The 135,000-nt window shown below is 41.8% G+C and overlaps 4 protein-coding genes across 15 annotated transcripts in view; 2 read left to right on the forward strand and 2 right to left on the reverse strand.

The window, feature by feature from the left end:
* LOC132838578 (R3H domain-containing protein 1) overlaps nt 1-9,084 on the reverse strand; it is a 35,092-nt gene extending 26,008 nt beyond the window's left edge. For 3 of the 11 annotated variants that reach the window (XM_060858976.1, XM_060858977.1, XM_060858974.1), the window contains exon 1: nt 2,908-3,114. The gene's annotated coding sequence lies outside the window, so the exon portion shown is untranslated. Of the gene's footprint in view, nt 1-2,907; nt 3,121-8,969 lie in introns of those variants that run through there. The other 8 variants (XM_060858981.1, XM_060858979.1, XM_060858975.1 and 5 more) reach the window with 7 other exon arrangements.
* Nucleotides 9,085-10,069: 985 nt separating this feature from the next.
* On the forward strand, nt 10,070-78,067 carry zranb3 (zinc finger, RAN-binding domain containing 3). The gene is made up of 20 exons (XM_060859681.1): nt 10,070-10,275; nt 22,237-22,255; nt 24,641-24,819; nt 25,980-26,211; nt 30,019-30,104; nt 30,855-31,026; nt 42,085-42,219; nt 47,069-47,188; nt 51,538-51,657; nt 52,723-52,902; nt 54,319-54,483; nt 54,819-55,212; nt 59,065-59,226; nt 60,666-60,772; nt 62,270-62,371; nt 62,496-62,638; nt 64,010-64,147; nt 68,484-68,799; nt 74,287-74,418; nt 76,431-78,067. Coding segments are annotated over exons 3-20 (2,805 nt in total). The 5' UTR covers nt 10,070-10,275; nt 22,237-22,255; nt 24,641-24,817; the 3' UTR covers nt 76,530-78,067.
* Nucleotides 78,068-92,601: 14,534 nt separating this feature from the next.
* Nucleotides 92,602-103,412, reverse strand: ccnt2b (cyclin T2b). 2 transcript variants are annotated; one of them, XM_060858940.1, is made up of 9 exons: nt 103,201-103,411; nt 101,866-101,947; nt 101,652-101,780; nt 100,505-100,565; nt 100,006-100,068; nt 99,778-99,823; nt 96,560-96,723; nt 95,040-95,110; nt 92,602-94,881 (listed from the first exon to the last, which is right to left on the reverse strand). In XM_060858940.1, the coding sequence occupies exons 1-9, from the start codon at nt 103,356-103,358 to the stop codon at nt 93,979-93,981; spliced, it is 1,677 nt and encodes a 558-aa protein (XP_060714923.1). In that variant the 5' UTR covers nt 103,359-103,411; the 3' UTR covers nt 92,602-93,978. The 2 variants fall into 2 exon arrangements, 1 of the variants encoding a protein (XP_060714923.1); XR_009647650.1 differs by lacking the exons at nt 92,602-94,881; nt 95,040-95,110 and having other exon boundaries at nt 96,589-96,723; nt 99,458-99,823; nt 103,201-103,412.
* A 6,987-nt stretch (nt 103,413-110,399) lies between these two features.
* tmem163b (transmembrane protein 163b) overlaps nt 110,400-135,000 on the forward strand; it is a 46,098-nt gene continuing 21,497 nt past the window's right edge. The window contains exons 1-4 of the mRNA XM_060858988.1: nt 110,400-110,849; nt 113,386-113,505; nt 131,964-132,007; nt 132,109-132,200. Of these exons, the coding sequence (XP_060714971.1) occupies nt 110,675-110,849; nt 113,386-113,505; nt 131,964-132,007; nt 132,109-132,200 (431 nt within the window). The 5' untranslated portion in view covers nt 110,400-110,674. The remainder of the gene's footprint in view (nt 110,850-113,385; nt 113,506-131,963; nt 132,008-132,108; nt 132,201-135,000) is intronic.

Here is a 135,000-nt window from a genome sequence, read left to right on the forward strand (position 1 = left end):
GCTTTCTGTTCTGCTCCTTCATCTCCCCAAAAGACGCCTTCTCAAAACACCCAGTGCGAGAACGAGGCCAAATATCTGAATCCGCATTTTAAAACTTGTTCCGCTCGCTCGCTCGCTCTCACACACACACACACACACACACACACACACACGCTGAACAAACTGCAAGCTGTTTCTAGTCCTAATGCAGGAAAGAAAATTCTAGTTAAAACAAATTAAAAAGATATAAAAGAAAAATAAAAAAATAAAAGGGTTTTAAATCGTCATAATAAAAAAGGAATTAAATAATTCTATTTTTTACTTATCGTGTATACACACCACGTTTGGTTTCAATTCAAACTAACAAAAAAATAAAAAATAAAGAAATAAAATATCCGGTGCATTTCTTGTGTCGGAACACAAGGGGGCGCAAAAGATTGAGTTTTTTTTTTATCATCAATAGTTTGTTCACTATAAAAGATTAAAAATAAATAAATAAATAAAAAGGAACATTTTAGAAAAAACTTGCTTTACAGAATGAACTTTGAAAAAACTACTAAAAAAAATGGTAACGAGCGAAAGCACCCGAGGAGCTGGAAAAGAACACAGTAAAAGGTTTTTAGGAAGCTAAGAGAATAATTGTTGCAACCGTTAAATAACTAAATAAACAAACAATTTCATATGAATAGGCAGCTGAAGCCCAAGCTACAAAATTGCATCGAGTCTGTTTACTAGTTTCAGTTGCGCACTAAATCACACACACCCACACAAACACACACACACACGGCACACACCATGACACGATCTACTGTAGTTATTACTAGAAAATCGGAAACACCTTTAATAAAAGCCTTTTGTGATGAAGTGTTTAAGTAAAAGATCAAGTTTGAATTGGTCCCTTTATTAATAGATTGCAAGTAGAGCTTATAGACTGTAAACTGTAATGTTTAGGGAATTTTAGGGATATAATATAGGGAATAATAGGGATTTTAGTACTGAGAAAAGTTTGAGACGCGCCGATTTAGATGATTTAGTTTTTATTAGGACTTGAGCAACAATTAAATTACTAAAAAAAATAAATAAATAAAAAAAATAAAAACCTGTAATATTTGTGTACTATTTATTTTAGGGGGAAAAAAATTGGACTCTTGGGTATCTATTTTAATACTTGCCACTTTTTTTAATATGTTGGAACATTTTAATTTGTTAAAATAAACACGTAAATACAAGGTTTAAACATTTATGGTATGTTACAGTTGGAGAGTTATTCAGAAAATAATCAATAGACCAAATAAAAATTCTTTTAATTAACTAATTAATTAATGAGTGTTGGACTAAAAGGAAAAAAAATATATATATAATTTACATAAATCAATAAGAAATAATCGTTACTTGCAGCCATTATGGAATTGTTAATATTGTGTCATGATTTCAGTTCATGGTAAATGTTATTTATTTCTTCCAGCTGGTAACGTGTTTGACCTTAACGAGCTTGTTGCTATGCAACAAAAGTACCGCTTGTTAACTAATAATTAAAAAATAAAATTATACAAAACACATTGGGAAAAAAAAAGAAGACAGCGTAACAAAAGGCATGTATGAGGCTTTTTAATGCGTTATACGCGTGTTTAATTCCTGTACGTTTGACGTTTCCTCCATCGAAAAACGCGCGAAGACGTTTTTCGATGCCGGGTTGAGATTTTTTTTCTGTCTCCTGAACCTGACCACAGGAAATGTGGCGAGTCCGACGTGTCCGTTATCTATCCGTTTATTTTTCTCTCCGTTCTGATTAAACTTCGCATCGACTTAAGATTAGATTAGCGAACGACCAGATCAGTTCGAAAGGGAAAAAAAAAACACACAAAAAAAACAAACAAAAAAAAAAAAAAAACATGGAAGTTTGATGAACTGTAGAACAATAAAGAAAAGAGAAAAAAACAAAAAAAAACAAACAGTGAATTCAGATAAATTCCAGACCACACTGAATTCTCACAGATAACAGACACTGACTTCTGAAAGTTTGAAGGATGATGAAAGACCTCATGTACAGTCACCATGACGACCCAGCGCACACTCGGGATGGGGAGAGTTTAGGACGAGTGACTCGGACCTCCTGCGGTAACAAATTCAGGATCGTTTCTGTTAATTAGCCGACATCGTGTGCCGAACTCCTCCCGTTTACCCCGAGGCATGTTTTGCCCCCCTCTCTGATGAACGCAAAGAAAGCTGATGAAGCAGATTCACCTTAATTATCATTTCATTAAGACGTGAGTGCACAATTCAAACCCTGAATGTATTCGCACTCGGGAATATTAAATCGCCCTAAACTCTGAAATACGGAGCGCTTCAGGGTGACATGCAACACACACTCCAGCCTCATAATAAGAATAATAAAAACATTTATTTCAGTACGCTTATATATTATTTTTCTCTGCATGCGGCTTTCCTGCGGCGTCCTCGCTGTATCGCTTACACCGTTCCAGACATTAATGGCAATAAGCAAGTGCCTGCAGCCATGTACTGCAATTTACACTGATGGAGCGCGCCACGGTGGCTCTCCCACGCACACACACACACACACACACACGTTATTGTCTATTAACAGTAACCTCGAGCACTTTTCAGCGAATTGTGAGCCCCAACACAAAACCCTCGTTTCTGCTTCTCCGTGCAGAAATCATAAGAATGGGGTGGGGGGAGGGGGGTTTACCCTCTGTACCTTTATCCTTTTTTTTTGTAAAGTTCACTGTATACATATTCACAGATTTACAAACAACGCTCCATGAAATAAAATTTTAGGTGCGAAATCTAATCTTATCACACCAACATCGCTCTCATTCCAGTGTTTAATATTTCAACAGAGGCTCAGTTTTAAAACTACAATTCTCTCTCTCTCTTTCTCTCTCTCTCTCACACACACGCACGCACCTGCCTCATCCTCCCGGAGGTGTACATCGCTCGTTTCCATAGCGGCGTAGGAAGGAAGGCGCTTGATGGAGCGCGCCTCGGCTCTGTCTGTCTCTTTACCCATCGCCACGACGACCAGCTCTCTCTCTCTCTCTCTATCGCATATACACACACGCGCCGAGCCAAATCAACAACTGGCTTTGGTGAGGTCATCCTTGTCTGAGCCAATGGAGATGATGCGCAGGACAACTGCTAACGTACAGCCCCTCCCTTATTAGCCAATCAGCTGGCAGCGCAGACCTGAGAGACAGACGACACTGTGTGCGCGCACCTGCGCGCGTGTGTGTGTGTCGCACTGCCGCTGAGGGAGGGTCTGTCGGGGACATAACGTGCCAAGCGTCTCTCTGGATCAGGAATGTCAGTATCTCAGGCTTCGTTTCATGACTAATCCCTTCCCTCGAGAATGCACTTCAAGTCCACAATCAAGTGTCCTTTTTCCCAAAGCGTGTTAAAGCAACTCAACACCGCGTGCTGGACGCACACCACACGCCCTCTTCACTCACTCCACACTGCCTGCATCGCAGATCTGAGACGGTCGGCTTTGTTAGCGCTCGTCCTGCGTCACCTCGGTAGCGTAAACGCTTTCTACTCGCCTACGTCGTCACAAACCACAAACTACTGCAAACTTCACACGGTTACTAAGCAACCCGATACATCAGGACAAGCATCACGTGCTGGAACATCAGGAGACTTTCCTTCTGGTCCAGCAGCTACTCCTGAGTAAGAAGTGTGACAACTAATCAGACCGCAGACCTTTCAGAGCGCTTTAACCGGCAGGAGAACGATGATCTTCAGTTGCATCTCCACACTGAACAATTAAAGAGAAACAAAACAATAAAAATAAACACGCCCTGATGTGAATATACGGAGTAAATAACTACAGAATTAACGAGTTTACAGAATGAACTGCTTTCTTTCTGGCAGTGCTTCAGTTTTAAAAGCCGCACTTGAAGGATTTGCTTTAAAAAGCAACTCATGATGGCAAAAACAACAACAGTGGAATGTTTCCTGAGAAGAGGAGAGTCACATGACCGTGACAACACACACACACACACACACACACACTATCACTAAAACTCACACAAACACCAAAATCGTGGTAAGCAACCGACCAGAGACAAACATGACCGCTCACAAGCCTTCCATTTCTAATCACTGTAGCTGATGTTCCTGCTGCTCTCACGTTGTCCTGCAAATCTTTTCCAACTGTCTGCTTCTGCCCCATCAGCCTGTGGGTGTGTTCTGGTGTGAAATCTTGAGACTGTCCTGAGATGATCAGTTGCTGCTCTGTGAACGTCACATCAAAATCTTCTCGACCGGCGCCAAAGCATCACAGCCTTTTACCATCACAGCACGAGGACATTTACACACACACACACACACACAATATAGACTGATTTTTAGAATCATTTGGTCTTTTTTTTCCCTCCCCTGTGTTCAGTGGATGTACATGACTGTGAGTACTGCAATCCTCCCGTCACGTTCGGTTCCAGTCGGTTTGTAAACCCCCCTCGTGGAGGTCGTCCGTCAGCCGGTGTCTGATCTAACGTAAAAAACGCCATAGCGGACAGTATGCAGCTAATATGCAGAAAAACTAACGGCCCTTTCTGTTCTTTTTATAAAAACAAAACAAAACAAAACAAAAAACGGCCACTGTCGGCTAATGCGTTAATGAACTCGACCTCCTCTGACTTTCATTATAAAAATACATATTAAACTGACAACAACAACAAAAAAAAGATAAAAGGCAGAAGAAAGCTCCCAAAAGCCGAGCCGAAGCGCGCCGTCTCCGTCGCCTCATCTGCATTAGAAAGCAGTCGGAGGAGCCCTGCCGTATAATTAAGGCCCGCGATGCAATTTGCTTTGAGAAGAAGTGACAAATGTGTTTATTTACGCGCTCCCTACGGAAGCTGGCGCCACCCTGAAGTGTGCAGGAAACGGCCGATGAAGAGGGGATGTGATAACCGACAGCCTCTAACGAGCTCCCGAAGGGTGAAGGGACATGAGTGGTGCTTTCCATCCTGCTCATCACGGCCTGTTTCTTACCCCCGATCTGGTTATTGCCTTTTTTTTTTTTTTGACGAGAGCGAGAAGCGGACTTGGGATCGGTGTCGCTAGGGGAAGTTGAAAGGCGGCGCGAGTGGTGATGCGAGTGGATAATAGCTCATCCTCATTAGCGAGAGACATCCTGAACAGCGGGTGTAGGGGGTCACTGCGGCTACGCCGGGACATCTCGGGAACAAAGTGGAGCTGGAGCGTGATGTGATGTGATGGAGGCGCTCCAGATGGCACTGATTGGTCCCGTCACTCCGGCACAAATCAAACCCCAAACAAACACCACGTGGAGCGCGCAACACTAATCACTGTCTTCAACCGCAAAACATCGGACCCTGGAGCGCAGCGCGCCTTAGTCAAGCGATTTTCTGTTTACGTTTTCTGCATTTAGAGTTAGTTGTGCGACCAGGGGACAGTTATCCAGGCTACAGTCTGATTCTCTGCTAATCGGATTTTTGAATCGAGCTCCGTTGCGACTCCTTGGCTTGTTTGTTACAATCCTTGAGCAATTTATTTCCTCTCTCCATCCCTCACGGTAAGCCAAGCGCAGCAGCCAGGGCCTTAGACTTCCCTCGGGTGAGGAGAAGCAAACGCTCACGGCTAACACGAGGTGTGGAAATAACACCTGGCTAGAGAGAGACACACAGTAGCTAACACACAGACATCTCCAAACGACCGCTGCGTGTAAACTCTGAGCATCATATAACACCACAAAGGATCGGGAAGGGAATTAAACATGCGAGAAACGACACAATACGACAGACTCGGGAATGATGATCGCTAGCTAGTGTGTTTCGAGAACGTGATGAAAACCGTCTGTCTGACTGGATGTGAACTGGAAGTGGTGGTGAGCAGAAAAGCCTCTCAGAAACACTCCTCAGATCTGGAGATGTGAGAAGGTTCCTCTCTGTTCATCTAACTGTACTTGCAGCTGAAAGTTCTCAGGCTTGTTACACATGGTGCTGGCCAAACAACCTCAGGTTTGAAACCCCTTCACCAAATTCCTGCCGGCGTACAGCAGGACTGATCCACTTTACTGCACTGAACTAAAAGTTAAGCTGCATCTGAGCCACAGCTCCACGTCCTGCTTGATGCAGATTAGACCTCGTTTCTTCCCCTTATTTATTTTCCTTATGACAGAAACGGGGCAGCTCGAGAAGCATAACCACACATGGTAATAATACATTTATTTATTTATTTTTTTTATTTTTAGTCAAGAATCCTCTGTGGTTTGGGTTGTTTTTGTTTAACGCTGTAGTTTTTAAAACACACAAAAACCTACAGTTTTAGTTCATCTCCACGTGCGAGTGCGACGCAACCGAAGGCGACGGGACACGTTTCAAGAGCTAAACAAATATGGTGCAATAATCAGGCCTACTTTATGACACATTTCACAACCGTCTGCATGAAAACATCAAAACTGATGTCACCGCTCCGTACGGATTTAAAGGAACGCAAAACTAAATGGCTGATAAGCTCGGTGTTCCAATTAAACACCAGAGAGTCTTTATAAGGTATACGGTGATTAACGGTCGCTGCGATTCTGCACAACAATACTATATCTCTATATCTCTAATAATAACAATATCTCTAATAAAGCGGAGAAACCGGATCGGACCGGATCGCTGTAGCGGAGCTCATTAAAACCTGTACGGTGGTAACAGAAAGGTCCTCACTTTGTTGGTCAGCGTTTTAAAACACGGCTCATTTAGACATTTTATTTGCTCGTAATGGCCGCCGCTAATGGAAACCAAAGTGATTTAGTACCGAAGAAAATCCGGTGACCTTTAAATATTAGACATTTTAAATCATTTTCAGGCCAATGTGCCACCCAGCAGTGCATTAGGGTTTAATAAAGGGCCCAGAATTAAATTGGACCAAGGTCTTCTACAAAGTTCTGCTGTTACGTGGGGGGGAAATGAGACGGGTCGGAGCTGAGAGCAAACATCAGTAAGAGTGAAAGGCAAGCGCACCTCACATCAATCCCACATTCACACCATCAGACATCGGGGTGTTTCACAAGGCAAGTCATTTTTTCTTCCTGGTGAGGAAAAAAAAAAAATAGATGGTCTAAGCCAGGGATTTCTAATCTTATCTGGAAAAGGTCGGGGCAGCTGCAGGGTTTCATGCCACACTTCAGGCTACTGGCAAGACCTCAGCACAGGTGTATAAAGTAAAAAAAACTGTGTGGAAAACTGGATTTTGTCCTGGAGCGCTTGTTTGTGTTTACACGAGTCTCCTATCAGTCGTTTTACAGACTCTCACCAATGCTGCCTCCACTGTGGCAAGAGCCTAGCCTGATGGGAGAAAAAAAAACAACAAAAAAAAACAAAACCACCACGTACATTTATTTTTCTCCCCAAATCCTGTCATGAAAGCGACGTCCGGCCGAATTCTAGGAGGCAGGATTTGGGGCGGAGCTGAGCGAACTCGTCCTTGCACCCACCTGCATGACCTTGACTGGTGCAGCTTTAAGAGCGTGACTGAAGCATTTCCTTTTGCTATTTCAGTTTGTCTAACGGTGTGAAAACAAAAAACAAATGGAGAAAATAAAACAAAACAAAAGAAAACAATTCAATGCAGACTAATCGCCATGAAAGCGGCGCACGGCGTCGTTACCGAACGTGTGTGTTCGAGACCGTTCATGTTTAGTGCTCAGGCATCAGACCTGAGTCGGATTTACAAGTACGATCGACGGTAATGAAATAACGGTGAGATATTCAGATGTCGAGTCATTTAATAGAAGATAATAAAAAGACTTGCACCGAGTTTGGTTTTTTTTTGAAGGTGAACTCAAGGTTCAAATCTTAGTTGTCAGATCTTATTCATCAGCTCCAGGGTCCCATCAGGATCCCGTCTGAGAAAGCTGCTGAAATGTTCTCTCTCTCTCTCTCTCATTCCTGCCTTGTTTTTTGTATATTATCATCATACTCTGTGTTTTGTAAGCAAAAGAGAGTTTTGAGGCTACTAGGACTGGAACGATCGCTTTAGGTTGATCTATTCAATGCTTCCAGTTTCACATTATATTATCGTTTAAAAATAAATAAGTCATTTTCTTTTCTCTTTTTTGTAGACTGCTGTATTAAGGGAAGGTATAACATCATGATTTCAGGGCCACTTTAAACAGCTATCCATATGTGGCCTTGTATATGAGACGGTTTTGTTGTTGTTTTGGTTGGACAGAAACAGACAATGCCACGAAAACCATGTCTAGACAACTACGTCCTGAATTAAACCCCTGATTCATGTGTGAAAATAAAATAAATAAATAAATAAATAAAAAGATCAGTTCTTTTTTTTTATTTATTCAGAAACCTAATGGCTCATCTATCAAGACTAAACACACTGCATTCACACTGGGTTTAAATCTACACTATTATGCTTTATGCTATAACAGTTTTAAAAAAATAGACATTTTAATTTGGAAATAATTGTATTGCGAAAGAAACAAGTGAAAGTGAATAAAATGGCAAGAGAACAAATGGAAAAAAAACAAAAAAAAAACGGGTAATAATGAACGACCCGGTTAGTGGCTGTGTTCCAAATGGCTGTGTGTTGGACAAGTAGGACACTATATAGGGAGTCTCAGTCATTACGTCACACCCTAATTAGGGCACTAAAGTAGGAAGCAGCGAGCTGTTTGGACAGCGACCTTGTGTATCTTTAGCACGGCATGAACAGCTCCTAGCTCATGTAGCTCGACAAGGCGGCCTTTAATACACTACATATTTACACCAAAACGTGTTGTCGCGACTTTACACACCCCATAATGTGAAAGAAACCGTGTAACTTAATCACATATATATAAATCAACAGAGAGCGTTTATTTAATTTATGCGCTAATGACGATGCCGCTAGTTTAGTTTAGCCGAACAAGCTAACCGGTTACCTTTACAGTGTCAGGCTGCCTGGGCAATACACTCACACTAATACTACTCAAAACAGAACTAATGCGAATACAAACTCACCCGTATGAACGATAGAATCTGAAAATGGCCAGAAGAAAGAAAAACAAATCAACGTAGTAGCAGCATGTATAGGCTAACTGGCTAACTGAGTAAGTCAGTCACAGAAGCGCAAAGGATACTGGGAGAAATAAAGGCGGGGGAAGAGGTGTGATGGGCAGTCAACGCAGCCAATCAGATCACATAATTATAATACTATTAATAATATTAATAATAATAATAATAACTACTACTACTAATAATAATAACAATAATAATGATGATAATATTAATAATAATAATAATAACTAATAATAATTAATTATAACAATAATAACAATAACTACTACTACTACTAATAATAATAATGATCATAATAATAACAAAAACAATAATAATCATAATAATAATAGTAGTAGTAATAATAACACTAATGATAATAACAACAACAACAATAATAACACTAATAATACTACTACTAATAATAATAATAATAACAATGACAACAATAATAATAACAACAATATTAATTTCTTAGTATTTTAAACTTTTACAAATTTCTTAATAAATTACCTTCATAATAATGTCTCTCTGATTCTACAAAAAATAAATTTACTCATAAAATTTACCATAAACCATTCGACGAACATGAACCTAGTTATATATATATATATATATATATATATATATATATATATATATATATATATATATATATATATATATATATATACAAAAAGTAAATAACATTTGCCTCCTTGTTTTATCCTTATTTTTGTGTTCTTCCTTTTTTGCTTTCGTACGAGTAAAAAAATCAAAAATGATGATCAAACGTTATGAATTTAGTCTCTTTAACACCCAATGTCGCTTTACTGTGTACATAGAACAACGTATTAACGTTAAGAACAATAAAAGTTTAGTGATTTTGTGTACTACACAACACGCCGCATTAGTACGCAACAATTATTTTTACCCCACCCGCATTTAGCTCGTACGGGCCGATGTCGCGTGAATATGACGTAGGCGCGACGCCACATTGCCGCGAAATGTCAAAACGCGCGTGAAACAGTCAAGCGGTTCTCTTTAGTCTTTATATGGACGTTAATACAACGTGGCTGTGATTTAATACATGTGCAGTAACTATAAACAGCACAAGGCCATTGTTGTTTGCTTGCTAGACGGTTTGAGGTCATTTTGTTAAACCGAAAATGATTAAAGGTGAGTTTAAAGGCGGTGACGAGGAGCTTGTGGTCCTTCCAGAGAAGCTGGAGAAGAAACTGATGCCGTTTCAGCGCCATGGAGTCAAATTCGCTCTTTCTAGAGCTGGAAGGTAAATAATGTAAATAACGTAAACATTAACTTTTAGCTGCACGTGGATGTTTATGAGCGATATGAATATGCAAATTACACCGTGTCGTCACACGGCGAGCTCCAGTCACGACACGGTCAAAATTTGCATATTCATCGCGTCATCGTGGTCCTAATCAAAACACGTGTTATGAGACAGGAAGAGTTCATTTCTTATAATAACAATAATGCTGTTCGATGATTAAACTGTTGAATAAAACGTAAATCAGGAATAAGCTTTTAGATTGTTGCTAAGAACAGATGCAGCTTCCTGGAGACACAAAGGGTTTACGGAATACTGACACTGGAGACTCCTTCCGTAAAGCATCACAGAGCAGAAATATCAACGATGAGGTTTCATTTTGTTAAATAAAAATTATTTTGATATTTAATTCAGCTAGGCCTTACAGCCGTTACTATAGAAACGTGCGCGTGTTAATCCACACGTTCTGTCCGATCAGAATCGAGTATTCAACAAGCTCGAAGCTCTTGTACCAATTCTGTTCAGTAATGGTAGCATCCTTGTCTGTAATCTGTCTTTTCCACCGAGGCAGTTCGAGTGCTGGTTCAGAGCCTAATTTAGAACCAGTTCTTTCTTTTTCGACAGCCAAAGCACCGGCTCTGAAAGAGGAAAAGTGGTTCTTAAGTAGCACCAAAACGTTGCTGGTCTAGACCGCTTGTGTCAGGGGCTGTGGGCGGGGCTACTGTTAGCGCATTTGATAATGTACCTTAAGTATACTAATGTTTAATACACTTTTACTTTACCACAATATGATCAATTATCAGCACACATGATAGTAGTTAGCTACATGCTAAGGCTAACTTTTTTCTGTGTTAAAGATTAAATAACGTTATGTACTTTCTCGATTACAACCTCCGTTTATACAGATTACATGGAGCTGCACGTACACGTTGGATTCGCCGCGTTTGGATGCTAATGTAGGTTCACAAAGCCATGAGCATTAACAGTAAAGCAACATCCGCCATTGTTGAGTGTTTGCGTTTGCCGCTGCTGCATTAACGTTGCTGGGACACGTGACACGTACAGTGACGTCAGACTCGGCTCTGTGATGCTCTCTAACCGATGGAAAGGCAAACCGGTTCTTAGAAGGTTCGCCAGTGGAACCAACTTTGAACCAGCACCCGGTTCTTTCTGGTGGAAAATGGGTATTGGTGGCCTTGGGATTCAAATCATGTGACCAATAGAAGATCAACATGTCACGACGTGACAACCTCTGGAAAGTCATGATGATGAAGAGGAGGAGGAGGAAGCAACAGTTATAGGCGTTGTGTCGCACAGCCCCGTTTTATACGACGCAGCTTTTAAAAAATAGAAAGAAAATCCACATCAAAAGGGAAACTGAAGCTGTTGTATGCATTCTAATAGAATATCACACACAAATCCCTACACTGTAGAACCCAGATTTAAAGACAATGCATAGTGCCTGACTGTCTTTGAGCCGGGGAGTGATTAAAAGCAAGCAGACGATGTAATTGAGTCCTGCTCGGTCGATGTGAGCCAGGTCAGAGCAGTCAGACTCAGATAGTGTTGATGAAGGCTGATCTATAGCAGGACACCAGAAAGCTGTGTTTTTTGAGAACGGGGTCAGGCAGTTAATTAACGCCGAGTTCAGAGATCAACACTGCTGAACCTCACACACGTGTCCCTCTGGGGATCTCCAGCTCTCGTAGCGAGGATAAATCAGGAGATGCGTTTGCTTAATGAATGCTGTCTATTTTAACGCGATCGCTCCAGTGAAGGAATTTTCATTGCTGGGGACAACCTCGGAAGTCCTGGATATGACTCAAACACAAGAAAATTCCACAGAGAGTTGATTTACTTCCTTATTTACTTGCTCTAGAATCATTTAGGCCCTTTTTACTTTGTCATCAAACTTCAGCTTTGCTTAAGTGATTGTTAGGCGTAGTGTGAAATTATATCCTTATTAAAAGGCACAATCGTGAACAACCCTGAATGACTCGGATATTTATCCTTATATAATTAACATGTGAGCTTCAGTCGAATGAAATTCAGAAACCGATGCAGCGGTGCTTTAGTCCTCGAGCCTGTCCAGCTGTCTCGCCTTCCTCGCCTCGTGATCTCCTTAGTTCGCCAAATACATCAAGCCAAATGTCTGCAAATGTTCCTGCAGAAAGTGTGCTGCAAAAGTATTAGCCCCCTTGAACTTATATTCGCAATTACAGTTTATCAAAACGGATAAAAGAATCTCTTTCCATTTCGTTCATTTGAAATGGTCATCGGCCAGCGCTTTTCATATGAGCTGTTGCTATGGCAACGTGCATGCCTTCTCACATGTCCGATTGTTGGAGGTTGGGTTTTAACTCGATTTGGCTCCTCTGATTCCTGTCATCACAGAGAAACATGAGCTTCATAAGTGAAAATACTTTCACTTCTCTTTCTCACTGCATAAATTTACACAGTTACTCAGCCTAAAGAAAAAAATTGTTGTTTCTTTTCTTTCATTGCTAAAATTGAGATCAAGATGAAGTTGTCAAATAGAAATAAATCGGCTTATAGCAAGAATGGGTGCTTGTTTTTCTTTTTTTTTCTTTTTTTTTAAGCTCACGAACAGCGTCGCTCCGTCCTTCATTTGCTCCCCGTTCGTTTTCACGCCGTCGTCTTCCGTTTTTATGCTAATCAGCCACAGACGCAAGAACCTAATAGATCATGTGACTTTTAATCTATGTGTTTGGCCTGTGGGAAAAGCGTAAGCCCATCGCCGCCACTTCCTCTCCTCCACACCCATAATAAATGATGCATTAGGCTAATTATATTAATGAATTGTTAGCGTATCTGCTCGGTTTAGTGTTATTGCCACCGACTGTTTATACAGTGGAAATGAAAGCAATTAGTTTGCCTCTCAGATATGCGCGTCACTCCACACAACATAAATCCATCCTCTCATTAATTCTGACGACGCATTTGAGAAAGCGAGTTGGTAGCGAGCCCCACGGAGATTAAACCCACTGTTTTATTTCTTTATTTCTTTATTTATTTTATGCCTTCATCATAACATTTATGCAGCCTAACGACGGCTTCATTACGAATGGAAGTCAACGAATCCCCAAATTAAAAGCGCTAATGATGTAAATTTGCTCTTGCTTGATGATGCAGTGTCGAGGCATTAAAATCAATGAGGTGCAGTCGGACTATACTTATCAGCCATTCCGGCTTTGGGCTAGACGAAGCAAAAAAAATAAAAATTCAGTCCTGTCATTTCAGTAGACCGTTTCTACAAAATTCTTTCAGTGCATTTAAAAGGAAAATGCCAACAATCTGACTTTTTGGACTGGATGCACATTTGGAAAGTTTTGTTATTTGGATTATACTCGTGTTTGCATTTGAATCAAGAATGAATGCCGAATGCTCCTCTCAGCCCGAATCCATGGAAAATCTGCAGTAATACAAAAAAAAAATCCTGTGAAGATTGTGGAGTTTTCTAGATTTTTGTGTTAAATTCCTGGAATCTTACAACCCCAAAGTTGATTTTTTTTATATATATATATTCTGAAAGGCATTTTTTTTCTTTCCTATGTTCTATCATGTAACGCTGTGGAAACTGTTTAGTTCTTTGAGAAATCGCTTTACCTCCGATTGCTCCCGAGCACCGACGATTGAGACTCCTTCCTCCTTCCGCTAAATAAACATCAGCCACATGTACCTTGTTCCTATCGAAACAATAAAACATTCAACAAAACCAGTGCAGCTGGATTCGCCGTCTGCAAACGAATCAACAGCCGGTTCTGACCAATCAGCACTGAGAATTCAACAGCGCTGTGGCATAAAACATACAATAAAAGTCACGCATAAGAGACTTAACCAGAAAACGTATTTAAATCTGTTTGTACAGAGTGACTTGTTTGAAAGGTTGTAAGTGTTTATAAAAATGTCCAAATTGCCTGTTTTGATGTGAGCTCCATTTTAGCACCACGTGGCTGCACTGCATTTGTTTCCATTCTTCCCTTGCAGAAGAATATAACCTCTCAGTGCTGGTGTTCTGACATATTGATTCTCCTTCACTCACACTCACACTCACACTCTCTCTCTCTCTCTCTCTCTCTCTCTCTCTCTCTCCAATTCTGAACCACCCCCAGAACTGAAGCACTTTCTTCACAATCTAAGGGACAAATTCTCTGGTGAACATGCGAGCAGGCAGGACAGAGATGCTGCAACTATTTTTAGAGCTGCAGGCTTTTCAGCAATGCCTCCTCCTCAAGTGTATCTATCTATCTCGCCGTGGTACCATAATCCTTCCATGCTGAACGAATTAACATGATCTAAATGCCATATTTAGACGGTATCGCTAGAAATATACCAAGAACCCTTGGATTTACGCGACGTCTGGAATAGATTTTCTTCCTGGTTGGTTCAGATGGCCAGAGCTATGACATGACATCTAATGTTGTCGTATAAATAAATAGCACATCTTCGGTCTGAATAAGAACATACTTCAGATGAGACACGCGCTTGCCTAGAACTGAATGGCGTAATCTACCCTGCTGATTGCAAGCTGAAGCGCGAAGCCGCAAGTGCTGCGGGACTCCAGATTAGCATACGCCTTGCTGACACAATTACGGCGCTTAATGAGCCCTGAACGCCGCTCGCCGCATTAGCCTGCCACCGCAGCATTTCCTGCCCCTCTGCCAAACTTCCAGCAGCAAAATATGCATGTCTGCATATCCAACATGCTCACAAGGCTGATCGATACATACTGAGCAGTACAATGAGTCTATGGGGGCAGATGGTCAATAAGAGTGTTTATAATCACGTTGTAACCGTGGTACGAACGCACGGGAAAGGAAAGCTACAGAGATTATTTAAGATCAAGGCTAATTGTAGAACAAAGGCAGTTTTGCAGATGTGCTGTTGGAGATGAGTGTCAAAGGGCTGTGAACTTGAATTTGGTAGTATGTAGTCGATCCAGGACTGGATCAGTCATGGTAATGGGTATGTTTATCTCAGTCAGGTTTGTCTGGAGTGCGAGTCAGAAATACGTACCTAAGATGGGTGTGTGCATGGATCATCTCAAAACGGCTACCACCTGAGCGTGAAGCCTAGCACATGTCTTCGTCCAAGACACGTGAGCTCCACATACATATCTGCACAGATTGGTCAACGAGTGGTTAATGTCATCATGATTGCCCAGGGATAAAGAGGACACCATCCATCCAACCTACAACCATCTTAGCTTGTGTGTAAGGCAACTCAAAATTTAACGCACAACGACAAGCCCTGAGACTCGCCTACTGTAAAGTGTTTGTTGAAGATGAATGAATATTGAGTAATGAGGGCTCTGGAACTGGGAATCTCCTCTAATGCATCTCTGCAGAACATCTCTCAAGGTTTATCAGGATTTCTAGCGACCTCAGACAGGTTCGGTTCCAGGCTGTAATTGGGTCAGACCTCCTGAAAAGATGGATGTTTGCCATAATCCATGAGCAAGGGTGCAGTGTTGGCTCGATGGTCAAGACTCTGGGTTACAGATAAGAAGGTTGGGGGTTCAAGCTCCAGCACAACTAAACTGCTATTGTTGTGGTCTTGAGCTCTTAATCCTCATTACCCCAGGGGTGTTGTATCATGGCTGACCCTTTATGATCCTAAAATAAAGGATTCTTCTTCTTCTGAGGTCCAGTGTCACTGTGCTTAATTCTGCTCAGCTTTCCCTTGATCTTGACAAAACTGCCAAAAAAAGCATTAAAAACGCAGCATGATGTTTTCACCACCGGTCTCTGTGATGATTTGAGCAGGTAATGAGCATAGACTGGTATCCAGATGTAACGTCCAATCTCGACTTCACCAGACCGCAGAATCTTGTTTTCTTGTGTCACATTGGTGGCCTTTAGACATGCGTCGTAGAGATGCTCTCAGACTGAGATTTTAATCAAAAATCTGAGACCCTATCAGAGCTTGTTCCCATCTTGCTTTGTTGACAGCGCCCGCCGTCGTGCATGACATTATGAGTTCTAAGGCCACAGATCTTAACTCGCACCCAAAGATTTCTTTTATGATTTTTATCTGCAGCAGCAAAATTGGTCCACAAACCGTACAGTGGAAAGCTGGCTTAAATGACTTCACTTCGATTCTAGAACAGTGCCTGTGGTTCATCATGTCTTGCATTTAAGAGTGATCAAAGCCACTGTGTTCTTCAGCAGTGTCAGAAATTTCAGCATTCTTTCCCCAGATCTGTCCCTTATACAGCGTTGGACATCTAGGTGCAGTTCTCATCCAGAGCAGATGCAATGCAAACCGTTTGGGGGGTGATGGGGAGGAAAACGAAAAAGAGCACTCTCTCTTTTTTATCAACATACCACATCTTTGTTCTAAGATTTGGTCATTATACTCCACTTTCCTGTGCACGGCGCTTTCATTTCATTCCACACATTTTTGATAGGATTTAGATCTTCTAATGGGTCCATTCCAGAAGCCTGAACGTTTGTGCCAAAATTAACTGGTATTCAGTGACATCCGTGATTTGCTCCATCGTGACTAGAGCCCCAACCCAACGTGACTAGACAACAACCCAACGCATCACATATGTTTATAGTGACATTTAATATTACAATGGCCATTGGTTTCTGCCAGTCGCTCTTTCCTCCAACTATCAATTTTCGGAACCCCTTGCCTTACACAGGGTCACAAGACACCTGAAGCTTATCCAAGCGCACCTTTTAAAAGGCAGGGAACCTCCTGGATACGGAGCCAACGCATCACAGGGCACAATCACGCACCCGTTCATACACACTGTACATTAGAGATGCCAGTCAGCATACAAAGCATGTCTTTGGACTCGGGAGAGTACCTGAAGTAGCAGGAGGAAATCCGTAAAGCACGGGAAGAACGTACAAACTCCAACAAGCACACATTAGGAATCAAGCCCCCAACCCTGGAGGCAAATGTGCTAACCGTTAAGCCACCTTGTTTACCCCTCTCTTTTCTTTCTATCCTGAAATGAAATATTAATATAAAAGTTGTAACACAACAAAATAAGGAAAAGTTTTAATGCCGAAATCTTTAACCATCCTCACCTTGATGATTCGTAGCGCCTGCTGTTCTCTGTTCACGTTTAAAGATTACTTTGTATAACGAGTTCAAGTAAAATGATGCAGCAATGCAAATAAATTAAAAAAAAAAAAAAGCCGGTAGTTTGTTGGCATTTCAGTTGTATGTAGATGTCACAGAAGTTGATGTGGAGGTGATCGAGATGTAGATTTTATAAAAAAAAAATAAAGAGAGAGTGAGTTCAGGCTTTTCAGTTGTGCATTGACATTTAGAAATGTTGACATTTCTACAAAAAAAAATCTTTTATGTTTAATTTCAAAAAGCTAATCTTCTTCAGGATTAGTAGAACTTAGTAGAAAATCTTTTTACATTTCTATATTATTTTATTCATCTGTACTATTAAACGGTTTACGTTTAAATTCCAATCCAGTATCAGCATTTTGTTAATCGTCAGCTCTCTACAATTCGTACTGGCCCTTTAAGAACCCTGGTAGGCTACCACTCTTCTCTATCTCTTCCAGACTGGAAGCTTTTTTTTTTTTTTTTTTTTTGTTGACTGAAAAAGCTCTCCAGATACAAAAGGACACAATGAACCCTTTTACGATAATCGACTCTTGCAATTATCCAGGGTTACTTCTTTTCCGTGAGGTGCATTGAGGAGGGATCAGGCAGGTTTGACTTGACACTTGAACCCCGTGCATATCAGAGATAACATTTAAAACCGCGAGGAGTAAAGAAAGGTCTTCAGGTGCCGAAACAGAAACAGGCCTGGCACGGGTCTGCTTATTTAAAGAAGAGTGATTAATGAGCGTGGAAATGGCACGCGGCACACACATGCACATGTGCACACTTGGGTATTCTCTCTCACACACACACACACACACACACACACCTGTGCTAGTGTTGGATTAATTAGAAGAAAACAACACAGGGCACATTAATCATGGTCTCCCCTATTAGTAGGCGGAAAGGGTATGAAGAGAGTGCACTCTCCTTTCTGATATCTCACTCACTTTTTCCCCCAAGAATACATCATTCTGTCATTGTTGTTTGTGTGTGTCTGTGTATCCCACTTTCTCTGTGTCTCTCAGCATGCATTTCTCTCTCATTAGGTACTTCTGCAGCTGAAAAGTAGGACAGAAATGTTGCAAACAGCAGAAAACCCACTCTATATACCATAAACAACACGTTAGCTTAAACAGCATAAACAATACCCGATCTTTTTTAATAACATAAAGTACTACAATACTTCGGTGCAAAAGCGAGTCCCATATGTTCGGCGGCATATAAATAATCGCCGTATAAATATTCATAACCTAACCTGATTTTTGCTGAATAAAAAAAAATAAAATAAAAAAAGATCGAGCCAAATTGAGACACGTTTAACTTGAACATTTTCGTCTGTAGTATATCTGCTCATTCGGTCCACTATGACCAGAAGCAACACTGAATCAGCTTTAACTGAAATCATAATGATGCAAAACCGTCGTAACTGCAACAAAACAAAAGATTCTTGGTTCACAATCGCTCACAGAAAAGCATCATTTATTTGGTGTAAATCCTCAGCTTAGCCTGATGAAGCTTAGAGCAATTAAATTTTTTCTCCTCAAAGATTCAGCAGAAAATCTCAATCCCAGTGAACATGCACAAAAATGCACATCTTTTCTATACGGGGTCTTTCAGTGTGGGGCGAAAAACAAAAACAACAAAAAAAACATTTAATTTGAATACTGAAAATGAAACTTCTCTGTTGAGGCTGACTCATTCACTCCTATCTGTCTAGCCTTAACCAGACTAGCAGGGAGCTCTTGCTGTTCATACTTTTCTTGGTCTCAGAGCGCTGCCTGAAAAACAACACAGCCAAATATGATATGATATACAGACCATGTTCAGACACGATCAGTAAGTTAAAACAGAATGAATCCCTCAGTTTGAGCTCACACATAACAGGGAATATAGTGAGTATAAGAAAATCTTTACTGTAATTGCGCTCTAATTTGAGCTAATGGAGATTGGGTATTGTGCAGCGATCACATGTATCAGTTTGTCTGTACCGTCTTTGGGTTTCAAGAGCAACATAAATTTTCCTGGGTATGACAAAACGCTGGATGTGCTTTATATAGAAATATTGAACCATGCAAGACTGATTGGGTTGCATAGTTGCGTGAAATTGACCAGGGTCTCATTTTTGCTGTGGACGGCATTTCTGCATCATCTCAAAGATTGCTTGATAGGCTCGAGAGTTATAGTTCATGCAAGCAACCTGACGAAGAAAACCCCGGCTTTGATGAGCCATGCCTTGTGACTTGGTGGGTGAACTTTAGTCCTGTTCAGACATTTTTTTTAATCTGTTATCACCGTGCTTGATGTGTGCCAGGAAATCACACTGCCATCACCAGCCTGTATACTAGACCAAAGAGGATGCTTCCGTGGACCCATTCGTTTCCAATTATGCCTCCATCCCGGTCAGGGTGGCATCAAATCTTGTGCCCACCCCGGGAACACTGGGCACCAGTCCATCGCAAGGTATCATGGACAAACACACCCAAATCAACCAAACCTCATCAATCCACCTCTCAAGATGTTTTCTGGCAGAGAACCTAGAGAAAAACCTTCACAGAAACATAGAGTACATGTGCATCAGTGAACACAGACTCTGGACTGAAGTGGAAATCCTGAACCTGTGAGCTAAAGAGACCGCACCACTGTACCTAGACTTCTAGACTTATATATCAGCATATATGCTAATTTCCTAATCCATGTTTTAAGCATGACGATACCTGGTCGTTCTTTTGCCTTTTGCACAAATCACGGTAAACCTTTGAAACAAATGTGCCTAGATAAAACGCCAGTATGATGGCCCCTTGGGAGCTCACTTAACACCAACCTCAGTGTCATTGTCCAAAGACGCTTAGGTGACTCGAAACCCCCTTCCTGCGGTTTCCTATTTACCCAAAAGAATCCATGGAGTGTACTTTAGTAATAACTGTAAAATTAGTAAAAAAATAGCAGCTGGTATACAGGTGTTTCCAGACCAACAAGACATGCAAGAGTTTGCATCATGTCAGGTGACTCAGAGAGGCCAAACATGTGCTCCCTATAGATCTAAAACTGGAGCCCCACAAGGCTCAGTCTTCGGTCCTCTTCTGTTTTCCCCTCTATACCCCTTCTCTTGGTGATGTAATACCTTCATGCTTCCTCCTACCACAGTTATGATGATGACACCACACCTCCTGTCTTTCACACCATTAGAGAGCGAGGTTTCTTCATATATCTTGGCATGTCTGGCAGACATCTCATAATGGATGGCAGCTCATCACACTGAATCCCAGCGAGACCCAGCTGCTGGATATTTGTGGCAGTGCATGTCCACTGTTACCTCCTTTGTCAACTTCCTGAGCAATCCTTCTAAAAAGACACTTGGAAAGACTTGCACAACAAACTTTATTAAATATAAGGAACTACACCTGCACATGGGGGAAGTCGTGGCCTAATGGTTAGAGAGTCTGACTCCTAACCCTAAGGTTGTGGGTTCGAGACTCGGGCCAGCCACGACTGAAGTGCCCTTGAGCAAGGCACCGAACCCCCCCAACTGCTCCCCGGGTGCCGCAGCATAAATGGCTGCCCACTGCTCCGGGTGTGTGTTCACTGTTCACTGCTGTGTGTGTATGTTCACTGCTGTGTGTGTGCACTTTGGATGGGTTAAACGCAGAGAATAAATTGTGAGTATGGTCACCATACTTAGCTGTATGTCACGTCACGTCATTTTATTAGATTTCTTTATCTTCAGGAGGGTAGTCTAAATCCTTTTCAGTCCTTCAGTTTCATTTTCCAAGTTTCAAGAAATCAAAAGTACATTTTCTTTAACTGAATGTCATACTTTTGATGAATTATGGTTACATTTGTCATTCTACAAGTTAATTCCTGTTGTCATTTACTGTTCGATAGCAGCTATAAACACCAGCCACTGTTCGTTTACCAGACGCTCTGTTTTATTGTCTCTTGAAGTTATAATGATAGAAAAGAACATACATATCATATAATCATGAAACCAGGAAGCACAATACATTTTAGATGCAATCAGGAATCTGAGGCTATCCATTGTTCAAAAAAACTAGACAAAATCTTCAGCAGCTCAGTTTTGATGGGTCTGCGCTCACATAAGCTTCAGTATCAAGTTCTTGACTAACAAGAGTAGAACCTCATATGGTCATCTACAGTCATAGCAGATCCACCTCAGGGTTTGAGGTTTTTGTATATTCTGAGATGCTTTTCTGATCATCACAGTTGTAAAGAGTGGTTATTTGAGTCACTGTAGCCTTCCTGCCTTTCTAGCCCTTTGGCACCAACGTCCATGGGCGAAAACGTCGGCTTGATGTGAAAATTTATTCAAGCTCTTGGCCTGAACCTACATGATTTTATGGCTGATTTTGTGGCTGAATGTATACATAATGTATGCTCCGTGATAAACAGGTTGGTGTGATTGTGGTGATCACAATCAAAACTAGTGTCCGAGCTTCTGTTACAGAAAGTCAATCAACACATTTCGATTCCAGAAATCAGCAATGCTGTGTTATAAGAGTATGTTAATTAATACCCCGTGCCCTTACACTGATAGCTGGTGCAGTTTAATTGGATTTTGAGTGTCAGGTGTACGAAGTGATATTGAGCAAGACGCACAAGACAGGAAGCTCTGTTTTCACAGTACCTGGCTGGATCGATAAGTTAGCCTCCCCAGACATCGATTGTGGGCAGAAATGAAAAACGTAATTTGCAGGGTAATTATCAGGGGCATTCTTTATGAGATGACTGTTGCTATCAAAAGACACCTCCGGAGTCATTCGCTATCCAAAGCGAATTGGAGGAAAAGGAGAACAATTCTCTGTTATTTCATTCTGACTGTTCTGTTTTTTTGTCTTGCAGGTGTTTGATTGCCGATGAGGTAAGAACCTTTTTATCATTTCAGGTGATGAAAAGTGAAATGTTCCTGTTCAGTTCATTATGATGAAACAAAAGGTTATAGTACTTGTAGTACACATTGTGGAGACGTCAAAAAAAAAAACCCAACAACACAGGGCTTTAACTGTCTGTGCAGTTTTGATTATGACTGAAAAACCTCTAAGCCCAGCAAAATTTCGGCAAAATATGTTGCGGTTTGATGAGACCAGGGTAGAATGTTGTAGGCATAGGGTTGCAAAGGGGCGGAAAGTTTCCGGTAAATTTCCGGAAACTTTCCACGGGAACTAATATTCCAAATTGGAAACATTATGGGAATTTATGGGAATTATTTGGAAATATAGGGAAATGTATATAAACTATATCATATACAAATACAAACATAAATAAACATGTCGTTTGGTCATAAGCAGACATGCATGCAAGGTAATACAAATTTTAACAATGATCTCTTGACTGATTTAATTGTAAGTAGAACTTTAATTGATTCTTTCATTGAGTAACACATGCATAATAAACATTATGCTTATAATAAACAATTATTGTCATAAACATATTTCCCTATAATTGCTGTAAAATGAAAGCATCCCTCACCCTTGCCCTTCTAAAAAAATTCTCAATCAAAATGTAAAATGAAGCATTTTTTCTCAAGCTTATTAGGTCTCTGCTTCTGTGGTAGTCAAGGCCTGGAAAATGGATATATGGAGGGTTTTTTTATTTCAGGGGGAGTGTGTGTGTGTGGGGGGGTCATCAAATTATCTGTGTATGTGTAACAATCCTAATTTACTGCTTATTAAGAGTTAGTAAGGTAGTTATTAAGTTTAGGTACTGGGTACAATTAAGAATGTAGAATACGGTAATGCAGAATAAGGCTTTAATATGTGCTTAATAAGTACTAATAAATAGCCAATATTCTATTAATATTCATGCTAATAAGCAACTAGTTAAATGACCCTAAAATAAAGTGTTACTGTGCATGTTATGGAAGAATGCAAGTACCTGCAGGGGGTTTGGCCTCATTGGCCCTCCAGTAAGCAGTGTGCTGTGTGCAAGTGACCGAGGAATACAGGGTACAAACTTAAATTGCATTAAATCTTGTTGTTTTAAACAAAATTATGCTGCAAGATTTTTTTTAACTACATTTAAGTTCCTTGTTATAGGCAACTCTGCATTTTCTTAAAATTCCCAGTTTATTTCCATATATTCCCGTTAATTCCCATGGAAAGTTTCCAGCCTTGAAAATTCCCGGAATTTTGCAACCCTATTCAGGCATAATTCTAAAATATATGTTTGGTGCTGGGGGGGCACGGTGGCTTAGTGGTTAGCACGTTCGCCTCACACCTCCAGGGTTGGGGGGTTCGAGTCCCGCCTCCACCTTGTGTGTGTGGAGTTTGCATGTTCTCCCCGTGCCTCGGGGGTTTCCTCCGGGTACTCCGGTTTCCTCCCCCGGTCCAAAGACATGCATGGTAGGTTGATTGGCATCTCTGGATAAATTGTCCGTAGTGTGTGATTGTGTGAGTGAATGAGAGTGTGTGTGTGTGCCCTGCGATGGGTTGGCACTCCGTCCAGTGTGTATCCTGCCTTGATGCCCGATGATGCCTGAGATAGGCACAGGCTCCCCGTGACCCGAGATAGTTCGGATAAGCGGTAGAAGATGAATGAATGTTTGGTGCTGAAACAAGCTCACCATTCCCACAGTGAAACATTGTGTTGGTAGCATCATGCTGTGGGGCTGCTTCTCTTCAACCAAGACAACAGTGACTGTATTTTTATAATCACACCCTCCAATGCCTCAAGGTTTCTTCCTTTACCGTCTAAGGGAGTTTTTCCTTGCCACTGCTGCCTGAGTCACCTCAGACTTGCTCATTGGGGATAAATACAAACACATTGTGAACTAAATATATCTAATATTAATCTTGAATTTTGCATTCTATTAATCTTTATATTATTCTTTATATTAACCGTTTGTTTTATGTTTATGTTCAGTAAAGCTGCTTTGAGACAATGTCCGTTGTAAAAAGCGCTATACAAATAAAATAAACTTGAAACTTGAATCCTGGATATGTTCAAATTCCCAAGTCAACAAAGGAATGACTAAAGAAGAACATGATCAACATTTTGGAACTACCGTAAACTTCCCCTCAGTTTTAAGTTGATCATCTCTTACCGTAAAAGACACGATGCTGTATTAAAAAACAAAGGTCTTAGTGAAGAGGTGTGCAAACGTATGCAACCAGGTCATTGTAAGATTTTCTAAAACGTGTTATCGGTTGCTATGTCGCATTAAAGGTGGAAAAATATCTTTTAAAACTGTTTACCTTGCTGATGTCGATGTGTATAAGTAAGTAACACTGACTATTTAAACTTCAAGATGGGGCTTGGAAAGACGGTGCAGGCCATTTCGGTGGCGTACATCTACAGACACGAGTGGCCTCTCCTGATCGTGGTGCCGTCGTCACTGAAGTACCCGTGGATCGAGGAGCTGGAGCGCTGGCTTCCTGAACTCCATCCCGGCGACATCAACCTGGTGTAGAGCAAAGCTGATATCATGTACGGCATTTCTTTTATTTGTTATACCTTGCAGGTCATAACACCCCAGGCATCGAAGAATAATGATAATGAGACTATAACCTATAAATCAATGTATAGTTTTGTACTGAAGATATTTTTTTTCCTCCAAACTTGCTAAAATGAGGTATGTTTTGCTGTTATTACTTTTTTGCATTTCCCAGTTTCAGATTAGCGGTCATGGTATGAATTCTGATGCCTTGAGTAATTTCAGTAAAACATGTTCTGTACTCTTCCTACCCTCCCCTCCCACCCCCCGCCCCCTCAATAGATTGAGCTCGGGCTTCGTGCAGAGACGGTATTACGACTGAGACATGCTGAGTTGTTTGAGAACAGCCCCCAAACTAAACTTTTTTTTTTTTTTTTTTTTTTTTTCATGCGCTAAACCTTCCCATGAATCCACAAGAACTGAAGGTCTTTCCCAAAATATTAATAGCGAGCCAGCTTTCAGCAGTATGTGTGTATGTGTGTGTTGAGCAAAAGCTCGAGCTTCTTCGCCCGGATATATCGGGAATTCAGGTTTGCACAGGCACAGGGGTCTCGTTGCCTTTTTGCCCGTTATCGATGCTTCTAAAAAGAGCCGCGCAAATTGGCCAGCTCATCCCAAAGATCTCGGCCCGGGGTCGATCCGAGCCGCTGTTCGCTGCCATGGCAACGGCTTCTCGATGGCCTGGTGTTTGTGATGTTTTAACTCCGATGGCCTACGGGACAAACAGTGAATAAATGGCTACTATCAAGAGGATTCACAGCTCAGAAAACACGGCGCATTTTTAAAAATAGGCAAATTCTTCAGAGCAGCAGTGCCTCATGATCCAAAGAACAGAAAAATGGATAATTTAACAGAACAAATGATTTAACCGTCAGCTCCTATTGAAAGTTCAGTCAAAATATCGGACGAAGAAGTTTGGAACGTCATCTCTTTTCAAATTGCTCCAAATTCCTTCATAGTGCCGAAATCATAAGCTCCAAATCGTCCCCTTGAAGTGCCCCAGACCGTCCCGGTGTCGCAATATGATCCAGATTCAGGATCGCTGTGTATATATATATATATATATATATATATATATATATATATATATATATATATATATATATATTATTGTGCCTGGTTTATTACTAACAGACACTGTGTGTAATTTTAGGGGGATCAGCCAGAGCAAAGTGACAGTTCTGGGCTACGGATTGCTCACCAACGATGCACAGTCCCTGGTGGAGACGCTGAAAAAGCAGCACTTTGGTGTGGTCATAGTGGACGAGTCGCATTACCTGAAGTCCCGGAATGCAGCGAGGACAAAGATCTTGGTCCCCCTGATCCAAAACGCCAAACGCGCAATCCTGCTGACAGGAACTCCGGCGCTTGGCAGACCAGAAGAGGTAGCAGCACTTCCTTACTGAAACCTCGTGTGTGTTTGGTACAAATTAAAACTCTCAGCTTGTTTGTTTCAACTTTCCCTCTATATGTTTATTATTCTAGCAATGAGTTTGTCACCAGGAGACACAAAAACAAAGCAGGCTTTCTTTCCTCTTCATCTTTGAAAAACCCTGAGACTAGAAATCGAAATGTTTGACATCTGTGCACACACTGTACATTTGATCTGATTTATTCTTCCTTCATTTCTTCCTCCTCACGTAATTACAGCCTACCTCCTTTTCTCGGGCTCAGTATCACACCTGCACATCCGTTCACATCAGACGACACACACACGTGAATATGCTGTATGACGACATCAGATCTGATATCAGATGACATCAGATCACTTCCCCTCAGATTAGTGCAGGTTTCATCCTTATTCAGACCGTGTCTAATTCCTGCCAACTAGGTCTAACTGTGGTCTAAAACACACACACACACACACACACACACACACACACTCACTAAAACTGACATGATGCCAAACTGCTGCTCCTTCATCATATGAGTGTTCATGCTCAACTTAAAAGAGGGAAACAATCAGTAGTCGTATTTTATTCAAGAAATTATTAGAAAGAGAATCGAAAGGAAAGGGGGAAGCAAGAAAAGAGAGGAGAGGAGAAAGGAAAGAGAGGAAAGGAAGGAAAAAAGGAAAGGGGAAAAATGTAAAGAGGAGAGGGGGAAGAGAAAGGAAAGGAATGGGGCAGGAAGGGAATGAAAGAGGGAAGAAAGAAAGGAAAAGGAAAAAAACATGTAAAATAAAAGGAAAAGGGTGGAAATTTCTCCAATTCCATTTTCTGTGTAAAAAAAAAAAAAAATCAATTGTTTAAATTGTTCTTTCATCATCTTCCTAATCACACAGTGGATATTGTGGAGAAATATATTTAACAGTGTCTCTTCTTTTGGTTCAGCTTGTTCCAGTTTTATAGGTGTAGATATTTACTTCCCCTGGAGCACTGAAGCTGAACACACTGTGTGTGTGTGTGTGTGTGTGTGTGTGTGTGTGTGTGTGTGTGTGTGTGTGTCTCCATCTTGTTCTCTCTCTCTCTCTCTCTCCTAACAAAGCATCCATCTCTGCTTTTATTACTATCTGCAAAAAGCCGTGACTGGACATAGGGAATGAATATATCTCACTTTCTCTGCTTCTCTCTCTCTCTCTCTCTCTCTCTCTCTCTCTCTCTCTCTCTCTCTCTCTCTCTCTCTCTACCTATCCATCAGTCTTTTTTTTTAGCTCGTGGCACAGATCCAAGCTTTGATGAACACATTTGCCTGGAGAAATGAGCAGATGGATCCTGGATTTATATAATTGCAGCGTATTATTCGCAGGGAGAAAAAAAAACCCTGTTCCATTGAAACCTGACGCGTCTAACAGTCGCCATTGATAGCGATGTATCAAAGGAAGCTGTGCTAAACCTTCGATACAGACAGAAAGCCAGTGAACAATAGAGCTGTGAAACACCATTTACACCCTCTGGCTGTTTTCACACTATTTCTGGAGAACTCTCTAAAGGACTGTTTCCACTTGGGGAAATATCTAGAACTGAAACACAGATTATAAGAAAGCCTTAGCGTTGTAGTAGGAGACATTCTGTAAAATTCCTCGGGATGCACCGATACCGGTCCTGGTGTGAGCCGGAGCTCGGTTCTCTCTGATACCCGCTTCCAGGTGGTGCCATGTGGTTTAAAGCTAGCGCACGGAGTTGTCTTAACGAACAGATGACGAAATGACAGCAATCTGGATGTGTTTTACAATTAATGACGCCGATCAAATCGAAACAGACTGCAAATCATTCAGCCTGATTTAAATAAATAAATAACTAAATAAATCTTAAACCTAAAACTCGGAACATGGAGTTTTTTTGGTATCTGCGCACAGAAGCAAAAGATGATCCGACTGATTAGCGAACTTTTCTCGGAATCGGGAATGTCGCTCGTGCAATCAAATCAATCAGCAGCACTAACGCGTTACGCCCGATGTTCAGCTGTTTGTTACTCGGAGTGTTGGAGAGAAACGTTAGCTGTTAGTAGAAGTGATTCAGTTGCCTTTACCTTCACAGTACTGATCACTGGATTTAAATCTCACTTCTATTCTGTTGTATTACGTCCCTGAATAATGTGATGGAGAAATGATCAGATGGTCAGGGGTTCAAGTCCCAGCACTGGTAAACTGCTGCAGTTGGGCCCTTGAGCGAGGCCCTTAACCCTTTCTGCTCCTAGGTGCTGTATCATTACTGACCCTGAGCTCTGACCTGACAAACTCTCAATAAAAGCTTTTCTCTCTTCCTCTCTTCTCTTTCTCCTTCCTTCCCTCTCCCTTTCCTTTCTTTTCCTTTGCTTTTCATCCTCCCTCTTTCTTTTCCACCTTCTCTTTCCTATCATTCCTCTGTCTTTTCATCTGTCCTTTCCACTTTGCTTCCCTTTCTCTCTTTTCTCTCTCCTTTCCTTTTCCCGTTCCTGTCCTTCCTTCCTTCCTTCCTTCCTGTTAATAGCGAGCATCAAGGCAACGAATAGATCTGATCACATGAATCTAGTCTTTCTCGTTATGAGTTTAAACGAAATATTTGGTTATGAAGTTTAAATCTAGTCACAGCACGAGAGGATCATAGAGCAAAAGAATTTGGACACGACACTGAAACGCCGTCATACGGAGTAACACACGAAGTGACTGACGGGAGGCTTTTCCGAGTACAAGCCAACATTCAGTTTTCAGTCAACAATATTTGATTACACTTTATTAAACAACTCATCACAATTACAGAAAATATGTCTTTATGTCTTCGGAGAACAATGAAAGTATTAAGTCCACTCACACGGGGCAGAGGTGGGAATTGAACCTACAGCAGTGTGAGGCGAACATGCTAACCGCTGAGCCATCGTCTCTCCCGTCTACGACTGATCCACGTTATTCGTCTATGACGTTCCTCAGGCTCTGTGACTGACCACGTGTGGCCATGAGACACGGAGAGCTGAGTGAGCTCTGATCCCAAACCGCTGCACATTACAGATTTCTACACCTCTATATATCAGAAGAAAAGAAAAGAAACCTCTTCCTGATCCCAGAAATAAAAAAACAATATTCTCTCTCTCTCTCTCTCTCTCTCTCTCTCTCTCTCTCTCTCTCTCTCTCTCTCTCTCTCTCTCTCTCTCTCTCTCTCTCTCTCTCTCTCTCTCTCTCTCTCTCTCTTTTTTGTGTATAAATGGAATCCTGTGGGCGGCTTCCATTCCACTGTAGAATAAAAGCCGTTCCCCTTTGATTACGCTCGTTAGCCGGAGGTTGAGAGGCTCCAGTGATTTTCTGCTCTGTAATAAATATATATATATAACAGAAATTGCAAGAACACACACACATACACACACACACACACACACACACACACACACACACAGTCAGCAATGAAAAGAATTATAAACGCTACTACTGTTCTTTGGCAAAAGCACTTTCCTGTTGGGCTCAAACTCCCATTGACTGATTTACCTTGAGATGTATGTTTTTATATATATATATATATATATATATATATATATATATATATATATATATATATATATATATATATAATTTTTTTTATATATATATATATATATATTTTTTTTTTTTACTCTGAACTTGTCTGTTGTGTCAGGCTGGAGACATGTATGGGCATTGACGTGAGAAATAACCTCACAGCCGCACCTGACAGGTTGTTTATTCTGCCCGTAAACCGTGAACATACTGAAGGCCACTTTTCCAACCTGATCTCTCTCTCTCTCTCTCTCTCTCTCTCTCTCAGCTCTTCATGCAGATCGAAGCTCTGTATCCGAGGCGCTTCGGCACGTGGAGCGAGTACGCCAAGACATACTGCAACGCTCACTACAGGTGAACACCTCCCTCGGATTAGAGTCGGAAGGTTAACGAGAGAACCTATTACTGGGGAAACGGTCCGCTAACAAACTGATTTATTATTTATTAATTGCCGCTAATTATGAGCTCATTTTCTAATTACAGGCTGTGTAAATGACATAAGCCAGCTTAATCGCATTGATTCGTTTATTCAACCAACAAACACCCTGGAAAAAAATGTGCATTTGTTTAAAAAACGTAGCTCAGACCTCATTGTCAGTCATGAGGCTAAAAGTCAGAAGCCCGACCGCTTTAATGCTACATGCTCATGACATCAGCGCTACTGTTTAGCACACTGTATACGTTTGAGCTTCTCCACACACACACGCACACACACACAAAGTGTCCTGTAACACCTCTCTTACAAAAGAGTGTGTACATTAAAGCCCATAAAGCCTGGCTGCCAGTCACCCGGGGCTCCTCCATCATTTACTGCTCATTATAGCTCTTAGTCACCACACACTCAGGATTGTAAAGATCTCATCATTATGATGTTCTCGAAAGTATGTGTGTGTGTGTGTGTGTGTGTGTGTGTGTGTTATATATAAAATGTCCTTATCCAGAGCCACATACAAAAGTGCTTTTAAGTCTCTATCGATGAATAAATCAACACTGGTTCACTAGGTTACAGACTTAGTCTAACCTAAAAACTCTGTTCAGGGTTTTTTCTTTTTAAACGTACACATAACACGTGTGTGTGTGTGTGTGTGTGTGTGTGTGTTTTAGATTCTTCGGGAGCAGGCGTCAGTGGGATTGCCGTGGAGCGTCTCATCTGGACGAGCTGCACCAGAGGCTCAGCGAGATCATGATCCGCAGACTTAAAGCCGAAGTGCTCACACAGCTGCCGGCCAAAATCCGTCAGAGAATCCCTTTCGACCTGCCAAAAGAGGCGGCCAAGGTACACACACACACGTACACACACACACGGCATCACGACCCACTCCAAAGTACACTTTAAACAAACCCAAGCAGTCAGTATTAACACATGAATGCCACAGAAATAACTTACCCTAGTAAGAGTTCGTACGGTCGTCTACGTACTACACAATCGAAGTCAGATGAACAATCAGGTTACGGTTCATCAAAGCAAAACGTATCGTTATTGACGGACTGAAAGAACATTACCACTCGCTGTATAACAGCACGGCTGTGATTAAATACAGCGCTGATATTCACCACAGCGGCACGTTCGCTCGTCTGATGCTGAGCGAATCAACGCCATAATGCAGTTTATAGCGTGATTGGATTTTGTGTGTGTGTCAGGAAGCAAATGCTGATATTCGAACACATCGACTCAGTCATATTATTATCTCAAACCTGAATGCCTCGCTGTATTGTGTATTAGTGTTATAGTAAAAACACGACAATTCTTCACACCATGTGTACAAAAAAATCTTCCGTATTATTTAGTGTAGGTCATCGTTTCACTGCTCAAACTAAACACTGCATAAATAAGAATCTAATGACTAGAGCACACTGTGAGTGTGAGTGTCGTGTGTATTTTGAATAAAGTGAAACGCACTGCTCACACCTGAGCTGAGAACCGAACACATCCTTATGAGATTTCACGATGTACTTGGCTTTGCGTTAATAGGTTTCTAATGACTAGATGGAATGGAATAGTATAGACCAGGGGTCGGCAACCCGCGGCTCCGGAGCCGCAAGTGGCTCTTTCATCCCTCTGCTGCGGCTCCCTATAGATTTGGAACATAAATATATTTAATTTAAATTTATTTTATTTAAGTTAGTTTTTAAAAAAATTAAATTCTAAGATTATGATGCTCTTGTAACATTAAAATAAACCGTGTTTAATTTTTTTTGTCGCTCAAAATATGCGTCATAACCGTCGACTTGCGAAATCCGACACACAGAAGCAGACGCAGTTTTGTTTTGCTGCAGCCGGCAAGTTAAAATGTTGATGTCATGAATACGAAGAGGACTCAATTAGACATTGAACATTTTATTTGAAAGAAAACCTTCAACCCAGCGTCTTTTTTGTTAAGGTTTGTTCAAACTGTTCAAAATATTTTTGTTTGCCTGCAGAAATAAAATTTTGTTTACTCGGTAGCAGTTCATTGATTTGATAAATGCAACACACTACAGTTTTTTCTAAACTTCCATAAAGGTAAAAAAAAACGATATCTGCAGTGTTCTCTTCATTTTAGACGTCAAATGGGTTTTGTGGCTCCCTGTGTTTTTTTTTTTTTCTGTGGGAAACGGGTCCAAATGGCTCTTTGAGCGTTCAAGGTTGCCGACCCCTGGTATAGACCGAGTGAGATCAGATCATCTTTTGTTAAGAAACGGAATATTTTTTTGACCACATATTAGCGGGACTTGGACCTCTGCGATATTCTACAATGCATACTTTAATTGCTTTACATTTACAGCATTTAGCAGACACTCTTATCCAGAGTGACTTACATTTTTTTATTTCAGTTTATACATCTGAGCAATTGAGGGTTAAGGGCCTTGCTTAGGGGCCCAGCAGTGACAGCTTGATGGATTCGAACCAATGACCTTCCGATCAGTAGTCGAACACCTTAACAACTGAGCTACCACATCCCACGCTTTAATGGTTGTGGGGAAGTCGTGGCCTAATGGTTATAGAGTTTGACTCCTAACCCTAAGGTTGTGGGTTCGAGTTTCGGGCTGGCAATGCCATGACTGAGGTGCCCTTGAGCAAGGCACCGACCCCGTGCATTTTGGATGGGTTAAATGCAGAGAACGAATTCTGAGTATGGGTCACCGTACTTAGCCGTATGTCACGTCACTCACTCACTCACTAGTTTATGTGTCGGAGCTTGGGGCTCGACTGTATACCGGATTCATCCAGGGAACCTGGAGCCTACCACATCAGACTCACCCTGGACAGGATTGCCAGTCTATCACAGGGTACAATCACATAAACACTTGCGTACTACATACAATTTCCAAAGGACATTTGTGCTTCCAAGGATTTGGTAAAACACTTTCAAATCAGATTAGGCTTGAGGTGGTGGTGTGTGTGTTTACATTAACTCGGAATGGTGCAAGAACACTCTGTTTATTTCCAGTTACTGCTCATCGCTAGTGGAGTTTGTGACTGTTAGATGCAGGCCTTTTTATTTACCACGGGAATTCGCTACGGTTTTCATTATCGGCGTGTACATTCCACCCAGCACTAATGCTAAGGAGGCACTATGTGAGCTCTGTGGGACTATTAGCGAGCTGCAGATTACTCACCTCAATAGACTGTTTATTATTGCTGGAGATTTCAATCACGCAAATCTTAAATCACTGCTCCCTAGATTCCATCAGCATGTGGACTTTGCAACGAGAGGGATAAACACGCTGGATCTTGTTTACACAAACATCCCCGCTGTGTACCGTGCGGAGCCCCGCCCACATCTTGCAAATTACAGCATACAGACCACTCGTCAGCCTCTCTAAACCCTTTCTGAAGCAGGTGAAAACCTGGCCAGCAGGAGCCACCTCTGACTTGAGTGCACTGACTGGAACATGTTTATGGAGGCTGCAACCAACGGTGATTCCATCAACTTGGAGGATTACACAACATCAATGACCAGCTACATTGGCAAGTTCATTAATGACGTGACTGTCTCCAAGACCATCACCACACACTCTAACCAGAGGACATGGATGACTGCAAAGGACAGTGGAGACACCGGCACATGTGGCAGGGCATACAGAAGATGACGAACTACAGGACAACTTCACCTGCCTGTGTCAGTGAGACCTCCCTGCCAGATGCACTGAATTACTTCTATGCTCGGTTTGAGGTGCAGAACAACGTAGCAGCAAGGAAGACCAGGTACTCTGTCTAACTACGGCCAATGTGAGGAGAACTCTCATTGAGAGTTAACCCACGGAAGTCTGCTGGTAAAGACACCATTCCTGGCAATGGGAATATTCAGAACAGCTAATGGATGCCTTCACTGACATTTTAAACATTTCCCTGAGTAGCGCAGTTGTCTCAAGACATACCTCAAGACAACCACCGTCGTCCCCGTGCCCAAAGAAATGTACAGTGTCCTGTCTCAATGACTATCATCCTGTCAAACTCACACCCATTGTGATGAAGTGCTTTGAGAGGCATGTCATGAGGCACATCAAGACTAATTCACTGGATCCCCTGCAGTTTACGTATCGTTCAAATCACTCCATGGACGATGACATCTTGGCCTCACCCTCCTGGACAATAAAGACACAAGTACGAAATGCTGTTCATATTCTTCAGTTCAGCATTCAACACAATCATCCCTGAGCATCTGACTGAGAAGTTGAGCCTGCTAGGTGTGAACAGAGTTCACTGGGAGACCTCAGTCAGTCCTGATCGGGAACAGCATCTCTAGAACCACTACACTGAGCACTGGGGCCCCTCAGGGCTGTGTGCTCAGTCCTCTGCTGTTCACTCTGCTGACTCACAGCCGTGTAGCAATGCACAGCTTAAACCACATTAACAAGTTCGCCGATGACACGACCGTGGTGGGTCTCATCAGCATGAACGACGAGTCATCACTCAGAGAGGAGGTGCAACAGCTAACTGCCTAGTGTAGAGCCAACAACCTGTCTCTGAATGCTGACAAAACTAAAGAGATGGTTGTTGACTTCAGGAGAGCACAGAGCAACTGCTCCCAGCTGAACATTGAAGGATCCTCTGTGGAGATCGTCATGAGCACCAAATTCCTTGGTGCTCATCTGGCAGAGAACTTCACTTGGTCATGCAACACCAGTTCCGTCAGTAAGAAAACCCAGCAGCACCTTCCTACGAAGGCTTAGGAAAGCCCGTCTCTCTTCCCCTCTCCTGACCACAGTTTATAGAGGACCCATCACAAGCATCCCAAGCAGCTGCATCACTGTCTGGTTTTGGAACTGCCCCATCTCAGATATGCCCTTTTCCACCGAGGCAGTTTGAGTGCTGGTTCGGAGCCTAATTTAAAATCAGTTCGTTCTTTTTCGACACCCAAAGCACCGGCTCTGAACCAGGAAAAGTGGTTCTTAAGTAGCATCACAACGTTGCTGATCTAGACTTGCATCAGGGGCTGGGGGCAGGGTTACTGTGACCAACAAGACAAAAGAGAACGTCGTTAGCGCCATTTTTAATCAGGATTCACCGCGTATGGATGCCGATGTAGGTTCACAAAGCCATGAGCGTTAACAGTAAAGCAACATCCGCCATTGTTGATGTTGTGTTTGCTGCTGCTGCACTAACGTTGCTGTATAACATTGTATACAGTGACATAAGACTTGGCTCTGTGATGGCTCTCTAGCCCATGGAAAGGCAAACCGGTTCTTAGAAGGCTCTCCAGTGGAACCATCTACGAACCAGCACCCGGTTCTTTCTTGTGGAAAGGAGGCAATAGTGAGGACAGCCGAGAAGATCATCAGCATCTCTCTTTTCTTAGTCACGGACCACACATTCATACCATACGCTGCATCTGCAAAGCCAACAGCATTGTGGATGACCCCACACACCCCTCACACACACTCTTCACCCTCCTGCCATCTGGAAAAAGGTACCGTAGAATTCGATCCCTCACGACCAGACCGTGAAATAGTTACTTCCCCGAAGCCATCAGACTCCTCAACAAACAGAACTGAACTATACCGAACACCCACACACACACACACACACACACACACACACACACACACACACACACATACTACTCAACTCTGAAATACACTGGTTATAAAAAATCAACCACTGACTCAATTGCTGTTTTGGACACCACATTTCAAAACCTCATCTCACTGCTGCTACTATATAAGTTTGTATACGTTACAATTGCACAATGTGCTTTATAATGTACAGTATGCACTCTGGTCAGCGCTATTTTTTTTGTATTTGTTTTGTATTCTTTGTTTGACCTGTATGTCTCCAGGAATTAAATCCTTACCTCCGTGTTGTTTTGTGTAGCTTTATGTCATTTTATATAGCACCACGGTACTGGAGAAACTTTGTTTCATTTCACTGTGTACTGTGTCGGCTATATATGGTTGAAATGACAATAAAAGCTGTTGGACTGTGTTAATATCACTGCATTCAATCATGAGGAACTAATGTACATGATAAATGCAGCTAAATTTATTCGCTGTATGATGCATGAAGCTCACCACAGATGTAAAGAGCACTTATTTGAGCTACTTTAGTTAAAAATAGTGTTCCAACAAATCAAAATTACTGTGAAAGTGCCCACTCGCATGCACACACACACATACACACGCACACTTGTGCACACAGAGCATTTCTTCTGGCAGAAATCCGGCTCAGTACCGTTATTCACACGTACGTCGATGCACGAACACATGCTCATTGATTCACACAGATGCATTCATAAACATGCTGAGAAAAGTTCACACTCTCACACACACTCTCTCACTCACACACACATACACACCCATACGCTAACATCTCCAATCATCCCATCTGAGATGAGACCGAATCAGACAGGCTAAATATAGCGCTAATTACCTCTCCATAACCGCCCTGTGGTCGTTGCTAGGCGATCGTATTCGATTAGCACTAATTATCATTTTATCTCACTTGTCCATGATCAGTTTTTTTTTTCTTCCCACTTCGCTTTCTTTCTTTTTTTCCTTCTCTCGTCTCTTTTCAAGCTCTGATGAGCTGTCAGAATGTTATTCAGAGAAGAAAGTATTTCTCGATTCACACTTTGTTCCTAACCAGCTCTTTTCTCTTCTTGCAGAAGTTGCCGTTTGGCTTTCCATTCTTTTGAACGTTTGCTTGGTTAAAGCAACAGTCTGATTAAAGGCATGCGTGTTAAACCTGTTAGAGGCTGTTTGTACATTTACTCATTCGTACGGTAAATGCTTTATCTTGGTCAGGGTCATGATTGAACCCGATCTTAGGAAGCTCAGTCCATCAGAGCCACTCATTCACACCTAGTAAAAGCTCAGGTTGGAACCACAGCAGCTGGATGTGATACATGAATGTCTGTGTGTGTGTGAGACTGTGTGTGTGTGTGTGACTAAATGTACAGTATGTGTGACTGAATATCTGACTGTGTGTGTGTGAGACTGTGTGTGTGTGTGTGTGACTAAATGTACAGTATGTGTGACTGAATATCTGACTGTGTGTGTGTGAGACTGCGTGTGTGTGTGTGACTAAATGTACAGTATGTGTGACTGAATATCTGACTGTGTGTGTGACTGAATGTCTGTGTGTGTGTTTGAGACTGTGTGTGTGTGTGAGACAGTGTGTGTGTGTGTGTGTGTGTGTGAGAGACCGTGTGTGTGTGAGAGAGACTCTGTGGGTGTGAGAAACTGTGTGTGTGTGTGTGTGAGAGACCGTGTGTGTGTTGTGAGAGAGACTGTGTGTGTTGTGAGAGAGACAGTGTGTGTGTGTGAGAGACTCTGTGGGTGAGAGAGACCGTGTGTGTGTGTGGGAGAGACCGTGTGTGTGTGAGAGAGACCGTGTGTGAGACCGCGTGTGTGAGAGAGACCGTGTGTGTGTGAGAAAGACTGTGTGTGTGTGTGTGTGTGTGTGTGTGTGTGTGTGTGTGTGTGTGTGTGTGAGAGAGAGAGAGAGACCGTGTGTGTGTGTGTGTGTGAGAGAGACCGTGTGTGTGTGAGAGAGACCGTGTGTGTGTGAGAGAGACCGTGTGTGTGTGAGAGAGACAGTGTGTGCTGAGAGATACAGTGTGTGCTGAGAGAGAGACAGTGTGTGTTGAGAGAGACTCTGTGTGTTGTGAGAGAGACCGTGTGTGTGAGAGAGACAGTGTGTGCTGAAAGAGAGACTGTGTGTGAGAGAAGTGTGAGAGACAGTGTGTGCTGAGAGAGAGACAGTGTGTGCTGAGAGAGAGACAGTGTGTGCTGAGAGAGAGACTGTGTGTGCTGAAAGAGAGACCGTGTGTGTTGAGAGAGTCCGTGTGTGTTGTGAGAGAGACAGTGTGTGTTGTGAGAGACAGTGTGTGTGAGAGAGACAGTGTGTGCTGAAAGAGAAACCATGTGTGTTGTGAGAGAGACTGTGTGTTGTGAGAGAGACTGTGTGTTGTGAGAGAGACTGTGTGTTGTGAGAGAGGCCGTGTGTGTGAGAGACAGTGTGTGTGTGAGAGATAGTGTGTATGTGAGAGAGACCGTGTGTTGTGAGAGAGACCGTGTGTATGTGAGAGAGACCGTGTGTATGTGAGAGAGACCGTGTGTATGTGAGAGAGACCGTGTGTGTTGTGAGAGAGACTGTGTGTGTTGTGAGAGAGACCGTGTGTGTTGTGAGAGAGACCGTGTGTGTTGTGAGAGAGACCGTGTGTGTTGTGAGAGAGACCGTGTGTGTTGTGAGAGAGACCGTGTGTGTTGTGAGAGAGACCGTGTGTGTTGTGAGAGAGACCGTGTGTGCTGTGAGAGAGACCGTGTGTGCTGTGAGAGAGACCGTGTGTGCTGTGAGAGAGACCGTGTGTGCTGTGAGAGAGACCGTGTGTGTTGTGAGAGAGACCGTGTGTTGTGAGAGAGACCGTGTGTTGTGAGAGAGACAGTGTGTGTTGTGAGAGAGACAGTGTGTGTTGTGAGAGAGACAGTGTGTGTTGTGAGAGAGATAGTGTGTGTGTGAGAGACGTGTGAGAGAGACAGTGTGTATGTGAGAGAGACAGTGTGTATGTGAGAGAGACCGTGTGTGCTGTGAGAGAGACCGTGTGTGCTGTGAGAGAGACCGTGTGTGCTGTGAGAGAGACCGTGTGTGTTGTGAGAGAGACCGTGTGTTGAGATAGACAGTGTGTGTGAGAGAGACAGTGTGTCTTGTGAGAGAGACAGTGTGTGTGAGAGAGACAGTGTGTCTTGTGAGAGAGACAGTGTGTCTTGTGAGAGAGACAGTGTGTGTTGTGAGAGAGACAGTGTGTGTGTGAGAGACGTGTGAGAGAGACAGTGTGTGTTGTGAGAGAGACCGTGTGTGTTGTGAGAGAGACCGTGTGTGTTGTGAGAGAGACCGTGTGTGTTGTGAGAGAGACCGTGTGTGTTGTGAGAGAGACCGTGTGTGTTGTGAGAGAGACCGTGTGTGTGTGTGTGAGAGAGACAGTGTGTGTTGTGAGAGAGACAGTGTGTGTGTGAGAGACGTGTGAGAGAGACAGTGTGTATGTGAGAGAAACCGTGTGTGCTGAAAGAGAAACCGTGTGTGTTGTGAGAGAGACCGTGTGTGTTGGGAGAGAGAGACCGTGTGTGTTGGGAGAGAGAGACCGTGTATGTTGGGAGAGACAGAATGTGTGTGTGTGTGTGTGTGTGTGAATGAGAGAGAGAAAGTGCATTAAGTAAAATCCAGCTCAATCTTCAGTCCAGTTCCACGATACATTACATCTTTATGCTGGAGTCAATGCACTACATCATCTAGAAGCTTTACAAATATCTGAATTTTGTAGATTTATCAGGAAAAAGGCAACTCGTTGTACAGCTCACGTCACGTCACGTCACGTCTTATCACGTGTCGAGATCTTCCTCAACTCTCTTGCTGTCTTTTTCAATTTGTGATCGCTTGATAGGATTGATGTATGCAGTGCTGCCAACCTTCATTTTCTTCAGAACAGTTTTTCACTTCTTTTGTCACTGTCTGACAGCAGATGGTTTTTGTGTGTCTGTGTGTGTCTGTGTGCGTCTGTGTGTGTTTGTGTGTGTCTGTGTGTGTCTGTGTGTATGCATATGTCAAAGACGGAAGTATAAAAGCACTTTCTGCTTCTGTTCCACAGAAATTACCTGCTGTGACAATACACACACACACACACACACACACACACACACACACACACACACAAACATGAACATGTGCATATACACTAGCATTTTTCCCCTCTCTCTCTCTCTCTCTCTCTCTCTCCCTGTCTCTCTCTCTCTCACACACACACACACACACACACACAGAAACATGAACATGTGCATATACACTAGCATTTTTCCCCTCTCTCTCTCTCTCCCTCTCTCACACTCACACACACACACACACTCACACACACACTTTTCCATTTAAACCATAAACCTGAGTGTACAGAGCATGCTGGTGTGTATCATGCCCACACACGGGTGGCACAGTGAAGCGAGCATGTAGAGAAGCTTCACACGTGAGAGCACTTCAGCTCAGTGAAGCATGCAGCTGAGCACAGAGATGCTTCTGACGTGATACTGCAACACTCTAACCTTCTGCTTTGTTGTTCTTTTTTTTTTTAACATGGCACAATGTCAGTTCACTAATCTATTGACTATGGAAGTCTGTGAAAACATCTCTGTCTCTCTGACCTTGGGCAGTTCTGCAGGTGGAAACGGCTTGTTGATGAGTGACGTTAGAGAAGAAAAATAGCAGGCAGCTTTTTTCTAAACTCTCTGACAGTCAGGTTTGGGCGAGTCTGAGTCCCGGACACGGCTGACAGGAGCCGCAACCTGATGTGGTCGGCTGCTGTAGGAGCTTGTGGTGTAATGATGCAACCATGTACATTTATGTCAGTCTGATTATCTGTGAGCTGGACTGTGTGTGTGTGTGTGTGTGTGTGAGTCTGTGTGATGCACAGACAAATGTAATACAACAAAGAACAATGCTGTATCTAGGGATTTGTGTAAATGATGGTACAGGGTTGTGTGTGTCCTTAAAGGTAGTACAGCAACAGTAATGCTGTGTGTGTGTGTGTGTGTGTGTGTGTGTATATAAAGGTAGTCCAGCAAAAGGTGTATGTATGACAGAGAGACTCAGTGTGTTTAAGATGTGTGTATCTGTCTGTCTGTCAAGGTAGTACAGCAAGAAGAGTGCTGTGTGTGTGTGTGTGTGTGTGTGTGTGTGTGTGTGTGATTTATTACACCGGTGCCCTGTGCTTCCACATTCCCCTGCTGCTGTCACAGGTCACATGACCTAGCGATAGTGAGCTGATGTTCTGGAACATCAGGGATTTCTACCCTTCTTCTCCACTCTCTCTCTCACACACACACACACACACACACACACACACACACATCCTTTCTTCTTTTCTGTGCATGTGTGTGCACTGGAGAGGAAGGTAGGGCACACTGTACTCTCTCATTAATTTTTCTGGCCCCATAACAAAAAAAGACAATAGAATAACTTGCCTCTCTCTCTCTCTCTCTCTCTCTCTCTCTCTCTCTCTCTCTCTCTCTCTCTCTCTCTCTCCATCTCTCTCTCTCTCTCTCTATCTCTCCATCTGTCTCCCTCTGTGTCTCTCTCTCTTTATCTCCATCTGTCTCCCTCTGTGTCTCTCTCTCTCTCTCCATCGGTCTCCCTCTGTTTCTCTCTCTCCCCTTCGGTCTCCCTCTGTGTCTCTCTCTGTCTCTCCCTGTCTCTCCATCTGTATGTGTCTCTCTCTCTCCATCGGTCTCCCTCTCTGTCTCTCTCTCTGTGTCTCTCTCTCCATCTGTCTCCCGCTCTCTCTCTCGCTCTCTCTCTCTCTCCCTCTGTGTGTCTCTCTCCATCTGTCTCTCTCTCTGTGTCTCTCTCTCTCTCTCTCTCCCCCCCTCTGTGTGTCTCTCTCTCTCCCCCTCTGTGTCTCTCTCTCTCTCTCTCTCTCTCTCTCTCTCTCTCTCTCTCTCTCTCTCTCTCTCTCTCTCTCCATCTCTCTCTCTCTCTATCTCTCCATCTGTCTCCCTCTGTGTCTCTCTCTCTTTATCTCCATCTGTCTCCCTCTGTGTCTCTCTCTCTCTCTCCATCGGTCTCCCTCTGTTTCTCTCTCTCCCCTTCGGTCTCCCTCTGTGTCTCTCTCTGTCTCTCCCTGTCTCTCCATCTGTATGTGTCTCTCTCTCTCCATCTGTCTCCCTCTCTGTCTCTCTCTCTGTGTCTCTCTCTCCATCTGTCTCCCGCTCTCTCTCTCGCTCTCTCTCTCCCTCTGTGTGTCTCTCTCCATCTGTCTCTCTCTCGGTGTCTCTCTCTCTCTCTCTCTCTCTCTCTCTCTCTCTCTCTCTCTCTCTCTCTCTCTCTCTCTCTCTCTCTCTCTCTCTCTCTCTCTCTCTCTCTCCTCAGGAAGCCAGCTCCAGTCTGGAGAAGTGGGAGAGCGTAATGTGCTCTCTGGGCTCTGGCCAGTCGCAGAACGAGAACCCGTTTACAGAAGTGATGGGTCTCATCACGCAGATGTACAAGCAGACTGCAATAGCTAAGGTACATTACACGAGCAGGTTTCATGAGGAGGCGACATTACAAATCATCCCTGAGCAGGTTTTTATTCATGTATTAACCTGTTTCATTGATCTGATCCTCAAGTCTTCAGTTAACCTCATTTATAAACGTAGCTATCAGCTAATCTCTAAACAACTGCTTCTGTACATCACACTTCTGTACAGCAACTGACCTGAGACAAGCAACTCTGAACAAATAACCTGTTAAACTGATTTTAATACAAAGCTTCATTTGCTTTTCTTTCATCAGTTCAGAATCATACAGCAGACATTCAAATGAAAGCATTTTGTGTGTTTTGCTGAGTCAGGAAAAGTTTTGCTTAGATGCAAAAAAAAAAAAAACCCAGAACTTCCACCTCACTCTTAAACTATTTGGGAAAATAATAAACAAAGGTGAAATTATTTTCTAGAAAAAAAAAAAATCGGAAAGTCCACAAAGAGGCTTTTTCTCAGGGACGGAAGCAAAAATCAGGATCCGAAAACATTCGAGCCGTTAGCCTGCTATCGATTAGCGGCGAGCACCGGTCTAGTTGATCCAATCTGACGTTAGATTCCGCCCACTGGTTTTGATGGATGATGTTGACGGATTTAATTATTTCGCAGCACGCACCGAAGGGCTTCAACGTGAAATAAATGAATAATGAAATATATCATTAAATACAGAAATAGTCCATGTCTATAATTGGTTTATGTCGAACCTTATGGTCTTGTAGTGGCCAAGTTTCCTTTTTAGAAAAGGTAGAAAAAAGAAAAAAAAAGATAGCGTAAGGAACATGAGAAAAGAAACAAGTCCAGTACGTCCACAGGAAATATTCAGATGTTGTGCCTTAAGACACTGATTTTATCCAGCAGTGCAAAAAGCAAACACATAAAATATTGAAATAGCAATATTAATAGTAGCCTGTTTTACACACACACACACACACACACACACACACACACACACACACACACACACACATGGCTAAGACTCGGGTCCAAATCCAAACCCACCCAAAAAAACCAAAATCACTGAGAAAGGCATCGGGTGCTGCCCGCACTTTAATGGGATTCAGTGACTGACTCCAAATCCCGAAACGTATCGCCTTGTGTCGAGACCTACACGTGTTGGGGGGGGAAGAAAACCTGATGGAGCGTGAAGACGAGTGAGATTGGAGACTAAGGACATGGTCTTAGCAGAGATAAGCGTGTTGCAGTCCTTCTGAAATCTCTGTCTGACGTTCTATCATTTCAATATTCTTTTGTGGTGGAAAAAGATTCCCAGCTCAATCAGAGCCCTTTTCTGGCATGAAGGTAATTCAAGCAGAAAGTTTAGGAAGCATGTTTTGGTCTAGACTTCAGCAAGGCAGCTAAAATCAGGAATATTAAACATTCAAATGTGGATTTATTTTGCCTTTGAATCCATAAATACTTCGAGACGTCCTCCTTCACACAGCCCTAGTGTGTATCATATTGCGAGTGACCCCTGCTGTGCAGCCCATTCTTTAGTCCTCCAGCTGAGACTTTGTGCCTAGCGGGGAGTTCTAGTGGAAAGCCGAAACACACACAGACACAGAGCTCAAACCACCAAGTCCCAAAACACATGAATCGCTGAATCATTCAGGCTACAAGTAAAATCCTGATTCAGTATGCAGTAAGCTTAGTCTGAGTCCAACTCCGTCGTGCCATATACACCAAACAGCCATAACATTAAAACCGCTGACAGTTGCAGTGAGTGACATTGATGATGTCGCTACAGTGGCATGGAGATCTATCAAACAGCAAGCGAACAGAAAGTACTCAAAGGTGATGTGTTGGAAGCTGGAAAAATGGGCAGGTGTAAAGTTCTGGGTGACTTTGACAAGAGCCAAATTATGAGGGTTTGGTCGCTGGATCACTGGATCAGTGCCTCTCCAAAGCAGTAGGTGGTGTTGGGAGTTTCATGTATCCAGTGGTTAGTATCTAACAAAAGAACAACTGGTGAACCAATGACAAGGTCATGGACACCCAAGACTCAAAGACATGACATCTGGTCTGATCCAACAGAAGACTTACTGTAGCACCTGTAGAAAGGACACACCAAGCGTCACAGCTTGCCAGACCGGTCAGAGTGGACATACTGTCTCATGTCCACCAATCAGAAGAAGGAGGCCTGGTCTCATGAACCATATTTTCTTTTACATCACATGGACAGCTGTGTGTGTGTGTGTGTGTGTGTGTGTGTGTGTGTGTGTGTGTGTGTGTGTGTGTGTGTCTTGTACCTTGGTAAGAGGTGACACCAGGATGCATTATGGAAAGAAGCCAATCCATCAGAGGCAGTGTGATGCTTTGGGAAATGTTCTGCTGGGAAACCTTGTGTCCTGGCATTCATGTAGATGTTCCATGACACATTCGACCTACCTAAACATTGTTCAGGACTAGGGTTGCAAAGGGGCGGAAAGTTTCCGGAAACTTTCCACAGGAACTTAATCTGGGGAATTTTGGAAATATTCAAAATTGGAAACTTTACGGGAATTTATGGAGATTTATGGGTATTTATGGGAATTATTTGGAAATATAGGGAAATTTATATAAACTATATTATATACAAACATACATAAACGTTTTGTTTGGTCATAAGCAGACATGCATGCAAGGTAATACAAATTTTAAAAATGACGTCTTGACTGATTTAATTGTAAGTAGAACTTTAATTGATTATTTCACTGAGTAACACAAAATCATAATAAACATTATTATGCTTGTAATAAACATAATAAACGTAATAATTGTAATAAACATTATTTTATAGAGGTTTTTTTATTTCGGGGGAGTGACTGTGTGTGGGGGGGGTCATCAAATTATCTGTGTATGTGTAACAATCCTAATTTACTGCTTATTAAGAGTTAGTAAGGTAGTTATTAAGTTTAGGTATTGGGTACAATTAAGAATGTAGAATAAGGTAATGCAGAATAAGGCATTAATATGTGCTTAATAAGTACTAATAAATAGCCAATATTCTATTAATATTCATGCTAACAAGCAACACGTTAAATGACCCTAAAATAAAGTGTTACTGTGCATGTTATGGAAGAATGTAAGTACCTGCAGGGGGTTTGGCCTCATTGGCCCTCCAGTAAGCAGTGTGATGTGTGCAAGTGACCGAGGAATACAGGGTGCAAATTCAACTTAAATTGCATTAAATCTTGTTGTTTTAAACAAAATTATGCTGTTAAGATTTTCTTTAACTACATTTAAGTTCCTTGTTATAGGCAACTCTGCATTTTTTTTTTAATTCCCAGTTTATTTCCATATATTCCCGTTAATTCCCATGGAAAGTTTCCAGCCTTTTGCAACCCTATTCAGGACCTCATACGGACAACATACAGAAGACCGATGTTACTACATCGGACTACAGCTACTAGTGCACCATTTTGAAAAAAAAAACCATGAACCTCTGGGCTTTCTTCAAATGCTGAATTAAAATATTAATAAAATAAAGACTAGCTCGTCAGTCACAAAGGCACTCAGCATCTGGTGATATACAGGCTCTGCTCCTTTTAACGCTTTGTTCGCATGAACCGTGCCCTGATAAAGACACGTCCCAGATGTGATCTGAACACTGCTCTGTCAAGTAGCTCACTTGCTCCTGTATAACTCTCGCACGGTAGGCGTTTTTACGTACATTAGCAAATCAGACACCATGCTGTTGAACCCAGATGTCCACCATGGCAACCAGCCCTTCTGATGGCATTGCCATGGGAACACACTGCAGTAGGAGACCAGTGACCTTTTCAGTCTCATGAAGTCTGTAGTTTATTATTTTTTTTCCCTTGGGGTTTTCGACTACAAAACCACGACGTCTTTTAGGATGCACGCAATATGTATTTCTTCACATACACTACAGTGCATCAAAATGATGATAATCACTCTGTTTGTTTACGTCGGGTGACATTTGACTTCTTTATTTTTTTTTAAACGCCATCTTTAACAGAGCGCGACGGCTAAGTGTTTAGCGCTCGCAGAAGTGAAGTGCTTTCTCTCTCTTATGTTTAGCGCTCTTTAACAGCCATAAATAGTTCATTACACTTGTACGCACAATTAACACAGATTACAGACACATGCTGATAGTGAAGTGAAGCGAAGTGCTCATATGAGTGAGTGAGTGAGCATGTGGGCCACAAGTCATCGTCCCTACTGGCCTTATGATCTCTGCTTCATCACGTTTAATCGCTAGTATTGATTCGGTCCCGTTTCTTTGCTGCTCACCTTTCAAATCTGGTCCTTTTGATTTTCTGACACACAAACACACACACACATACACACGCAGAAGGAATGGAATGAAGCAGTATCATGGCCGCATTAGACAGTGTCCCTCTTTTTCTGAAGTGCGAATTCCCAGCCAGCACGAGCGAGCCAAGCATGGGTATTTTTACCCCAACAGCATCTGCTCCCAATTATCTCAAGACTAAGACACACACACACACACAGACACACAAACAGCACACTGGAGAAGATTTAATGCCACTTCACAGGGAGCAGTTTTGGATACCAATTAAAAGATGTGAAAACGACAAAACTAGGCTGTAATAACAAAAGTGGAGCGGCGCTCGGAAAGTGAGATTTTACTCACAGCTCGCTAACGATCACGGTTAATGCGGCAGTCTGATTATCGCCGAAATAATCCGGTAACGTGTGAATGAATATTGTAAACCTCAGACCTATGTGAGAAAAGAAGGAAGCTGTGTTAGATGTGCTTCATGCATGGAGTGGGAATATACTGAATGTTAATCACTGAATATATTCAGTCATGTCTTCTCTTTTTCTCTCTCGACTATCTCTCTCTCTCTCTCTCTCTCTCTCTCTCTCTCTAGGCAGGAGCTGTGAAGGACTACATAAAGATGATGCTGGAGACAGAGCAGCTGAAGTTTCTGGTTTTTGCGCATCACCTCAGCATGCTGCAGGCGTGTACCGAGGCTGTGATTGAGGCCAAGGTACTGTGTGTGTGTGTGTGTGTGTGTGTGTGTGTGTGTGCACCTCCATTCCTGCTCCACTCATCAGCCTGACAATCAAATACACACCTGTTCTAATATATATGCGTGGTGTGTGTGTGTGTGTGTTGTCAGTCCCTTAGAAAATTACATTCACACTTTAATTACTCATTAATTTTAATTTCAGCCTGCCACAGACAGACTCGACATTAAGCACTCGAGTGGTTGTAGAGGCAGCAATCAGCGGAAATCAGTCACCAATCAGCAACTTGAACACAATGACGGTGCAGTTCATCCTGAATTTAAAACAGCATAATAACAACAACAATAATAATAATGTGGAAATAAGTGAAAACTTTAAATCAAACAACTAGGTTTGACCCTTCTAACCTAGATTTAGACTAAATGTCTTCGATATTTAAGATACTTAAATGTTAATATCTACCTTTGTATAGTAGGAGAAAGTGAAAGTTGTGTCGCTTTTGTAGGTAAAAAAAAGTTGTAAACAACAACATAACCTGCTGTATATTAAATGTTATATTAATATATTTACATCACAGATTTTTTTGTTTGAGAATTTTGTGTATCTATTTAATAGAACTTTAACACAGCAGGTAATTGTTGGCATCACAACGTCGGAAAATTACTTTCAGAAATGCGCGATGTGAAAGACCGTTAATGAAAATCTATTTGAATGGAGTTCAAGATACATAAATATGAAAAATTTAAAGTGTGTATATATGTGTGTGTGTGGGTGTGTAAAAAAAAAAAAAGTAGAGGCCGGGATGAAAAGAGAGAGCCAAGCGTTTGGGGAGAGCTTGTTCTACTGCAGGTCTCCTCGCTGAGCTCGTGCTTGGATTTTTTATTTCTGTCCCTGCTAAGGAACCAACTTGGCCCCAGTTTATGAATGCGACTACACACACACACACACACACACACACACACACACGAGAGCTACTACATTTGTACGCAAGTGAAGAATAAGAATTCGACACCAGTGCTCAGTAGTGTGTGTGTGTGTGTGTGTGTGTGTGTGTGTGTGTGTGTGTGTGTGTTTTGCATGAAACTCTTGGCCTGCTGTCTCACCCAGTTGACCCAGCTCTCGTCTATACCCGCTCACACACTTTAAAAACTTCCAAACTTTCACCAGCCAGACTGATTTTCACGTCATCTCCAACCTTTCTCACTTATGAAGGGTGTGTGAAAGAGCGAGAGAATGTGTGTGTGTGTGTTGTGTGCATGTGTGTGTGAGATCGCACCTCATGGTGTGACTGCTCTCATTATCCTTTAAGATTTCATAACCACCAATTAGCACGAAAGCTCCCGAAAAAGAAGTGTTTGTGAATGAGGCAGGGGGGAAACGCACTCAGCTGACCGAAGAAGTGACAGAGAGAGGAAGAGAAAAACCTTCTGTAGAATAGCTGAACATCATCTGTCAAATCATCTGTTTCGTACATAAAGCAGTTTTTTTTTACCATCATACACCCAAATCATCCAGATTTATTAGGTTTATTGTAGATGTTAATTGTCCTTAATTCTCAAGTGTAAATATGAGTGCAGTCAAGCCTGTAAAGTATCTACTGTACAAGACCTTCATGACTGAAACCTTTGCTGTCTGTTATTTGACTAACATGGTGATGGTTGTATTCATGGGATAGAGGTTAATGGGGAAGGTTGTGGTGGTTTGGGGGGGAGGGTGAGTCTTGGAGAAAAATAAAAGTTTACCATGAATGAAATACCAACAGTCTGGCTCATGCATACTATGAATATTAATGTATACAAAAAAACACTCTGTAGGTCACATTCTGCCCCATTTATCCACTACACTGTTCGAGTCAGTTCAACACCTATATTTATTTACATATTATTTAGACTTTTTTTTTAAACATATTGAGCATACACTTCACAATATAGGGTTAGATATGTCACGTTCCAAAATACATGTGAACTTTCCTGCAGTAATTAAACACTCTCTTGTTATTCATGACTTCAGAAGAGGGGTAAGAAGTGTTTCAGGGTCGGGGTGTGGAGGTGGGTGGGGTAAGGATGTGTTGGGGCAGGTTTGGTTGTAAGTGATGTAAGGATGTGTTGGAGGCAGGGTGTAGAGTTAGAGGTAGAGGTAAGTGGGGTAAGGAAGTGTTGGGGCAGGTTGTTAAAGTAACTGATAAGGATGTTTTGGGGCAGGTTGTGAAGGTAATGGGGTAAGGTTGTGTTGGAGGCAGGGTGTAGAGGTAAGTGGGGTAAGGATGTGTTGGGGCAGGTTGTAAAGTTAACTGATAAGGATGTTTGGGGCAGGTTGTGAAGGTAATGGGGTAAGGTTGTGTTGGAGGCAGGGTGTAGAGTTAGAGGTAGAGGTAAGTGGGGTAAGGATGTGTTGGGGCAGGTTGTAGAGGTAAGTGGGGTAAGGATGTGTTTGGGCAGGTTGTAAAGGTAACTGATAAGGATGTTTGGGGGCAGGTTGTGAAGGTAATGGGGTAAGGTTGTGTTGGAGGCAGGGTGTGGTTGTAAGTGATGTAAGGATGTGTTAGAGGCAGGGTGTGGAGTTAGGTAGAGGTGAGTGGTGTAAGGATGTGTTTGGGCAGGTTGTAGAGGTAACTGATAAGGATTTTTGGGGGCAGGTTGTGAAGGTAATGGGGTATGGATGTGTTGTAGGCAGGGTGTAGAGGTAGAGGTAAGTGGGATAAGAAAGTGTTAGGGCAGGTTGTAGAGGTAAGTGGGGTAAGGATGTGTTGGGGTAGGTTGTAAAGGTAACTGATAAGGATGTTTGGGGGCAGGTTGTGAAGGTAATGGGGTATGGATGTGTTGGAGGCAGAGTGTGGAGGTAAGTGTGGTAGGATGAGTTAGGGGCATGGTGTGGAGGTAAAGAAGGTAAGATGTGTTTAGGTTAGTGTTACGTGTGGAGGCAAGTGTGGTAGGATGTTCTAGGGGGCAGGGTGTGGAGGTAAAGTGGGTAGGATGTGTTTGGGTTAGGGTTAGGTGTGGAGGTAAGTGTGGTAGGATGTTCTAGGGGGCAGGGTGTGGAGGTAAAGTGGGTAGGATGTGTTTGGGTTAGTGTTACGTGTGGAGGTAAGTGTGGTAGGATGTTCTAGGGGGCAGGGTGTGGAGGTAAAGAAGGTAAGATGTGTTTAGGTTAGTGTTACGTGTGGAGGTAAGTGTGGTAGGATGTTCTAGGGGGCAGGGTGTGGAGGTAAAGAAGGTAAGATGTGTTTAGGTTAGTGTTACGTGTGGAGGTAAGTGTGGTAGGATGTTCTAGGGGGCAGGGTGTGGAGGTAAAGTGGGTAGGATGTGTTTGGGTTAGTGTTACGTGTGGAGGTAAGTGTGGTAGGATGTTCTAGGGGGCAGGATGTGGAGGTAAAGTGGGTAGGATGTGTTTGGGTTAGTGTTACGTGTGGAGGTAAGTGTGGTAGGATGTTCTAGGGGGCAGGGTGTGGAGGTAAAGAAGGTAAGATGTGTTTAGGTTAGTGTTACGTGTGGAGGTAAGTGTGGTAGGATGTTCTAGGGGGCAGGGTGTGGAGGTAAAGAAGGTAAGATGTGTTTAGGTTAGTGTTACGTGTGGAGGTAAGTGTGGTAGGATGTTCTAGGGGGCAGGGTGTGGAGGTAAAGTGGGTAGGATGTGTTTGGGTTAGTGTTACGTGTGGAGGTAAGTGTGGTAGGATGTTCTAGGGGGCAGGATGTGGAGGTAAAGTGGGTAGGATGTGTTTGGGTTAGTGTTACGTGTGGAGGTAAGTGTGGTAGGATGTTCTAGGGGGCAGGGTGTGGAGGTAAAGAAGGTAAGATGTGTTTAGGTTAGTGTTACGTGTGGAGGTAAGTGTGGTAGGATGTTCTAGGGGGCAGGGTGTGGAGGTAAAGAAGGTAAGATGTGTTTAGGTTAGTGTTACGTGTGGAGGTAAGTGTGGTAGGATGTTCTAGGGGGCAGGGTGTGGAGGTAAGTGTGGTAGGATGTGTTTGGGTTAGGGTTAGGTGTGGAGGTAAGTGTGGTAGGATGAGTTAGGGGGCAGGGTTTGGAGGTAAAGTGGGTAGGATGTGTTGGCTGCAGTGTGTAGAGTGTGGTAGGATTGTGGTCGTGTTGAATGAGGGGGGCAGGTAAGTAACTAAGAGGAGAAAACATTTCAGGACATGTTAATGTCAACAACTCCAGAATTTCTCATCATACTAGAAAGTACCAGAAGTCCTGCAATGCCGTCACCATGTAGTGCTGGAGGATCCTAGACTTGTACGTTTACTGTCAAGTCACAGAGGCACTAAGTAACACAGAGTTTAGTTTTTAATCAGAACCTTAGTCTTCTCACCCCATCATTCAGAGCCCTCGAGCCGGAAGGTGCGAGTGTGATCATTTTTTCTTCATCTTACAGGCCAGTTATATCCGGATCGATGGCAGCGTTCCTTCCGCAGAGAGGATCCAGCTGGTCCACCGCTTCCAGAACGATCCGGAGACACGGGTTGCTATTCTGAGCATACAGGCGGCGGGACAGGTGCACGCAAACACATCTACACAAACACTTTCTTTTCATATGTTTTTTTTTTCCTGTCTCCCACTTCATTTACACTGTTTTATCTGCTACAAAACACCTTCATACTAATTAGTCATGAAATATCTTTATAGAGCAGAGGTGTATTTTTATCTCGACAGTCTGGCTGTAATCAAAGTTCTCTTGCATACAGAGAAGGCTTTTGTGTGTCATTGTGTTGTTGTGACTAAGTGTTTTGATTCCAGAAGAAAGTGCTTCAACACCGCGTCTTCGCACTCCTCCGTGTTCACCGAAGCTCGGCTTAACGAATAAATGACCCAGACACATAGAAACAATCACTGCACTATAAGGGTGAAGGATAATGGCTCTGTCCTGAAAGCTGGAATTTACGTCTGGCCGGCGTTCAATCGTTTAAACGACCGTCTCGAACATCTAGAACAAGCAGAATCTGTTAAAAACAAGTCCTACAATATTTATAGTCTTTATATAAATGTACTATTCGAAGCAACTGCAAATACAGTTTACACACAGACGTGGCTTCAGGCCCTTGTTTAAATATGGAACAGTTTGTGTAAAATGACTGTGTAACTGAATGGAGTGTAAAGTCGCCACCAATTCTCTGTATCATAAAGCTTAGGCTGTGCTGAGTCTGTTGTTCTGTAAATTTATGATAATGACTAATCTTTCCTAGATTGTGTGCCGAGATTCACTGTGAAAACCTGCAGTGTGCAATATTTGAATAATGCACCAGTGCTTTAGCTGTAGGAAGTTTACAGCAGTAAGGTCATGATGAAGTGTGCTGACACACATAGCATGTAGAGATGTGCTAGTGCAGAGGATCAGTACATGGATAAAGGTTTGGATCAACATCACAATGGAACAGACGGTTCTGTGGTGCAAAAAGTCGATGATGCTAAACTCGATCCTCTGTGCACACTAATGGTGATCTCAGGATGTTACCTACTGTAGTAGGTTACACTAGGTTACGCCATCTGTAGTCAAAGTTGTTTTACTTGTTTAAAATTCATTCTCGTAAGACGCTTTAAGAGATAACGTGTGGGTTCTTAGGGTCTGACCTTGACGGCGGCGTCTCACGTGGTGTTTGCCGAGCTCTACTGGAACCCCGGGCACGTGAAGCAGGCGGAGGACCGGGCGCACCGCATCGGCCAAACCTCGTCCGTACACGTTCACTACCTCATCGCCAAGGGAACGTTCGATGTGGTCATGTGGGCCATGCTGAACCGGAAGGTGGGTCACGGGTGACACGAGCCGGGTGTGACGGCATGAATGGAATCATGCGTGTTGCTCAACTCCACAGCTACATCTGTTCAAAATAGATCAGGAAAAGCCAGGCGTATTACACTGATGTTTAGATACAGGGCCCTGATAGCTTTGTTTCTTAATCCATTTAGGGATTATGGGTCTAGTGCAGTTTCATCTAGATACAAGTCTGGTCTTGTCTCTTCCTAAAGCTTTGCCATAAAGACCGCTTTGTCATAAGCCGAATTCTGAAAGTCATTTCTATAATAAACGACATGTATTTCGATACAAAGATTTGCTAACTGTTGTATTGCATTCTAGAATAGAAAACAGAAAAAAAAAAAACAAACGATTGTCTACAACATTCATTGCTTTTATATTTACAGAGTTATTTCAGGTATACAAAAATAAATAAGCACAGAATGTAAATGCAGGTTAATATAAGTAAAGTGTAGACAACTGGTCAAATCAAAATGGTTAACATGAACCCTGTTCCACGATTGCGGTTCCACCTGACGTCACCGTTATGCCCCTACGTTATGCAAGAGCCCACTTAAATCTGCTAAGGTATCAGGCAGCGAAGGTTTAAAAGTGATTATGTGTTCCTGTAAGACCGTTCCGTAGCATCAGCGAGCACAGAATTTACATTTGCACCTACTTATCAGGCTGATGCTTTTATCCAAAGCGAATTAGACGTGATGCAGAATCCAATTCGAGCGTATCATATTGTGGAGTCGTCGACCGTTGAAGTGCATCCAAACTCAATACGTAACTCCTCTTGGAAGCTTTAATTCGGTTACAGAATATAAGATTGGACAAATTTGTCAGTATAGTGCTAAGTTTAGTATTAAAGATAAAGATATGCTTTGTAGTTTTGTTAAAAAACAAATGGATTAATTGGAGCGTTACATATGAACAAATAGGACTCAAGACTGTGGCTATGGATTTATTCCGTCCTATTTTGTTTGGTGCATTCTGAGATGCTTTTCTGCTCACCACTGGTGTAACGAGTGGTTATTACATTTTCTTGTCACTTTTGTTGGACGTATGTTTCCTGTTCAGACTCAAACTCACTGATATTTTTTCAAATGTGACCTTTTTCCTTTTTTGTAATAGCGCAGAACACCATGGGTACATTTCTGTAAGCCTGGCCAATTGGGGGAAGGGGTCAATTTGCATATCATGCATATTTATAGGATAGGTATAGATAGAGGCTTGAGGAGGTTAATGATACAGAAATGTTCCTATAAAAATCTAACGACACGTTCAGGGGTACGTTCAAGAGCCCCAGCAGAAGCAGTCGTGGCGTTTGAACTTTTCGGTCATTAACCTAAGGACCAAGTTAATCTCTGATCCGCCAATGATCAAACTGGTAAAAGACTCATTTAGTGTGTTTTTGTTTAGGAAACAGTGACTGGTAGCACTCTGAACGGGAGGAAGGATTACCTGAGAGCGGACGAGGCGGATAAGGAGAAATGGGATTTTCTGAACTTCGCTCAGGCTTGGACACCGAGCGACAGCATCACCGGCGATGCAGAGGATGAGAAAGATGGGGTCTTCTTCTCACATGTAAGTCTCAGTGGGAATTTATTCTTGTGTAAAACACCAAGAACAGATGAAATACCGTCTCAAGCATCAACAGTGCACTGCAACACCATGACAGTGGTGGATCAGGCCACTAATACCTACAACTTTTACAATTTAACAAAGCAAATTCTGATGTGAAGGATAAAAAAACAATCCAAACAATTTGTTCCTTTTAAAGCGAGACGTTGTATAAGCAGTGTCTACTACAGCCATGCAGCCTTCACTGTCCCTCTCGAGTTTGTTCCAAATGAATTCGCTTGTACATTTAAACACCTCAATTCTAATAGTTCCCACTTTTTAATCCTTCTTCCCTTCAGTTTGAGAAAGACAAACAGCACGACATCCGCAACTTTTTCTCTCCCGTCTCGGACAAAAAGAGGAAGAGAACAGACGACTCGTCCATCACCGGCTCTCCTCAAACACCTTCACAAGACCAGCAGGGAACCAATCAAAGCCCCTGTAGCCGCAGCCCTGATTTAGCCAATCAGGATGTGGATTTCTGTCCCCAGGTGAAACGTGTGAAACAGGCTACTCCATTGTCTCGCCACGGGGGGAAGAGAAGTCCCATGACGCCTCTCGGTGCACCACGCCGGCTCTCGGCAGGACCGCAAACCCCCCACAGCCAGAAGTGGAGCTGCCCACTCTGTACATTCTCCAACAGCGGCCTGCTGCTGCGCTGCGAAATGTGTGAGACGCCGCGAGCTCAGAGAGGTACACACACACACACACACACACACACACACACACACACGACAATTCATATAATATTAAGCTCATTAGCTTACAATGTGACATGTCTTTCTTTCACCCGTCTACATTCTCCCAAATCTCTCTTTCATAATGTTTCTTTATACAAACTGTTTCCACAGAGTTGCAAAGATTTTTGTTTTGTTTTAACCCAGTCTTCCCTCATTTTGCCATTTCCCACCCACTCGCTCGCACTCTCCTATCACAGGAAATGCTGCTCATGCTACTTCACACTCACAGGAAAGTGCAATCTGCCCTCTTTCACAAACATGAGCCCACAAACTGGCTAGGAACCACTCGAATCTGCCAAGGACTGTGCCAATACCATACTGACGAGCCACTTGCAAGTGGATACCATGTGAAGATGATATTAAATAAATGTAATTATTATAGAATCAATTACACATCAATTACACGTTTGTCCAAAAAAACACGTGACGCGTGTCTAGAATGTTTTAGCACCGAACTGCTGCTCCAGCAGTTACCTTAGTAACCATGTTCCCACAATTCATAGCACTCTCGATACACGGTCAAAAATAAAACCCCAAACTTTTTCACCAATTCATCTAAATATATAATGTACAAATAGTTTTCATCGCCTCTAGCAGGTCTATTCGTGTCAGTAACAGCTCCGTCTATAACACAAGGCTTTACTGCTCCAGTAAAAAAAAATCCACTGAGAGGTTGAAACTCAAGGCTTTGTGCTCGTCCTGGCTCTTTAAATAGAAAAACACACACACACACTTACACACACAAATACACTCACTCACACACACACACACACACACACACTTACACACACAAATACACTCACTCACGCACACACACACACACACACACACACACACACACACACACACACACACACTCACTCTTACACACACAAATACACTTACACACACACACATTCACACACTTACACTCACACATAGAGACACACACATACACTCACACACTTACACACACACACACACACTCTTACACACACAAATACACTTACACACACACACATTCACACACTTACACTCACACATAGAGACACACACATACACTCACACACTTACACACACACACACTTACACACAAACACACATTTACACACTTACACTCACACATACACTCACACATACATACACTCACACACACACATACAGACACACACACATACACTAACACACACACACACATACACATACAGACACACACACACACACAATATAGACCACCAGCCTCACCAATGTAAGCAGGACAAAGCAGCACCTCCATGTGCCTGTGAAACATATCGCCCTCTGTCTTGTATTCAGGTGTTCTAGTTTACGCAGGACGTGTGTATCTATTTCGGGGTTCGGGAGGTGACACTAAAGGGAGCTGCAGTGTTTGTTTGGGGTTTTTTTTTAACTGCAGCATAATTACGTTAAGAATTAATGAGGATAGAGTTAAAGGCTTATTTTACTTACATCGGCTACATGCAGATAAAAAAAACAACTACTACAGAATGGATGAGGTATTTGTTCATTAAGTATAAATACAGCTCTGAAGAAAAAAAAAGGACTAAGGACTTGAGAGAGAGTGGCTTGAAGTTCTGACTGAAAATCAGCTGCAGTCATTTAAAATAGATTCACACACGTTCCGTGTTCTTATCCTCTGTTACACGCATGCTAACACTTCCTGCTTTCCTTTCTTAGGTCCACACGAACACACACACTTAATGTGAGGAAACAAACGAAACGCTAAGCTCCAAGTGGAAGCCTCGATATAATATAATGCTTTTTCCAGTCGAAAGGAATGGAAATGGATTCAAGAACAATTACCGTGTAAGCGCTGAGAAAACAAAGCCTGATAGCTATCTGGGTGATGTAAGACTGTTGTGGAGGTTGTATCAATACCCGGTTAGCTAGAGAACTCATTCCAACACAATTTGTCCTGTTTTTTTCTGTTTTGTTAGAAATAAAGAGACAGACCAGGTATTTTCTCCACGAAATCAACCAGATGAGACGGTTTTGTTCTCCATGCTGTATAACTGCAGTGTTTGAGTCTCGCTCTAGCGATGATTCTGCTTGCTACATGAAGTAACTCGTCAGTACACAAGAGTGAATGCTTTATGTATCTAATGCATTACTGTCAGATTACTAAGAGATGCCTCGGTAAGTTCTGTGTCATCGTGTCTATTCCGATTCGTCCGCCAGAATAACGCTACGTATCTGCGGCGGACTCTCAGGCTTGTCGCGGCGGAGCACAGAATGTTCAGGTGACATTTACGGCAGATGCGTGTGAGGCTGACCTTTGACTGAGTGAAAAGGTGCGAGGAGAGGTGAAAGAGGCACAGAGGGAGGCAGAGGCAAATAGCAACAGGAGAACAGGTCACAGTGTGAAGAGAGTATTGATCATGAATATTGAGCCACTACCTGTCTATCTGTCCAGATAATCGAGACAGGTGGGGTCATGTAGATGTAGCTGTTATACATACATACATAGAGAGAGAGACACAGAGAGACACAGATAGAGAGACAGAGAGACACAGATAGACAGAGAGTCACAGATAGACAGAGAGACACAGAGAGAAGGACACAGAGACACAGATAGAGAGACACAGAGACACAGATAGAGAGACACAGATAGAGAGACAGAGAAAGAGAGAGAGAGACACACACATAGGTAGAGAGAGAGAGAGACACAGAGAGAGAGACAGAGACACAGAGAGAGAGAAGGGAGAAGAGAGAAGACACCAATTTTCTTCCCCCCATGTCTCTGAAATGTCCTTTTACTGCTATCTGATGTCAACGTATTCAGCCCAATGAAACACAGTTTGTATGTGTTGCTCCCTCACAATTAGCTGCAACAGATTTTATTTTTTCTAGGAGCACATTTTATTTTAACAGTTATTTACCTCTATAGGAAACATGGAGAGAGGCAGAGAGAATGAATAATAATGAGAGAGAGAGAGAGAGAGAGAGAGAGAGAGGGAGGCATAGTTAAAGAGAAATAGTTGTAAAGGAGACACAGAGGACGAGAGAGTGGGAGGTAGAGCGAGGCAAAAAGAGCGAGGGGTAAAGATGTAGAGAGTCAGGAGCAGAGTCAAGAAGTGTGTGGGGGGGGCAGAGAGAATGAGGGGCAGACAGAGAAAGAGAGATTCAGGGGCAATGTAAGGATGAGAGATAGGAAGAGATGGAGAGAGAGGTAAGGAGAGGCAGACAGTGTGAGACGGGCATAAAGAGTGATAGGGAGAAGAGAAAGGCACAAAAGAAACCCTGTGAAAGACAGAGAAAGGATGAGAGACAGGAAGAAAATGAGACGGTCAGAAAGGAGAGAAACACAGACACGGTGACAGACAGTGAGAGGAATGAAGCCGGGATGAAATGATTCCCGGTCCCTGGTTCTGTTGTGGAGCCGCATGCGGAGGACGAGTGAAAGTTTTCTGAGAAAGAAACGAAAGAGTAACGCTGCTCTCAACGAGCTCGTCTTTTTCTCAGCATGTCCCACTCTGCCGTATGGACGAGACACACACTGTGCGTTAGGCAGACTTGAAGCCCATCCGTCTCTCTCTTTCTCTCTCTCACACACACACACACACACACACACACAGAGCATCTGTTCAATGCCAAGGCTCAATGTACTAACAACTCCAACATTAATTATGGCCCAGTTTTTATTCATGGCTGCTGCCAGATCCGTGTCTATGGTCTGTGGTATATCAGAATGAATCTCATCCAAAACACGTCCAAAGCTGCTTATAAATCTGTTCCTTTTTCTTCTTCTTCTTCTTCTTCTTCTTCACCTCATCTTTTTTCCTTTCTATACCTTGTTTTCCTCTTGCAGCTCACAGCCCTCCTGCGTCTCCCTCCCCTTCTGCCTCCCGCTCCGTCTCCAGTCCCTGCATCACGCTTTCAGACACAGAAGAAGACAACAGCACCCCCAAAAGACCGCAAACTCCCGTCCGCACGTCAGAACCAGTCGGTCCTCAACACACTCCTTCTGACGGTAAGTTTAGTAAGTTCATATCAGGTGAAGCGGATCAGAAATCAGAACATATGTATATCGCTCTTGAGTTTTCTTTGAAGCAGTTAGTCGTAAGAATGCTGACAAAAAAATGTTCCCTGAGCAGTGTTTTATTTTAAAACCTGCCATTTAGTAACGTCCAACATCGGATTACAGAACATCTGGGCTCTCGTGTCAGAAATCACTAAAGTCCCACGTGAACCGAAGTGGATAGTTTTAACGTAAACACCCTTTGTAGCTTGCTGCATCCTTGAGTTTGAGGAGTAAAAGGCTTTTTAAAACACACACACACACACACACACACACACACACTGCAGCAGCAGCCAGCTGTATGTTGGGGCCTAAAAATAACCAGCTGTTTTCCTTCTGAAACCCACCATTTGCACACTTTGACAGCTCTATGTGCTGTTGTTCCCTCCCGAGGCGTGCCTGTCCTCTGCAGTGAGCTGCAGCTAATGGCTGGGCAATGGCGCGGTGAGATCGGCCACACTGAGACGTCCCTGCTGTTCTTAACTCCTTTTTTTTTTTTTTTTTTTTTTTTTATTTCTCCTCTTGCCAGGAACGGCAACATATTTTCCAGGAGATATGGCCAGTGCAGCATCTGAACTTACAGCAGTAATGTATAACTAATTACAAGGAATTAAGCGCTAATTACATCGAACTGGCATCATTAATGGATCCGGCCATGTTCATGAGTACAGTTTAAACAGCTCGTTGTATTGGCTGAGCTCAATAGCTCTGATTGACTTTCCCACTTTTTTTTCCCATAGACAACACTTTGGTCTTCATGGTGGTTTATCCACAGGTGAATCCATGGCTTCAAACCAAAAATAAACATTAAGAGCTATCAGTCTATCCATCAGACCACACCAGGGAAACAAAAACAACTTGTCCGGCTTAATGGCTTAAATGAAATGGGTGAAGACCAAACAAAAGGTGCCATGTTCTAAGATGTTCTCAAACCTTCAGCTTGCCAGTATTTTCAGTATACTGGAATACGATTGGTCAGACGCATTCATTTAATTCGTTAGCGTAATTCTGTGCTATAAAGTTTATTCCTCATGCATGTTTGGACTCTTGCTTCTCAATGCAAACCTCGTGCACTTATATACGTATAAAAAGGACTGAAGTCCTTCGCTGACAGGAATATATACTGCAGACATGTGATGTACAAGAGTGCAGTGTTGCTAAAAAGCTCCAAACTGTTAATGAAGGAGAGGACGAGTTACGAGCGACGAGGTGGAAGAGTTACATTGTGCTCATTTACCGATGTAGCTGCTAGTCCACTCGTTATTTTGCTCTCTTTTTTTTTTCCCTTCTCCTCCCTGCTGACCTTTTCTTGATTGAGGCACAAGCAGTAATGATCATCCCTCCTTCTATTCGTCTCTCCATCCCCTTCCTCTCCTCCTTCTCCTTGCTAGCTAATGACAGCCGTGAGCCAGAGCCGGGAGATGACTCTCTGCCTGTGTATGACAGCCTGAAGTTCTGTGCCAGCAAAAATACTGATAGGATCTACATTTACAACAAGGTAACACACACACACATACACACACACACACACACACACATACACACATGGGCATTTTTGCCACAATCCTTCTTTCCAGTGAGAATCCAGTCCAGACCAGATTAATGAGTCCGGCTCTGTTCATCACCCCCCCTCTACCCCCTGAACCCCATCCTCCCCCCTCTCCAGACCAATCATGCAAAATGAAACGTCTACTCAAGTTGAAATCGCGTGCCTTCGTTTAGGTTCCTTTAAACGGGACAAAATATGAGCACAAAGTCCCTCGGTTGACTCAGATTGAGAAATATTAGCAGAGTTAGATATTTAATAAGACCTTCTCCTCTGGCTATTTGGGCTCAGCAATGATGGATGATGCAGCCAGAGGCAGAGCTCAGCAAGGCGGGGAACCTGTGGGGGGAGTGGGGGTGGGGTGGGGCGGGTGTCATGCAGTGAGGGGGGTAAGAAAGAATGACAGCGGAGGAGAAGAAGCGACACGCGAAGGGAGGGAAAGAACCGAATTATGCGGCGCATATAATATCTAATAATAACAGAGCTACTCCACAGACGACGTACTGCTCCTTAAGCGAACATGTTTATATACAAGCACTCACGAGGTTATCAGATCAGCTTACGCTAATTCACCTAATCAGACTCGCACCAGCATTTTGGAACGAATTCATTTCCCCCAGAAAGGAAAATGATTTCACATGAATTAGGGACACAAATGAGAGAGAGATCGAGAGAACCTATTTAGCCGTTTATTCTGAATGCAGACAGATTCATTAAGTAACAAGAAGAAGCCAAACCTCACAATGAAGAGATTTTATTTGTATTTTTATTTATTTATTTATTTATTTATTTATTTATTTATTTATTTATTTATTTTTGCCAGTTTTTGTTCCTTGTAAAAGGTCTGTGCAGTGAAACAACCCTTAAACTCTAAATACACCTGTCTACACATGTCTGGTTGCTAACTTTAGGTTTGCACTGGAATTGTCCCGGTATTGTATACGTACAAGTTCAGCTCCAAGTCTGTATCACACAAGCTCAGCCAATCATGCGACTGCAGCACGGTGCACAGAATCATGGTGCTTCTGTTTGAGTGTTCCTAAAACTCCTGGGATTCCCACACAGGAGAACGAGTGCGGATCAGATTGATTTGAGCTGACAGTAACTCATAACATCATTGTTGAGCAGGAAAGCATCTCAGAACTCGTCATGTCAGACCTCGAGGTCGTATGAACTGCAACAGCAGAAGAACACACTGGGCTTCTCTCCCGTCAGCCAACAACAGGAGCCTGAGGACACTGTCATACATGTTAGTCCTGGTTGCCATGGTTTCCTGGTGCATTACCTGTCATCACATAACCTTTCTTTCCATGCTGGTAGATGGATGTTTATTTAATTAGCCACACTTGGTCAGCTCGTATTTACAGTTAACTTCATACTGTTTGTTACAGGCTGTTAATTTACATGGTGGTATGAAATGAAAAAATGTGTGTGTGTGTGTTTTCTCAGGATGGTCTCCCACTCAACTGCAACTTTGTTCCTTTGGATATCAGACTACAGAACTGGGAGGACTTGCCTCCGGAGTTCAGTCGCAGTGAGAACCGGAGACACGTGAGTGTGTGTGTGTGTGTGTGTGTGTGTGATAGAAGTGTACAGAAAACTTACACGTGTATATCATAGATGTCTGCTATACATGAACAATAATGTTCAGAACTGTGTGTGTTTGTGTGTTTAGTTGGTGCGGTTTGTGCGTGAGTGGAGCTTTCTGACGGCGATGAAGCAAAGGATAGTGAGGAAGAGTGGCAAAGTCTTTCAAAGCCCGATTCTGCTTGTGGATGAGCTCACACACGCACAGCGTCGACACAGTAGCACCAAGAGGCAAGAGCGCGCACACACACACACACACACACACACACACACACACGCATACTCTTTTACTTGTCCATCTGTTCACTTATGAGTGTAGCTCCATTTCTTTGGCTGTCTCCTCGTCAGTCTTCGTGCCTCCTAGTTTTGTTCTGCTCTTTCTCGCTCTCTCCCATTCTTCCTGTCAGTGTCCATTTGAGTTCAATCTTTAGCTCCATCTGTTTGCTCTGTGTACGAATGATTATTTCTCCCATCACACTTTTTTCTCTCTGCCTGTCTCTTTTACTGCACTGTCTGCCACTCTTGGTTAGAATTCCTGATATGTACGTTGTCTCTGTGATTATCTTGTGCTGAATTCTCTCTTTCTTTTACACACACACACACACACACACACACACACACACACACGAAGACAGCTCTTATGAGGCCATATCCATCATAAAAAAGGCCTGCTGCTGTTTTAGGAGTTTAAAACGTAAAAGTTGCTGAAGAACACAAATCTGTTGCTGGATCAGCGCTGTGTTAATACAGGCACATGCTCAGTGAAAGGATGCCATTAAAAAGCTTTCTAAACCAGACAAATGCACACCTTAGTGGAGGCGTGGCCTCTGTGCCTGTCAGTCTTAGTGAAGGTGTGGCCTCTGTGCCTGTCAGTCTTAGTGAAGGAGGTGTGGCCTCTGTGCCTGTCAGTCTTAGTGAAGGTGTGGCCTCTGTGCCTGTCAGTCTTAGTGAAGGTGTGGCCTCTGTGCCTGTCAGTCTTAGTGAAGGAGGTGTGGCCTCTGTACCTGTCAGTCTTAATGAAGGAGGTGTGGCCTTTTGTGTGTCAGTCTTAGTGAAGGAGGCATGTCCTCTGTGCCTGTCAGGCATAGTGAAGGAGGTGTGGCCTCTGTACCTGTCAGTCTTAGTGAAGGAGGTGTGGCCTCTGTGCCTGTCAGTCTTAGTGAGGAGGTGTGGCCTCTGTGCCTGTCAGTTTTAGTGAAGGAGGTGTGGCCTCTGTGCTTGTCGGTCTTAGTGAAGGAGGCGTGGCCTCTGCGCCTGTCGGTCTTGGTGAAGGGGGCGGGGCCTCTGCGTCTGTCAGTCTTGGGGAAGGGGCGTGGCCTCTGTGTCTGTCAGTCTTGGGGAAGGGGCGTGGCCTCTGTGTCTGTCAGTCTTGGGGAAGGGGCGTGGCCTCTGTGTCTGTCAGTCTTGGGGAAGGGGCGTGGCCTCTGGTTCTGTTGGCCTTAGTGAAGGAGCAAAAGATAGATAGGTGCATTGATGCATAAATTGAGATCTTTAAAAACTCCTAGAGTTAAATGTAAAGCCACTTTTGCTCATGCGTACAGGCCGTCTAGACATTAAGACTAATCTCCTAGATGTTCCATCTGTCTTGTTTCTCTGTCTCAGGTATCTTTCTAAGCAGGATGTGACTCAGGCGTCCCTGAGTGCAGCTCAGAGACAGGGAGGAACTGTACGCTCCATCAGCAAGGACAACTCTTCCTCCTTAAAGAGATCTATGATGAAACCACCTAGTCAAGCTGATAAGTATGTCTCTCTCTCACACACACACACACGCACACACTGTCTACAAAGCACAGCATGATTATAATGACTCAATATGCAAACTGCACTGACAGTTAGCAATGTTTTTTCTCGCTAATGTTAGCAAAAAAACGACAACAACAGTTAATTAGTGACTGTTGCATATCTGTTGTTCTGCTATCTGACCAGCTTTGAGAAGAGGATCATATTTCAGCACAGCAGTGACACTGGCACATTATGTAATTAATGAGGATTTGAAGCTAGTGGGTGCAAGTGTTGAGGATGCAGAAGATAGGGTTAGGTGGAGAGAGATGATTCGCTGTGGCGACCCCTGAAGGGAAAAGCCGAAAGAAGAAGAAGAGTGACACTGGCACATTGTTGTGTGCGCCTTCTCAACACCTAATGGTTACGTTATTAGACACACCTACTCTGTCGGGCTATCATGTATTAGCGGTTGTTGGATTAACGAACTTAAAGTTGGCACTTTAAATCCACTACAACAATGCTGAGACATTTCCCAAATAATATAAAAAGTAAGCAGAGGGTCCTGTGGTGGTCCCTTTCTATTCATTTCTCTTTTCAGAAAGAAAAAGTAATATATTTGTGCCTCACTGTATGACAAATATTTAAAAATATATACATATATAATCTGTCAGCCATCATACTCAATTTATGCAGTAAATCAGCAGTGTTTACCTGCACACACACACACACACACACACACACACACACACACACACCCACACGCACGCAATGTCAACTCTGCGACAGATTTTTAGATTATATGTGACAGCTGCTTACTATTCCACTAAGTTTGTTAGTGAAGCACTGATCAGACACCTTCAGCTCTGCTACACCGAGTTGCAGCTCCCAGCTGATACACGCCACACTCAGTAGCATATAAACACACTTTCATATCCTTATTTACCTCCCTTTCCCTCTCTCCTCTCTTTTATCATTATCTCTACCACACTCTGTGTGTACACTCCACTCCAGCTGCTGCTGCTGCACCCCAGGTGTGTCCAAAACAAAGACATATATATATATATATATATATCTCATCACTTGGTTTTCTGCTCATCATGTCACTCTGCGTGGGTCAGGGTGGAGCAGGGACTGGAACTGACAGCTACATATTTATGAATTTGCAACGGTGGGCAAAAAAAAATAAAAAAATGCACAGCACTCACAATTTTGTTTCAAAAGCGAATTTCCGTGTGTAATTATGTGTGTAGTTGTAGACTGTCTGGCCTTCTAAACCTAGTGTGTGTGTGCGCGCTGCGGAAAATGCTGGAGAATGCTTAGCACACAGGATAAGGACTTAATCCAGTGCCTGAAACGCAAACACACACACACACACACACACACACACACGTTACCATGGAAACCCTGGAAAGAAAATTAAGACTCGCAGAGGACCGTCTGGAAGGTTTTTTTTTTATCATTAATATTATATTGAAGACAGTTAAAGGAAAGGAAAAGAGACACAGAGATAAGAAAATAGTGCAACAGAGATGGAAGGCACAAAGAGGGGAAAAAAACGAGAGAGGACGGATTGAAGAGGACAGTGAAATGTTTTGCTGTGAAGCACATCAGTGGTGGTTTTACAGATAAAGTTCAGCACCATAAGCACCTTCTCCTCTTGGCACAGAAAAGCCCCCAACAAGCACTCATCCTTTCGCCCACTCCCTCTCTCGCCAGCCCACTCGCTCAGTTTCTCACTCGCCCACACTCTTACAGCTCTTACGAGGGCCATATTCACCGTACATCTTGATGATGGAGGGCTGCTGTTTTAGCTTTTTAACACACAAAAGGACAAAAATCTTATGCTAGATCAGCACTTTGAGGACGGAGGTTCAAACAAATATCCACGCAACATAAAAACTCAAAGCACAAGCCATGTCTGTGTAGGACGTAGTTTCACGTCAGGCTGAAACCATGTGAGAGCTTTATTAAAGCCAAACCTAAGGTCTAATACAGGGGTGTCAAACTCATTTTGGTCTGGGGGCCACATACAGCTTAATCTGATCTCAAGGGGGCAAGACCAGTAAACTCATAGCAAAATTACATAGAACTAACAATAAGTCCACTTTTTTCTTTGTATTAGGGCAAAGAAGAAGTAAACGATAAAAATCTTTATATTAAATGAATTGTCCTTTTACAAAAATATATTATGAACAACCTAAGTAGTATGTGCAATTTCAACAACACTTTTACCTAGTTTAACATTTATTTAAGTGCATTATGTATAAAAACTGAACACAGTTATTGTACAATGGTGCAAAATATTTAGTCACAGGTTTGTGGAACTTAAAAACACTGTCCTGTATGTTAACATAAATCAAACATTAATATATAGAAACTGTTTAAAATCCAATTTCCAATTCCAGGAAGCAATTCTGAATACATGAATTGACTCCACACACTTAAAATCTTAAGTGGCAGCTGTTTTAAAAAGAAAATCTTTGTTAATTTGTTAATTTATATGTAAGTATGTATGTTTTTTAAAGTAAACAAATTTATTTTATCAATTTGCCCCTGCATCTTTTAGCCTGCACAAGTGCATCAATATCAGGCATTATGTCCTGAGTAGCAGCCAATTTTAGAATCTCATTTAAAGGTGGGGTCTCCGATATTTGAGAAATGCTTCAGAAAACTGAGTCGGGCCACCAAACTAAACAAAAATCAAAACAAACGTGTAGCCAATGAGCAGAAAGGGGCGTGTCTTGTCAATATGGGCGGAGAGAGTGTTCAGTGCGCATGTGTGACATTTAGCAGAAAGCGGTTTTAACATTGACATGGAGGATAAAAACAAAGAAAGAAAGTGAAGAAAGGCTTACGATAAGGTAAGAAGGTAAGAAGTAGGACGTGTTAATATAGGATCAGCTTTCCAGCGCTGGAGAGAACTGAAGGAGCAGGAAGTTGGTCACATATTCACAGATTGGAGTTTCCCGAGTCAGTAACTCCTGAGCTAAACACTGTTACTACACAAAACACGGTTGTAGCTGCGTCTCTACATTACTACGATAGAAAAGAGGTGTTATTTGTGTAGTAACAGAGTTTAGCTCAGGAGTTATTGACTAAAATGCCACTCAGACCCTGAAGCTCAGTACTACCATCTGCTGGTAGTGCCACCGAAAATGATTTTTTTCATATTGCAGATTTATCCCCGGGCCAGACTGTACTCCCTGGCAGGCCAGTTCAGGCCCGTGGGCCGTATGTTTGACACCCCTGGTCTAATATAACTCATTTAGCTAATCGTATTTACACCTTTTCACTAGACTGATACTTAAACACAAACTGACTGATTAACTGTATTAAACATATGCCGAATATGCCGTAAGCACAGGGAGAAATTTTAACCCTACTCTCAGACACAAAAATAATAAACTGTACTTTATTTTTCCCCATAACTTTAAGAAGTCTGTTTTGTCTGGAAATGTGGATATATTATACCTTTAATTGGACCTTAATTGCCTTTTAAAGTAAAGCTTTAAAGGTGCACTGTATGCACAACTCAAGGTAAAATGTTACACTAAAGGTAAAGTGTACACTTGAGGGTGCTACCCCAGTGACAAGGAAAGCGACAGATTTGTCTCAGAGTGCAGGAAGAGAAGCGTAGAGTCTGGATTATCCAGAGCACTGCTATACATGCAATTATCCAATCATTGGCAATGTATAAATGCATGTAATCTTCAGTTCTTGGTGCCAGTAGTTTGAGTATTTTAGAAACCGCAGGACCTCCTGGGATTTAAAAACATGCAAGAGTGTCTTGAGTTTACAATGAATGTTCTGGAAAACAACATTAACAAAAAAATCCCTTCTGTTAGTGTCAGGTTTACTGTCAGAAATGTTAGCTGATAATACGGACAGACATGTTCGATCTGACAAGCAGCCTAAACTAACATAAATAACCACTTTTTTACTACTGCGGAGAGCGGAAAATGATCTCAACATATCAAATCCTGCGGCAGATCAGAAGCAATGCAATGGAAGGACACCTCAGGTTCTACTCCTGATTCCTGAGACTACAGTCAGTTTAAGTGAGGACAGGATCACTTAAACTGGACAGAAGATCGGATGAAGGTCACCTGGTCTTCTTTAACTGCTTCAAGAAGTTTATCTTTGTTATTGTAATTAATTAACTAGGTCATATTTTAACTAATAAATAATTAAGTGATGTCTCTCACACACACACACACACACTGGAAACCAGTAAGAAAGTAATATTCCATTGAACACTGCTTTGGCATTAACCAGTCTGACTGCCATTATATTGGCAAAGCTAAACAATAAAGAACCCGTCTGTGTTCGAGTGCTTTTTTTTTTGTATATGCAGGGAATCTGAAGCGGAGACGGGATATGTGCAAGCTCTGGACTCTGGAGGTACGCCACTGTGTTTGTCTTGCCAGAAGCCTAGTGTAGATCACTCAGGCTGGGCAGGCGGATTCTGCAGTGCCAGCTGCATGGAGGAGCTTCAGCTGCGCTCCAGCCGAGGCTACGCCCGCTCTCGTGTGCTCGAGACAGAGCAAGGTGTCTGTCAGAGCTGTGGCCTTAACGCGCGCCAGCTTTACCTGCGTGTCCGAGACGCACCAAACACACACCGCAAAGAGATACTGGACAACACATGGCTTTCACAGCTGCCTCTCAAACAGGTGAGTCTGAAACAAATGTGTGTGTAAAACAAAATCCAGATACTGGAGATATACAGCTAGTCTTCAGACAGGTAAGATGAGGTAGCCGAAACACTCCAATTGTGTTGAGTCCTACTTGGTGTCACTGCCTTGGCCTGTAAGCTAACAAAGGCCAACCCAGACAATTCCTCCTAAAATGCTCCTGATACCAGGGTTCAACACAGTTCAACTGCAAGGTCAGAATAAACCTGGAGGAATCTCCTGGAAATGGCTGTAGCTGTCCTTGTGCTCCCCTGATAAGGAAGTATGAGGTTAACTGGTCATAGAGCTACAAGAAGGGCTCGGTGAAGGGCAGGAACCTCTGAGTTGTCCGGTCTCAGTTCCTGAATTATTGATTTCAGCCGTTCTACCACCAGTACATTAATTCAGCTCGAAAGTAAATCAGACTCAAGACTTCTATTTGGGCATTTTTTATTTAATTTTTTTAAACACATAATTTGATGCCGGATGTGTGGCAGATAAACAAGCAGTTTAAGCTGTGTGTCAGAAACAACTTCGAATCAGGGTCTACATGTGACCAGCCAAACGCACTATGCCTTCATCGGTATTGCCATTTTGTTAGCTTAGGTGTCCAAGGTGGATAGTAAATCCTTAAGATGGTCAGTCCAGAGGCCAAAGGGGTCCAAGTTTTGCATGGGGGACCCAAAATAATAGATAAATAAGGTTAATTGTATGGAACCACTTAGCATGGTGGCATGTATCCTCAGGCCTGCTAGGTGACAAAGAAGAGGGAGAAACGAAAGGTAAGTGCTTACCAACGGGGTAGCAAAGAACTACACAAAATACAGAGCAAACAACATGGTGAGGGATTACTGATACAGGCTAGCAATGCTTACAACCCTGCTAAAAAAAACAGCATTGCTGGTCCAGCATAAGGCATGTTTTGCATGCTGGGACCAGCTTGGGATGGTGGTGTGCTGGCCGACCAGCCTGGGATGGTGGTGTGCTGGCCGACCAGCCTGGGATGGTGGTGTGCTGGCCGACCAGCCTGGGATGCTGGTGTGCCTTTATATACATTACAAGACAATTTTCTAGAGAATTGTAATTCACTTTTTAATAAAGAAAAACATTCTGGATATTCATATCATTTACATGGCTTTCTTATATATATATATGTAAGTTTGTTTAAAATATTTATTGGACAATGACATTCGCCATCACACTATAATATACACACATGCACAAATAACGTTACACAATATAACCTTTACAACACACATTTTTGGTCTTAGCTTCCACTCTCTCTCTTAGCGAATAAGTAGTATGTGGTGGCGATGACCATGTATTTTTAAGAGGTGCTACCCAGAGTCGTTTGCCTTTAGACAACTCCTGCTCTATGTCTTCTTTATTCTCTGAAAAATTATAGAAACAAAATAAGAAACAAAACTATATATCACTCATTTGTTTATATTGTGCAGTGAACGAGTTACGATAAAACAGCTACTGCTTAAGTTACATACCTTTAAGCATCAGTATTTGTGGCCTGAAGAATTCTTGCTTCCATCGTACCCAATAAGCCTGAGTTTGGTTAAACATGTCGTAGTTAATGTCCTTCATTTCGCTAGTTGACACAAATGCCGTGCAGCCGTCATCCAGGTACCTCACGTATGCAAACATTCTGATTCCCAGTAATCAGCAGATTCGTCGTGTAGAAGTGGAAGCTTTTTATTTATCCCAAAACAAAATCCTAATTACGATGGCAAAAACATGATGATCTGGAACACGTGCACTTATACTAATTTTGATAAACACTGTAAGGTATATAATGTATATATATATATATATACATTTTTTTTTTTATTATTTCTAAATTCTGTATGATTTACATGCTGCTTCCCTCATGGAGCCCGGGAAGTCAACATTTGTTGGTATTACTATATTTAATTTGTGGAGACACTTTAATCCCTAACGAATGATTTTTTAAATGTTTTTATTCTTTGTTATTCAAAGCTTTTTGAGCTTTGTTATTTTAGTTCTTTATTCAAAAGAGGGAGCAAAAGAAATAACACACTTATAATTAAATATATTCCAATATATTGTGTTTTAATCTTATTTTAATGTGTTACATAGAAACATACACAAGCAAAAATAAAGGTTGTTCCCATAAAGCTCATTCCAGCAAGATCATACTGGTTAACACCAGCCCCGTTTTGCTTGAAAACACCATGAGTATGCTGGCCACCCAGCTATACCAACACTATACCAGCACTGACCAGCATTATACCAGCACTATACCAGCATGAACCAGTAAAAACCAGCCTGGACCAGCATGGAATTGATGCTGGTTTATGCTGGAGTTTTCAGCAGGGAAGGGATAACCGATGCCACAGAGCTCGAAAAAAAGCACTCGATACAATAAATAACAAATACACTCACCAAGGTAGCGGAGTGAAACAGGATACCTGTACCTCTAGGTATTTATTGCTAATTCTGTGAGCTCGTTTGTGTAGCCCTCAGAACATGGTGGTCACCCCTAGGCATGTGTCGTTTTCATTTGTTTCCCATTTTGATTTCATTTAAAAAGAGAAAGGTGAAAAGAAAAAAGAGGAAAAAATGGAATAAAAAAGAAGCCTGACTCGCATCGAATGACCATCAAGTGCGCACTGCATAATTTGTTTCCAAATGAACAACCCCTTCAAATTTGGTTTGTTATTTTTCAACTATGTTTTGAACACAGTTTTTTTAATGAAACATGCCATCTTTAGTAAGTGGACTATTATAATATCGGTAATAGGAATATTTACAAAACACACATACACACAAAAACCTCTCCTTAGATTCAGCGGTATCTCCTGCAGGAAAACTAGCGTAGCGGGTAAGACGACTCCTGCAGCACTTGAGTCAAGCAGCTGTCTAGTGTTTTCTGCTAAACTGGTGGATTTTCCTCGCATTTAATGACACTTTCACCAGCCACTTGAATAGCCACTCATGTAGCAAACCCATAAAACCATGCAGCTACAAGTCAAGAGCTTAAGTTAATGTTTACATCATACATCAGAAAGTGGAGAAATGTGATCTCGATAGCATGAGTGATGAGACCAAAATGGGATTTCAGGTTTTGTGGGTAGAAATGCATTGATGATGAGAAATGGCCAGACTAGTTTGAGCTGACAGAACGGCTACAGTAACTTAAATATACAAGAAAAGCATCTCGACACAGCAACAACAAGAGAAGGCTGCACTCTTGTCAGTTGTAACCATTCTGCCCTGGATGTAAGGACAGCCATTTAACATATCGTCGCTGTCAGGCGGAATCCTCGTATCTCCAAAACCGTTATTTTTCAGGAAATTAAAAAAACGCCGTACCTTATCTGCAGTGCACAGGGTTTAGTCCGCGTTGCAGTGGATTGTCTTGCGCTAAATTCCTGTCCTCAGACGAGCACCAGAACTATCGGGGGTCAAGATTTTTTTTTCTTTGAGCCCAGTGTTTTGAAGACATTTACCTCAGAAGACGTGTTGATTCGTTGCGACTCTTATTAAGGAGAAATATGCCGTGAAGCTCTCCCGCAGAGTGAGGAAGAGGTGGACAGTTGAAGTGTCCAATGGAGTTATGAGATTTGTGCTCAAGCTATTTTCAAGACTTTAGATTGGTTAATAACTTGTAAAAATAACAGACCCACGTGGGGACTGACCAATAGCATCGATATGTGAAAAAATATGAAATTGACCAAATTTGGACATACGAGGTTTCCGCCCGACAGCGACGATATATAGAAGGAGTCTCCAGTTTCAGGGTTCATTCATGATCTTCCTCTCTGTCAGTCATGGGGTTTAAACTCACAACCTTCCAAACCCTAGCGCAGAACCTCACCTGCTGAGCCATTGCTGCCTGGTGCCTCGTGCCCTACTTTCCTGGTTGATTCAGCGAGAAAGTGATTGCTTGAGACATTTCATTAAATTCACATTTGCGTAACATTCTCTTTTACAGCTGAGAGTAACTTACAAGACTCGAGCATGTTTTCTGCCGAAGCCTGCACAAAGAGAAAGGCAATAAAAGATGTCCAGTTAGCATGTAGGACCAATAACATCGTGGCCTCAGGCTTCTGCTCTTTCTTTCAAATACACACACACAATACTGAAGGATGGAGCAGAGTCCCTGAAGGGTGCGGTGTTAACAGACTGCCTGGTCTGTCAGATTGGCATTGATTTTTCCCACCGTACACTGCTGCGAGGTGAGGGTTTGATTCCTGTTTGGCATTTCTGGCCGAGCCTGGAATCAATGAGAGACTTTCCATATCTAACTGGCCCTAAGCACTAAAGCCCAGCTTCTAATGCGCACACACACCTACACACACACACCGATGCTTATACTAAAGCAGAGGATTTTCTGTAAAAATATCCGAGATCTAGAAAGGTGAGGGGGAGAGCGAGCAAGTGTGGGGAGCGAGTGTAGGGAAATGGTTTGTATGTCGGTGAACGGGTGGGTGTGTGGTTTGGAGGGGAAGGAAGTCTTGACATCACCCCTGAGAGATAGTGTTAGCATCACCAATCTAGTAAAACAAAGTATGTGACACAGGCGAGTTTATTAAATACTCAGCGTATGTGCATATGTGTGGATTTTAATAAAGAGGCTGGCCTGGGTGAACATCCTCATTGTATATTCAGTGATTTCCATCCTCCAAGGCTTCCTCCTGGATAATTATGGGATGGTTCTGTTTTGTCGAGGGAAGTGAATTGATTTCTGTAGGTTCCCCATGAGGCGTGGGCCCTAAAAACAGCCTCGGCAAACTGAAATGCCAGCGCTTTGGTTCGGCTTTCAGTTCAGCTCTCGCAGGACCCAGCTCTCGCTCGCCAGCCTTGATCTTTCTCCTCCATCGATGTTTAAGCTCCTCTGAAGCTCCCCTAGTCCCTCATTGCTGCTCCATGGGCCAAAAACAGCCTGCAGAGCAAGTTGGAAAGAGGAACTACGCTACCCAGAATCCCCTTGGGCTCAGCAGTAGCAGGTCATCTGAATATTGCCCCTGTTTCTTTTCTCAGCAGAAGTGAACCAACAAACCAGGGCAGAAATATTTTGCTAAAAAAAAAACACAAAAGTATTTGGGTAAACATAACTCCAACCATGACAAAACTCTAAAATAAAATCCCTAACCATCCTTACGTCGATCTCGAGACCTTCTATGTATTTTTCATCAAATATAACCACATATACAAAGCATTACCAGTTTAAAAAGCCAGACCAAAAAAGTGTCCTTGGATTAAAAAATCAACAACTACAAAATAAAAACGAAATATTTTTTTGAATTTTTTTTTTTCCATGTGGGAACACAGTGCCCTTAAAACTGGGAAATGGCCAAGCCTGGGCAGAGTCACAGAGCACAGACTCTGGCCATCTGTTGTCTCGTTGGCTTCGGTGTGAAGAAATGCATCTAGTCTCTAATCCCTTTCTTAACGAGTTCATTTTTGAATTATGTGTGTTTGTTTTTGCGTGTGTGTGTGTGTGTGCTACAGCTGAACGAAATGATCCGTCACCCAGTAGAGGGCCACTTCTGGCAGGTGGACCACATCAAGCCGGTGTACAGTGGAGGAGGACAGTGCCTTCTGGACAACCTGCAGACTCTCTGCACCGTCTGCCACCGCATGGTAGAAACACACCGCTATCTATCTGTCTGTTTGTCCATCTGTCTACATCTGACTGAATGACTGTCTGTCTGTCCACCTGTCTATAGATCTGTCTGCCTATCTAGCTACCTACTTGTCCGTCTGTCTGTCTGTCTGTCCAGCAGTGTCATGGCTCTTTCACTCAGGATTAGTACATGAACCATAATCTAGGACACTCAGCTACCGCATGCTACAGCCCCGCTTTAGTGTCCGTTTCTCATCAGTACTATTTGAAGTCGTCTAAACGAGACTTTAAGAGACAAGGACAACATACAGAGTCTCTGTAGCATCTGTCAACAAACAGGTACACAACAGGAGTGTGTTCAGCTGCTTCTTACTCAGATCATCAACCATGGGATTATGTTTTGAGGCTGGATCCTCCATAGGCAGGTCTGTGGAGTCACTACAGGGTTTAAGGATTTCAGCGTATCGATCTACCTAGACGTTAGTCACCCGAGTGCTCCAGGAAAGTCAATATCATCTACCGTTAGTCCTCCTGCATAGAGCCATTCCTCATTTATAGATGCTACTCACTAACGAGCGCTTTGTAGCGTTTCCTCGATGTAGGTCACGGAAACAGTAATTACTGCAAATGTGCATTACAAATATCGACAAAACATTTTTGCGGCTCATTTTTTTGTTGTTAATGCGTGAAATATTGAGGATCTTTATAGCAGTCCATTTGTTATCATTATTCAGTGCCTGGTTTCCTCCTAGAAGTAAACAACTAATAAATACAAGGAAGGAAGAAAGCAAGGAAGTCATGAGAGAAAAACAGACTCGGCTAATAAAAGTAACTTTTAGCATTTTTATCATTCAACCGACAAACCATTTCTTTCTCTCCTAGATATAGGAATATTTAAAAATGAGACCCTACTACAGTAACAGGAGATGACAGGATGAGAATACACTTACTGTTCAATTTATTAGGAACGCTTGCTTACCTGCATTATCCAATCAAATTAAAAAAAAGAATGAATGTTAGCGTTAGATCAGACGTACTGTCAGTCATTCAGAAACTGCTGAGCTGCTGTATTAACTACAAATAATCACTCGTTCCAACCGTACTGAGCAGAAAGGAATCTCAGAAAGCAAACCATGTCAAGAACAGGAATCTGAAGACTAGGAACAGGTTCACACAAACCAGGAAGTTGTGAATCGGACAAAAGGCCAAGTGAGGTCCCTATAATATAAATACATAAAATAGTAAATATCCTGGATCCAAAAAAAAAAAATTAGGCTTAAAATTAGTGTCTTGATGCCAAATTGTGCTGCTTCTCACTGACGAAACAAAATATAGCATTTTGTTAGCTCAAGGAAAGAGAAGTAAAGTCACCATCATTTTGACATCATTTGTCTTTACATTTTTCTCATGGTCTTTTCTCTTCATCAGCGAATTACCCACAATGCCGTCGATCAATGGGATTTAGCTCTGACTATTTATGTTGGCATACGGTATGTTTCACTTTTGTTTAAAGATCGTTCTAGAAGACATCATCAGCTTTATATCTCAACACCGTGTTTACTGGATGCAGTATTTCTGCCTCGTAAACAGGACGCAAACTTTTTTTCCCCTCAGACAAGCCTCAGGGACACTCAGACAATTTCAATGTCCAAATGCTATCCTTATATTTGGAGATGCCTCAATATCCTGCAACCAGCTAGAGCTCTATATATAAAAGTGAGACGCGACTGATTCCACGTCTGAGCATGACGCAAACATCCAGCTTGGTGGGAAATGAAATCTGACGGAAGCTCGCTCATCCTGCGTTAATTTATAGCCGCCCTGATGCAAGAGTCTCGTCACGGAAGAGATGTAACCAATTTTATTACGGTTCTGTAATTTCTCGAGATTCTGGACACCGGGATATAGCCGTCATTCTGCTCTCTTCTTGTTTTAGTTAAAACGTGTTACTTGTGTGATGATGTCATTTAGCATTTAGCAGACGTTCTTTTCCAGAGCGACTTACATTATCATCCATGTCTCGTTGCAGAGGACGACACAGCAGGCCAGAGAGCGGAGCCAGATGAAGAAAGGTGAAGCAGCGTCCAAACTGTCCTCAGACATCAGCAGATTCTTTAAGAAGCAATAAGAAATAAAACTACCACCACCATGTTTCAGTCACATAGGGGTAAAAAAAAAAAAGGATCTTTGATCTACTGACGTAGCAACTTTGCTAGGTTTAAGAATGTGTTATACACACACACACAGGCTGTGTCAGTATCTAGTGTTTGTGTCTACAGCGAGGATTTTTTTCTGTTTTGTTTTGTTTTTTTTAATTATGGGAAAGTTGTCCTTCAGATCTTCAAAAGTAAGACAGGAAAAGAAGAGGAGAAGAAAAAGAAAGTGCGAAAGATTTAAGAAGCGACTGCTGGTTTCCACAATGGCCGTGGAGCTCTCAGTGCAGCACTGCTGAGTCGGTTCTACCGCATGATAACGCTTAAGTTTCGAGCACAGAAAGCAGGGAGTCCAAGCGTTAGCAGTGTTTGCTGCTATTTTTAACCGGCGCAGGCTCTCCGAGCATAAAAGCACCCTGCCGCATGACTCTTAACAGTTTTTTTTTTTTTTTCTGCTTACTCTCAGCTGCAGCTGTAGAAGAAACATTTGAATGATTTGTTTCTGCATGTTTTGTACACGCGTCTCAAAACGAGAATACAGCCTGAATGTGATTAAAAAAAGACCTGCGACTTCTCAATCTAGGCTCCAGCTGATGGATTTTTTTTCTGTTATATAAAAAAAAGAAAGAAAGCCCTACTGCTTTGTTTGAATCCATCACAGCCCCTTATGTAATCTCGCCGAACGCCACGGGACCAGCACGGCTCGTCACCATAGCAACCTGCCCCGGTGATGGGCACCTATGTGGATATGGAAGCTCTTACAACCGCATTTCTGTTTATAGACACCGCTCTGAGAGACGAGGTAGCGGCTTCAGATCAAGCTGCACAGGGTTGCACCACCTCCATCCAGAAAGAACTTTAAATCCAGTTTTGTTTTTTTATTAGGACGCCGTTACGTTTTGAGAGCTTTCACATGGTATAAAACAGTGGTTGGTTGAAGCACTTACTATCTTAAGCCCAATAAAGGAACATTAAGCTTTATAGTCAAGGCTGTTTCAGGTTCCCAATGGGTTTACACTAAACGCTGCAATGGGGTGTGTGTGTATGTGTGTGGGGATGTGTGTGTGTGTGAGAGAGAGAGACAGCAGTTTTGGTTAGAACTTTTACATTAATGCAGTCATTCTGGTACAATACTGTTTCTATAGTAACTCTGGGATGTGTGAGAAGATGCTTCTAATATTACTAGTCTCCAGTGTAGCTACATTTTCTCATCTTTTGGTCTTTGTACGTTGTGATGAAGCAACAACTTGTTTCACAGAAGTTCCACAACGTCGAATGCAACTATAAACGGATAAAAGTTCATGCGTTAATAAAATTGTTTCTTGTATCTTCACCAAAATCACCTTCTTTAAAAACTACTAACCTTTCAATTTATTTGTAAGAACGTCATAAATACAGAACTGAGCTGCATCATAAATTCAATAAATACAATAAAACCAAGCCAAAATAAATCCGATTCCAGTCTATGGCTGATGTATCACTATGGAGTTTTGCCATATCTTCTCTCGTGTTTCATTACCCGTGTGTTTCTCCTGACATTTCAGAACGTGTACGTCACAAAAAAAAAGACAAGAAGGAGTATTAATGATGCTCAGATTCTAAACACTACAGAAAGAAGTCTGTGACACGGGGCTGGTTTTTCTGTCACAGATTAAACCTGCCTGCTAAATTAACCGGCCTTTTGTGATTCATTCGTAGCGCAGCACTTTGCTGGCAGTTTGAGTTCACAAGTCATTGTGTTACGAGAGATAGGACTGTGATGTATTACCTGGAGCGGTCAGCTTCTCCGAGGACGCTCCGCTCACCTACGTGTCATTACTGTAAAGGTCAAAGAAATGGATGGATCTTTTCAAGCTTCATCTTTCTCTGTCTATCTCTCTCTCTCATCCCCTCGTCGTCCTCCTCGCCTCCTAACCTAATATCCAAGTAGAGCGAAGAGAAGAGCAGGAAATGGGCGTAGAGACACAATATAACAGACACAGCTCAGATAGACATGAAGATGAAATGCGACTAAAGTTCTCCTTTGTCCCTCTTTTCCTAAATGGAATGGAATATAATGGCTCTTACAGCAGGTGTAATTTCCTGTCCGTCGCTCCGCTTTTTCTCGCTCCGTTCCCTGTTCACACTTGAATTTAATTAGATGCTCATTTTTGGCTGGGAAGGTCTCCGCAAACCAAGTTCCAGAAAACCCTCCGGAGAAGAACATGACTAAACAGTAGTACACGCAACACAATGTTTTGTTTTTGTTTTAATGATTCAGTGGTCGGAGCTCGGTGGCCGAGGCCTCGGTGTAATAAAGTTGTGTGGTGGTGGACTGACTTGACAGCTTGTGTGTGCTGGGTGAGTAATGAACATGTCAAAGCACGACCTGCTGATGTACCCTGTCTGTCCCCAACACCTGCACGCTTTATTACAGAAAGAGACCCACAACAACTTTAATAACGTGGAGATGGAGTGATGCGGAGCGTCAGATTAATACAGACGCACCTCCACGGAACGGCGGAGAAAAGAAAGCCGGCATTAACCGCACGCAGGCGTTTTGTTTGGCGACCTCGGCAGGAGACGACGGAGGAACGGTAACGTCAGCAGAGGTAATAAAAGAGCAGGATGGAGAGTCTCGTCAAGTCAAGGATATTCAACAAACAACTCTTTTTTTTTTTTTTCTTTTCGTTTTCTCTGCTCCTTTGCACAAACGCAGAGGTACTTAATGCTTTCATTCGTGTCCTTGAATGCGCTCTGGTCATGAGTCCAACAGTACTCTGACTTCCTTTGTTCCTTAATCCTTTAGACTCAAAGCTCGACCCTGAAATTAAAATGTTTCTAAGAGTAGAAAATCTTCCTGCACTCAGCTTTCCCTAAAATGCGCTCAATGGCCACTTTAATACAGTAGGAACACCTATGCATTTTCCCAGTCAGCCAGACAGCCAGACAGCCATGTGTCAGTGGTGCAGATACATGGCAAGAGCTTCAATTAATATTCATAATGTATCAGACATCACAACAAGGGAAAACAAAATGTGATTTCAGTGACTTACCGTGTCACGGCGGGGGTTTGTTTGAAATTCCAAGATGATCAGTGGTTTCTAGAACGTTCAAACACTGCAATCTGCGAACGGTGAGAAAAACAACAAGAAAAAGCATTCAAGTGAGCAGCAGGTGTGTGAATAGAGACACCTTGTTGATGAGACAGAGGTCAGAAGAGACAACCAACCTGGAGATACCCTGGATTGTGTGGACGGTGCCACTTAGAAACCATGAAGATGGCTTTGGACTGTAATTGCCACAAACAGGTCTGCACTCAAATCTCCATCAGCGACCAGTTCAACAGAATAACAACGAGACAGACGTGATGTTAAAGCTAGAAGGGATTTCCCAGTTACAAAACTGCAGTTTCCCAGTTACAGTTATACTGTAGAAGGGAAAAGATTTATAATCACACTCGCCGGTGTAAAGATTTCTTCCTCGTATCAAATGTAATAAATTAAATGTAAATATGGGGGGCACGGTGGCTTAGTGGTTAGCACGTTCGCCTCACACCTCCAGGGTTGGGGGTTCGATGCCCGCCTCCACCTTGTGTGTGTGGAGTTTGCATGTTCTCCCCGTGCCTCGGGGGTTTCCTCCGGGTACTCCGGTTTCCTCCCCCGGTCCAAAGACATGCATGGTAGGTTGATTGGCATCTCTGGAAAATTGTCCGTAGTGTGTGATTGCGTGAGTGAATGAGTGTGTGTGTGTGCCCTGCGTTGGGTTGGCACTCCGTCCAGAGTGTATCCTGCCTTGATGCCCAATGACGCCTGAGATAGGCACAGGCTCCCCGTGACCCGAGGTAGTTCAGATAAGCGGTAGAAAATGAATGAATGAATGAAAATGTAAATATTTCTTTAAAGCTGATTTGTGACCGTGTCTCGTTGAGAACGTGTCCGTTATTAAAAGCGCTATACAATAAATAGAAATGGAACTGAATGGAAGGTGATAGTAATTAATGCAGCAATCTCTAAAGCAGTGGTGAGAAGAAAAGCATCAAATCGTTTGTTTTTTTTTTGCACATTTTGAGATTTAGGAGAACTGGGATGGAAAATGGATGGATGGAGGGATGAAGGAATGGATGGACTGGCATTTTCAACTAGCATTTCCATGAGCAAAACTAACTTACTCTCTAAATGAAGAGCTTTCTCTGATGAGGAAAGACTCCAGTGGTTTAGAGGCAGAATGCCAGTTGAGAAGAGAATAACCGAGCATTTCTTTTAGCAGTTACCAAGCTCAGGTTATCCATCAAATCTGTTCCAAGTGAATTCGAGCTGGAAAACAGGATGTCTTCCTTCAACCGTACACACATTCAAGTACTACTCATGAACACAGCGGTGTGTTAGCATGCTGCTTTCCTCTGAAATTAGCCCACGTAGCTGCAGCACCTATTCTTACATTGTTTAATATTTGTATGTTTTAATACGCCACTTCTCTCAAACCCTTTTTTTTATTAACACTTTACCGAAGAGCTTTCATTCTTGAAGCTTATAATGGACAAGATGCCAAATATGCTAATAATCCATATAATAAAGCAACAAATTTGTACCGAAGTTTTAAAAGATCAGACCCCATGGGTAAGCTTCATAAACCAGAGTATTAATGAAACATATTGAAGGGTAACAACTTTTTTTGACGTTTAAGTATACTCAGCTTAAAACTTTAGATATACGCCGTCATGCTAGATTACAAGTAGAGCTGGAAAAGGATCAGTCACATAGATTTAGGAGAAAAAGTTAGTTCTGTCCTTAGAGTCCCTACTTTCTCAGGTCTCGCTGATCAAATCTGAGGAGTTGATACTCAGGGAAATTGCCCCATTCTTTCCAAACGTTCTTGCATCCTGTGATTGTTGTGTCACTTACCAAATTATCCATATGCACAAATAGGCCAGAAATATCTCTCTCACTCTCTCACTCATTTTCTACCGCTTACCCGAACTACCTCGGGTCACGGGGAGCCTGTGCCTATCTCAGGCGTCATTGGGCATCAAGGCAGGATACACCCTGGACGGAGTGCCAACCCATCGCAGGGCACACACACACTCTCATTCACTCACGCAATCACACACTACGGACAATTTTCCAGAGATGCCAATCAACCTACCATGCATGTCTTTGGACCGGGGGAGGAAACCGGAGTACCCGGAGGAAACCCCCGAGGCACGGGGAGAACATGCAAACTCCACACACACAAGGCGGAGGCACCTCAGACTTGCTCATTGGGGATAAATACATACATACATACGTACATACACACTGTGAACTATATATATCTTGAATTTTTATTATATGAATTCTTTATACTTCTCCTTATGTTTACCTTCTGCTATGTTTATGTTCTGTAAAGCTGCTTTGAGACAATGTCCATTGTAAAAAGCGCTATACAAATAAACTTGAATTGAATTGAATTGAACTTTACATGCAAATGTGTAAAAATGGACAATTGATAAAATGGTAGACACAAGAAATCAGTGTCTACACAAAAAAGTGAGCAAAAATGACATCTGTATAACAAAGATTTCTTAGTAAAACGAAGAATTTTTTATTTATATATAATTAACCAGGTTTTAAAGCATGAAGGACATTTTGGTTGAGACACTACGCATTGCAGATATGCAATAGAGTTGCGACCATTTAGAGAACGAGCGATCGAGGAAACGTCCGTAAAACACTGCGAGCCGCCCAATGACAAGGAAACTACCCATGTGATAGAGGCATGTGAGAGACTTACACACCCTGATTTGAGCATCTTAACTCTAATTGTCATAACTGACAGTGGACCCAAAGGTCTGTGTAAGAAACTACAGACCTACATGGCTGACGGTGAGCGAGACACATCGACCTACACGGCTGTCAGTGAGCGAGACACGTCGACCTACATAGCTGGTGGTGAGCGAGACATGCCGACCTACACGGCTGAGGGTGAGTGAGACTCGTCGATTCACACATCTGACGCTGAGCGAGACACGTCGACCTACACGGCTGAAGGTGAGCGAGACACGTCGACCTACACGACTGAAGGTGAGCGAGACACGTCGACCTACACGGCTGACGGTGAGCGAGACACGTCGACCTACACGGCTGACGGTGAGCGAGACACGTCGACCTACACGGCTGACGGTGAGCGAGACACGTCGACCTACACAACTGAAAGTGAGCAAGACACGTCGATCTACACGGCTGAAGGTGAGCGAGACACATCGACCTACACGGCTGAAGGTGAGCGAGACACGTCGACCTACACGGCTGAAGGTGAGCGAGACACGTCGACCTACACGGCTGAAGGTGAGCGAGACACGTCGACCTACACGGCTGACGGTGAGAGAGACACGTCGACCTACACGGCTGACGGTGAGAGAGACACGTCGACCTACACGGCTGAAGGTGAGAGAGACACGTCGACCTACACGGCTGACGGACAGCTAGACACGTCGACCTACACGACAGATGGAGAGCGAGAGACGTCGGCCTACACGGCAGATGGAGAGCACTGCCAAACTTCGTCCCATGAACAAAATTGAAGAGAAAAAAAAATGATGCAAAAGCAAAGCAACTCAATTCAAACTACAAAGTCTCCCCCTCTTCCTTCCACCACTTCACGAGCCTCCAATCTGACGAAGACTTAGACGAGCCCGTTGATTGTTTTATCATCAAGATGAAGCTGAGCGCTCAATCATCCTGTCAGATGAATGTGGAAATAAACCAAGGCAGATTTTTTTCTCTCTTATTGTGCAAAATAGTGAAGAGTACTGAAACAAAGAGAAAGATGAGATCTAGGAGATCACGAGATGCGGAAGCTGTGTCGTCCGTGTAACTTTGCTTCTGTTGCTCTGTCTGTGTTCTGTGAGGCCGGTTAACTAATGCTGAGTGAAATGTTCCTCAAATTTCCATCCCTTAAGCCTTGTTCCTCTCTAAGTGTTGGGGTTCCACCTAGATCAGACTCCATTGTGTTGTTAAAAGCTCTTCTGGGTGAAATCAGGGAATTAGCTTAGAAATTGTTTATCAAAGGAGGTTTGGTATTAGCAGATTAAGTAACAGTCCTGGGATGAGTAAAGGACAGCGCTTATGATTACAGCAGTAGTACTTACTCACTCACCCTCACTCATTTTCTACCACTTATCCGAACCATCTCGGGTAACGGGGAGCCTGTGCCTATCTCAGGCGTCATTGGGCATCGAGGCAGGATACACCCTGGACGGAGTGCCAACCCATCGCAGGGCACACACACACTCTCATTCACTCATGCAATCACACACTACGGACAATTTTCCAGAGATGCCAATCAACCTACCATGCATGTCTTTGGACCGGGGGAGGAAACCAGAGTACCCGGAGGAAACCCCCGAGGCACGGGGAGAACATGCAAACCCCACACACATAAGGCGGGACTCGTACCGACGCTGGAGGTGTGAGGCGAACGTGCTAACCACTAAGCCACCGTGACCCCCACAGCAGTATTACATTACAGCAAAAGATTACAACCATAGATCTCATCACCCTCTTGGTCTTGGCACAGAGTAGTATGTTTGGCAGGAAAGTCAACAACCTGGAAAGTCAATCAACCTGAGAGCGCCATCATCGCAGTGAAGCATGGTGGTGGTGGCTTCATTCTCAGGCAGTCGGTTGCATCCAGAACTAAATCCCTCTTTACCCAGACTGGTATTTTTATAGAACTTTGTCCTGGACTTTTTAGCTCTTCCAGGAACTGGTGCTTTTATAGTGAAGTAATTTAACCTTGCTGTCCTTGGGTTAAAACACTGCAGTATTCCAGAACAAATGAAAGAACCGTTTGGGTCGCCAGATTTAACTTAACTAACAGAGGAAAAGTTTTCTTAAATACATCTATCGTAATCCGGTCTCTTGATGGCTGTGAATAAAAGACGCAGCAGAATTGACATCACGTACACGCTTTCGTTTGATCCTCACCGACATCCACCTCAGCATTAAAAATGGTGCTAACTATACTATCAGGACACTAGTGAGAGCTCAATCCAATTAATTACACTAATCACTTCAGGGAAGCAGCAGTAGCCCACAGCTAACGAACGGACGCGGCCAAATCAGCGCGAGTCCCAGCCAAAGCAGAGGGGAGCAGATGGAGGGATGCAGAGAGACGAGTGGAAGGGAAAAGGATGCGGCGCGAGGCAGGAGGTGTACTGTGGAGCACACGCAGGTGTTTGGCTCACAACATGGGCCAGGATGGTTGTTAAGGTGTTAAGAGAGTTGTGTTGATCCTGGTGTAATTTCTTCCTTCTGTCTCTGTCTGTAGTTATAACCATTAATCAGCCCGTTCCCACAAGTATAAAGAGAACTGATTATCTAACCAAAAAAAAAAAAAAAAAAACCAGCACGATCAGCTGGAATGAGCATATTAAAACACACACGTAAACGCATGCACACACACCATGGAAGGTAAATGAGTTTCTAATGACACCGAGCACATCGAGTAAATCTGTACAGGTCGAGGCCAGCGCGGAACGGGAATAAAAAAATTATGAATAAATCAGAAGGTTGCTTAATGGGCCGTACTTTCTAAAAATCACTCAATAAACAGAAAATCGGTGCTATTTTTTAAACACAACTAGATCTGTGTGTGTGTGTGTGTGTCTCTACTTTCATCTGTCTTCCCACCTCTCTCTGTTGATAGAAGAATCTCTTCACAGGATTCATCAGCCGTCACTGGATAATGACCAGAAACACAATAAGGGACCTCAGAGGGGATCAGAGATGGAGAAGGAGGAGATAAGGTGCTTAAGATAATTCATATTTCCCCCAATCTGCTGCAGATTAATGGCTAGGGCTTTAGCGGGTTTCTCTCTTAATATTACATTAGCGATGCACACTTCACTTACCTCCTTCGCGCTCTGTATAGACTGGGCCTTGGGCTGTGTGTGTGTGTGTGTGTGTGGGACAGCTGGAAAGCTGACACTGAGCATACCAAGAGAGAAAATGATCCGATCGAATATCGAGCGATGAGACAAGCGATCGTGCGAAAGTAAACAGCGATTTGCAAAAGCCGATACGTGGCCTCTGGCAGCCAATAAAGCGCCACTGAAAGTAAGATGATTATTGAAAAACATGAGCTTATATATTTTTTGTTGTTGTTTTTTTACAGAGGAGCAGTGATCTGTTTTATTGAGAGGCTGCAATGTGATCAGTGATCAATGTGTTTGACTACTGAATAAGAGCTGCAGAAACAGAATTCTAGAGAATTGCTCTGATTTCTCTCTCTCTCACACACACACACACACACACACACAAACCTCAGTTACACTGAGATGTTTGTTTTAGGCTGGAGGAGAAACCAGAGAAACATGGAGCAAGTCTAAAACTCCACACAGACACTAAACCAAGCTCAGAATCAAACTGAGGAGCTGTGATTGTGGACTTGAGGTGCTGCAGAAATCCTCAAATTATTCAGAATGGAATGTACAACCTTCACCTATGGCAACGGCACAAATCTTTAAAAGCACCAAGTGACCTTATTGAGAAAGGGTAGAAGCAAGAAAACACTGGTGTATTTAAGAAAGCTCTTCCCTCGAGAACTCCTGCTTCAAAAGTCTTTGAGCGAGACGAACCCGTCCTTCCAGATTCTGTTCGAGATTTCGTTCCGGCCCTGAACGAGCGAGTGCAAATTAGTTTAATACCTTTTTTTTTTTGGATCTGATATTCCTGACATTCCTGCTGGGGTTTTGGCGTTCCCCGTGCTGGAGGACTGAGATTTCTCGGTGGCCCCAGATAGCTGAGGCGGGTCAGCCTTTTAGCCATAATTAGCTCAAAGTGTCGTGCCTCCTGAATAATAGATGAGAAGGGAAGCCAATCAAATGGTTTTTTAAAGACACAGGGACCCATCAAGGCCTGGATATTGGCATGAAAAAGCTTTCAAACTTATCTCCTGGCAGTTTAAAGCCCATTTCTCTGTGAAATCAGAAGGGAAACACACCAGGCCTGCCATTCAAAGCTTTCTGCTTAACATTCTAAGCATGAGACGGCCATCATGAGGACGCCGCTTCCTTCTAGTGCCCTCGTGTTTAACCTGTGGTTTACGTCGGAGTGATATGAGCATGCTGGATGATTCGAGCCACAATATCCTGACTAATAATCGAATAATGAGCGCTGGGTACGAGGTTAGGTAACACAGGTGCCGTCGGGCTGCACGCTAGGCTTCTCCCAGTCGATGTAATCAGAAAGGACGGGCTGTTATTGCTGTTTCCTAATGTATTAATGTGTGCTGCTGCTCTCCCTGTAAACAAAGCTAATCCATATAATTACCTGGCCTGCAAGGCTCCTGATCTCTTTCCATTATAACCCATCTGCATTTGAGAGTTAGAAAGTGAAATGAGCACAGCTGTGGTCTAGTTAGAGCTCAAAACAAGTAAATAAGTAAAAACTGTTCAGGGCAACGGGTCGTTGTTGACTTGCTAATTGTGACGGTTTTGACCAGTTTTTGGTTTTTTTTTAAAGCATGTCTGGTCTCTCTGTGCCAGAACACGAATGATTGGCCTTGTTTGACTATTTTATTTGTGGCTTTCTGCTTTTGTAATGTGTACGAGTTAACGCGCGCTGGCTGGAGCTTGTTCATCTCAGGCTAAAGTGATGAGTGATATGGGGCAGATCTGCTCTGCCGTGGAGGGAAACTACGCAAGAAAATGGCCTCTTATAAATAATTCCAGGGTTTGACGATTGCTATTCTGGGATCAGGCTTAAGTCTAATAGTGAGGCAGGTGGTGTTACAGGGAACCGATCAGAGATCAGCTGGTGAAAACGCGTCCAGCAGTCTCAGTGCTGCAGAGGGCTTGATTAAATTAGCATCCAGGGAGAGAATCTGCTTTCAAGTAAATCTGATTTTAATCCTCCCCTCCCTCTTTCGCTGAGCTGTGCTGTGCTAGACCTTGGAGTGAGGACAAAAGAGAGAACGAATGTGTGTGACTAGAAGATGGAATGGAGAGAGAGAGAGCACACACACACACATGGAGGAATGCAGTGGGAATCATTAAGGAAATAAAGCACGAAATAGAAAGGATGAAGAAAAATAGTCCCAAGATGAACTGCTGGATATTCAGTACCTCCTGTTTTTAAATCAGACGGTATTTGTGTAGACTGTTCGAACCTGACGTGTGTGTGTGAACGTTATCCATAATGCTGAGTGAGTGCTGAGACTTAATAAAGGTGTGAAGGGATACTGTTTTATCGTGATAATTAAAAACCTGAAACCTTCCAGCGTGCCATGTATGGAATAAAACAAACTGAGCCGTGCTGTTGCAGCGTGGTGTGACGCGGCACAGGTTAGATGATCACTGCTACAGGTTTTCATACCGTGAATGTTTCATACTCCTTCTCACACTTTCCTGGAACAAGCAGCTCACAGTCATGTACTAGCAATGACGTCTAGATCAAACACGTCTCCTTCTGTTGCGAAAGCAGCACCACGGCGATGAACCTCTTATCCACGATCTACCGAATTCCACGTCCTCCTGATGTCTAAAGACCTCATCTGTGCAAAATAAGTCAATTTGTTCTTGCAACATAAAAGATAACAGGACAGATACCTGCTAATAAGAGTGTCTCAAACACTCAGAGATCTACACTACAATAGAATAATGGGTTACAGATGATTCTAAGTCACTGGTTATGGTCGAAAGTCTCCTGGAGTTGATGATACCATCGATCTCCAACAAGTCCAGGATTCACAAGCCGTGAAACAGCCTTAAGATATCAGTATTCTGACAACGATGTCAATCTCTTGCTTTTATACAGTCACCATTTCTATGAACATGCCAAAGTTTTGCATGACCAAAGTTCAAGTTCTCCCAGAATAGAAACTCAGACAGTTTGATGGCTGTTGCTTTTTCTGGATTTAAACCCGTTCTGGGTTCTTTTTTTTTTGTTTGCTGTACCTTTGCACCACTGGAGGTAAACAACTCGAGCCCTGTACCAATGTAGCACAGCTCATTAATGCAGATTTAGCTACAGTGCAATCAGCAAGCGAGCTCCACTGCAAACCAGCCTGGGGATCCAGCATGCCTTCAAATCGAAAAGTTTTGGGATAATGAATGTTGGCACCGGTTTATTAAATTCCGTGCGTACATCTCTGAATTCCATTATATTTATTAGTCTGACAGGAAAAACAGACTTTTGAAAATGAGCTTTCAATGAGATCTCACCTGGTTACTCGAGATCTAGTTATACAAGACCCTTGCATACTTACCAACTGGCTAAAAGAGAAACAAAAGTGAAGCATGGATGTTTCTGATATAGAAATCACCTGATATTACACATCACCCAAAAGCAACAGTCTGGGGCGTTGGTTATTTGCAAATAGATCAAATGAGCTCTTTGGGTAAAAAGTTTTTAGCCACATGTGGCAAAATGTGTCATGAGACTAAAGGCAGAACCTTTAAGGTAGCAGCACCAAAAATATTCTAGCTTATGACCCGCAGAACACCATAACCACAGTGAAGCATGGTGGTGGGAGCGTCATGCGATTGTGCTGCTTCTGCTTCAGTTATAGCTCGAGACAAGACCCGGGGCTTTCTGGGGCTCCATGATTCTGTTCCTAAACCTGCAGACAACTAATGGACACACAAAGATTAACGACCCAAACCACAATTTCAAATAAATAAAGAAATGATTTCAGGAGATGATAAACCTTCAGAATCCTGTTGAAAACGTGTGGAATGAAGAAGAGGGCAGGCCACAGGAGGATCCCATAGCAATCTGATAGATCTGGAGAATTTTCCAAAGTAAAAATTGGAAAGAAATTGCCAAATCGAGATTTCCTATGCTGGATTCTTGCTGCAAAAGTGTTGTATTCCAAGCTACAGGTTATGGAGTGTTCAGCAACTACATGACTAAGCTCCAGTCATCCTTCTTCTCACCATAAGCTGAAAGTGTGGTCTGTACTTTAATATTTTGTTGCTTGAACCAGCGATCTCTAAAAAATTTAGCACTATCATTGGGAGATTGTGGGGTCAAATTGGTAGCCATCTGTGGTCCAGAGTTGGAGAGAGCGTAACTGGCTTGGATACGGAGGATGGCATTTCTCTCTCTGCTGTCGATCAGAACCCGAGCAGACGTGGGCATCAATCACAGGCATCTAGGAGCTCGAGTAATCATAGGGGACAGGGCAGTTAGCTCTCTTCTCCAAACTTGCTCAGCTGTATTACGAAGCTCAGCAGTCTGAAATAATGACATGGCTGGCTTTAAGGTACGAATCAGCTCGATGGTTAATTAGCTAGTGGCAATTACTAAATAGAGAAGGAGATACTGGAGGTACATTTCCCCTCCCAGAACAAAAGACAACACACAAAGCCACTATAACCATCATAACATACCAGCATGTAAAGATTATAACGAAGTGTTATGATGGATGATGAAATTTATTTGACATCTGTTTGCTAACGAGAAGACGTTTCTTATTTATAACTATATTTAATGTTACCAGCACATCGGACCTTTTACACACAAAGCACTGGGACTGGAGACTCCTTCCACAAACTCGCTCAACGTCTACTTAAAAAAAATAACACACCACATCGACATGTTATGCGTTTATTTGGAACACCCACACTCCGAGTTTGAGCATATGGAACTGATATCGCATTTGAATGACAGATGGCTGCTGTTACAAAAGATTGATAAATGACCAAACAGAATTTGACAGCACTTTGGTATGGAGATAAGTCGTAATTTTATTCATAAATAAATAACCTTTGAGAGGTAAATTGAGTTAAAAACAAGCCTTCTCTTTCATTTGGTTCAAAACACCTTGTAGAGTGACTCAGCTACTGTCCAAAAGACCTACAGAAAGTCGTCTGGCAGCATGCGAGCGCCGATCCAATCAGCGCTTCGACAAACCGGCGCATTCGAGCTGTGATAAATACCTTTTCAACATACACACACTTAACACCCCCTTCTTGTAGAGAATAGCAGGCCGCGAGAACAGCACTTAACATTTCATAGGGTGCAATCTAGCTAAACACTGCCTGTCTGCGCACAGACAGTACACATTGTACAGCTGAGCGACTTCCCTTTAGCCCACGATAAGGCAGCTTTAACCTGCACTTCCCTTTCACCACCACCCTTCTAGCTACCTTTCTTTTCTCTCTCTTTCTCCTACCTAGGCTACAAGTGTGTCATTTAACACAATGGAACCTTTTCACGAGGCCAATTCCCCCAGCACAAAGAGGTGGACGTCCCACAGTGTCAAATCCCCAACCGATGTGTGGTGCTCAGCATCATCAGGATATTAAATGCAGCAAAACATGTAGAATGAAGCCTTATTTCCTAGTTGCTGACCTCGCAAAATAAAAGCACCACAGGTTTGGGTATAGGAGTGGCATTTATTGTAATCTCGCTCTGGAACGCCGTCAGAGCGTACTTACTGTTAAGGTTAGGAACCACAGGGAAGCCTCGGATGAGAGAAAAGCTGACGCGGATTAACTCCGGGTTAAACCAGTTTGATTCCAGAAGGTTCCTTTAACTTTGTGCCTTTTTTTATGCCTTTATGCCTCTGCTACCACCATTATTTTACTCCCTCCCTTCCTCCTGTGATACATGTTAGCACAATATCTCAAGAACGAATGGATAAAAGAAATATTTGTATTTATACAGCCATCGCTGGAACCAGCAGATCACACAGGGTCAAGGTCAGAACAAGGTCCCACATCTTTATTCCCATTTGAAGAAACGACTACACTTGTTTTTCCTCACTGTAGAATTAATTGGTGTTCATTTTCTGACAGTAGCGCGCAGTGTAATTCAAACGATCGGTCTATATCGATGCCCTCGTTCTGCTGGAACGTCATCGTTTCTATAGTAAAGTTAAAAATTTAGGCACCCGGAGAATAAGTCATGGTGCTGTCTCAGAGCCTAGATGTAGATTCTAACTGGAGGAGAGAAAGGTTGGATTATTCACCCAAACACGTCATCACCAACGATATTCGGCCCAAAGTCGACAATTTCAACGTCTAATCATGTTTTTGAATGCAAGAACATATGCAGTATTATACATCTGGTCCATCTTACCACTTGTAACATGAGCTTATGGAGCTGAAATGAAAAGGTGGCTTTTTTTGCGCAGGATGAGTTTTGAAGCATTACCTCACCACATCCTCTCGCTGCCAGACGGCATACAACAGAACTAGAACATGTTCATTTATACAGAAGTTTCAGACGTACGATCTGTTTTTTCAGGTTAGTGCTGAGAGGAAAGTGGAGCATCTGCCTCCGTATGCTGAGCTTGTGTACGTGAGCACACACCTGCTCGATCGAGGGGTTCGGCCCCTGTGTTCCGAGTACAACGCCATGACAATCTCCATAAATCAGCGCTCGGCCTCTTGGGGAACGAAGTCTCTCAAATGGTTCTGCTTGGTTTTCAAGTGTCCCTTCAGCCCACATTCTTAAACATCAGCAGCTGCAGCAAATACACAACTCAACATCGCCACCTAGTGGCAGAACTTATGGGTTTGACCTGCAAGGTTGCATAATTTTACACCAGAATGAATCAGAGTTGTTATAAATGAAATGGGTGATATTAGAAAATGGCTCAGATATGAGAGAGAGAGAGAGAGAGAGAGAGAGAGAGAGAGAGAGAGAGAGAGAGAGAGAGAGAGAGAGAGAAAAATAGATTAACTGCAATAATTTTACTCACCAACACACAAGATGCAGTTACGTGATAAATGACACACTGATCTGGGAATTCATCTTTTCAAATGCAATATTTCTATATTGTGTATTTAATATCTAGAACGTGACAGATTACCATACAACTGGTACAAAAGTACAGATTTTATTTTATTATTATCACATTATTTTAAATTATCACCAGACAGAGAACTCGCCAAATCTGCACCGAGATGTGTTTGGTGTACAAGTCCATCAGTCCATTTTCCACTGCAAAATTGCTAAACTCAAGGAATTCTTACCGTTCCTTCAAGTTGGCTTGAGTTGACGTTTGTTCTCTAATCTACAATCTTAGAAGCAATAAATTTTTGGCACAGATCGTGATCAAATAAAACGAGTGACATTTTGTTTCTCAGGGTGGTTTATTAGATTAATCATCCAACATTACCAGACTTTAACTCAAATTCCAGGCTCTTACAGAGAACTGTGGCATTCTAAAGAGAACAACAAAAGCACTTCACAGCCAAGGAAAAAAACCCCTCAATTTTCTTAAGAGATCTCAAAATAGAGGTGTGACACTGAGGCACTGAGCTACTGGATCCTTCAGAAATCTGAGGACTAGCGTTTTTTTTTTTTTTTTTTTTTAAAGAGTACATCATATGGATCCTGTATCGCAGTATTAAAAGAGAAACTTTAGTACATCATCTTCATTTCATTTCACATGTAACACAGTCCTCATAGATTGGGATGGTTTTCACACAGTAGGACACAGAACTCCTCAGTGTTTCGGCGATCTGGCTGAGGAAGCCATAAGGAAGAATTATGAGGTTATGCCTTGCCTTGGCAAATTCATATAATTTCTACAGTCTGTTAAAATTCGGCCTTCTGCGACCCTCTTTCATGATTGAAAAGACGAGATTTATAGGAGGGTGTGATTTTGCAGAGAATTTACTAAATGATCTGGGTTGCCGTGCCTACCTGACTGACCTGAACAGCTCGCTCGTGGCTTCCAGGCTTCCACTGTTCAGTTTAAAGGGCTAATGAGGTAGGAGGGCAGGGGAATGCCAACAAGCCAAGGGAAAGCCTCTTACAACAGTAAGGCGATGGAATGACGTGGACAGATGCAGTCACGCCATCGCTAGAGGTAAAAGCAGGAGATTTGAGAGGCTCGGAGTTCAATAGAACCGTAATTGCTGCTTTTTAAACAATCCCAAATCGATATGTTCACGGATGTCACGTTACGCACTGAAGCATCTCCAAACCTGAGCTTTGTGAGAATTACAGACATAGCATTAAAAAGAGGGAGGGGGGAAAATGAGCAAAAGGGTTATCTGCACCTCCCATTAGCAGTTAAGGTCATCAAAATGCATCCCTTTCATTAAAAAAAAAAGAAAATAAAATCAAGTATATTGTACAAACACAGACATGTTGCAACTTAAGTCGCACAATCCATCGTCCTTCCATCACTGCAGCCAGGATAAAAACATTATAACAGTATTCCACAGGCTGCTTTTCACATAGTAATCTTTAAAACTGTGGATACACTTCGACATACAACAACTATTTCCTTTTTTCCTCTTTTTTTTTCCTCTCATTGGAACAACAATGGTTAAATTAAGAGGTGAATATGAAAATAATGGACCAACTGCCCTAACATAAAAGTTCTTTTAGGAAAAAAAAAAAGAAAAGAAAAAAAGGGAAAAAAAAGAAAAAAAAAAACAAAAAAACAAAACAAAAAAAACACTTTTTTGCAGTTTTTAATAATCTGATTGCGTGCACTTTAATAGTTCATGTTGTGTGCATTGAGCAGCGAGTCAAGCATATTGAACGTGTCTGCGTAGTCCACGTGCTGGCCATTGAGTAACAGAGGACCCGCACCATCAGTGCTCGGCCCCTCCCCCGGCCTCCTGTCAATCTTCCCCAGCTGGGCGTGGCTGGCAGGAGGCAAGGGGGCAGAGCCGGTGTGGCTCTTAGAGGAGCGATGGGCTTTGTGGTGGCTGCTGTGTGCATGAGCGTGTGTGTGCGCGTGCGAGTGTGTGGGGTCGTGTTTTGAAGCTCTGTGTTTTTCCCGACCCGAGCGAGGGCTGTGTCTGCTCTTACCACCGCTCTCGGACATTTTGATTTTCATCTTTAGCTCCTCCTGACTCGCTGCGCCGTTTTCTGTGGAAGAGGAGGAGGATGAAGGGTGACGGCGTTTCAGTGAGCTACTCTTCATCTCCCGTTCCTGTCCGGGCTGACTGTATTTAACCCTTGCCAATGAGGAAGATGATGATCCTGATGATGACGCTGACATCAACACCGCAGATAAAGACGAAGATGACGCCAGTGCTGCGGTTTCAGGCAGCAGGTGGCTGTGTTTGCGGCGCTGCTGCAGCATCTCGGCCGCTTGTTTCTCCCTGTATTTTTCCAGACTCAGTTTATTGGTGGCCGTCTGCTGCGGCTTGCTGCTGATCGGTACTCCCTGTAAGCTTGAGTGGGCATCAGCCTGGACGTAGGAGGAGCTGGGGTTGGCTAGGCCGTTCATGGTGTCTGACGGGAACAAAGATGAGGAATCTTGATACAAGGCCCCTATGTAATCAGTTTTACTGTCAACCAGCAGGCTATCCTGGCTGGAGGACGGAGACTGAAAGGAGCTCTCCACCGACTGGCACTCCGTTTTGGACCTTTTGGCGGCTTGAGTGGCCTTAAAATAAACAAACAAGTAAATAAATTAATACATTTCAAGTCGAAATACAATTTCAAAATGTACGTCTTGCTCCAAAGGGCTGCAAGGACTAAATGCACTAGACTGAGATTAGGGGTTTAAAAAAAAAAAAAAAAAACAAACAAGTGCCCACATACCCTCCAGTTTCTGATCCTTTTCAGCCTGCTGGGTGTCTTCTCCAAAATCTGTAGGAACTCGTGCGTTAACTCTAAACAAGGAATGAACACAGAAGGAAAGGTCATTTAGATACATAGTGCTTGAGTAGGCTTAAGTATGAATACTGAAGGCTCCTGTATTTTAGATAGACAATAATAAGGGCAGACCAGGAGCTGCTCACGGTTCAACACGGAGAGAAAACAAACAGTAGACAAACTTTACGTTCAACCTGTGATGTGATGAGAAACCATGAGTCACAGCTGAAACACTGACCAATGACTTGCTGACTGTTTAATTGAGTGAGGAAGATTAGAATCTTCATTAGGAGCAGATGAACATCATGTACCCCTTGGCTCAGTATTAACGCACTGAACTAGCAAACCCATACCACATGGGGTTAAATTATGGCAGGTAGCACTTTAGAGCCTGGTCAGTTTCTCCAAGTAGGCACTTAAAGGTGGGGTCTCCGTTGTTTGAAAAATGCTTCAGAAAACTGCGCCGGGCCGCCAAACAAAACAAAACAAAATGTGTAGCCAATGAGCAGAAAGGGGCGTGTCTTGTCAATATGGGCAGAGTGTTCAGTGCGCATGTGTGACATTTAGCAGAATGCAGTTTTAACATTGACATGGAGGATAAAAACAAAGAAAGAAAGTGAAGAAAGGCTTACGATAAGGTAAGAAGTAGGACGTGTTAATATAGGATCAGCTTTCCAGCGCTGGAGAGAACTGAAGGAGCAGGAAGTTGGTCACATATTCACAGATTGGAGTTTCCAGAGTCAATAACTCCTGAGCTAAACACTGTTACTACACAAATAACACCTCTTTTCTATTGTAGTAATGTAGAGACGCAGCTACAACCGTGTTTTGTGTAGTAACAGCGTTTAGCTCAGGAGTTATTGACTCGGGAAACTCCAATCTGTGAATATGTGACCAACTTTACTTAAGACGCCGAGGCGCTTTTTTCCTTCTCGATAGGTGAGTAACGTTGGTTTTGCTTTGTTACACAGAACTAATATATGCCTTTGTCCTTTACATGATTATGCTTGTGTGTCATTTTTGCTTGTTTGTTTATCTACAATCGTATTGTTCTTCCCTTCAGCTATGTTAAAGACACATTTCTTTCCATTATTTGCCTGGGTTACGCATGTATGTGTGGGCGGAGCTATCAATACAGGGGTGGGACCCATTTGGGTTAGGGGCGTGTTTGTTTTGGTGATTTCAAATGTCAACATTGGCTTTCAAACAACGGAGACCCCACCTTTAGAGCACAAGTCTTAGCAGCACACAGGAGCTTCTTAATGCTATTTGTGATCCTGTGTGCTGCTTGAACTTGGATATCACGGTTCTTTTTCTATCGCCGGGACACATTTTCCACAGGACCACCACTAAGCAGGTAATCTTGGTGCCTGATAAGACGTGTGTGCACCAAATAACCTGTCAGCAAAGTATAAAAAAGGCTCCTGGAGATGTACAGCTATATTCTAAAAACAAAGTGTACTCACGGTCTAGTAGCTGCAGGGTGACTGTGGGATCCAAATACTCCCACCAGTGTTTACCGTCTGACGAGATGGGAATCTCCCAGTTGGACCACTTGCAGGCCAGATGGATACACACACACGCCACCACCGTGGGTCTGTACTGCAGGCAGAACGTGGTCAGGTGCAGACTGCAAGAGAAACAAAAGAAAACAAAAACAGGAGTCTCGCTTATTGTGGTCCTTCCATCGGTGCTTAAATAAATCAGTGTCTGTGCAGGGGGATGATGTTAATTATAACTGGTCTCAGCTGTAGTTCTGAGACTGAAGAGGATCTTGCTAGAGTCAGAGGTTGGGAGACCACAGTGCATAAGCGCATGTGGCCACAGGAGAGACATGAATAACTGCTGCATAGGATGCTAGTGAAAGCACAAACAGTAAGTGAACTGCAAACATTTTCAGAATAATACAAAACAAACAAAAAAAAAAAGCAGCAATGACATTAAAAAAATTATTCTACAGAATGATACGAAACTTATGGGAACATATGACAACACATTATGGCTGTAGGTCATGGATTCTTACACAGAGTTTTACGCCTCAACGTGGAACACAGAATGTGCCGTAATGCTGAAAGGGTCTCGAATCAGCAGAAGATGCAAAATTACTTTAATACAAACGTAAATGTTTACCCATTGCTGTGAAACCCCAAGAATAATACTGATGCAACTAATTAGAAAAAGGAGCAAATGTTCAAAGCTGAATGGAGTTAAAGTAGCAGATGAGCTCAGTATAAAATCCACCCACCAGACTTCAGTGAGCATCAGACAGAAAAGCTAGAATCCAGCTACAGGGACTGAGAGAAAACTGAGCCTGGCAGTGTGTTTACTAGTATTAAACATACAGTGGAGGGGTGTAAAACCAGGAATGTGCTAAAAGGACCCTAAATGTTTAAACTAATTGAGAATTTCTGGCAAGACTTGATCACTGGTCTCCATCCAGTCAGACTCAGCTGGAGCAATTTTGGCAAGAAGAATAGAGGGGAAAATGTTAGAACCCAGATGTGTGAAAGGTCACATCCCTCATGACCTGTGACTGTAATGGCATCCGAAGGTGTTTGGAACAGATACAGGCCCAGACCTACCCGCACGACCCGTGTCTGCTTGCTTCTTCTTTTTTTTTTAAATGTATATTTGCCTTTTCAGGTGTTAGATAAAATCCTAATAAAGTCCATTTTAAGTACAGATCTACAAAAAGGTAAAAAAATAAAAAAAAAAAGTGGTTCAACAGAAACGTTTTTGCACCGTTTGATTCCTGATGATACCACAGCCGTCGATGGAGTCCAAGTGAGCTAGAAGTCTTAAGGGCTCGGGGGGAAAGCTGACCCGGGGGTAACTGGGTAAGAACGAATCAGGGTGGTAAATACTTACACAAGGAACTGCAGTTAAACATGAACAAGTGAAACTATTATTTGAATCTGTGTAAAGTGTTTGTACATTGCTGAGAACTCTATTCCTGCTGATTAGCGTTATTACTTGGCAGTTAATCTCCTCAAACTAATAGACTGGACAATTTATACAGTGTGTACTCCTTAATGCGTTCCTTTCAATCCTGCTTGTAGAGCTCACTAGTGTAGAATCGCATTTTCATTTTTCGGGATAAACAATAGCTGATAATTAAAGTAATCCGTGTCAGAGCTGTCTTTGTAAGAAGTTAATTAGTCGCTGACTCCCACTATATGCAGCACGGCCTCTAAATGCCGTCGAGTTCCAACTGAGCAAAACTGCTGTCTGATCGATTTAAGACGTGCATTTGATCGATTGGTGCGTTAAATGAAACGACGTGTTCTATAATTAAAAAGCATGTAAACAAGTCATCATGGTAAATGATAATCCGCATTGTCAGTGTGGGGACACCAGTGAACTACACAATCATTAATAAAGTAAAACTCCAAATGACTGGTACAGTAAAGTGACTTAAGGCACAGAGGAATAAAGAAGAATTAAAATCATCCAGAAAATGGACACAGCAATAAAAACAACTCTTCACAAAACCTTCACAAACAAACCTCTAAGCACATCTTTAAGACTATTTGGGCTGTAGATCATTTATTGTTCCTTAAGGTCTAACTTCTGACATACCGTGATCGGGTAAAATACACATTCACGACTGTATTTTTCACCGGATCCATCCATCACACTGCTTCACTCTATGTATTCATTCATTTTTGCAAAATCATCATGAGATCTTTCTCCTCCAAACACGGTTTTATAAATTATGGAAGTCAATGTTTGATCATTTGGGTTGTACAAACAGAGCAATTTAAAAACATCAGGTTTACTTCCATCAGGCTAAAAATATTACGGTGACTCCTGAGACTTTTTCCCTCTACACTGAACCATGTCCTTATCATCAAGAGTACGTCGATACTGAAATACTGATTTTTCCGCTTGCCAAGATCCTGGTCTCGCAGTGGGCACGCACCTTACTGTGAAGAATTCCATGATCTCTGATGTGCTATAAAAATGTCATGTAAATATTATGTTCACTGGCCAATTAACAGGATTATTGCTTCCTGTGCATCCTTAAAGCAAAGAAAATTGGTAATAGATTATTTCCAAAAATCTCACTAAGAACAGAATACGAAAAATCAAAAAATTAATAAAAAAAGGGGCTAAAAAACTAAAATGATTAGCCTTAGCAAGCACAATAATGTTTGTATGTTATTCTGATAAAATATAAATATATATACACAGTTACACCGGCATGTTAGCTAAAAAAATTATACGTATAATTTTATCTATATTTCAAAATGTTTTTGAATCATTTTGAATAACAAAAAAGTTTCCGTTCTATTTTTTTTCAGAGAAGATCAACAAATTTTATTTTGACAAGAAAATAAAAAACTTCGAGTTGATTTACTTACCAGCACGGCCTCTAAGTTTACCCCTGTGCAACCCTGAGCTGATATTCAGGCTACCAATTGAGTCATTAGACCTACTGCACTCTGAATCAACAACAGTCACGAGCACCTCTACACCTCGCACTGTGCCGTTCAGCCTCCTGCGCCAACACTAAGCCCTTGTACAGTACACCGCACCGCGCCGGGCCTCGAGGGGCCACCGACAGGCGTGCCACCCCATGCCGTGGCACGAGAAGGGGCGTCGGCTACAGGGAGGAGAAGCGGGCAGAACGGGAAGCTATAGGGTGCCATGGTAGTGCAACAAATACGGTCAGGGTAACAACCTGTTGGTAGCCATGAAATAGGAGGTCTGGGCCAAATCCTTGCTCGCTATGTGAACAGAGACAGAGAGAAACATTAGACATGAGAGCTACAGTCAGACAAATGTATAGCTGTAGCTATATGTTTAACCTGTAGTGCGTTACATGTAATCATGTCCAGGAGAATACATTAACAGTTTACACAAAAAGAAAGAAAAATGCAATATTTTGAGTAAAGCTGGAAGAGTCTACCTCGCACTAGCTGGGAACATCTCACCACATCTGTGTGTGGATGATCTATAGTAATCTCAAAGCCTGCAATGAAAGATACAGTTAGACTCATCAGAGAGAACAGACAGTCACAGAGCATCGTGTGTGTGGAATTAATGTGCTAGAGGTTACTGGTTAAAGTAACAAATTACAATTTAAATGTATAGAAACTGAAGGGTCGATAAGATATTTACACATTTATGGCATTTAGCAGACACTTTTATCCAGGGTGACTTGCATTTTATTTGAATATGTACAATTGAGGGTTAAGGGCCTTGCTCAGGGGCCCAGCAGTAGCAGCTTGGCGGACCTGGGATTCAAACTCATGACCTTCTGCTCAGTTGTCCAACACCTTAACCACTAGGCTACCACATCCCCATATGATGACCAAGTGACCCTTACAAGCAGGCAGTGTGCTCATACTCGCTAACACACACACACACACACACACACACACACACACACACACACACACACTTACCAAGTGTCTGCAGCACGATGGTTTCTAGAAGCACCAGTTCTTGTGCTTGTTGGAGGTATGTCTGTGGACCAACCAGATTTATAAGTCACACACTAAATCCATGTGTGGAAAATAAATTAATCCAATGATTACCGACTAAGGAAAGAAACTCTACTCTATCCGACTCCAACACCATGTTGAACTGACTAGCTCAGTCAAGCAAGACACAGTAAAGAAGACGAATTATACATACATGAAAGCAGATACAAGGTTTTGTCGTGGCTTTACAAGGTCCTTTACACAGTGATTTAAACCAAAAGCCTTCAGGTGAAACACCTCACCAGTTTTCTCTTTAGAATTTGGGACTTTTCTTTATACACCAATATATTTCACTTAAGAAGATTATACTCGACATTATATACACATCTACCTTATATTAAACAACGGTCCTTATTGCTGGGGTTTTTCCAGCTTGTTTTTGTCAAACAGGCTTGGGAAAGTTTCTCAGAGCCACGTCTTTCTGTTAATTTTGTTTTGTGTCCCAGTTTTAATCTGCGCTAGCTGGATCATTTCTTAATATGCTTCAGCAAAGTGTGGATTCACTCAAAGCTCAGTACCAAACATCTCAAGGTACCAGCGCATCAATGAGCAGTCTGGATGGCCTTAACCTCAACTCCAAGCTCAAGCTCCATCTACTTCTGAAAAGGTTCATCAGACCTAGGCTGCTAAAACCATTACTAATACTACGTAGGCAGCTCAAAGCTTGTACAAAGTTAACAAACGCACACACCAAGTCAATCACAAATACGCATCAAGCACATATTTACCCTTATCCGAGCTATTTATACGCAATAACAAGCGGTATTTCACTCATTGTTACTAATTACCGAATAAAACACCGCAGGCTACACTCTGCTGTTGGGTTTTGCTGAGTCATTTACCGTGTGAATGTACAGTGACTCAGCATGTACCAAGAGACTTAAAGGAAAAGTTGCTGAAAGTTCATCTACCGAGTAGGGGATACTTTTCATAATTCATTTCAGTAATCGATTAATCCCTCAATCAAACCCAGTTGAATTGTCATGCTAGTGGTAACATCATTTATGCACTGCATCAGCTCTGATGTTGTGCTTTTTTGTTTTATTGGAAAGAAAATCCTGACACTCACATTGCTATTAGTGTCCAGTGGAGGTTCTTGTGGATTAAGACAGGCGTGTGCCACTTTAATGACGTGTTCAAGTTTCCGGGGTTGCTCTTCCACTTTAGCAGCTAAAAATAGAGTGGTGGGAGAGATGATCTGCGACAGAGAACAGTGTGTTAGGCGTGTGATTCAAGCTTATCTTTAAATACCTGCAAAGCTCAGAGTTAATCAGGGTACTCACGTTTCGATGGAACTTCGTGAAGGAGTTTAGCATATAAAATCGGTGCATATAGACGATGGCAGTGTTGATTGTAAGCTGGGAGCTGAAGAGGAAACACTAAGGAAACAAAGCACTAACACCAGGTGTAACACTAAATATGACAAACGGCTTATTCACGCCACAAATAAGGCATTTAAATAGAAGTTCGTAATTCAATGTATATTCACATAACTATCCCAGTGCTGGCTTTCTCTATTAACTAGTCATGTGTTTTCTTCTTGGCCATACAACAAGAGACTTAAGGAAAAAATTGCTCCTACTACATAAGAGAAATATCTATTTAACTCGTCATGAAAGGAGATATAACACTAATATTATACTAACAACTTAGATACAGACAAAACAAACAGTCTATAACACTTGTGTGTCTATACTTTAGTACCACACTAATTAATACTGAGATATTTTTAGAACTTGGCTTGAAACCGCTTATTTATGTTCAAACCCAAACGGGAAACTTTGTACTTTATCCGTAAAATAGTCTGTAAACATTTATTTATACTTCCACAAAAAGAATTAGCAGCGCTGCTAGCTAGTTTAGCTAATAGCCTTAGACTAGCTATGTTGCTAGCTAGCTAGCAGAATTATGTCGCCTGCTAAACTAGCTAGCAATCAAACTATACATAGAAATGATATCGGTTCTTGTGTTAATGTGGGTTATAAAATGATACTAGCAAGTTATTGACTTTTACGCGGTCGAGCTGCAGTATATTTCCCAACCGTTTTCACAATGTTAGCATTTAGCTCGTACTAGCATGCAGTCCACCAATAGGGACTCGGCTCGGCTAGCGTGTTAAGTAATGACCCGTACGCCAACGAGTCGACTCTTAAGTGAACGGGGAGAATCGACTCGGATCCTCAAACGTAAAACAAAGGCAAAGTTATATATTATTTACTCGTTATTGTGAATATACGAGCCCAAGCGTTAATATAAAGGATAGCAAGACAACGTAACAACGCACGCGCAGATTCAGTAGAGTCGACTCCTCACGATGAATCGAGTCAGAGGAGCCGACTCACTGAAAAGATCCGGGGGATTTTACTAGAAAAACTGGTGAGGGGGGAAAATACGGTGTCGCACGAGCTAGCTTAGCTTCAACACTTCCTTCCCTCCGTTTGTATCCGACCGTACAGTTCGTCTGACATGTTAAAAGCGTTTACACAATAACACAGAGATAAATATTACACCGCAGATTAGCAGTCTTAGTGTTTTGACGGTAAAATAATCGCACGTGAAGAGAAAACAACGCTAACGAGTCACAGCTCGGCCCTGTTAGCTTCCAGCTCTAAGGATACACGTTAAGCCGCTGCCCCATGTCCTGGATCAGGTTGGCAGCTTGCTGGCGGTATGATAACTCCCGGTCTGGCTCGATTCCGCAGCGGCGAGACGGCGTATTTTCGATTTGTTCCCGGGTGAAGAGCCATTTCGTGGAGCCTCGCAGCACCGTCGCCATGTTCGTCCCGACGCCGCTTGCCTCCTTCCGGTGACGACATTACCACATCCGGAGATTTCCGCGTTAGTTATTCTCACCGCCACCTATCGGTCGGGGATAAAACAGCAACCATCGAGAAAACTTCACCACACTGAAAAATTATTTTAAACACAATGATTTAGTTCATAATAAACACATCTTTATGGATTCAAGTGACAAAACAACCAATAATGACCCATAATATATCAATAAATATATATATATATATAAATCACTATATGAATCACACCTAGGTAAATTTAGCATGTTGGATTCGTTCGTTCGTCTTCAGTAAAGCTTAGCATCAGCTATAACACTGTGTGTAAAGCAATAATACACCCTGAATGGGATGTTAGCTTGCTTTTTATTGAAGAAGAGACAGTACAGGTACTGAGTACTAACTACAGGGTTCTGTGATGATCCTAGTCACAAAACACACAACAAACCGGCTACGAAAGCATAATTACTGCTCTGGAACCCGAGGGCCTCAGAAACTTACAGTACTTACACGTACTGTGGAAAGTATATTAATCTGCTGTGCTTTAGACACCTTCTACCACTTCCAGTATATATTCTTAATGTGTAAATATAAACTGGTGTATAAAGGACATTATTTACTGTAGAGTGTCACCCGAATGATGATGGGTTCCCCTCTAAGTCTGGTTCCTCACAAGGTTTCTTCCTCATGTCTCAGGGAGTTTTTCCTTGCCTCCGTCGCCTCCGGCTTGTTCATTAGGGATAGGGATAGATATATATAGTATTTTAAGTTTTAAATTAATCTTTTTTTTAATTCATTTTAAACTTTAATTGTATATATTTATTTATTTATTTTTATCCTTATTTATTCTTATTATTATATATTTATTTCTTTTTCTCTCTCTTCTGTTTCCATACTTCTGTAAAGCTGCTTTGAGACAATGGGAATTGTTAAAAGTGCCATACAAATAAATGGAATTGAATTGAACTGTAAATGCTGAAGCGTGTACTTCACACTACTCTAACATGTCACATCAAAAGCTTATTTCACATTAGCTTCATGTGTCTCTCACTTCATGTAAATACTATGATTTATGACAGAGGTGGGAGTAAGTCACACATGTGCAAGTCTCAAGTAAGTCTCAAGTCTTAACCTTCAAGTCTCAAGCAAGTCCGAGTCATTTTTTGTGAGTGTCAAGTCAAGTCAAGTCAAGTCACTGCTTTATGTCAAGCAAGTCAAGTCAAGTCGTAGCTTGAGTCAAGCAAGTCACTGGCAAGTCATACAGATGTTTGATGATTTAACTAAATGTATATATTAAACAAAGTTAAATATACAGTATTTATGGACTATGAGTTTTATTTGCACCAAAAAATTATTATATGCATTTATTTTTAAAAGGTGTCCACGTACAGGTGAGTAAAATCTAAAAAATGAATAAAAATGAACAAAACTACAAAGCCTATGATGTAAATGTAACTGAAATAAGGCCAACATAAAAGCATGAAATGTTTCAATATGCCTCAAACATGGCAGAAGACCATGGAAAAGTGTATATAATGTGAAATGGATTGTTGCATAGAATCCATTGCACATTATATACACTTCTCCATAGAGAGAGAGAGAGAGAGAGAGAGAGAGAGAGAGAGAGAGAGAGAGAGAGAGAGAGATTATTGGAGTGAGTGTAATTTATTAATATTAAAGGGATAGTTCACCTAAAAATGAAAATTCTGTCATCTTTTTCTCACCCTCATGATGTTACAAACCTGTATAAATTTCTTTGTTTTGATGAACACACATGTAGATATTTTGAGGACTGTTTATAACCAAACCATTCATGAGCCCCACTTTCACTTCCATAGTGGGAAAAAGAATACTATAGAAGTGAATGGGGCTCATGAATGGTTTGGTTACAAACATTCCTTAAAATATCTTCCTCCGTGTTCATCTAAACAAAGAAATTTATACAGGTTTGTAACACGAGGGTGAGAAAATTATGAAAGATTTTTATTTTTAGGTGAACTATCCCTTTAAATTGAATGTGTGTGCGTGTGCATGCGAGACAATATGGCTGTGCTTGCAACTCTGAAGTTTTTTATTTTTATATTTATATTGATGGGTTTTTTTTATATATATATAATGTGCATCCCCATAAAAAATACATACGCTTTTCACTCAAAGCTTAACACTGAAGACCAATTATAAGTGCTATTGCAAAAAAGCTTTCCACATAAACGGTGACCAACCATTTAAACTACATTGCGCTTGCAAAAAATTTAATTTCATAGAACTTCAATTGTGTCATTCAATTGTGAGCGATGTGGTCGCATACTGCTGTTCTTCTCTTCTCATCTTGCACAAAATCCCGGTACCCGAACTTAATTATTTTTGGTGTAGCGCCTTCCATGTTTCGTCACGACTGTTAAGGTTTATTAGTTAGTGCACGCGCTCCCTCTGCTTGTCTGCTGCGTCACGTGGTTAGATTACGCTCTTGTGTGCGTTTAAAAACAGATTAAAAAAAACAAGTTATTTCGAGTCATTTAACTCAAGTCCGAGTCAAGTCTCAAGTCATGAATGTCAAGTCAAAGTCAAGTCGAGTCTTTTTTTAATATTTGTCAAGCAAGTCTCAAGTCTCAAATGTGCGACTTAAGTCCGACTCGAGTCAAGTCATATGACTCGAGTCCCCATCTCTGATTTATGAAATAGTATGATTTACTGTTTATATGTTTTATTTGTTATCACTAATCACTTATTGTCTGATGCAGCATCTGTAAGAACGTACAAACTGAGAATTTCATTTTACAAGGAGCCCGTGCTTTTGTTCTTGAATATTGAATCTTGATTGGGTTGTGATGTATCAACACTTTGTTAAATCTGATAGTGATATGTAAAACTGTTTTTTAATAGAAGAATGTGTCTCTTGACCTGCATAACTATATGCAGAAGAATCACCTCCTTCACCTTTAAGTGGGCGAACCAAGGGGGCACTGGTGGATCAGTGGTTAATATGGTTACTGATCAGCAGGTTGTGGTTTCAAGCCTCTGCCTCACCAAGCTGCCACTGTTGAGACCTTCAGCAAGGCCCTTAACTGTCTCTATTCTAGGTGCTGTTTCATGTCTGACACCATTTTTATAACAAGCAATATGTTCTGTATTGTGCTGTAATGTATATGTGACAAATAAAGACTTCTTTGGCTTTTTTTTAACTATTTAACAGAGCCCCTCTTTGGTGCTCCCTTAATAATACAAAGCTTGTGTGGTCCACAAGAGCAGATAGGTTGATCAGTTTATTATTTTATGCTGTAGCCAAGGCCACAATTCTTTCCAAAATGTACTGGACCTTGCCAATATTTATTTGGAAGAACTCAAATAGCCTCCAAAATATCCCAGACCTCAACCCTAGTGAAAACCCTTGGGAATTCCAATATCTAGATGAAAGGCTGCCCAGTAGAATGATGACTGTTATGGCATTCAACTCCATCTCAATCCAATGCCTATGGAATTAGATGTTCAGCAAGCACATATGATTGCCATGGTCAGATGTCCACATACTTTTGGCCATAATGATAAAGCATATAGAATCATAAAGGTCAGTGTGAGCCCTAGAAAACATCCCAGACCCAGAACTGCAGGAGAGAGGTACTGCTAAGGCATCGCATATCTGTTCAGAATCAGAATCAGGTTTATTGGCCAAGTGTGTTGACACACACAAGGAATTTGGTTCCAGCTGTTTGTGACTCTCAAAAGTACAGACATAAACTGTTATCTGCATGCCACAGCTCAGAAGGTCTTAGAGACTTAACATGTGCACCCCACTGCACGAGTTAGCTTACCTACCTCAGCATTTATTTTGAGTCACCACAGAACTATACCAAGTAAAGGCCACAGCACATGCCCTATGCACAACCCTTAGTAGGATTGCCTCACATTGTCACTCTAAAGTTGTACACTTCCCAAAAACTGTTTATGCCCTAGACTGACTTTTGCTTCAGTGGATAACTTCAACTAGATACTGTAGTGAACTGCTGCTGAAATCAGAAAGGCTGTCTTGTGCCTATCCAAGGAACTCACAATCTGCTCATACTGAACATCCTGTAAACACACTTATAGTTTACAAGTACGGAAGAGTAGTGATTTATAATCTCATTATCTGGTGTTACCCTGAAGAGAAATGATTGCTCATTAGGGCTCTAACTCAAAGTTCTGTAAAGCTTCCATGTGACAATGTTTAGTGACAAACTGAAGTGAATTATGCAAATTCTTTAAAGGTTCCTTGAATAGCTTTCTAAAGATTTTTTTTTCTAAAGCTATAAGTATATTAATAATTTTCACAAAGTAAAACCGGTCCTCTGTTTTGTTTTTCTAAGATGATCCCCAATGGATGGTTTATAGCTGGTGCAATGCAATGCCCTTTCCAACGAATGTTGCCTTTACAAAGTGATTATCGATGAACCAAAGCAAGACCTGCTCCGTGAACATTCATTCTCAGTTTAGCTCAATGTTTTACACTCTATAAAGCATAACTGTCTGCTTATTGATTTTTCGTTTTGGCATCTGCTAGCAAGTAATGGGCTGAAGTGTATACACATGACACCCAGCTGCAGCTTAGCAGATCACAGTGATTGGAATCCTGTCAGATTAAATCTGAATCCTGTCAGAGAGCTACTAAGGCAGACTTCAGGCTAAGTGGAGAACTGCAGGGATGATGGGTTCAAACTAGTGCTTTAATATTTAAAAAAAAAAAAAAAAAAAATTTTAGTTAGTTATTTTTTGTGCTACCCATTTCATACAGAGACGAAAGCTACTATATATCTCATCCCTGACATATGTCAAAAATGTTGATTAAAAAAAGGGAGCTTTTGAACATGCACATAAATTTCATTCAGCTTTGTAAGACACAGCATTAAATATTAAGACAATCCCAGAGGTGAAAAAAATGTAAAGTGTCAGTTTTATTTATTAAATCTTTTACTGGTTAGCTTTGCTTATCACACACACACACACACACACACACACACACACACACACACACACACACACACAGCAACTGTCAACCTCAAGTGACAGAAGGTGATGTAAAACTTCACAAAATGTTTTTTTGTGAACACACTGTATTTACACATAACACATAATATGTATTCAATTATTTATACCTATTAATCCAGTATTTCTCTTTAAGGTGATTTGACACGTGTTATAAGGATAATGCTGCTGAGTCAGATGGTATTGTTTAGTCAACCTGAAGTTGCAATTTTAGCTTAGTGACACAAGATGGAAGCACAGTGACAGTTTTTTTTGGATCGATCTGTTTTATTAACACAGCTTTATTAACATTCCCTAAGGGTCAGATTCCTGGAAACCCCCTTGTCTGGGACATTTTTGTTTGTTTATTGCTAAATGCTAAATCAACCAGGACCAGTTTTGGGAACCCGGGTTGCGAAACTCTGCTGGGGTTGGGAACCTGTGTCTGGGAAAGGTCTTGGAAACCTCTGCTGGGGTTGGTAACCTGTGTCAGGGACCAGGATTGGGAACCCCTGCTGGGGTTGGGAACCTGTGTCTGGGACCAGGGTTGGGAACCTGTGCTGGTATTGGGAACCTGTGCTGGGGTTGGGAACCTGTGGCATAATGATTTAAACTTGAAGTACATGGGGTGTTTGCAGTACAGTAGAAATCTTTTTGGTAAGGTCTTCTCCTAGTGACTACAGTAATGTTAACTCACACCTTAAAACTCTCACCTTACTAACTTCATTTGAACTGATAAAGAACTGAAACACAGCAAACACAGGGGTCCCTGATTGGAGATGGTGAGGGAATCTTACAAGGATGCATTATAAAACAGTTGATGTAAAATTAGTAAGTACATGTAAGTAGTGTTGACATTTGCTAAACAGAAGTGTGTGCAAAACAAGCATACGCCTGTTTACTAGCTGGAAGAGAAAAGTGAACATTAATCAGCTGACATGACATATAGGAAGGTTGGCTACATAAAAATGAAAAGTTTACTAAAGGGTATGATGAAAAGAAGATAAAAAGAAAAGAACACGGTTTGTCATTTTTAAACGAAGTCTGCTGTCTAAATCTATAGCTTTTTTTGTTCAGTCACCTCCTTTGGTGCCTGCAGACATGCTGATCCGACTCCAAGGCGTTATCTAACGAACTTAAATTAAAATTGAATGAAGTTCTGATAGCCCTTAAGATGTTGATGGTGATGCTGGAAATGGAAAGGATATATCATTTTATTACCTTTCAAAAACAGTAAGAAATTTTAGGACAAAAAAAAATCTCACACACCTTTAATTCTGTTGCCCAAAATCAAAATTCAATTCATGTCAATTCATCCATTCATCCAACCACTGAAATGTTTACAATTGTTTGTTCATTTGTTCAATCATTTGTTCATTCTGACAGTCATTTATAGACCACATTGTTAGATCTGGTGTTTTTGCAGACATTGGCATCCATCCATCCATCAATTAATCTATCCATCCATCCATCCATCCATCCATCAATTAATCTATCCATCCATCCATCCATCCATCCATTCATCCATCCATCCATCCATCCATCCATCCATCCATCCATCAATTAATCTATCCATCAATGACCACATTTTTAGGTCAGGTGTTTTGCCATCTTTCATTTATGTTTACATTCTAGATGCAAAGTTTTCTTACTTTCATTCATCCATCCATCCATCAATTAATCTATCCATCCATCCATCAATTAGTCTATCCATCCATCCATCCATCCATCCATGACCACATTTTTAGGTCAGGTGTTTTGCCATCTTTCATTTATGTTTACATTCTAGATGCAAAGTTTTCTTACTTTCTATCAATTAACCCATCCATCCATCCATGCACAGTACATCACGTTATCGCTCATATACTACAACGTATATCTCCTTTTCCTAAGCAAGCGTAATAAAGTGCATCAGTGCAGTGGATCAGCGCGTGCAGACCTGACCGGGTCCTGCAGTTGAAACAAAGCAGTTTCTGCGTTAGAGCATTGCACAGTACGCACGAGCTCCAGCTGAAGAAGGATGCGGGTTTGCGCGCTCTGATCCATACATATTTTGGAGTCAGGTTCTTAATTAGAGCGCGCTTGCCGCATCCTGTAGCTGGTGGCGCGTGTGCGGGGTAGCGTGAGCGTGTGAGTCTATTGAAAGTCTCTGTGTGTGTGTGTGTGTGTCCTGGGAGAGAGTGGCTCTGGGCTGAAGGTGCGCCTGAGCCTCCTGTCTCGTCTCCCTTCCATCGCCTCGCGTGCAGGTGCCACGTTCCTAACGTGCCGAGAGGCTTAAAGCGCGCACATCACGCAGACGGCCATGGCGGAGGATCCGCAACACGGGGACACCCATCATCACCCGGAGTGTGTGAGCGGACAGAGGGAGGCTGATAAAGAGCCGAACAAAGAGGGAGAAGGAGAGAAAGAGGGAGAGGGATCCGGTGAGACTTTCACCATGGAGCAGGAGATGAAGATCAGCGACGTGGAAGATAAAGGTACTGGCCGATAAAACACTTTATGCACGCGCGGGCACGCGCACACACACACACACACACACACACACACACACACACACACAGCTGTCAGCGTGTAGTGTATGTGCAGATGTTGATGCATTACTGATACTTGCTTATATTCTTTGGCTTAAATAAAGTAGACTTTGTGTGTGTGTGTGTGTGTGTGTGTGTGTGTGTGTGTGTGTTTGACACAAGCTGGACACTTTCACCAACTCTGCATCACAAATAGTAAAACAGTGATGTATACATGTAGTCAATCTAGTAATTGTTATATGCTACTATGCAATTCTATGTGAACATACTATGCTCTGATATATATCTAGATACAATACTGTTATACTCTAATAGGCAGTTTTTATGCATATATATATATATACTATATATCATACTATCATACTTTTCCATATAAAACTTAAAAACTATATAGGCCTGTTTCATATAATGCTATACTGCAATATATGTATTAGTACATGCATACAATAGTATATCACATAGTGTAGTAAACAGTTGTTCTATACAATACTATGCTATGCTATTCTAAATTATACTATGCTAGTGTCATGCAGTATAAAATACTGTTGAAGAAATTCATGATTTTATTTCTTTCTTACATAGACAGTAAAGTATAAAGTATATAATCAGTACATGAAATGAAAACCTGGCCTACGTCTTTGAAGACTGTGCATTAAAAAAATGAATAAAAAATAACAAACAAGAAGAAAAAATACCAAATGCATTGACGGTGCAAAAAAAGAGAGAATGTGATCAGATTAGAAAAAGGCCAAAATAGGTATGTAAAAATATGCAGGTACGTTATGTGTAATAACGACAGAAAATTAAGCATGTTGAGTGTCAATGGAGTTCAGAGTGACAGGAGAGTCTTATCGAGTCCTAAGATCCATGTTGAGGAGTCAGATGGCCTGAGGGAAGAACCAGCCATCAGCTATCAGACTATAAATGTGCTTCCCTGATTACAGCAGGCTGAACAGATAGTTACCAAGATGGATGGAAATATACTTATACAATACTCTACTAGATTAACCGAAAACATGTAATATCATAACCAATAAAATATGATGTTATACTGGATTTCTAATAAATCTCTATATTATATCCTACTGTATGTGTGTGCAGTTATGAATGCAAAAGGTGAGCACAAATACACACTAGTGGGATCAGGTTCAGGAACGAACATCTTTGGTATAGAATAGCATAGCCTAATGTAATGCTGTGCAGTATAGTTTGATTTGATATAGTATAGTATAGTACAGTATAGTATAGTATAGTGTAGTGTAGTGTAGTGTGGTACAGTTCAGTATAGTTTAATATAGTATAGTATACATTTATGGCATTTGGCAGACGTTCTTTTCCAGAGCGACCTAGGAGTGGCAGCATGGTGGCCCTGGGATTTGAACTCTCGACCTTAGGATCAGTAGTCAGGAGCATGTGGTAGCCTAGTGGTTAAGGTGTTGGGCTACCAAACAGAAGGTTGAGAGTTTGATCCCAGGTCCACAAAGCTGCTACTGTTTGGCCCCTGAGCAAGGCCCTTAACCCTCAATTGCACAGTCGAATAAAAAAAAATGAGATAATGTAATTCGCTCTGGATAAGGGTGTCTGCTAAATGCTGGAAATGTATATGAAATGTAGTCCAACACCTAAACCACTAGTAATGTTTAATGTAGTACAGTGTAGTCTCATTTAGTATAGTATAAGTGTAGCATAGTACAGCACATTGTATTTTAAATAGTATTAGTACAGTTTAATATTATTTAGAATATAATGTGTAGTGTTGTACAGCATAGTACAATGCAAAACAGTTTAGTATAGTGTAGTATAGTATAAGTGTAGTGTATTACAGTGAAGTACAGTATAAGTGTAGTGTATTACAGTGTAGTGTAGTTTAAAATAGTGTAGTATAGTATAAGAGTAGTGTATTACAGATCAGTATAGTTTAGTATAGTGTAGTATAAGTGTAGTGTATTACAGTGTAGTGTAGTTTAATATAGTGTAGTATAAGTGTAGTGTATTACAGAGCAGTATAGTTTAGTATAGTGTAGTATAAGTGTAGTGTATTACAGTGTAGTGTAGTTTAATATTGTGTAGTATAGTATAAGTGTAGTGTATTACAGAGCAGTGTAGTACAGCAGAGCATAGTGTAGTGTAGTATAGTATGGTATAGTGTTGTATATTGTAGCATAGCATTGCATAGCACAGAACATTATAGTATAACATAGTATGGTATAGTACACTATGCTATGGTATAGTATAGCATAGCATAGCATAGTACAGTATGGTTTTGAGTTGGATGGCTGGATTGGAATACCATAAAATAGTGAACTAGACTGCATTATATTACGCAATAATAGATTATAGAAAAATATATTTTAGTAATACAATATCTGTTTAGTATATATTATACACTATTCAAATATGTTATATATGCTAAAAGATACATTGGTCAGTAATTACTTCCTCCAGACACTCCTTTGTGATTGATTGGATTTTTAATTGACAGATCTTCTAGAAAGCAGTCTGCGTCTGAAACCCCACGAGGCACAAAGTTACCGGAAGAAGGCGTTGTGGGTATCATGGGTGTCCATCGTGGTGACGCTGATCCTTGCCATCGCAGCTTTTAGTAAGTAGTAACTGCTCCTTTACCAATGTCCACAGAGTGAGTGTGTGTTCATCTGTTTTAGTTGGTTTTGTGTGGTTAACCAATCAAAAAGAGAAATAAATAGGAGGAACATTTACATTTTCTTTGGATCAGATTGACAAGAGTAGGTACAGGATCAGTGCTTTTTAATGGAGAACTATTTTCACTAGTGTGTTATCAAATAACTGTGGAATTTTTACATGCATTTGCTATATTATTTCACATTAAGGTTCTGAATCTGTTTTATTTTCCCAGGTTTGTAGGTGCTAGTCAAAAATCTCAAAACCATTAAACAATATTTTTTTTAACATCCGCCAGTTGACCAGAAACAGCTCCTAGAACACAGTGTTAATTATTATCTTCGACAAACAAACACCTAATATTGACTCAGTTAGCGTGCTTCTTAAATATGCAGCAAGATTCATCAATATTTAGACATTGACAAAGTTATTATTAGTTTAGCAGTCTAGTGCAATATATTGAAGTTGAGATGAAATAATGAATAATGGAAGAAACCTTGAGAGGAGCCAGACTCTTCTGGGTGAAACTGGATCGGATGATTATGAGTCATCATGCATAGCTGTATAATACAGAGTCATGTGTTAAAAGGGCTTGTTTCATGGCCAGGTGTGTTATTCTCTCATTATTATATTTACAATTAACCAGATAAAAGGTCTTGAGTTACTTTAAGTTGAATTTGTCATCTCAATATAATGTCTGAAGAGTTGTGACTCACTGGTAGGTAGGTAGATGTGACCAAATCAGCTGTTTGGTACGTTCTTTAGACCTACTAAATATCTGCACTGGTGAGCTCAGGCACACCAAAAGGCCTGGAAGATGACATTAGAATTTCTGTGGTGAAGAAAAATCCCTTTATCCACATCGTCTTATGGTGTGTGCATAGTTTTGTCAGTGAACCGTGCAGATGCATCTTTCAATGCACTGAATGGGAATGAGCAAGTTTTCTTTATGCATCAGGATGTACATCTATTTCCACACACTCCTGACCATTCAAGAGTTTCTACCTAGTTGTAGAAAAGGGTAATAGCTAGCTGTACAACGTACTCTCTATTATACCCACGTAACAGAGAGAGAATAGACGGCGTGTAAAAAAAGAAACATTTCAACTTTTATTCAAATTACCCACACTGCAATATTTGACATCTCCAGAACCAAAAAAAAAAAAAAAATGTATATTATAATCATTATATATTTATATGTTTATTAGAGGGGGCACATGGCTTAGTGGTTAGCACGTTTTCCTCACACCTCCAGGGTTGGGGGTTCGATTCCCGCCTCTGCCTTGTGTGTGTGGAGTTTGCATGTTCTCCCCGTGCCTCGGGGGTTTCCTCCGGGTACTCCGGTTTCCTCCCCCGGTCCAAAGACATGCATGGTAGGTTGATTGGCATCTGTGGAAAATTGTCCGTAGTGTGTGATTGCGTGAGTGAATGAGAGTGTGTGTGTATGCCCTGCGATGGGTTGGCACTCCGTCCAGGGTGTATCCTGCCTTGATGCCCGATGACGCCTGAGGCACAGCCTCCCTGTGACCCGAGGTAGTTCGGTGAGTGAGTGAGTGTTTATTAGATAAACTACTTTGTCTGTTTGAAGCAAGCATGTTGAATGAAGCAGGGAAGTTGTTTACCATATATGATGATTTGAGGGCGTTTCTTTGTGCAAATGAGCATGACCGTGAACATACTCACACTACTAGGCCCAGTGCAGAACAATCAAAGTAGTCAAACAAACTAGATATTGCGGGTCAAGTACGCGTAGCCCTGGTACAGTTTACCTATCTAGAGTACACGTTTAGCAAGTGTGGGGATTTCTCAGTGCCTACGTGTGATAAATACCTATCTTTAAGTCAAACCTAGTACTTGTTTTTGGCACAATTTAATGACAAGACCCATAGTTCCATTTTGTTATATTTATTGATGATGACTGCTGTAGCAGGATTAAAGGAAATGTACTGCTAGTTTATCTGCTCAGATTTAGCAAAACGCTTCACGATATATCACCCTCCACAATGACCTTTACTTTCATACATCACAAGCGACCCAAGCAATTCGCTCAAGTCAGTCACCTGAGCTGAATTGAACCCAACATCCTAGGAACAAGCAGGAAAGGAAGTCAGCTGCAGTAAAGGCTTGGCAGAGCATTCAGGGAAGAAGCCCAGCGTCTTGTGATGTCTATGTCTTCAGGCAGTAATTGACTGCAAATGAGTTCCAACCAGTTAACAAACATAACTGTTTAATTTATGATTGTTTTTCTGTCCCTTGGTCTCTCTTGGTGCTTTAATTCCTACAGCGTTCACATAATTTGGATGTTAATGCCTTCCAATTAATATTCATTACTGAACACCAGCATCAGTATTTTTGATACACAGCTAAAACCTCAATAACTTTGTCAATTCAACATAACTGAATATTTATGGACCGTGTTATAGAAATGTGGTTTTTTTTTTATCTGTAGGTGTAAAGTTGATCAGATATACACCACTTTGTATAACTTTATCTTCTCTGGGATTATAATCTTCATGTTCTTGATATTAACACCCTGGTTTCATGTTCTGATCAAATAAATGACTGGGGAGAAATTTTGTTATTTCGCTTGACTTCGAATAAAATGTAAAACATCTGAAACATGATGCTGAGATGTTCATAGCGAATATAAAGGGGTCCTCAGGATAAAATTCTTTATTCCTTCCATTGTTAGATTTAACGGTTTACTGTCTGTGTCTGCGAGAGCAAGAGATTATTACCTTGAGTTGTGTTCCCCTGTGAGCCCCATGACTCATCTCTTGTCTGTCTCTCTCTTTCTCTCTCTTGCCCTGGGACTTTGAGAGTTCTGTAGCCGAGCTTGGAAAAACGCTGTCACGTAGCAACACAAGATAAGGATGACGGATGCTTCATATCGCGTACAACATTGTATCATGGCCTCGAAAGCAATGAAACAGAATGTACACTAAAGGTTTATAAGGAACATCTTATTTACAGCAAGAAGTCTGAGAGATATCACAATACCTTTGTATCCTGTGTGTTGATTAGTGATTCCTTCTCATGGATACTTGCTTATTTATTTTAATAGTTTTTAAGTGAACCTTCCAAGATCAATCAGGTGTGTTTGGAGTTTGCATCCAGATGTGGAGAAGCTTGGAATGTTTGCATCAGCAGTTTCCGAGGCCCTATAAAGGCCTAATGTAAAGAGAACAGTGTGTCTCTAGAGTGCAGAGTCAGCAAAAAGACTCAAAGTATGCATTAGGCTTTATGACTCTCTATAAGAAACTGGACTAACTGGTGCCCATGAATAAATACAAATAAATTTCACTAAGGATTTTATTCAAATTCTAATTCAAATGTATACGTATAGCGCTTCTAACAATGGATATTGTCTCAAAGCAGCTTTACAGAACATAAACATAAAACAAAAGGTTAATATGAAGATTAATATAATACAAAAATAAATTCAAGATTATTATTAGACATATATTTAAATGTATTTGTGACTCAGGTGATTGTGGTGAGCAAAACCTCCCTTGGATATTAAAGGAAGAAACCTTGAGAGGAGCCAGACTCAAAAGGGGAACTTCATCCTCATTTGGGTGACACTGGAGGGGTGAAAATATACAGTCTAATAGTCTGTCCTCAAAGACCACATGGAGTTTTATCTCACCTGTCTTCTGTTAAGCTTATCGTATTCAAGGTCACATGGAACCTGGAGTCTATCCCAAGGGACTTGGGGCACAACGAAGGGGGAAACCCTGGACAAAGTTCCAAACAATCACACACAGTCTCAAACACTATGGACAATTAAGGGATGTCTGTCAGCACAGTGAAATTCTTTCTTCACATATTCCAACTTTGGAAGCCACAACTTCCCATACTGTCTTTGGACTGGGGAGGAAACTGGAGAACCCGGAGGAAACCCGAAGGCAAATGCACTAATCTCTAAACCACTGTGCTCCAGGTCTTCCCTTGACCCATAAACCATTCAATATTCCTTAAATTCTTAAACCTAACATGCACCAGCAACTCTAGCTAAAACAACCTGCATTTGTGTGGTAATATGTTTCTCATAATATTAATATATTTTAACATTATCACCTCCTAAAGGTTTACAGAATATCCGGCTTCGATTGTGAAAGACGTGCTGGACCGAGATGAGATCTGGATACAGTAGAGATCCCACCACAAACACCAAAAAGTTTTTATATTCATGTTCATCCCACATTCATTATGACACTGCTCAATATATTTACAGCTAGTCAAGGTCACATTGCTTTATATTAAGCGACTAGTTTTGAGACTAGCTAAATTGTTAGCTAAATTGATAAATAAAGGATTGTGGGCATGTACAGATGAAAATATTCACTATGCAATATTGATTTTTCCCCAATCAATATCACCTTCACAATAAACAATTTAATCATACTGAACTGCTAGTCTGCAAAAAAAGACAAGCTTTTCAGCTTTTGAAGGTTTTTCATTGGAAATAATTCAGGGGCACGTATACAGTGGTACGAGCTCCTGAGACTGGAGGTGGCCTTGGGACTAATTATGAATTCGAGCTGAGTGATGCAGCCGAGGTCAGATTGAAGTACTGTCCAGTTCATACACAGTGCTGATCATTTCCTCCTCTGGGTTTCTCCCCAGTCATTTTCAGTGTTTTTAATAGCACAGTGGAAAAATTCATATTTATTACATTATTTTATACATATTACATATTTTTACACTTTGCTAGGGCCTGTAAAGAGCGATGTGTTTTAGCCGCCTTCGACACCTATTATTCTTCCTTTACATATAGACTTAGGTGTGTCATCTACAAACATAATTTTGGATCTCTTCCTACTCCTGTGCTGATTCAGCAGCCCGTCTATGTATACCGTAAAACTCTATTTTAGACATTAAAGCTTGAATAGATCCGTCCTTCTTGCTAAACTGTCACTTAAACAAATACTGATGTTGGGTCTGAGGCGATGAGTTAAAGGTGGGGTCTCCGTTGTTCGAGAAATGCTTCAGAAAACTGCGTTGGGCTTCCAAAAAAAACAAAAACAAAACTAGCCAATGAGCAGAAAGGGGCGTGTCTTGTCAATATGGGCGGAGAGAGTGTTCAGTGCACATGTGTGACATTAGCAGAAAGCGGTTTTAACATTGACATAGAGGATAAAAACAAAGAAAGAAAGCGAAGAAAGGCTTACGATAAGGCAAGAAGTAGGACTAACAGAATACGGCTTTCTATCAATTAAAGTTCAGAATATTAAATCAATCAATACACTTACTTGCGTTACTGCAAGTCTTTGTGCCTGAAACATGCACACACGCTCCAAGTTACGACCTCTGCCTCTAACATTAGCTCTCCCTCGGGTTCTAGGTGTTGACCGTCTCCTTCCGCGTGAAACGGAGCTAAACCTTTCACGGTACAACACACAGTACTACAAAAACACATCTGTATTACCATAGTATTACTCATTGTGTTCATTTACTGATAAAAATATCCCCTCGGTCAGCTGCCCCAAAAGGTTCCGCCATAATACTTGTCTGGGTTATACTTGGGTTATACTTGTCTGGTGTATGTGTGGGGTGGAGCTATCAAAACAGGGGTGGGACCCATTTGGGTTAGGGGCGTGTTTGTTTTGGTGATTTCAGATGTCAACATTGGGTTTCAAACAACGGAGACCCCACCTTTAAATGAAGTTATAGTACCGTATATTCACCCTGGAATGCCAAAAAGCTTACAGTTAAGGTCCTTGGTCCATTTGAATAACTGGCCAACACACACACACACACGCACACACACGCACAAAAATGATCACTATTGTAGAATGTTGTAATTATTATTTCTACTCAACTATTCATCACTTCCTGTATTTCACATATATACTGCAATCTGTACATAGACATACAGGACATGCCCATGATTACACACACACACACACACACACACACACACACACACAAGGCTTCAACGTGATATTTCATAGTTGATGTACATCCTGTTAGATAATTTTCATCTATCCCAAACACATACACCAGAATCCTCTCATTACCGCCGTGCTGTTACATAATCGTGATCGCCCTGTTGTTTGCAAACCAGCTTATATATATAAGTGGTGTAAAGTAAAGTAAAGTGTAAAGTAATAAGCTGAATATCTTTTTCCAGCCTGATATTATCCATACTTAATCTACCTGATTTTAGACACATTTATTTTAAGGAAGCAAAGACAGGCGAAGAAATCAGAAGTGTGATTGAATTGGTGTCTTTTTGTCAGGCAGATCTGGTCCTATCTTCCTGGTTCATCACACCTCTGCTACTTTGACTGTGGTCATTTCCACATGCAAAGCACCAGGATGGATCAGAGGGAGCCCTACCAGCTCCATCTGAACTCCATGTGACCCTTACACCAATACAACATTTGTTTGTTTGACTGTATATTTATAATCACACCCTCCAGTGTCACCCATATGAGGATGAGGTTCCCCTTTGAGTCTGGTTCCTCTCAAGGTTTCTTCCTTTACCAATTTAAGGGAGTTTTTCCTCCCCACAGTCACCTGAGTCACCTCAGACTTGCTCATTGGGGATAAATACAAACACATTGTGAACTATATATATATCTAATTTTTATTTATTTATTATATTAATTCTTTATATTATTCCTTATGTTTACCAAATAAACTTGAAATGAATTGAATTGGGGCGGGGCACGGTGGCTTAGTGGTTAGCACGTTCGCCTCACACCTCCAGGGTCGGGGTTCGATTCCCGCCTCCGCCTTGTGTGTGTGGAGTTTGCATGTTCTCCCCGTGCCTCGGGGGTTTCCTCCGGTTTCCTCCCCCGGTCCAAAGACATGCATGGTAGGTTGATTGGCATCTCTGGAAAATTGTCCGTAGTGTGTGAGTGAATGAGAGTGTGTGTGTGCCCTGCGATGGGTTGGCACTCCGTCCAGGGTGTAACCTGCCTTGATGCCCGATGACGCCTGAGATAGGCACAGGCTCCCCGTGACCCGAGGTAGTTCGGATAAGCGGTAGAAGATGAATGAATGAATGAATGAATTGAATTGAGGGAGCCACAAAAAGACACGTGTTCAACTCTAGATCCATGACCCGAGGTAGTGAATAATTTTAATCAATTTATAGTGCACTGTGTCGTAAAAAGAAGTGTCAATGCCACAAATTTCATAACTAGCTACTTTTATACTAGGCTCATAAATTAACATATAACACAAATATGACCTCTGGTTATCTCAGAGACACAGAAAAGGTGAAAACTTTAGTGTAATCAACCAGCGTTGATCAACCATTAGTGCTATTACAACGGAGACCAAAACTAAAACAAACTTCTATCACTGCAAAGTCACAAAGATATTAAAGAACTACACAGATGGCAATTTCTGAGATAATGTTTAATGTGTTTTTGGCAATTAAAAAGTTTAAAAAGAGCTTGGAAAGTATTCATACCCTTTCACTTTTTGGCTATTGTTACGTCCCGCGTGTATCTCGCGTATCTAGGGGTTTTAGGACATAACACATTAAAAAGAGGAAAGAGCATAACCCGGACCCTGCCACAGCACCACAACAATAATGTTCCGTTTCAATCTTAGATGTTTATTTAAACATCAGAGTATAACAAGGTGTAAATAAGGAGAGTTCAACATAGGAGGGGAACAAAACTTCAGGAGGGGGCAACACCAAGATAACAAACAAAAGTTTACTGCCTGGGGAGTTGAAATCTTGATAAACTCTCTCACTCACTCATTTTCTACCACTTATCCGAACTACCTCGGGTCACGGGGAGCCTGTGCCTATCTCAGGCGTCATCGGGCATCAAGGCAGGATACACCCTGGATGGAGTGCCAACCCATCGCAGGGCACACACACACACTCTCATTCACTCACACAATCACACAATAATCTGTTATTTCTTTTATTTTTGTGTTCTAGTTTATCAAGATGGGGGGCACGGTGGCTTAGTGGTTAGCACGTTCGCCTCACACCTCCAGGGTCGGGGTTCGATTCCCGCCTCCACCTTGTGTGTGTGGAGTTTGCATGTTCTCCCCGTGCCTCGGGGGTTTCCTCCCCCGGTCCAAAGACATGCATGGTAGGTTGATTGGCATCTCTGGAAAATTGTCCCTAGTGTGTGATTGCGTGAGTGAATGAGAGTGTGTGTGTACAGTATGAACTCCGTCCAGGGTGTATCCTGCCTTGATGCCTGAGATAGGCACAGGCTCCCCGTGACCCGAGGTAGTTCGGATAAGCGGTAGAAAATGAGTGAGTGAGTGAGAGAGTGAGTGGTACATATTTTATGGTTACGCTAGGTACGGCTTATCAACTGGTAATACCGTTGCTACCATGAAGCATGGTGGTGGCAGCATCGCACTATAACAGAGACTAGTCAGAATTACAGGAAGGTTGAAGGAGTGTACATACAGGTACAGTAGATCCTTACAGAAAAACAGCCACAGAGTGCACATGATCTGAAGCATACATAGTCACCTGAGGGTTATTCAAATCTGAGCGATGTGAAGATCTTCTTCTTACTGACTGACTGACTGAAGTCTTAAGGATTTATAAGGAATAATATGTATATATATTTGCCCGGTTTACTGAGTGCTGAATAAAGGGTCTGAAGATTTATCTAAAATTCAGCTTTTATTTGTAATACATTTGCATCAAATTCTCAAAACATGTTTTTGCTATGTTGGTATGGATTATTGTGTGTGGAGTAACAAGTGAAAATGAACTGATTTCATTATTAATAGAATCTATCACACAAAAAATGAAATAGTCAGATAACTTTCTGAAACCTGTGGATTTCAATGATGAATTTAGGAAAACGCTCTGATTCGGACATTTTTTTTACTGATCAGTCTATCAATTGTTTTGTTTTATCTATTCATCCTTTTGTGTCTATCCCTTTTTTCTGGATACATGACTAGGACACTAAGCCATGACCATTTGCACTTTAGGAAATCTCCATGGTTCGGTTGTTTGATTGGTGATGTTGTTCATGTTATCATTCACAAAGGTACCTGAAAAAAAAGAACACAAAAAAATAATAATAAATCAGCAAAACATTGGGACGAAGCTCTTCAGTTGAAGGATGGGGAGAAATCTGCCTGGGTTTTGTTCTCTGACGTATTATGTCTCTGATCTGAGGCTCTACATCAAATCTGCTTTTCAAAACATAGCAGTTGGCTGCCAGGAGTGCACTCAGTAACTCTTGATCGATAGTGTAAAGTGCACTCGGAGTGTGCAATTACAGAGTAGAGGGGGGCGGGAAGGGGGGGGGGGATTTGGGGATAATCAGTTTAGCATATGAAAGGCAAACACTTGATCCTAGATCATTACTCTGGAGCACCGCGACACATACAAAAGGCTAAACTAGCATTCAGCAGCTGATGAGACCTCTAATACTCCAATGCATGTCATGTTTGGTATTTGCAATATCTGTGAGAAGGAAACTACTATATATACTGTATATGAGAGAGAGAGAGAGAGAGAGTGAGAGAGAGAGAGAATATCTGTGATTCATTTCTGAACAGTTACAAAAGAGCTCATTCTTCAGTGAGAGCCTTGATAGTGTTCTCAAATTGCTATGTGTGTGTGTGTGTGTGTGTGTGTGTGTGTGTGTTTGTGTGTTATTGTGTGTGTGTGGTGGAGGAGTTGTGTAAATGTATGCCAGACTGACTGCCCCTAGACACCTCATGGCTTCCGAAAGAGCCAATTAACACTCTCAGTGACGGCAATTCTGTTCTGTATGCACACACACAGACACACACATAGACACACACATAGACACACATACACTTGTACAGATGTGTGACAAATTAAATGAAAAAGTCAACATAATGTGACTTCATGTTGAAGTCAGGACAGCTTTAGCATGCCTCTGCATAGTTTCTTCAAGTCTTTGGAGCTCTAAAGGGATGACGGATGAACACTGTCCTTCCAAACACCACTCCACAGGGACAGGGTCGTCCTGGAAGAGACCACCGTTTCCATCAGGATCAGGTTTCATCACAGGACAATGGTGATCCTTTCCAAGAACTTTGTATTGATTTGTACTGTATTTCATATAACTCAACCCAATTTCATTTCACTTATCACCCATCTCAGGTCTCCAATTTATATTATGAATCAGTTAACCTGTTTATTTCAGATACTGAGCCCTTTCAAGTCTTTACTCTATCATTAGGATATTGCAGATTGTCCAAGCTGCCAAATTTGGCCACGGACCATTAGTGTACAATTGCTTTGTGATGTAGCAGGTGTGTCTTGGACGAAACTTTGATGCAAGTCTTAACCTACCCAAGCTGTAAATATGGGGAGAGCTAGCTAATGAGTGCTAGCGGTAAACAACTACATTTGTGAGACAATTGGGAAAAACAAACAAAGCAGTCGAAACCACAGAGAAATAATTACGAACAAATACAGAAAGCAAACTAACTAGTTTCCTGGTGGTCCAGCTCTCATTTCCGTGGCCTGGGTTTGATTACTAACCCAGCTACTGAAGCGCTAAATCACAAGCCTTAATAAAATGGGAGGGTTGCATCAGGAAGGGCATCTGGAGTAAAACCTGCACCAAATGAAATTTGCGTACCCGAACAATGAGCAACAACACAGAAAACTTATAAAATAGTGAGAAACGCACAAATACGATTCAAATCCATACGATACGATGGGCTTTCAAGCTAAAAGAACTTCAAAACCCCACAACAATGACAAATAAATAAATGGCAGAATTAATTTTTTCTCTTTGAATATTGACTCTTTCACACAGATACCACATTTGCTTGGATTTCTCTCTCTCTCTCTCTCTCTCTCTCTCTCTCTCTCTCTCTCTCTCTACTGATTGGCTGCATTTCTAATTTAGTTAGCATTTTTTTGTTTATATGAATTATAAAAAAATGACTCTAAAAGACTCTAAAAGACTTTAATATGACTCTAAAAGATAAAAGTAAGCGGATTTCATATCAACATGTAATAGACAGACAATGTACAAAAGATCAACCAATGGGGGAAACAAAAGAAGAAGAAATGTACAATTTATGGTACTCATTTCTAGTTTAAAGCTGATGTATTCAGGGCTGATAAGCTGATACAAATCTCTTTGCTTTGAGATACTAAAAATGTTTTTTAATTAAATTTAATAAAAATTAATACAATTTTACACTAAGAATGTATAACTATACACATATAGTTTGTGTGAAACAGATGAGTTTTGTGCGTCTGTGAGAATCACAAGCTGCCATTTGCCAACCTCAAATGTAAATATCACAGCAGTAGATAGGAGATTGTGTGTGTGTGTGTGTGTGTGTGAGAGAGAGAGAGCGCTCTCTTATATTAATGCATTCAGCACTACCAAGCTTTCAAAGCCAGTGCTAACCCCCAGAGCCCTGAGTCTAAAAATAAAAGACAGAGGGATGGAAGACAGAAAGAAAAATGAGGGGAGGAGGTAGAGAGAGAGAGAGAGAGAGAGAGAGAGAGAATGTCATTGAGGTGGGGTTATATGCTACCATTTATACCCTTTACAGTCAACACAGAAGGTGAAAAGACACTGGACAGCTGGACAAGGACCACTGAGACATAATTAAATGCACTAGGGCCTTCATTAAGAAATCGTATAAATTGGACATATTTTCTTTTTAATGGAGATTTATTTCTTAATTTCTTACTATTAAGACCAAAGGTACCACTTTGTACCGTTTTGTCTTTGTTTCCCCCTTTCTCCTGCAGTTACCATGGCGACCAAGGCCATTTTATTTTGTTCTAGCCCCGTGTCTACGTCCATCCTGTCATTTGCTTGTTAACCGATTGTGTTCACCTATTTTGTGTTATGATCTAATATTTTTTTTTAAATCTATTTACACCAGTCATGTCACTGTATGTCGCATTTCCTGGTTGTTTTTCTTTTTCGCCTGTGTGTTGATCTTGATTATGACTCTTCTACCATGGACTTTAATGACTATTGTTAGCTTTGCCCTAATTATGTTTACACTGAGTTTATACACTCCAGTTCTTCCTCTAACTGCAAATGAACAGTTGGTCTGAGGATTAGACTGTTGCTGTCTGGTCTATATTCTACTCTTTGGCACGTAACAAACACAACTAGGAATAAACCACAGGCTTATTTTCATGAAACGCTGCAAGGTCCATTCATTGATTTACAAAATTTGGTGAAATGGCCTTGGTGAGGAATCTCACTTTGACATATAAGGTCACCCTGGAGTTATCTGGCCACCTGTAGTTCTCACGCTCATGAGTGTTAAAAGGCAGTTATCAGAGGTAGGACAGCTGGTGCCGAGTGTATTATTCAGTTTGGTTGAAAATTGCTCACCTTTTTTGCTAGATTGCTAGATGTCTCACCACTAGATGCAGGGAGATGATCAGATCCACCACAAAGGAAACAACAACAGCAATTTGGAGTGTTTGTTCCTATGCTAGCCGTAAAGCAGCTGATACCACACACTACACAACCGGGCCACTGCCTTTTTACAACTGTTCAGAGGAGACCTGGTAGTCCAACTGCAAGGTCATTACCAGCCTGGAAGAATCTCTCAGAAGTGGGTGGAATCTCGCAGCATGGTTCTGTTAACCAAGAACTCTGTGTATAATGAAACAACTGGGGAGGGGGCAAGTGGGAGCATAGAGGTTAAGACTTGGACTACTGTTCGGAAGGGGTTGTAAGATTAAATCCCACCTTTGGGCCCCAGAGCAAGGCCAACCCTCAATGTCTCAGTTGTATAAATATCTAAAAATGTAATTTGCTCTGGATAAGGACTTCTGCGAAATAATGTAAATAAAAATAATGCAAACGTATACCAGGGTTCTGTTACATGGATGTACAATTCCAGGCCAGGATGGCAGGGGATGTGGATTGTTCTGTTGTGAGAGGCTTTTCTGTTTGTTCACTAAGATCACACCATCTGCAAAGATTTTATAAATTGCACTACTGTCACATGTTTGACTGATTAAACGATTGACATGAATGAGTAGCTATACGTAATTAAGTGCTCGGTAAGTGTAGTTCCTCCTTGTTTAGAGGCAGCAGAGAACTTATTGATACTAAAAACAGTATACATTCATAAAGAGAATAAAGACAACCAGACACCTGGCAACCCTGTAAACCTGTGCAAAACGAATGTGACCTGTATGTACACACAACTGAAAAGTGCCTTAAACCAAAGATATGACCTACCTAAAGAAAGAACATCTTTAAGAACACAGCAAAGAAGAATGACAGTGAGAACGCGTCGACCTCTATGTGCCGTAATGAGATGGAAATGCATTCATCTGTGGTGCACATCGCAAGAAAACAAACTAATTTCACTGGTTTTCTGGAAGGCTATGTGGGTATGTACACAGACACACACACACATAATTGTGTATTAAAAAAATCCTTGTACTATTTCTATCTAAGCTAAATCCTGAAAACAAACCTCTAACCTGGACGTGATAGGACAGGTTGGGAATTGATACCAATTAAATGTGCCGACAAATTAAAAGCTAATTGAGCTGGTTTCAGTACTGCCTCAGGCTAGACTAACTCTCCTGCAATACTAGAGATGGATAATAGAGTTAATACCCTGCATTATAAGTCAACATGACAATCCATTTAATTACAATACACTGTAATTTGGATTATGCAGTAAATGAAGTGCTGTGATTACATGCTGTCATACTGTACCAACCTTCAAGTGCGTTTCGTTTCACATGCATTCATTATCTTCTTTGAGGTCTGAAAAAAAAGAACAGAGCCCAAATTGCCGTAAAAAAAAAAATCCTTGCTTAATCCTTGTATGCTTGCCTTTATGCTTGTATCCTTGTATGCTTGCCTTGTAAGCCTTTATTTTATCACATCTACAGTGCAGAGCACAGAGTGTCAGCCATGATACAGCACCGCTGGAGCAGTGAGGGTTAAGGGCCTTGCTTAAGGGCCAAACAGTAGCAGCTTGGCACTGCTGTGAGCCTTGTACTCTGATCCTCTAATCAACAACCCAGAGCCTTAGCCACTTGCACCACCGCTTCCCCAGTAACCATGGCCAGTGGTGGAGAAAGGCTTAGAAGTCTTACTAGTGCTTGCCATTACTCCTCTACACTTGTACTGTATATCACTTATTTATAATATCGGTTCCCTGTTGAGTCCAGTTTATCTCAAGGTTTCTTCCTTTCCTTTGCCATTATTGCCTGACATTAAAACCACGTGCCTAATATTGTGCAAGCTCTGAAGCTCTGTGTCTTCTGACACCTTTCTGTCAGAACCAGCATTCACTTTTTCTGCAACTTGCGCTATAGTAGCTCTTTTGTGGGATCGGACCGGATGAGCTTGCCTTCACTTCCCACACACATCAGTGAGTCTTGGGTCCCCATGACCTTTTTGCTGGTTCACCAGTTGTCCTTTCTTGGAGCACTTTTGGAAGATACTAACCACTGCATCCAAGGAACATGCCACAAACCTTCTTTGGAGATGCTCTGACCCAGTGGTCTAGCTATCACAATTTGGTCACGCTCAAAATCACTCGCACGTTTTTCCTGTTTTCAACACATCAATGACTGTTCATTTGCTGTGTAATATATCACACATCTTGTCAGGTGACACTGTAATGAGATAATTTATTAATTAATAATTAATTAATCTAGATCTAAACTGGGGGGGCACGGTGGATTAGTGGTTAGCATGTTTGCCTCACACCTCCAGGGTTGGAGGTTCGATTCCCACCTCCACCTTGTGTGTGTGGAGTTTGCATGTTCTCCCCGTGCCTCGGGGGTTTCCTCCGGGTACTCCGGTTTCCTCCCCCGGTCCAAAGACATGCATGGTAGGTTGATTGGCATCTCTGGAAAATTGTCCGTAGTGTGTGATTGTGTGAGTGAATGAGAGTGTGTGTGTGTGTGCCCTGTGATGGGTTGGCACTCCGTCCAGGGTGTATCCTACCTTGATGCCTGATGACGCCTGAGATAGGCACAGGCTCCCCATGACCCGAGGTAGAAAATGAGTGAGTGAGTGAGATCTAAACCGAGGCATACAATCTAGATCTAAACTGAGGCATCCACTGATGCTAGATCTGATCTGTATTATGTAACATCATGGTATTAGGACTGAAAATACCTTAGAATTAGCATAAGACAAATTGTATGGAAAATAAACACTTCTTATCTTGTAAGAAATGTTTGTAGCTCTTATACAAGTCATCATTAGTCTCTCATTTTTCATGTTATGAATTCAGATTCTCTTGGCTTTGTATTTTTGAACTATCAACTCTTTGCAAAAGGATAAGAGCATCTGCTAAATAATGAAATGTAAATGGTATGCAAGTCCCCATAGAGTATTAGAGTTTGTTTGTCTGTTTTCTGTCCCCCAATTATACACTCTTTGTACTATCCATCTCCCTTTATCCTAATATGGGAAGCACAATAATCTATCCATGGTGTGCCATTATGCATTTTCAGATGTGTCATAACTCAGACCACAGACTCCAAGCTATCGGATAGCACAGGCAGCTCTGCTGAATTCTACTAAATTCTGCTGACTGCATTGGAAATATTAGCCATGCAATGATGGTACAGTATATCTCTGAAAAATGCCACATTAGATTAGATTTGAAGCTCTCATTAATAAGACGGAGATGGAAAATTAAAATAAAGCAGCACAATAAGAATAAAAACTGTAATTAAAAAACAGGATTAGACTAGAGGCTGGATGGAATTGAGTTTTGTGATTTATAATCCATTCAGTATTACTGTAACGTGTGTCTAGGCAGGATGCGATTATGTGTGAGATTTATTGGGGCAAATCCAACAATTGTAACTAGAATTCATTACAGAGGTCAAAACACAGGCAGAAGTCGTTAAACAACTATAACCTATGATCGTAGAGAAGTAAATCAGACACGAATCGAAACCAGGAAACACTGAGAACCCAAAACCAACATGACAGGGGAAATATGGTTTAGAATAGATATGAAAAAACAACCAGACAACTAATTATGAAGTAAACATAGAACAGGTGAACACAATTAGGTAACAAACTAATCAGAGGAGAGGAGAAAAGCAAATTATATTATATTATCTTTACTGTGAATTTCTCAAAGCTGGGAATGTTCTAGCAATCACACTACAGGTACCTAGACATGAATTGCTGCATTTGGAACATAATTTAGTTCAGTCCCACAGTTGATGCATTCAATATATAAAGAATATTCATCCATCATGGGCTTGAATAATCTCTCTCTCTCTCTCTCTCTCTCTGTATGTAACTGTAGATGGTTTCTAATAGGAGAGCAGAAGCACTGCAAAGATTCAAAGCAAAGACCTTTGTGTCATTATGGACTGCTGACTGAGCTCTGTTTTGTACATGCATGCATGAGTGTGTGTGTGTGGTTGTGTGTGTGTTTGTGTGTGTGACCATAAAGTTCAAGTTACTGTACAAGAACAGCGAATATGAATTTAATTTCTCTAGCCTTTATATAATCCCAAATAAGTCAGTAGGTCTGTGTTTAGAAGCAAAATCGTCAATTCTTTTTATTTCTTATTTGTAAAAATAACCTAGAGGATATACAGAAAATAGCTAAACGGCTTTAGCAAAAGTAAGAAAAAGCCACGGCTTTAGCAAAAGTATTGTCTGTTATGTACTGTATATATGTTATTGTAGATCCTGGGGGCATGGAGTTTCATAAACAAGGGTAGGGATTTGTTTAAGGAGTAAGAAAAAACTTTTAGAGACCTAATCTAGTAAATAAAGAGACAAATTCTATTGGTATGTACCTTCAGGATACTGTACTGCAAGTATTAACTGCAGCTATATGACCTTTTGATAAGATGTGTGTATGTGGTTTGCACACTAGGGGTTGTACATGGGTGGTGGAGAAAACAGCAAGACAGATGGTAAATAAAGAACGCTAAATGTACTTTGATGACTAGATGCAACCAATTCCACAGTCAATTGCACATTGCGTAAGACATTCATTTCATTTATTTCAGTGAACTAATTTAAGGGTTATTGATGGACATGAGCTTCCATGCGGTGTACTGCAAGGTCCAGAATCAACCATTTAAACTGAGCCACCATATTGTTGAGACAAGTGCATTCACTCATATCTGGATTAAAACTGTAAAATCGGTAATAAAATAAGAAATCTTTATTTTAGTCATTCCTAAACATAGCATTAGGGTACACTGGGTTTTCTCTGGGTACTCCAGTTTCCTTCCCCAGCCCAAAGACATGTTTTGACTCTGACTCTAGGAAAATCTCCATCAAAGCAAACCTGCGTATTTACTTATAATGGACATCTTTACATGGACATGAGCTTCCATACTGTGCAGCGTCAGGTCCAGAATCAAACATTTAATTCCTGGTTCATCCATATAAATAAAGGTGGTGGCATACTTGAGGAAATGCTAAAAGTTACTGATGTGATCTGTGAGGTGAGGTGAGGTGAGGTGAGGTGATACTGGGTTCAGAGCAGTGTTAATGGCTGAATGCATAAAGCCATAGAAAACACCAACACCAACTTCTCAAACCTAAGGTTCTTCTCATCCTGGAGTCCTTAATAGAGTCCAGAACCTGGATATAAAATCAAGACTAGTCTTTTTAGCCAGATCTAGACTGTGCAAGCACTTCTAGAGAGGAATGTTCGCTCCAGAATGTCAGAGCATTTCCGATACGTTTCCCTTAGAAAAATATTCAACAGTTTCCTGTCCACTTCTAAAAGCATCTACCTTTAAAATGGATTTCCAAGTAGAACCCCTGTGGAGAACTGGTAACTAACTATAGATATGTCTAAATGTCTTGAACATAAAATAATTGAGAGTTTCTCTAATGGAAATACTAATCCTCTTTAGATCCGTAAGGTTTCTTAGCGTTATAGACTGTACCGACTTGGGAATCATTCTGTTGGAGAAACAAGGGTTTGACACTGAACCTTTAGGTTCTCTTAAAGAGTAATAATCTCTAATTGCACTAAGGGTTCCCTTTTGAGCCTTGGTGCTCTAAATGTTTCATAGTGTCATGGTTTCTTTCAAGTTTTTCCTTGCCATTTGAGACTTCAGATTAGGCAGACTGAATCTTAAAGTTAGCTTGAAAGAAAGTTAAATTGTTAGCACGTTTGTCCCCGCACCTTCAGAGACTGGGGTTCAATTCACACATCCTGTGTGTATAGTTTTAGCATGTTCATTAAGAGCTTTCCTCTGGGTATTCTGGTTTCTTTAAATTTTCCCTGTGTTTGGTTGGTACCCTGTCCTGGGTGTCTCCTGCCTTGTCCCCTGCCTTCCTGTGATCCTTATTCAAAAATATGTTAGCCAGTATTGCTGGATATAAACTGATCATATCTCATGTCTTTAATCGTTGGGTTCAGTTCTGATTTTTCAGCCATTTTGTTGGTATTTTAATAATCTTAAATTGAACTGAATTTAATGGTTTGATTCTTATGTGAAAATTTTGTTATCTTTTCCAGCTGTTTCTGCCATGAGAAGCAGCGCCTCTGCATTTGGCTTTGCTGTGAGTACACATTAACCAAACCTTCCCCCCCTCCATCTCATCAAGGATACGTTTTCACCCGTGGTTTGGACTGAACGATATTTTTGTGTGTTGCATTTCAGTTTGACGCCGCACTAGACGTACTGAGCTCCATCATTGTGCTGTGGCGCTACAGCAACGCAGCAGCCGTGCACTCTGCCCACAGAGAGTACATGTGAGTACTGAGACCATAATGGTGCTTAAAAGTGTTTGACGTGGATTTCGTCTACTCAGAGCAGAGAATTGAGGCCAGATTTGGTTGCATTCAGGCACATAAGAGGCCAAAGCAGCTCAGCTATAAGCAGCCGCATTTACATATTTTAATAGCATTTGGAATATAGGCCAGATGAAACAATTTCTTGTATGTCATTATAGTTTCAGTCTCATTATGAGTTATGATCATATTCAGGCAATCAGATTGAGATGAGTTAATCACCATCATTCCATAGTGTTATGTGGACCAGGATTAGCCCATTACTCATGTTCAATATTTAATGAACAGAGCTTAAAGGGACAGTCTACTGTCTTTTATTTGAATCTGTAGTATAAGTTCACAATTACCACAAACAAGAGTTGACATAGAAACATATTTTCCCACTCGCATTATCACACTACTGTAATGTGTAGAAGTTTAATAATTATAATTAAAAATGAGAAAATCTAGGCATCTACACCAACTTTGCAAAGTGGATATTTATAGTCAAATAAAATAAATCAGAAATTAGCTATTGGTTCAAATTCTGGTGCCAGGAAGGGGTATTTTCTTGACAATGAGAAATGCTAATGCTAAAGCTTTTTTTTTTTTTTGATAGGGATGAAGCTAAAAGGAAGAAATTTTAGACGCAAATAAATCATTGTTTCTTCTTATTATCATTATTTCCATACATATTTCTCTAATGCTTTTAATCCATTATTACTTCTGATTGCTATGCCACGTTCACACATACAGAGACTCACAGCAACAAATTTGAAAACACACTGCTTCTACTTCATATACATCTTGTATGATGATATATCATACACTGCTAAATTTTAGACACAACCAATAAACTGTCTCTCAGAAATGTTCATTTTAGCTGCCAGAAAATAAATTGCTAATGATAAACCAGCTACTGATAAACATTATTACTATAGCAACCAGTAGTAGGAACGCCTCGTGGTGACTTAATAGTAAAGCGACTGGTGCTATGTGTTGAAAACTTTACCATGTCTGTAATTAAGCAAGCGCTGTGGTATCAAACAGGGTTATTTACTGTGAGTGAAAAGGAAGTATGTCTACAATAAGTAATTAAAATGTTGCCTCAAGGTCAAACCTACTCGTGCATAGTTAATAAGTGTGTTCATTAAACAAAGGCCTTGAAAAAATACTGAATGTCTTATTCATCTCCATCACAATAAATGCGAACGATCCTCTGATTTTCTACTTTTTTTTCCCTAAAAGTAGTGGAGAAGAGTCGTGGTGGCTTGTGTCTCACAGGCGTTCGGTTTGAAATGTACCCCTTAGATACACACTCTGTGTGTGTGGTAGTCGATCCAGTGACTGTTATCAGAGCCGGGGCGAGAGAATAGCGAATGCTAAAGGTCAGCGAGGCTTTTGTGGGCTATGTGAAAGCCAGGGAAGTAGAGGACAAGAAGAGACAGGCGAAGAAGAACAAAAGAGAGAAAAGAAGAAATGCACGCTAGCAGCTAGTAGCTTCATCAGAGTAGCAAGCCGCAGTCTCCTGGGGATTCTGTGGTGAAGCAGACTGCTGCGGGGGATGGGCTACAGACAGAGATGAGAGATGAGACAGCTGAGCTTGGAACCTGAGGTGTACTTAAGTGAAGCGCTTTTCTGTCATGCGCCGAGAGGTAAGGGAAGTAAAATGGAAGAAAAGTGTCAATTTTGCTGGCAGCTCTGTAATATGGAAGTTCTCCAGCTTTCTTGTTATAGCTTCATTTAAGCAGCCTGGAAACCACATGGCTCTGCTCAGGTTCCAGTCATCGAAGCACCAGGAGACTCTGATGCCAGAACTAAGATGCGGACAGATGGGCAGAGAACGTGAGAGAAGAAAAAGAGAAAGAAAGTGTGTGTGGCAGAGTGTAGACTCTCTGAAAGGCACACTGGAGCTTTGTGAGTGGCTGCGGATCATTTAAACAGCCTCTAATGAGAGGAGCGGGTTGTCCGTGTCACTTGCTTCATTAGCCAGCAGATTTACACTCACTTCCAAAAGCGCTCACACACACACACACACACACACACACAGAGAGAGAGAGAGAGAGAGAGAGAGAGAGAGACAGACTTAAAGAGGGAATGACTGATGAGGTGAGCAAGAGAACAGGGAAAAGAAGGCAGAGAAAACACTGGACAGAGCAATAAAAAGAAGAAAAGTGTAATGTAGAGAAAATTAGCGGCTCAGGATGACACGACAGGAACGAAGCAGCCTGGAGGATGTGGAATTATATAGAGGATGTAGATGATAGAGTGAGGGTCAGGGTTGCCATAACAACAAGAAGCATGCGAGTCCTTTTCGGCCTTAGGCGAAAAAAAAAACATTATCATGTTAGTTGACATTTCAGTTGCCAAAGACTAAAAAGGTTAGAAAAAGTAAAAGTTATTGAACATTAGGTTAATTATAATTAGGTAAATTGTTAGGATCACCAGGCTACCAGGCATCATCAGGGTGTTATTTATATTAATTGGATCATTCATAATGTACCCTGTGAAGTGTATAATATATCCAGTCAAGTTTGTCAGACCCTCTTTTTAAATCTTCTTTCAAATATCACACTTTGGGAGCTGACCTTTGGAGCACAAAATTAGCAATCTCAATCTCAGTCATCTCATCCTCCTTCTCAAGCCCTATCATTGTGACTGGAACACTTATGAGCTTCTCCGACAAGGCCAGCATCTAACCTGAGGATGAGCGAGTGTGGATGAAATTTGGAGGACATTGAAAAGACCAACAAAGGTCCGAGAAAATAAGCAATAATAATAA

Source organism: Tachysurus vachellii, chromosome 23 (genome assembly GCF_030014155.1).
Source record: "Tachysurus vachellii isolate PV-2020 chromosome 23, HZAU_Pvac_v1, whole genome shotgun sequence".
NCBI lineage: Eukaryota > Metazoa > Chordata > Actinopteri > Siluriformes > Bagridae > Tachysurus > Tachysurus vachellii.

Excerpts from the sequence above, each read along its gene's own strand:
- zranb3 (XM_060859681.1), top strand. Across the intron at positions 52,903-54,318 it reads GGGCCATGCTGAACCGGAAG|GAAACAGTGACTGGTAGCAC; the intron begins GTGGGTCACGGG and ends GTTTTTGTTTAG. Across the intron at positions 64,148-68,483 it reads CCACCTAGTCAAGCTGATAA|GGAATCTGAAGCGGAGACGG; the intron begins GTATGTCTCTCT and ends TTGTATATGCAG.
- ccnt2b (XM_060858940.1), bottom strand. The coding sequence starts at position 103,358 with ATGGCGACGGTGCTGCGAGGCTCCACGAAATGGCTCTTCACCCGGGAA. Across the intron at positions 100,566-101,651 it reads CACTGGACACTAATAGCAAT|ACATACCTCCAACAAGCACA; the intron begins GTGAGTGTCAGG and ends GTTGGTCCACAG. Across the intron at positions 95,111-96,559 it reads CACCCTGCAGCTACTAGACC|AGTTAACGCACGAGTTCCTA; the intron begins GTGAGTACACTT and ends TTCCTTGTTTAG.